The sequence below is a fragment of the Sus scrofa genome, chromosome 13 (assembly GCF_054392235.1).
Source record: "Sus scrofa isolate SSC_HxYL_T2T_F1_AM1 chromosome 13, Sscrofa_HxYL_maternal_Yorkshire_Landrace_v2.0, whole genome shotgun sequence".
In the NCBI taxonomy this organism is placed as follows: Eukaryota; Metazoa; Chordata; class Mammalia; order Artiodactyla; family Suidae; genus Sus; species Sus scrofa.
The window spans coordinates 125,826,337-125,970,515 of NC_139395.1; the positions used below are offsets into that span (position 1 = coordinate 125,826,337).

At 39.4% G+C, this 144,179-nt stretch overlaps 1 protein-coding gene across 2 annotated transcripts; it reads right to left on the reverse strand.

The window, feature by feature from the left end:
* Window positions 1-37,730: 37,730 nt before the first annotated feature.
* NCEH1 (neutral cholesterol ester hydrolase 1) lies at window positions 37,731-105,286 on the reverse strand. Of its 2 annotated transcripts, XR_014822227.1 has the most exons (7): window positions 105,027-105,280; window positions 63,546-63,774; window positions 60,924-60,993; window positions 49,306-49,477; window positions 44,032-47,442; window positions 43,084-43,372; window positions 37,731-37,988 (listed from the first exon to the last, which is right to left on the reverse strand). XR_014822227.1 is itself a non-coding variant. In NM_001243484.1 (5 exon segments), coding segments are annotated over 5 exon segments (1,227 nt in total). In that variant the 5' UTR covers window positions 105,165-105,286; the 3' UTR covers window positions 46,664-46,824.
* Window positions 105,287-144,179: the final 38,893 nt, after the last annotated feature.

Below are 144,179 nucleotides of genomic sequence, written 5' to 3' on the forward strand. Positions count from 1 at the left end.
GTTAACTGGGAGGCCCCTGAGGATTCAGAACAGGGGGAGGGTCTAGGGCTTTGGAGAGCAGAGGAGATAAGCCTAAGTGAGCAGAATTATGTTCCTGTCAAGGGGAGGATGGGGTGGAGACCAGAGTATAGTCTTGGGGTCCATTTTCCAGAAGGATTTTACAGGTACTTGAGGAGGTGTCACTGAGATTTTTTTTCTTTGAGGTCCTCAATGAAGTCTTGAGTTTTATTTCCCCCAACTACACACACACAAACCATATTGCCAATCCCTCTAGGCAAGAAAAGCATTTTCCACGACTTTCCTTAGGTGTTTCAAGATCTACCAAAGGAAAACTATAGTTTGAAATTATTTCTGTTTTATCTATTCCAAATTGGTGACCATGATCATCCTGCATAGATGAGCACAGGCAGGCCTTCCTTTTAAATTTATGCACTGGGTATGTTTATTGTAAGTAGTTTGACCTCAGGATGCAATCTGTACACCATTTTTCTTACACATCTTTCAGAACAGACTTGAGGTGGAGTAACACAGAAGTTAGGCAGATGGGCAGACAAAAAGCCCAATTTTTCTTTCCCTTCTTTAGATGACAGAGCTTTTTTATCTGAATACAGTGCAGGATTAGAGCTCAGCCATGGAAAGCAAGCAAAAAACACAAGCAAGACTTCTTTCTTTGGTCCCACCTGATGGGTAAAAGTAGCTGCCTACTGACTAAGAAAAAAATGACCTCAAATTCAGAACAGGACAGTCCCTGTTTTTGGCCATTCCCTAACAAGTATTCTTTTAACAGACAAACCCACTCCAAATATTAAAATTCTAAATGAAAAGAAAAAAAAAACAAACAAAACAAACCCATTCAAGCAAGAATTTACCTTGCTGCCGTTTCTCATCTGGCAATCACTTCTGCTGGATTTTGATAGGAATTGCTCCAAATCTTCCAAAGCTAAAAAAAAAAATCGTTGTAAAATGTGAAAATTAAGATCATCGAGTCAAAATTTCAGGGTAAGGAAGTGACTTGATTTGCTAGTCTACTTGGTATCTTCAAGTGGTAACTGCTCTTTTAAACGTCCTTTAGCTGAGTTCCCTGAGCAGGTGGTTAAGGAACTCTTAATGAGAACTATCTTTCTTTGTGATAAGGCTTCCCCACCCTGCCCAGAGTTTTCTTCTTCTCAGGGAAGAGCAAGGCCACTGCTTGGCAGCACTACATCAATGGGCAAGTTAATAAAATAACTCCTTTCCCAAGACACTTGACTTCTTTTGTTGGAAAACTGATGTAACAAATCTACAGTGTGTACTCTATGAATGGCACCCCCAAGCAGGCAGGATCCTGGGTGGGGAGTCTGGTCTGGGGTAGTGCAAGCCCACTGGTGGATGAAACTTGGTCCTGAGGTAGCTGGCTGTGGGTCCATGGGTCCAGTGTCAGTCCACTGGTGGGTTAGCTGGGTCCTGGGTGCCTATCAGAGAGTGGGGGTAGGGGGGTTGCTCACAGGGCCGTATAGCTACTGACAGCCTGCTGGTAGGTGGGGCTGTGTCCCTGCCACAGCTGGCTGCTTGGCCTGGGGGCAGGGTGAGGGTCAGGTGGGGTGTCCCAGGATGGGTGCCTACCAGCTGGTGGGTGGGCCTGGGTGCCAGCTGGTAATAGAGGAAGGACTGCCTGTTATCACCCAGTGTCCTTGCCAGATGGCTGCTACCAGCATCCATGTCTCCATGGGTGAGCTTTGATTCCCTCCTGCCTCTCCCATAGGCTCTTCATCAGCAAGTGAGTCTGATGCAGCCTCCTTTCAAATTACTGCTTCTGGAGTCCCGTCGTGACGCAGTGCTTAACGAATCCGACTAGGAACCATGAGGTTGCGGGTTCGGTCCCTGCCCTTGCTCAGTGGGTTAACGATCCGGCGTTGCCGTGAGCTGTGGTGTAGGTTACAGACGCGGCTCGGATCCCGCGTTGCTGTGGCTCTGGCATAGGCTGGCAGCTACAGCTCCGATTAGACCCCTAGCCTGGGAACCTCCATGTGCCGCGGGAGCGGCCCAAGAAATGGCAAAAAGACAAAAAAAAAAAAATTACTGCTTCTGCCCTGGATCTCAGAGTGAACGAGTGCTTTTAAGAGCAGAGTTTCTGGAGTTCCTGCCATGGCACAGCGGAAACGAAGGTTGTGGGTTCCATCCCTGGCCTCGGTCTGTGGGCGTTGCCATGAGCTGTGGTGGGTCGAAGATGTGGCTGGGATCTGGCCTTGCTGTGGCCCTGGTGTAGGCTGGCAGCTGTAGCTTCGATTAGACCCCTAGCCTAGGAACCTCCATATGCCACCGGTGCGGCCCTAAAATGCAAAAGAAAAAAAAAGCAGAGTTTCTGTTTCCTACAGGCCCCTGGCCCTCCTGAAAGTAACCTCTACTGGCCTTCAAAGCCAGGTGTTCTGGGGGTTCACCTGTCCAGTGCAGGACCCGGGGGCTGGGGAGCCCAGTGGGAGGCTCGGACCCCTAGCTCCTACAGGAAAACCTTTACCATTGTGATTAGCCTTCCGCTTGTGGGTCACCTACCTGGGAGGATGGATCTTGCCTACACCGTGCCTTGGCTGCTCCTGCTATCTTATTGTGGTTCCTTCTTTATAGCTTCAGTTATAAATCTTTTCTGCTAGTCTTCAGGCTGTTTTCATTCACAGTTGCTCTGTAAATAGCGGAGATTTTGGCATGCCTGTGGGAGGAGGTGAGCTCACAGTCTTCTAACTCCGCCATTTTGGCCACGCCCCTACTCCTATACTTCTTGGTTACAGCTCCCAAGTGGGCTTTAGCAACCGGGATCAAAACAGGGTGTTGGGAAAGGCAGTCTTGAGCATGCAGTTTTTTGAGCTCCACTCAGTCACAGGAGAATGGACTTTACTAAGAGATAGGAAGCCCACACACCTGTGCTGGGTTTATCACCTCATGTGGGAATAGCTTTTCCTGTTTCAGACTCACAGGTGCGCTCTTTGGTTTTGCTTCTGCGCGTCTGTCAGTGCCCTCAGGCACACTCCCCACTTTCTGTAAATCAAAGCCCACAGCTGTGTGATTGGAGTCTGGGTCTTTCTACAGCAGCACAAAAATAGAGTACGTGCAACCATGCTACCTGAATTGGCTGTCAAGTGGAACAGTTGGCCCTTGGGTCCACTGCAAGCAAGGAGATGGATTTTATAGAAACTTCCCTCCTCTTGCGATAAATAAATGCTGTGCCACTTAAGCTTGGTGTGTGCATTGTCTCTTCTCAGTGACCTCAAATCATGCACACGTTTCTTGCCTTTTAACCTTGGCCCTACTCAGGTTATGCTCTATCCTGTAAACTCACCCTGAGCCACCAGTGGTCCTCCAGATGGTGTGATAGTCTGAATAATGGCCCCTCAAAGATGTTAATGTCTTAATCCCCAGAAACTCTCAATACGTTACTTAACATGGTAAAAGGGACTTTGCAGTCAGAGTTCAATTAAGGATCTTGAGTTAAGGAGATGAGCTTGGATTATCCAGGTGGGCCCACTGCAATCAGTGTAACAAGAGAGAGGCAGGAAGGTGAAAATTGTGCAGATATGATAACAGATACAAAGGGAGAAAAAGGAGATGTGATGAGAGGCCACAAATCAAGGAATGCAGTTAGCCTCTAGATGCTGGAAAAGGCAACAGATTCCCTCCTACGGCCTTAAGAAGGAACTGGTCTAGCCACCATTTGAACTGCTGACCTCCAGAAATATAAGATAATATGTCTGAGCTGTTTAAAGCCATTAAATTTGTAGCACCAATAGAATGCTAAAACACACAGCCAACATCCAGCCCCAAGGATAAAACAAGGCCAGAAGTTTCTTTCCAACAGGCAAATTATGGCAGGAAGAAGGGAGCTAAGATTTACTGAGTGCCCTAGCATGTAAGTAAAAGGCTACACATTTAACACATGCCTTCTGCTTGGTATGACTGTGTAACAAGCAGGGACTTGAAGAAATTCAGTAGCCCAGGGCCTGGGAGGGATCCAACTCCACTATAACTCTTGCTGGATGGCTTTACATTTCTGGACTTCATTGAACCTCACTCCAAGGTTAGTGCAAAATACTGGCACTAACCTTGCAGTGTTGTTCTGAGAATAAGAAATACATATCCAAAGTACCTGTGATTAAGTATTATTATTAGTTATTATTATCACACGAGCAAAGCATGGTGGATCCACATAGTTTCTGTGACTGCATTAAGGCTACACCTGGGTTTTGAGCAGTTCCCCTTTGTTTCCTGGTTCACTAGCTGCTCTTTGTCACTATGGCCCATCCATTGTGGGCCTGGCTCCACTGCAGCATTTAAATCCGTAGTAGCTCTTTACTCTCATCTTAATACCAGAAGGTCTCAAAATTTCTCCTCCCCTTCCCCTGGCTCGAAACATTGGATTTCACTACTTGTTGCTCAGAGGGTGCTTGGGCAAAAGCAGATTATAAATGGGTAATGGTATTTGCAAGGTCTTCACAGTTTATGAGCTGTTGCTTCCTCCATGCTTTGAATTATCCTTCAGTGTTGTCAGGCATCTGCCTCTTCTGCTCTTGAGCAAGACTGTCCATTCTTGCTGTGCTCAAGAAGCAGGTTAGCCAAAGACTGTTGTTTCTGGCCTCCAGTCTATCTTACTAGAGAAATCACCTCCTAATGTGGCAGAATATATAAGAATGCATGAAAGATATTTCAAAGAGTTTTAAATAAGGTAGATCAATTTTGCCTGTGAGATGTTCTTTCAGAGGCTAAATGGTGAAGCAACATTTTTGGAGCTAGGCAAAATACTACTTACAACCTGGATGAACTTGAGAAAGTTATTTAACCTCCCTATCAATTTATCTATCTATCTATCTATATACTCAGAAATGACATTCCACCTGGGAATATTGTATAAATTATATGTGCAATAAAAGTGCTTAGTAAATATTCATTTTCTTTCTTTTGTTCGTTTATGTGTGCTTATTTTCAATTTTTACTTCTTTCCTGTTTCTATTTTGACTATTGTTTAGATGTATCCTCAGTTTTGCTTTGCCTTGATTGTGGGTGTGGCAAAATGAATAAAAAGAAACAATAACCATAAGAAGGATATAGACAACTAGTATTTGTTGTGGTCATCACGTAGAATAATCATTTATATATAGAAATGAATAATTTTTTTTAAAAAATGCTATATATACCTATAACTGGGTCAATTTGCTGTATAGCAGAAATGAACATTATAAATTAACTATAATTAAAAATAAAAAAACAAAACCAAAAAATATTTTTTGTTATTGCAAATACATGAAAATTACAACTACATACTCTACTCACCTGAAGGGATTTTTAAGAACTCCTTAATGTATAGATATAAGAGCATATTATAACAGCCTTCTTACTTGAGTTACTTCTCATAGTGAAACCACAGAGAAACGAAAACGATACCTAGAAGAAAATATGAAAAGAAACAGCTCGTGTTTTTTCCTGGAATAGAATTTGAATTAAACTCACGAGGAAGTTTGCTTTATCTCAGCAATCAAGCTGCATGAAAATAAAAGTCATGTAATTCAGTTGGCAAGGAACTTAACTGTGAATGAGTCAGCAACATAATTTTACTTATAGTAAAATGACATTATTTCTTCTCAAGTGCAGTAAAGATTTTCAGTTACCCTCACAGGTTTGTATACCTTATTAATTCAAACTTCCCTAGATCATACAAAATTGATATTGTGACTGGATTTCACATTCCATAGGAGTAAACCTTTCAATTACCAACTGCAATATGGAATATGAAACCATCAAATATTATGTGTGGCATATTGACTTCATTTCAAAAGCTGCATGATGAATAATCACATGAAATGGATTTTTCCAGAATCCTTGATCAAGTCACTCCAAGCTTTTCCCCTCAACATGCCTGGGTTTTTCTGCCTGTGCAACACTTTGCTTCCATGGAAAATATGAGGTTTTGGTGAAAGATTCAGATTACCAAAGGTTTGAAACATTCATGAACATGCCTGAACATCACACTTGAAACTCATCCTAGCCATGAAAAGATTACTACCTTTCCTTCCATTTCAGCTTCATCCAAAGCATAAAATAAAATTTGCAATTTCCCTGGTGGCTCAGCGGGTTAAGGATCTGTAGTTTGCACTGCTGTAGCTCTGGTTACTGCTGTGGTGTGAGTTCGATCCCTAGTCCAGGAAGTTCCGCATGCCACAGGTGCAGGCAAAAAAAAGTCATGAGTCTTAATTTTGGATTTCTCTTATGGCACAGAGGGTTAAGGATCCAGTATTGTCACTGTGGCAGTTTGGGTCACCGTTGTGGCATAGGTTCAATCCCGGTCCTGGGAACATCCATATGCCATGGGGGTGGACAAAAATTTTTTTTTTTTAATTTTTGAGACACTAGTTATTTTTCACATACATGAAAATTAATATAAGTATTAAAATTAATATAAATGATTGCTTACAACCAAGAATCATCTCATGGAGCACTAGTGACATGCATACAAACTTTTGGAAACAATGCACTAAAGTTGTTTCAGCCATGGGCAGACAAGTGGCTTTCCAAGGAGAGAGCAGTTTGAATTTTGCTCAGAAAGGAACATTATTTCTTCCAAGTATGGCTTAACCAGGGTAATATAAGTCCAAAGATCCTGGTAACCATCTGACCACCACAATGGAGAGAGCTAGCCATTGTGAGAATGAGGTCAACATGGAGTTGGTGGCTGGGGAGGATCTGACCGCATCTTTTAACCACTTGGATATATTTAATCCTGATTTCAGTCTCATCCTCAAGCTTTTCAGTTGTATAGTTGATACATTCTCATTTTCAATCGAGTCAATTTGAGTTGGGTTTCTGAATGACTCAAAAGATCTTTTTTTTTTTTCCTCCTTGTAAATCTATTCTAAATTGTGTCTGATAATCCCAAGCTCCCAATCCCTCCCAGTCCCTCCCTCTCCTGTCAGGCAGCCACAAGTCTCTTCTCCAAGTCCATGATTTTCTTTTCTGAGGAGATGTTCATTTGTGCTGGATATTAGATTCCAGTTATAAGTGGTATCATATGGTATTTGTCTTTGTCCTTCTGGCTCATTTCACTCAGTATGAGAGTCTCTAGTTCCATCCATGTTGCTGAAAATGGCATTATGTCATTCTCTTTTATGGCTGAGTAGTACTCCATTGTGTATATATACCTCATCTTCTGAATCCAATCATCTGTCGATGGACATTTGGGTTGTTTCCATGTCCTGGCTATTGTGAATAGTGCTGCAATGAACATGCGGGTGCACGTGTCTCTTTTCAGTAGAGTTTTGTCCGGATAGATGCCCAAGAGTGGGATTGCGGGGTCATATGGAAGTTCTATGTATAGATTTCTAAGGTATCTCCAAACTGTTCTCCATAGTGGCTGTACCAGTTGACATTCCCACCAACAGTGCAGGAGGGTTCCCTTTTCTCCACAGCCCCTCCAGCACTTGTTATTTGTGGATGTATTAATGATGGCCATTCTGACTGGTGTGAGGTGGTATCTCATGGTAGTTTTGATTTGCATTTCTCTTATAATCAGCGATACTGAGCATTTTTTCATGTGTTTGTTGGCCTTCTGTGTATCTTCCTTAGAGAACAGTCTATTCAGGTCTTTTGCCCATTTTTCCATTGATTGATTGGCTTTTTTGCTGTTGGGTTGTATAAGTTGTTTATATATTCTAGAGATGAAGCCCTTGTCCGTTGCATCATTTGAAACTGTTTTCTCCCATTCTGTAAGTTGTCTTTTTGTTTTCTTTTGGGTTTCCTTTGCTGTGCAAAAGCTTTTCAGTTTGACGAGGTCCCACGGGTTTATTTTTGCTCTAATTTCTATTGCTTTGGGAGACTGACCTGAGAAAATATTCATGATGTTGTTGTCAGAGAGTGTTTTGCCGATGTTCTCTTCTAGGAGTTTGATGGTGTCCTGTCGTATATTTAAGTCTTTCAGCCATTTGGAGTTTATTTTTGTGCATGGTGTGAGGGTGTGTTCTAGTTTCATTGCTTTGCATGCAGCTGTCCAGGTTTCCCAGCAATGCTTGCTGAATAGACTTTCTTTCTCCCATTTTATGTCCTTGCCTCCCTTGTCAAAGATTAATTGACCATAGGTGTCAGGGTTTATTTCCGGATTCTCTATTCTGTTCCATTGGTCTGTCTGTCTGTTTTGATACCAGTAGCACACTGTTTTGATGACTGTGGCTTTGTAGTATTTCTTGAAGTCTGGGAGAGTTATGCCTCCTGCTTGGTTTTTGTTTCTCAGGATTGGTTTGGCGATTCTGGGTCTTTTGTGGTTCCATATAAATGTTTGGATTGTTTGTTCTAGTTCTGTGAAAAATGTCCTGGGTCATTTGATAGGGATTGCATTGAATCTGTAGATTGCTTTGGGTACTATGGACATTTTTACAATATTGATTTTTCCAATCTATGAACATGGAATATCTTTCCATTTCTTTACATCTTCTTTGATTTCTTTGATTAAAGTTTTATACTTCTCGGCATATAGGTCCTTTACCTCTTTGGTCAGGTGTATTCTGAGGTATTTGATTTTGTGAGGTGCAATTTTAAAAGGTATCGTATTTTTGTATTCCTTTTCTAATAGTTCATTGCTGGTATACAGAAATGCAACTGACTTCTGAATGTTAATCTTATATCCTGCTACTTTGCTGAATTTATTAATCGGTTCAAGTAGTTTTGGGGTTGAGTCCTTAGGGTTTTCTATGTATTGATCATGTCGCCTGCATACAGTGACAAAGATCTTAACAACTGTAGAAGCTAGTCTATGGTTCAGACTAGCTAAAGTGCAGACCTAAATTATGGTGCAACACAACATATATCATGAGGCAGTGAAAACTTCTCTATCCTGGCTAAGAAGAGATGATCCTGATAGGTGGGAGCAAAACAGCTGACTAAACTGTCACTTTTTTTTTTTTTCAAATAGACTTTATTTTTTAAGCAGTTACAGATTCACAATAAAATTGAGCAGAAAGTGGAGAGTTCTCATATACCTCTCCTCCCATACATGCACAATTTCCATGCTGTCAGTACCCCACACTATAGTGGTGCATTTGTTACAATTGATAAACCTACACTGATGCTTATTTCTAACCCAGAGTCCATAGTTTACATTACAGTATATATAACTCTCAGTGTTGTAGATCGTATGGGTTTTGACAGATGTATATGATGTATGCCCACCATTCCAGCATCAGAGTAGTTAGTTTCACTGTCCTAACAATCCTAACAGGACAGTGTCAATACTCTATCTTCTCATCCCTCCCTCCTCACTAACCCTCGACAAGCACTGAACTTTTTACTGGCTCTGTGGCTTTGTTTTTTCCAGAATGTCATATAGCTGGAAGCATAGAGTATGTAGCTTCTGTAGATTGACTTCCTTCACTTAGTAATATGCATTTAAGTTTTTTCTCTCTTTTTATGGCTTAATACCTCATTTCCTTTTAGTGCCAAATAATATTCCATGTCTGGATGGACCACAGTTTATTTATTCACTCACCTACTGAAGGACGTCTTGGTGGATTTCAACTTTTGGCAGTTATGAATAAAGCTGCTATAAATATCTGTGTACAGATTGTTGTGGACAAACACTTTCAATTCACTTGGGGAAAGAACAAGAAGTGGGATTGCTGACTCATATGGTAAGAGTATGCTTAGTTCTGCAAGAAATTGCCAAGCTGACTTCCAAAATGACTGTACCATTTTGTATTCCTACCAGGAGTGAATGAGAATTCCTACTGCTCCATGTCCTTCTCAACATTTTGTGTGTTCAGTGTTTTGGATTTTGGTCATTCTAATAGGTGTATAATGGTATCTTGTTATTATTTTAATTTTCAATTTCCTAATGATGGGACATTAAACATTATTTCATATGCTAATTTGCTGTCTGTATATCTTCTCCGGTAAGGTGTCTATTCAGGTCTTTTGCCCAGTTTCCAAACAGGTTATTTGTTTTCTTATGTTGAGTTTTAAGAGTTCTTCATAAAATTTGGATAACCATCTTTTATCAAATATACCTTCGGCAAATATTTTCTCCCTACCTTTTTTTGTTTGTTTGTTTGTTTATTTGTTTTAATAAAATCATAGCACAACCCTGTACCAAGTGTTGATCTGGGGGGGGCAGGATGTTAGGTGTATTGACTACTTCCTGCAAACTTTAGTTAAGCCATACAAGTGACAAGTTTCTATCACTTTTTTTCAGTGTGGACCTTCTGAAAGGTAGCAAAAGAGGAAATACAGCTTTTCTTAGAAAGATACATTTCACCTATGACCTCAACCCAATATAGCCAAATGGCAGATGGGCTGGAGCTTTGCAGAGTTAGAAAAACTGGATTCTCTGCATTAAACTAAAGTCAGAGGAAGCAAATAAAGGGGAATGTTGTATATAAGCTTGAGACCTGGAGGAGTCTGGTTCTTCAGCCCCTAACACATCCTTTTGGGCTCTTTTTATCAACGAAGATGATCATAATTACCCCCATTGTAAAAACCTTCCCAGGAGTTCCCGTTGTGGTGCAGTAGAAATGAATCCGACTTGGAGCCATAAGGTTGCAGGTTTGATCCCTGGCCTCACTTAGTGGGTTAAGGATCCGGTATTGCCATGAGCTATGGTGTAGGCAGCAGATGTGGCTTGGATCTGGCGTTGTTGTGGCTGTGGTGTAGGCTGGCAGCTATAGGCCCAATTAGATGCCTAGCCTAGGAACCTCCATGTGCTGTGGGTGTGGCCATAAGAACCCAAAAAAAAAAAAAAAAAAAAAAACACACACAAAAAACAAACCATTCCATGATGTGGAAAATGGGGTAAGGGGAAGGTGAATGGTTCTCCAATTCAGGCTGTAGTTTTCCATTGCCAAGAGGCCCGCTGCCAAACTGAATGCTGAAACTTACAGAATGGATGAAGCTCTAGTACCTGTTGCTATATGACAGAATCCCTCAGATTTAGCTCTTGATTTAAGAACCACAAGTCATCAAGATCTATGGAACTGAAAAAATAAAAACCAACAGAGGCTGATAGACTTAGAAGAGAAGCTCAAAACTGTTACTCAAGAAAGCAAAATCCTGCAAGAATACAAGGTATGGTAAAACCCCCAAGTTTCAGAATCCACAGCAACTGGAAAGAGTACATCCCCCAGAAAGTGAGTTCTCCCTGATCTCATCTCAGTCAAGGCCAGGTATGTATAGCTGGTGTTAACATCAAGGCATTGGTGCCTATGCTCTGCCAGTTATTAAAAATTTTGAACAATGTCTAATTGGGAGGGAGACTGATTTAAATTGTCCTTTGAATATATTTTTTTGTTCATGAACTATCATCTTTCTGAATATAATTGACTCCTACATGGCTTCAAGTAGTTATAACTCTAAACTATAATCAAATAGTGGAAAAGTGTAGATTTTTAACCTAAAGTACAAAACCAAAATAAAAAGAGCACAGTGCTCAAGGAGGGCTTGAGCAAGCCACTGGTCCTAATTTTCTGTATATGAGAAATGAAAGGGTTAGAATACTTTCCTTTCCAAAGTTTACTTGGGATAAGGGAAAGCAAAAGTGAAAGCTAAGTAAAAAGAAACATTACTTATAAATGTGGCTAATTCTAAGAAATCAGGCATCAGCTCAAAATCTGGCAAGAGCTCTTGGCTTGAATAAACGCATACATGTTCAAACATACACCCATAATCACTCTTCCACACAAACAGGCAGACGCATGCAATGAAAAAGCATCTCATGAAAGTACCTCATTTTATTTAAACTCAAAAAAGTGTGAGTGAATTCATGAGATAGTGTTACAGGCATTTTTTTTTTTTTCCTTCTGGGGTCTGGCCCTATATACACTGATCCTTCTCAGACTAAACTGAGAATAGTTAAGGCAAATTTTGCTAGTTAAATCTAGGCATGCTCAGGCTCACCTCCTTCTTTATTTGTTTACTCCAGTACAAATACATCTGGAAATCTTACAAGTGTGGTAAGTATAAACTTAACTTTTTTCCTTCTTTTCTTTTCCTGATTCCATCTTCAGAAACAGAAGAAAATCAAAGAGTGTAGAGATCAGAAAGAGAGAGAAAAGAAAGAGAAAGAAAAACACAGGAAAAGGATTTAGGTCTGAGCATAAGAAAAATATCCTTTTAATACATAAGATGTTTAATAAGATGAAAATATTACAAAGATCAGTACTTTTCTAAAGGAAAGACAATAAAAACTTATTATTCATTTTATCTTTACAAATTAAATACATATGTATGTATATTTATTTTTCCCAATTCATTTTCTTCTTTGAAATAATGATAATTCTTTGAGAAACACTTGGGGTTTAAGAACATCAGGTTTGACATTCCTACTGTGGCTCAGCAGAAACAAACCCAAATAGTAACCCTGAGGATGTGGGTTTGATCCCTTTGCTCATTGCATTAAGGATCTGGTGTTGCCCTGAATTGTGGTGTAGGTCTCAAATGCAGCTCAGATTCCGAGTTGCTGTGGCTGTGGTGTAGACTAGTAGCTGCAGCTCCAATTCGACCCCTAGCCTGGGAAATTCCATATGCTGTTAGTGCGGCCCTAAAAAGCAAACAGACAAACACATAAAAAAACCATGTTTTACACAGAGCAAAATTCTTATTATTATGACTTTTTAAAAAATTTCACAAAGCAGGATAAGCTAAATCTTGACAGGCAAAGCATTAAATTAAAAGAAGATTTAATTTTAATTTTAATTTTTAATTTTTATTGTTTGTCTTTTTAGGGCCGTACCCACGGCAGTACCCTCTGGCCTAAGCCACAGCCACAGCAACATGGGATCCTGGAGCGGTATCTGCAACCTACCACAGCTCACGACAATGCTGGATCCTAAGCCACGGAGCAAAGCCAGGGATCAAACCTGTGTCCTCATGGATGCTAGTCAGATTCGTTTCCACTGAGTTATGACAGAAACTCCTAATTTTTATTTTTATTTTTATATTACATTTGCTAGGGTAGGATGAAGGAAGAGTTAATGTATACTTTCTCATCCACCTTTAGTAAGGCCTCTCTGCAACTCATGGTCTTCCCGTCCTACAGTAGTATGAAAGGGAATGTCAGTTCAGTCCAAAATATCCCAGTGGATTTTCTTGAACACTGGGGCCTCTACTGGAGAACTTTCCTAAAAACTTTTGCCACTCCTAGTTTGAGGTGTCATATAGAAAGATGAGCAGAGGTCTAGAGGCCAGAGATAGGTTGCTTTGGTCTCTTTCCTGTCCAGCAATTTTATGCCCCTCAGGCACACAGTTCTGAGCCATGATGTGTGTGATGGGTGATGTGTGCTGTAGGAGAAGCAGAATTCCAGAGCTCTGAGAAAGCTTTCCCCACATATCCCTGAGGGTGTGATTATCATGCTGGCTTGACTGCAAACACAGCAAAGACAAAGGCAGAAATCAACGCAGGCAAATTCACTCTAAGCCACTTAGAGCAGTCAAGGCCAGTGTGTATGGACTTGGGAAGTTCTTCTACAAGCATCCAAGTCTAACTGGCAGGTGTTCTTGTTTGTTCAAGCTCTGAAAATTCCCCAAGTGACCTCTAAGGGAAACTCGGTTTTGACTTCTTCCTCCTTCTCTTCCTTGTTCCTGCCTTCCCTCCCCCACAAAGAGAATGTAGACAGGAGAAAAATAGCTTAGAATTATACTTTAAGTTCTCCAGAGGTAAAGAATTATTATTAGTTTAAAAACTAGATACTAAAATATATATATTATTTATATTGTATATATTCATACATATTAAATGAATATATAATGTTTTGCATATTTTATCCTTAAAGATGTAGAAATGCCTCTTCTATCTTGTTGTTCTCTTAGATGAGACCAGTATCCTCCCTTTACATTTTATTCCTCAGATAAAGAGAACGAGTGTACTGTTCAGGGGACATGAAGGCATTTGATTTCTGCTAAACAGTTTCAGTATTCTAGAAACTGCTCCCCTGATTAGCTAACACAGCACTTAACTAATAAGCTAGAGCTTACAGGAAATTAATCTGGAATTTGCCAAGTACTGGGTGGAGTATTTGGTTAAGTTTTGAGTCCAAGGTAAGATCAGAGTGTATGTTTATATTTGACTAAGAAATTGAGCAAAAGCTTTATTAATCTAAAAAAAAAAATCTTTCCCTGAATGTAGAGAAAAATCCTGATAAAATGATAGAGAAGGGAAAAGGAATAATAACTTTTTAAAACTAGCTCTAGATATAGATGAGCTCAGAATGTGTATTTAGAGTTTTGAGGTAGTTTTTTTTCATTTCAACTGGTGCTTCCCCTAATAGGCTGTGCAGTACCAAAGGGTTTTGGACTTTTTCCCTCCCTGCAAATTTGACCCTGTTACTTTTTGTGTTATTACCAGTTGTATCCAGAGGGGATGAGAGTGTACACTGATAATGGCTTATTAGAATACAGGTTTTATAGATTTGAAGAGCCTAGAGTTGCATGAGAAATAGCGGCTAAACAGGGTTTATAAATCCTGGTGTGTTGCTGCTGTGGTCTCAGCCTCCCCTGGCCAAGAATGGAAGCGTGAAATAGAAAGTAAAACTGACAAAGCCACTTGAAAGAAAACAACTCAGGGGGTTGATTTTCACAGCATCTGTGTTGGAACTGCCCTCTGTTGGCACCCCTGGATAGTGCATCAGGTGGGACGGAGACCCAGAGGGGTCCTTTTGCTGGTTTTCTTACTGGAACAGAATTCAAATGCTAGAATCTTCTTAAGTCTCCAAGGTGAGGAGAACTGTGACCTCAAACCTCCCTCCCTTGCGGTTGTGGGCTCCCCTCTTGGGAGGAGACAGCATGGTTGTTCACCTGGAAAATGTCACAAATGAAGGCCATGTAGTCACTGGAGATATTACCTCAATGAACTTCTAATTTCCCCTGATCTCTTTCCCTGCCAGGAGTCAAAGAGCTCTGCATTTTCCCAAGTCTAAAGGTGTTAGTTCCTGGGAGTTCCCATCATGGCTTAGCAGTAACAAATCCGACTAGTATGAAGATGGGGGTTTGATCCCCGGCCTTGTTCAGTGGGTTAAGGATTTGGTGTTGCCCTGAGCTGTGGTGTAGGTCACAGACACAGCTTAGATCCCGCGTTGCTGGGGCTGTGGCTTAGGCTGGCAGCTACAGCTCCGATTTGACCCCTAGCCTAGGAACTCCCATGTGCCATGGGTGTGGCCCTAAAAAGTAAAAACAAACAAACAAATAAATAAAGTGATCTGTTTATAGCACTGCAGCTGTGTGAGCTGGGAGTCCCAGGACAAGCTGTCCAGCCTCCTGAGTCTGAGAATCCTGCTCACCTGTTTCTCTGCCACCTCTTAGGTGGTGGTAGGGACCAAATGAGATGTATGTAGAGGCCATTTGCCCTTGTAGCCATGAAGCATTAGTATTAGTACCTATCTAATAAGAGTAAGACTACAGACATCATTTTCTCATTCAAAGGATTGAGGATTGGGAAGTAAAGGAATCACCCTGGGTTTCTGCCTCCACTTTTGAGGTCCTGGGAGGAATTCTGACCTAAAGAGAATAGACTCTGGAGTCAGACAGACATGGATGCAAATCCTGTCACTGTGGCCCTGGCAGATCACATGTCTGCTCTGTGCTCCTGTTATATAATTGGCAAAGTGAGGACAGTGTGGATGCTATAAATAAATTGCATCTCTAAACTTCTTCACAGAGCCCAGAGTTACAAGAAATACTTGTCATCTAAGGATAAATGGCAGCAGCAAAGGATTAAAGTGAATTAACCCTCTTATAATAAAGGAGCAAATTTCAAAGAATATGATAAAGAATAATTATCTTAAAGTTAACAGAATTTATAATTAATTGCAACAATGTACTAATTCTTAGTCCGAAGAATGTTAGGGAGAAATGGAAAAGGAAGGCATCTTTTCTTGTATAAAATTGTAAAATGGCACAATACAATATCTTTTAGTTCATGTTAGCCTATGCAACAATATCAAAGGGAATCATTTTCCAAAATAATTAAAAATGAAGAATTAAAAAAGTCAAGATTTTTTTTTTTTTTTTTGATGTTTCTGCTGTGGTGCAACAGATTAAGAATCCGACTGCAGCAGCTTGGGTTGCTGCAGAGTTGCAAGTTTGGACCCTGACCTGGCATAGTGTGTTAAAGAATCCAGCATTGCCACAGCCACAGCTGCAGCTCCGATTCAATCCCTGGTTTGGGAACTTCCATATGCTATAGGTACAACCATAAAAAAAGAAAGAAAGAAAGAAAGAAAGAAAGAAAGAAAGAAAGAAAGAAAGAAAGAAAGAAAGAAGGAAAGAAAAGAAAAGAAAAGAAAAGAAAAGAAAAGAAAAGAAAAGAAAAAAAAATTATCACTTTTTCAATCTTCCAAAGGGATTTTAAAAATTCTTTGGCATTTAACCCAGTATTTTTTGGAAGCACTTATTATGTCATCATTCTTACCCATTTTCTCTTATTTAGTGTACATTTTTCTGATTCCTTGTCTATTTTTCTTCTTCATCACTTTTTACCTAGTCACTTGACAGGTGACTATATGTGGGATTGGAGCAGTTCTCCAACATAGCTTTTTTCAGTGTCATGAAATTCTGTACCTTTTGCAAGAACGGCAATTTCGTCTTGCCACCTAGTTGCTTCGCATTGTCAAGTGCTTATAATATTCCACAATCAACAAGAGAGACAGATTGTAGAAACTTTAATTTGTGATCAGGGACAGTCAATCAGGTCAAGCTGGGAAGGTTTTTTGGAGGGGACAACAATTTTATAAATATTCAGTTCATCAGTGAATATCGTCCTGTAATGGCAAATTTTTCCTTTCTATTTAACTATGTCTTAAGGGAATCTTGGTAGTAAAAAAATCAGATAAGGACTCCCTGGTAATATATCTCTTTATAACCAAGAATTCCTTTCTTCATTTGTTGGTTTGGCTATTAGTAATTAAGCTGAACACATTTACTAATTTATAAAGGACTAGCATTTGCTTATCAGTTCCAAGTTTGAGTTGAGGGATACTAACTTTGACAAATAAGATCAGTGTCAGACTGGAACTCAACTTCTCTCATGCAAACAAAAAAATTATAACCAACTGCTAAACAACAATCAACAAAATAGACTGGAAACTACCCAAAAAGATATCCTACAACAAAAGGCAAAGAGGAGGCCACATCAGGATGGTAGCAGGGGTGACTATGTGATATAAGACACCCCATACCCATCAGTGAGTGGCCCACAGACTGGAAAAAAACTGTGTCAGAGAGACTCACCCACAAGAGTGAGTTCTGTGCCCCACATCAGATTCCCACACCTGGGGTCTGGCATTGTGAGGAGGAGCCCCTGGAGTATTTGGCATTGAGGGCCAGTGGGGCTTGTGTGCAGAAGCTCCGTGGGATGGGGAAAATATAGATTCCACTTTTGAAAGGTGCATACAGGCTTTCATATGTACTGGGTCCCACGGCAAAGAAAAGACTCCATAGGAATCTGGGTCAAACCTGCCTGTGGATCTTGGAGGATGTCCTTGGAAAACAGGAGGTAACTGTGGCTCATTGTGGGGGAAGGACATTGGAGGCAAATTCACAGAAATAATCATCAGTGTGAACTCTCCTGGGGGTGGACATTTTGGAAAATATGGTCCACCCTTCAGGGCTGAGAAGCCCCAGGCCAAACAACAAACCAGATGGAACACAGCCCCACCCATCAGCAAATAAACAGCCTAGAGGCCTCTCTGGCACAGAGCTGCCTCTAATCATAACCAGAGAAAAAGCCCCATCCACCAGAGGGATGAGAATCAGCTCCATCTCGCAGTGGGGAGGCTCCAGTCCCTCCCATCAAGAATCTTGCAGCAAACACCTGTACCAACTTCAATCACAAGGGGCAAACACCAGAAGCAAGAGAGGCTACCATCCTACTGCCTGCAAAAAGGAGACCACACACACACACACACACACACACACACACACACACACACACAAATCTATACAAAACGAAAAGGCAGAGAATTATGACTAAGATAAAGGAACAAGGAAAAAAAGACAACAACAACAACAGAAAAACAGCTAAATGATCTGGCAATTACCAACCTCCATGACAAAGACTTTAGACTAAGATAGTAAAGATGATTCAAGATCTTGGAAGTAAACTGGAGGCAAAGATTGATAAATTATAAGAAACATTGAACAAGGTAGTAGAATATTTAAAGATTAAGCAAGCAGAGACACAAAATATAATAACTGAAATAAAATATTCACTAGAACAAACCTATACAGGAGGCAGAATAACGAATAAGCAAAGTGCAAGACAGACTAGTGGAACTCACTGATGCAGGACAGAAAAGAGAAAAAAAGATTGAAAAGAAATGGAGACAGTCTAAGAGAACCCTGGGAAAACTTTAAATGCACCAACATTTGTAACATAGGGGTACCAGAAGAAGAAGAAGAGAGAGAAAGCGTCAGAGAAAATATTTGAAGAGATAATAGCCAAAAACTTCCCTAGCTTGGGAAAGGAATCACTCACTCAAATCCACAAAGCACAGCTGATATAAAATAAATCCAAGGAGGAACACCCTGAGACACATATTAATCAAACCGACCAAAATTAAAGACAGAAAATATTGAAAGCAGCTAGGGGAAAAGAAACAAATAACATACAATGGAACCCTGATAAATTATCAGCTGATTTTTCAGCAGAAACTGCAGATCAGAAGGGAACAGCATGATATAGCTAAAGTGATGAAAGGAAAGAAAACCTCCAAGATTATATCCAGCAAGGTTCCCATTCCAATTTGAAGAAGAAATCAAAAGCTTTACAGAGAAGCAATAGCTAAGAGAATTCAGCACCACTAAACTAGCTTTACAACAAATACTAAAGGAACTGTTCTCAGTGGAAAAGAAAATGCTACTACTAGAAACAAAAATATTATAAACAACAAGGCTCACTGGTAAAGGCATACATATAGTAAAGGTAGGAAATCATCCACACACAAATATGCTACCAAAGCCAGAAATCACAAGAAGAGGAGGGTACAAATGCAGGATACTGGAGATGCATTTAAAATTAAGAGATGAGGAGTTCCCGTCGTGGTGCAGTGGTTAATGAATCCGACTAGGAACCATGAGGTTGCGGGTTCGATCCCTGCCCTTGCTCAGTGGGTTAACGATCCGGCGTTGCCGTGAGCTGTGGTGTAGGTTGCAGACGCGGCTCAGATCCCGCGTTGCTGTGGCTCTGGTGTAGGCCGGTGGCTACAGCTCTGATTCAACCCCTAGCCTGGGAACCTCCATATGCCGCAGGAGCGGCCCAAGAAATAGCAACAACAACAACAACAACAACAACAACAACAACAAAAAAGAAAGAAAGAAAAGAAATTGCCGCAAATGAATATTATTGAATTAAAAATTAAAAAAAAAATAAATAAAATAAAATAAAATAAAATTAAGAGATGAGCAACTTAATCTTCTATATAGATAGATATATAGATAGACTCATATCAGAATTTCATGGTAACTGCAAACCAAAAATCCACAAGAGATACACACACAAATAAGAAAAAGTAATCCAAATCAAACTAAAGTTATCAAACCACAAGAGAAGAGAACAAGAGAAGGGAAGGAAAAAGACCAACAAAAACAAATCCAAAACAATTAACAAAATGGCAATAAGACCATACATATTAATAATTACCTTAAACGTAAAAGGATTAAATGCCCCAACCAAAAGACATAGACTGGCTGAATAGATACAAAATAAGACTCATATATACACTGTCCTCAAGAGACCCACTTCAGTTTTAGGGACACATACAAATTGAAAGTGAGAGGATAGAAGAAAATATTCCATGAAAACAAGAATGAAAAGAAAGCCAGAGCAGCAATATCCGTATCAGACAAAATAGACCTTAAAATAAAGGATATTATAAGAGACAAAGAGGGACATTACATAAGGATCAAAGAATCAATCCAAGAAGAAGATATAACAATTGTAAATATATATGCACCCAGCATAGGATCACCTCAATATATAAGGCAACAGCTAACAACCTTAAAAGGAGAAATTGATAATAACACAATAATAGTGGGGGACTTTAACACCCCACTTTCAGAATTGAACAGATCATTCAAACAGAAAATCAACAAGGAAACACAGGCCTTAAAAGATGCATTGGACCAGATGGACCTAATAGATATTTACAGAACATTCCATCCAAAAGCAGCAGAATACATACTCTTCTCAAGTTCACGTGGAACATTCTCTAGGATAGATCACATTTTGGGCCAAAAATTAAGCCTTGGCAAATTTAAGAAAATTGAAATCATATCAAACATCTTTTCAAACCACAATGTATAAGACTAGAAATCAACAACAAGAAAAAAAATGGCAAAAAATGCAAACACATGGAGACTAAGCAACATGCTACTAAACAACCAATGGATCATTAAAGACATCAAAGAGGAAATTTAAAAATACCTCAAAGAAAATGACAACAAAGGCACAACAATCCAAAACCTATGGGATGCAGCAAAAGAGTTCTAAGAGGGAAGTTTATAGCAATACAAACCTACCTTAGGAAACAAAAAAAAGCTCAAATAAACAACCTAACTTGGAGTTCCCATCATGGCTCAGTGGTTAACGAACCTGACTAGGAACCATAAGGTTGTGGGTTTGATCCTTGGCCTCACTCATTGGGTTAAGGATCTGGCATTGCTGTGAGCTGCAGTGTAGGTTGCAGATGCAGCTCGGATCCCGCATTGCTGTGGCTCTGGCATAGGCCGGCAGCTGTAGTTCTGATTTGACCCCTAGCCTGGGAACCTCCATATGCCACAGCAGAAGCCCAAGAAATGGCAAAAAGTCCAAAAAAAAAAAAAAAAAAAAAAAAAGCCTAACTTTATACCTAAAGCAACCAGAGAAAGAACAGACAAAATGCAAAGTTAGCAGTAGCAAAGAAATCATAGAAATTAGAGAAGAAATCAATGAAATAGAAACAAAGAAAACCATAGAAAAGATCAATGAAACTAATAGCTGATTTTTTTAAAAGATCAACAAAATTGATAAACCCTTAACCAGTCTCATCAAGAAAAAAAGTGAGAAGACTCAAATCAATGAAATTATAAATGAAAAAGAAGAAGTTACAATGGACATCAAAGAAATACAAAAGATCATAAGCAACAATTACAAGCAACTACATGCCAATAAAATGGACAACGTAGAAGAAATGGACAAATTCTTAGAAAGGTGCAATCTTCCAAGACTAAACCAAGAAGAAATAGAAACAACGAATGGAACAATCACATGTACTGAACTTGAAACTGTGATTAAAAAACTTACCCAAGGAGTTCCTGTTGTGGCTTAGTGGTAACGAATCCAACTAGTATCCATGAGGACATGGGTTCAATCCCTAGCCTCACCCTGTGGCTTAATGATCCAGTGTTGCTGATGTAGATTGCAGATGTGGCTCAGATTCGGCATTGCTGTGGCTGTGGTGTAGGATGGCAAGTGCCGATCCTCTTTGACCTCTAGTCTGGGAAATTCCATATGCCACAGGAGGTGGCAGCCCCTCAAAAACAAAACAAAACAAAACCAAAAAACTTCCAACAAACAAAAGTCCAGTGCCAGATGGCTTCACTGGAGAATTCTATTAAAAATTTGAGAAGAGATAACACCTATCCTTCTGAAACTATTCCAAAAAATTGCAGAGGAAGAAACACTGCCAAACTCTTTCTATGAGGCCACCATTACCCTGATACCAAAACCAGACAAAGATGCCACAAAAAAGATAATTACAGGTCAATATCACTGATGTACATAGATGTAAAAATCCTCAATAAAATACTAGCAAAATGGATCCAGCAATACATTAAAAGGATTGCACACTATGATCAAGTGGAATTTATTCCAGGGGTGCAAGGATTTTTCAATATTCGCAGGTCAATTAGTTTGACATGCCACATTAACAAACTGAAGAATAAAAACCATATGATCATCTCAACAGATGCAGAAAAAGCTTTTGACAAAATCCCACAGCTAACATAATTCTCAATGGTGACAAACTCCAATAATTCCCACTAAGATCAGGAACAAGACAAGGATGTCCGCTCTTGCCACTACTGTTTAAAACAGTTTTGGAAGTCCTAGCCATAAGAATCAGAGAAGAAAAAGAAATACAAGGAATCCAAATTGGAAAGGAAGAAGTAAAAATATCACTGTTTGCAGATGACATACTATACATAGAAAATCCTAAAGATGCTACTAGAAAAATGTTAGCGCTCATCAATGAATTTGGTAAAGTTGTAGGATACAAAATTAATATACAGAAATCAACGGCATTTCTATATAATAACAATGAAAGATCAGAAAGGGAAATTGGGGAAACAATTCTGTTTACATTGCATAAAAAAAAACTAGGAATAAACCTATCTAAAGAGGCAAAAGACCTGTACTCTGAAAACTGTAAGATGCTAATGAAAGAAATCAAAGATGACACAAACAAATGGAAAAATATACCATGCTCTTGGATCGGAAGAATCAATATTGTCAAATTGACTGTACTACCCAGGGAAATCTACAGAGTCAATGCAATTCCTATCAAATTACCAATGGCATTTTTCACAGAACTAGAACAAAACATTTTAAAGTTTGGAAGCACAGAAGTCCCAGAATAGCCAAAGGCATCCAGGGAAAGAAAAATGGAGCTGGAGGAATCAGGCTTCCTGACTTCAGACTATACTACAAAGCTACAGTCATCAAACATTATGGTACTGGTATAGAAACAGAAATATAGATCAGTGGAACAGGTAGAAAGCCCAGAATTAAACCAATGCACCTACAGTCAGCTAATCTATGACAGAGGAGGCAAGAATATACAATGGAGGAAAGGCAGTCCCTTCATTAAGTAGGGTTGGGAAAACTGGACAGCAACCTGTAAAAAATGAAATTAGAACACTCCATAACACCAAGCACAAAAATAAACTCAAAATGGATTAAATACCCAAATGTAAGACCAGACACTATAAACTTTTATTTATTTATTTATTTATTTATTTATTTTGTCTTTTTTTGCTATTTCTTGGGCCGCTCCTGCGGCATATGGAGGTTCCCAGGCTAGGGGTCAAATCAGAGCTGTAGCCACCGGCCTACACCAGAGCCACAGCAACGCGGGATCCGAGCTGCGTCTGCAAACTACACCACAGCTCAGGGCAACACCAGATCGTTAACCCACTGAGCAAGGGCAGGGACCGAACCCACAACCTCATGGTTCCTAGTCGGATTCATTAACCACTGCGCCACGACGGGAACTCCGTCACTATAAACTTTTAGAGAAAAACACAGGAGGAACTCTCTCTGAGATAAATCACAGCAATTCTTCTCAGATCTACCTCCTAGAGTAATGACAATAAAAACAAAAATAAACAAATGGACCTAATTAATCTTAAAAGTTTTGCACAGGAATGGAAACCTTAAACAAAATAAGCTGACTCACAGAACTAGAAAATATTTGCAAATGAAGCAACTGACAAGGGATTAATCTCCAAAATATGTAAACACCTCCTCAGCTCCGTATCAAAAAAAAAAAAAAAAAAAAAAGGCAACTCATCGAAAAATGGGCAGAAGATCTAAACAGACAGTCCTCTAAAGGAGACATACAGATGACCAAAAAAATCACTAATGGTGTTCAACATCACTAACTATTAGAGAAATACAAATCAAAACTATTATGATGTACCAACGTACACCAGCCAGAATAGCCATCAACAAAAAGTCTGCAAACAATGAATGCTAGAGAGGATGTGGAGAAAAGAGAACCCTCTTACACTGTTGGTGGGAATGCAAATTTGTGAAACCATTATGGAAAACAGTATGGATATTCTTCAAGAAACTAAAAATAGAATTACCATATGATCCAGCAACCCCACTCCTGGGCATCTATATGGGTAAAACCATGACTCAAAAAGATACATGTACCCCAATGTTCATTGCAGCACTATTCACAATAGCCAAGACATGGAAGCAACCTAAATGTCCATCAACAGAGGAGTGGCTAAAATGATGTGGTACATATACACAATGGAATATTACTAAACTGTAAAAAGGAATGAAATTATGGCATTTATAGCAACATGGATGGACCTAGCAATTATCATGTTAAGTGAAGTTAGACAGTGAGACATCAGCGTCATATGCTATCACTTACATGTGGAATCTAAAATAAGGATACAATGAACTTATTTGCAGAACAGAAACTAACAGACTTTTGAAAAACATGGTTACCAAAGGAGATAGGTTGTGAGGGAAGGGATGGACTGGGGGTTTTGGATGGAAATGTTCTAAAATTAGGTTGTGATGATGGCTGTACAAGTATAAATATTATAAAATTCAGAGGATTAAAATTAAAAGTTCAGTTTCCTTACTTGGGGCTCCAAATCAATGGTGTTCTAAACTTCATTCATACTGTTCTTCTTGTAAGTATGCTGCAAACATATGGAAAATAATTTTATTTTTAGTAAAATCTAGAAGTACATTGACATCAAATGAAACTAAAAAGTGAGGCCTTGCTGAACATGTTTCTCCAGTAAAGAGAATCATTCATTTTTTTTGGTCATATAAAGATCCAGTAGTTTAATCAAAAGGTACTACTATGAAAGTGAAAGATTGGGAGAGATTACTTACAATACATATATCCAACAAAGGATTTGCATCCAAATTTAAAACCTAATTTCTAAAAAGGAGCAAGCTTTACAAGGTATTTCGCTAAAGAAGGTATTCAATTGCCCAACAGACATATTAAAAGGAATTCTTCCTCAGTCATCATGGAAGCATAAATGAAAACCCCCCTGAGATACCACTATGCCTATGGCTAAAATCAAAAAGACAAACAATATATGCGTGGTGAAGATACAGCGTAAATGGAAACTCTCATAAATTATTGATAACAGTGTAAGTTGTAAAGCTACACAGGAATATTACTAAAATTAAACACATGTGTACCCTATAACCCAGCTATTCTACTCCCGAGTATATACCCAAAAGAAAGAAGTGCTATGTCTACCACAAAGACAGGTAAAAATTGTCATAACTTCTTTATTAACAACAGCCTCAAACTGGAAACAACTTAGCACAGTAGGATGGATGAATAAATTTATTATATTCAAAAAATGGAATAAAATAAATGAAATAAAAATGGACAAATTACTGAGATGTACCAATGTGACAAAAAAGACACAAAACTATATTGTGTATGATTTACATGAAGTTAAAAAAATAGGCAAAACTAATCAATGGTGACAGAGATTAGAATAATCATTACCCTGGGTTGACAGAGAGGTGACACAAGTGGGGCTTCTGGAATGTAGGAAATGTTTTGTATTTTAAGAGGGTGGTATGTAAAAATTAATTGGCCTGTGCACTTAAGATGTGTACATTTTGTGTGTAAATTAGACATATATGTAATTTATTTTTATCCATGTTCTATATTGCAGATATATAACTATATATAATAAAGGAAAATGCAAGCAATGAATAAAAATGTTTGTAATGAAGCTATTACTTTCAATGCAACAATTTCCATTCTTAACAAAGTGGCTGTGTTTCACTTGGAACAGAAAAAGCCTAGTGGAGTTCCCGTCGTGGCGCAGTGGTTAATGAATCCGACTAGGAACCATGAGGTTGCAGGTTCGGTCCCTGCCCTTGCTCAGTGGGTTAACGATCCGGCGTTGCCGTGAGCTGTGGTGTAGGTTGCAGACGCGGCTCGGATCCCGCGTTGCTGTGGCTCTGACGTAGGCCAGTGGCTACAGCTCCGATTTGACCCCTAGCCTGGGAACCTCCATATGCCGCGGGAGCGGCCCAAAGAAATAGCAAAAAGACCAAAAAAAAAAAAAAAAAAAAAAAGAAAAAGCCTAGTAAGCTTATACTTAAATTGAAAAAGACTGAAAAGACATTTAACAAAATATTAACAATGGTATTTTAGGTTATTTTTATGGTCTTTTTTGTACTTTTCAATATGTTTTCAATTTTCTATGATAAGCCTATCAACTTATAATCAGAAAAACATATGCAAATTTTTTTTTTTTTCTCTTTAGCCTTTTCTAGGGCGGCATTCTCGGCATATGGAGGTTCCCAGGCTAGGGGTCCAATCAGAGCTGTAGCCCCTGGCCTACGCCAGAGCCACAGCAATGAGGGATCCGAGCCGCATCTGCAACCTACACCACAGCTCATGGCAACGCCAGATCCTTAACCCACTGAGCAAGGCCAGGGACTGAACCTGCAACCTCATGGTTCCTAGTTGGATTCATTAACCACTGAGCCTCAACGGTAACTCCTGCAAATATTTTTTAAAGAATGCTAAAATGTTAACTAAAAATAATATCTCATTTAATTTTAATTTGTTAAGGAACATTAACACTAAATACGTTTCTTTTGTATATTTTTCCCAGAAATTTATTTATTTTTTATTTTTATTTTTATTTTTTATAATGATTTTTATTTTTTCCATTGTAGCCGGTTCTGTCAGTTTCCACTTACAGCAAAGTGACCCAGTTATATATATATTTTTTTCTTTTTCTCACTTTATCCTCCCTCATGTTCCATCACAAGTGACTAGATATAATTCCCTGTGCTATACAGCAGGATTTCATTGCTTATCACTCCAAATGCAATAGTTTGCATCTATTAGCACCTTGTATGCTTTTTTAAATAAAGGAAATAACTGAGTATTAGTCTCTGTGGGGTGATACTCTTTTGGACAATAGACACTAAAGGTATATACTTTAATTTACTTTGAATAAAACTATATGCAAGGAGTTCTCATTATGGCACAGTGGGCTAACAATCTGACTACAGTGGCTTGGGTCACTGTGGAGTTGTGGGTTCCATCCCTGATCCTGCAATTGTGGCTTGGATTCAATCCACAGCCCAGGAATTTTCATATGCATCTGGTGTGGCCAAAAAAGGAAAAACACACACACACACACACACACACAAAGAACACTATATGCAAGGTCGTGTCTTTCTTGCTTTACATGGAGGTTGTGTATCCTGGTGTTAATTATATAGGTTCATGACTTATTATTGAGTTTAAAGACCCAGCTTTGCCATCTTCTAGTCCATTGACTGTAGGCAAGTGGCTTATCCCTTTAATTTTCAGTTTCCTGTGAATTAGGGATAATAGTATCCATTTCAAAAGTGTCATAAAAAATCTAAGTAATTTTTATCATCATTGCTAAGTTATATGATTAAACTGTTTTTTGCTCTATGTCTCTGTGGGTCTTGTCATATTGTTTAAGGAGAATTTTTTTTCCAGCCATGCTCATGACATACAGAAGTTTCCAGGTCAGGGACTGAGTCCAAGTTGCAGCTGCAACAACACTGGATCCTTTAATGCGCCAGGTCAGCTCAGGATGAACCCGCACCTCCTCAGCTATCTGAGCCCCTGCAGTTGGATTCCTAATCCACTGTACCACAGCAGGAACTCCTGTCTAAAGAGAAATCTGAGGGATGTTTTACATGAAAAATGAATTAGTGTTCTGAGCTCTCTAAAGATGAATACACAGTTCTAAACAGTGGATCTTCCAGTCCACGCTGGAAATCGGTAATCATCTGCGTTGTCTAATCCCCATAATGACACTGCGAAATAGACAGAATAGTACTCTCATCTCACAGATATGGACACAGAGACTCAAAGAGGTTAAATGAGTCCCAGAAGACAAGGAAGAGCCCAGAGTAGAGCAGAGGTTTTCTGGCTCGGGGACTTGGTACTGGCCATTCCACCACGTCACACTGGCCACAGTAAGCACAGGGCAATTTCTTTCTTCTTGAGTTTAACCTTTTTTTTTTTTTTTTTTTTTTTTTGGCTTTTTGCCTTTTCTAGGGCTGCTCCCACAGCATATGGAGGTTCCCAGGCTAGAGGTCTAATTAGAGCTGTAGCTGCCAGCCTATGCCACAGCCACAGCAATGTGGGATCTGAGCCACATCTGCGACCTATACCACAGCTCATAGCAATGCCAGATCCTTAATCCACTGAGTGAGGCCAGGGATGGAACCTGCAACCTCATGGTTCCTAGTCGGATTCACTAACCACTGAGCCACAACGGGAACTCCAAATTTAACCTTTAATTCCTGTATGCTTCTCTCGTTTCTCCTTTGATCTGAGCTGGGTTCATCATTCGGTTCCACTTGCCCATGTTCTTCCCATTAACCAAAGTGTGCTGATTAGTGAACTTTCCCACTTAGACACCAGTGCTTATAGTGACCTGAAGTGTCTGCCAACCTTCAAAGTGAAAATCACATTCTTCATCCTTCATAAAGTATGTGCCAATTTACTCTTTAAATTTTAGCCTCTTTTGAATTCTGATAACCCTTTGTTTTTCCTCTTACTTATCAAGCTCTTTTGAGTTCCAGTTGAGTATTTGTCTTCCACTATGCTTCTATTATTTACCTTTTAAAAACATTTTTTTAATTATTAAAGTTGATTTAAAATGTTCTGTTAAAGGGAACCCTCCTACCCTGTTGGTGGGAATGTAAATTGGTACAACCACTATGGAAAACAGTATGGCGATACCTTAGAAAATTATATATAGAACTACCATATGACCCAGCAACACCACTCTTGGGCATATATCCAGCTGTGGATAAAACTCTCCTTGAAATAGACACATGCACCCATATGTTCATTGCAGCACTATTCACAATAGTCAAGACATGGAAACAATCTAAATGTCCACTGACAGATGAATGGATTAAGAAGATGTGGTATATACACACAATGGAATACTACTCAACCATAAAAAAGAAAAAATAATGCCATTTGCTGCAACATGAATGGAACTAGAGACTCTCATACTAAGTGAAGTTAGAAAGAGAAAGACAAATACCATATGATATCACTTGTATTAGATATAGAATCTAATATAAGGCACAAATGAAACTTTCCACAGAAAAGAAAATCATGGACTTGGAGAACAGACCTGTGGTTGCCAAGGGGGAGGGGGTGGGGGTGGGATGGACTGGGAATTTGTGGTTAATAGATGCAAACTATTGTATTTGGAATGGATAAGCCATGAGATCCTGCTGTACAGCACTGGGAACTATATCTAGTCACTTATGATAGGGCATGATAATGTGAGAAAAAAAATGTATATATGTATGTATAACTGGGTCACCTTGCTGTACAGTAGAAAATAGACAGAGCACTGTAAACCAGCTATGACGAAAAAAATACAAATCATTAAAATCAATCAATCAATAAAACGTTCTGTCAGTTTCTGCTGTACAGCAAAGTGACCCAGTTATACATACATATACATTTTTTTCTCATATTATCCTCCATCATATTCCTACATAAGTGATTGGATATAGTTCCCTGTGCTATACATAGCAGGACCTTATTGCTTATCCACTCCAAATGCAATAGTTTGCATCTACCAACCCCAAACTCTCTGGGTTGGTAGATTTTTAGTAGGCAGCATAATGGTTCAAAAATGGAAGATGCCTAATGGATGTATATTGAATAAATGAATGAGTTAATGATGTAGCAGACAAATAGGTACACATTTACTAAATGAGCTTGGGGGCACGTTTCATGTGCAGAAATACCTCCCTTTGTCAGCTTATTTGAATGTAGCCAGAATCTACTTGCATTTCACTTATGAAAAATTGTTTGAGGTTTTTAAAACAGGATTCATACTCAGTATCCTTGGATCTGATCTCGATATACTGGGAATGAATTTGCTCTCCTTTGCAGGCCCATTTACTTCTACAGGCCACAAAGGGCAGTCGTTGAAAAACCTCCAAATGTCAAATAGATCAGAGAGCCAGAGCCAGAGCCTGTTGGTGGCAGAGAGGGAGAGAACCTTTCCGCGGGATGGTTCAGGATGCTTCTGCCCAGGGCAACATCCTGCTCAACCGGTTTGTTTCACAGACACCTCAGTACAATTAAGGAGACTGGTGAGAAAACCCTAGGTAGGGCATAGCTGATTATACTACCTAGTACAAAATGTGGTCTTAGAAACTGGGTTTTGATTTTTATGCATTTCAATTTTTTAATGCCCCCTTCCAACCTATGAGTTTCATGTGGCTTGAGATACATTGAAATAGTTTATAAAGTATGATTTATCTATTAAGAAATGATGAACTAAACATGCAAACTGCAATATAAAATAAATTTCTACTTTGAATCAAAGAAACTGAGCTTTTAAAAAATAAATTTTATTTTTAAGTTCAAATGTTAATCTCATCCAAAAATGCACTCACAATAATGGTGGACCAAATATCTGGGTATCTTGTGGCCCAGAAAAGTTGACACATAAAATTAACCATCACACATTGTTTTAACAGGATTTCCTCCACTGTCCAAAACAATCAAAGAAGCTCTTAAGACTTTAAAGTTGGAGTTTGCAATCAGAAAGATCACCTCCTTTGAGGTAAGGTGATAAAGAGCACAGAGTTTGGTATTAAAATGATATGGAGTCAAACTTTCACTTCAGCCACTCTCTGGCTATGTGATCTTGGATAAGCTAATTAACGTCTCAATTTCCTTATCTCCAAGCACAAGATTTTTGCAGATTGTTAGGGAAAAATATTTGTGATGTGTTTATCACAGACATAAGCATTCAAAACATTGTATCTGTTAGTGTTTCCTTCAGGGCTTATTATAGCATTGTTCAAAACAGTAATTATTCTGCACTTGATATTTTAGGTAAAATAGAAAATGGTTTGTAGAAAGAAGATGTATCACAATATTTTTTAAGGTATTTTCAGTGTTCTTCTAAAGTCACAAGAGTATATCCACAATTTGGAGTAAAGTCTTGAAAGTAAAACCAGACCATAATATTAATACTTTTATGTTCCTCTATTGTGTGCTTTGATTTTGAGACATCCTGAATCTTCCCTGGGTGTCTGATGTACTAAAGTTGGCAAGGTAAGCCAAGGAGGAAATAGGACACATCTCCATTGATAGACAACAAAGTGTTCCCACTTGTTTACAGAAGTCTTTCCCTTTTAGGTCCTGCCAATTTGGAGACTGAAAAGAAAAGCAAAAAAATATTGTGTTGGGATTACTTATAGGGCATTTTAACTTGGCTCCATAGAACTTCATGTGCTTTTGGAGGCACAAAATCCTTATGGCCCCAAGGAAAAGAACAAATGCTGACCCTGAGGTCAGATAGGACATTGTTTATCACACTAACCTGGTACCCTACCCCCTCTCAGTAAAGCTTGAACAAATAATGCAACTTAATTATAACTGACTTGGCCATAGACTCAACCCTGAAATTAATCTTGGGGGCAGCAGTCATGGAGCCTGTGTAAGAAACAGGGTCAGACTTCAGTGAAGTTAAGAAGTAGAGACTATTGACTGTTGGTGAACTTCATCTTCTATTTTTATACTGTTTTCCTCTTTTCCAGGCCAACTTTCATTATGTACTTCCTTTTCTTTTTGTGTTCTCTCAAGGCATTCTATTTCCATCGCACTTGAAACTGACTTTTAATTTGGAATTAGTGACTTGATATTTTACCCTTCCCATGTATTTGGGTTTTGAACAAACATGGTAATTATGGAACAATGCCCAGCATGGTGGTATATGTCCTACGACTTGGGTTTCATATCCATCTCCACCAGTCATCACTGGTACTTATCTTTTCAGAATCTCAGTTTCTTACCTGTAAAGTCAAGACAATAAAAATTATTTCCCAAGCTGAATGAAGAGTAAATACAATAATATCTGTAAAAAAGTTTTTGGTAAGCCACAGATTATTATGAACACATTTAGTGATTTTCATAATTACATCAATATCATTAACTTTCCAATTACCTTCACAGGATTACAAGCTTCATGAGGGTCTGGAGGATGGCTTGTTCACCAGTGATCCCTAGAGACTGGCCCTGGGCCAGGCATTTAGGAGGGATGCAAGAGCAGTCATTAAATGAATGAATGAATAAATGAAAGACAATGGAAGAAGTGGGTATTTTAAGTCCCAATATATTGGAGTTCCATCATGGCACAGTGGTTAATGAATCCAACTAGGAACCATGTGGCTGTGAGTTTGATCCCTGGCCGTGCTCAGTGGTCGAGGATCCGACACTGCTCTGAGTTGTGTAGGTTGCAGATGCGGCTCGGATCCCGCATTGCTGTGGCTCTGGCATAGGCCCGTGGCTACGGCTCTGATTAGACCCCTACCCTGGGAACCTCCATATGCCACGGGAGCAGTCCTAGAAAAGGCAAAAAGACCAAAAAAAAAAAAAAAAAAAGTCCCAATATATTGCTGAATATATTATCCTTTTGTCCTTTCTATGTCTGGACAGTCCTCATTAGCCATAGAAGAAACACAGAATTCTCTTTCTTTTAAATATTTTTTGATATTTGTTTTTTTAATTAAAATATAGTGGGTTTAAAATGCTGTGCCAATTTCTGCTGTATAGCAAAGTGACTCAGTCATGCATATGTACATTTTTTCTCAGATTATCTTCCATCATGTTCCATCCCAAGAGATTAAACATAGTTCCCTGTGCTATACAGTAGGACCTCATTTCTTATCCATTCTAACTGTAATAGTTTGCATCTACTAAGCCCAAACTCCTGGTCTGTCCCATTCCTTCCACCTCCCCCTTGGCAACCACAAGTCTATTCTCTATGTCTGTGAGTCTGTTGCTGTTTTGTAGATAGGTTCATTTGTGCCATATTTTGGATTCCACATATGAATGATATCATATGGTATATTTCTCTTTCTGACTTCACTTAGTATGATAATCCCTAGTTGCATCCATGTTGCTGCAAATGGCATTATTAGAATTCTCTTTCTTAACTGACCAATAGGACAGTTTATGTGAAGACTTCATCCCTGTAAATGTTGGAAAAATTGTTTAGGGGATCCTATTGTTGCCTACCATAAGGCAAAGTTATTGCTCTGAAGTAGGCAGGAAAAATCATTTGATCCTAAATCTCATACTTAAGAGAAAAGGAGACTAGTATATTTTCAGTTAGTTGTGCTTATGAACTTTGAACCAAGATAACCACTAGCCTTAGATATCATAATTCATCTACACCTATTATTTCTGCTAAGACCATGCTAAACTAAACATCACTTCTATTATTTTTTAAATGTAATTACTTCAGATTATAAAGAGCTAAAATTTGCCTGTGTGAAACAGATATGAAAAACATCTACCTCCCCTCACTATCTGTGCTGCTAAACCTCAAGTTGCAAAATCATTAGATGTGGGGCTCAGCATACAGAACCTGTGTGCTGGGTGTCTTCTATTTGCAGATCGATTGTCCACCCTTCTCTATCCTGCTGTGGGTGCACAGAGTCAGTCTGGCATGGACTCCCTCACTTCCCCTTTAGAACATGGAAAGTACAGGTGGAAGAGTGGACTTGGATTTATTTCCCTCATTCCTTCATTAACAGTTCACTGAAGAATACAGTGGAAGCCAGGCTTTCTTCACATGGCTACCCTCTCTTAGAATGTGGGATTGCTTCCTTCCTTTGTATTACCAAGTCTAGATAAGATAACAGCTCCCTGTTGCTATGAGCCACAGAGTACTGCCCTGTGTCTTACTGGTTTCCTGAAATCCTGCCCACATTTTTGCATAGAGTCCCTTTGTTAAACACCTCTCCCATGAACCAGTTTAAATGTGCCATCTCTTTCCTGCCAGGATCCTGAGTGATACACCTCATGTGCAGAGAGAATATAATGAATGCACCTGGGAGTTTGACTTTTCTATCTTAGACGCTTAAAAATTAGCAAAGGCCTGGATGGATGCCAAATTCTATTCACTTCTCTATACTTCCATAGCAACTAAAGGACATTTTTTATAGCTCTAAGTTATTCTGTAAATTTTTACATGCCCTCTTTCCACCAACCCTGTTTGGGAGGTAGGTGATCATCAGCAGTAGTGTCATGTAACTCAGGGGCCCTCACAATGTGCTCAGGATCAGCAGTAACAGAATCACCCACAACCCTGTAAAAATGTAATTCATTGAGCTTAGTCCCAGATCTACTGAATCAGAAGTTTGGGGGCTGGAGCCAGCAATCTGTGTAGGAGTCTTTTAACGAACCTCCCAAAGGATTCTAATGCACACTAAAGTCTGGAGACCGCTGATGTAACATATGGTTATATTGCATATATTACTGTAGGGACACCATCCTCTACTCCCCCACCCTCAACTCCACTGAAAAGGACTTTCTTTTTTTTTTTTTTTTTTTCCCAGTTCGTTGGCCTCAAACATGAGTGCAACAATGCATCAGAATGGCCCATGAAGATAGTTCAAAACCCCAATGTCCAGGACCCACCCTGGATTCACTGAATCAGAATCAGAATTCCCGTTGTGGCACAGTGGTTAATAAATCCAACTAGGAACCATGAGGTTGTGGGTTCGATCCCTGGCCTTGCTCAGTGGGTTGAGGATCCGACATTGCCGTGAGCTATGGTGTAGGTCACAGATATGGCTCAGATCCCGCATTGCTGTGGCTCTGGGGTAGGCCGGCGGCTACAGCTCCAATTAGACCCCTAGCCTGGGAACCTCCGTATGACACAGGAGCGGCCATAGAAATGGCAAAAAAAAAAAAAAAAAAAAAAAAAAAACCTCAAGTCTGAGAACCGCTGATCACAACATCAGCCCCAAATGGTGAGAAACTACCACTAGAATTGATAGCAACAAACCTGAAGGAAGAATGTGTTTCATCTGGAGGTTGTGAGCTCTGAGGAAACCAGAGTTACCTTTGGACCTGATTTTATGTAGATTGTTACCTACTAGGAACAAAGAGAGAGGGTTTTTCTATTGTATATAGCCGGGTCATGTTTGTGACAACTTTAGATGCAGACAAGAGTAAGTTGTCTGTTTTTTGAGGTGCCTGCCCACTTCCTCAGAGAATCTACTTCCATTCACAGCTGATGCTTAGTCATATAGTTACAGCATGCCTGATGATTGCATCCAACCCAGATCATTGGCTGGCTGGCTACCAATGAGTTTCCGTCTTAGAAAAGTGTACTTGCTATTTGAAGTGTGGTTTGCCCACTAGAAGCATCAGGTTATCACTTGGGGTTCCCAAGATCCACCTAGACCTACTGAATTGGGATCTGCATTGCTACAAAATCCCCAGGTGATTCACATGCAGATTAACATTTAAGAAGTGCTGGCTTAAAAGATAGATATTTTAGAAAGTCAGCAGTGGGTGCTTTAATCCAATACAGAATTGGTAGTCTCTTTTGCTGATATAAAATTACGACGGATTTGTAAAGCAAGCCAAGAAGGAGTTAGGTATTTGGGGAGATAAGAAAGAAGCAGAAATTTGATACACTAAGAGAGAGAGGAAGAAGCCTAGCTTCTTGAATTTTCCAAGCTCCCTGAGAGCAGCTTTCTTTCACTTTTTGATCTTGACTGTAGAGAAGATTTCTGGTTGTATCTTTATAGTAAACCTCCCTTTTTAGTTAAGCTAGCTTGAGTGTTTCTTGCAAGGGATGGCTTGCAAAGAGATAAACTAATCAAGGCTGAAAGGAAATAAAAATAAATATTTGGAGTCACTTTGTAGACACTGTATTGGTATTATTTATGAGGAGATTGCCTTTTCTTTTATGATTTTTAAATACTAAATAATGCATAGTCATTATAAAAACTTCAAAAATTTCAGAGAGAAGCAAAGTAGAAAAAAAAGATTTTTCAGGGGAGTTCCCGTTGTGGTGCAGTGGAAAGGAATCCAGTTAGTAACCATGAGGTTGCGGGTTCGATCCCTGGCCTTGTTCAGTGGGTTAAGGATCTGGCATTGCTGTGAGCTGTAGGTCACAGATGCGGCTCAGATCCAAAGATCTTTCTTCCCCTAGGATGGTATTTCCACTCCCCAGAGGTGACCAGTTAAGAGTCTTATATAACTTTTAATTATTTTTTTATGTACTTTACCTAGAATGCCTCTTGATTTTTTTTAACCCTTGGCATCAGTAAAACTATCTGATCATCTTATTATCAATTCACCTAGAGGGATGGGATGCATTTAATACTAATAAATGTTTAACTTGTAAAAAAAGGAAAAAAGAATGAATAAACAGAACCTCAAATAAATAGAGCTGGGAGGATAGAAGGGGGAGCTCTTTTGCTCTGTGGTGATACTTCCTGGTAAGAAGGCAACCAATGAAAAGCCAGGACTCTTTGTTCACTATATACTCTTCCCACCTTCCTTTTCCTCTCTGTAAAAGTGTTTTCCTTCCCCTGCCTTGCCAGGACTTGCATGTAGAGCCCCATGGTGGCAGATCCTGAATTGCAATTCTCTGCTGTTCCTAAATAAACCTATTTTTCACTGGAGAAATATCTGGCAATCTATTTGTTTCAGGTCAACAAACTCATAACTTTTTAAAATGTCCTTCTTTAGCTTAATTTTTTAAACAGTCCTCTGAGGCAGGCAGTAACGTGAGCACTATTACTTTCATGGAGTAAATTTACTGATACATTGAGGTTTAAAATCATGTCCTCAGTTTCCATTGAAATTGACTAAATAGTTGTGTAAGAGTTCCTCTTGTGTTTGTTTTAAAATAATTGAGGGGAGTTCCCGTCGTGACGCGGTGGTTCACGAATCCGACTAGGAACCATGAGGTTGCAGGTTCGATCCCTGCCCTTGCTTGGTGGGTTAACGATCCAGTGTTGCCGTGAGCTGTAGTGTAGGTTGCAGACGCGGCTCGGATCCAGCGTTGCTGTGGCCCTGGTGTAGGCCAGCGGCTTCAGCTCCGATTAGACCCCTAGCCTGGGAACTTCTATATGCCGAGGGAGCAGCCCAAGAAATGGCAAAAAGACCAAAAAAAATAAATAAATAAAATAAAAAAATAAAATAAAATAAAATAAAATAATTGAGGACATTACCCAGTAAGTCACATGGAGGAACTGTCTTTTAGAATTCAGTGCTAGGGAAAGACCATCAACCCTAAGAAATTGGAAGTCCTCAGAAATGCTGTAGAATTGATGAATCACTGATCATGGTTTTCCTTTTTTTTTTCTTCCAACTGCCAGAGCACTCAGAGTCAAACCAGAAGTTAACTCCAACTGATTTTTCTAGTTGGCATATTTTATTTCTCCTTTTCCTTGGCTTTAAGTTCCTGTTTTTATGTCACTATTTCATTGTATTTTTACATTATAAGCTGCTTCAAGTATTTTCATGAAATAAGAAAGTTTAGATAAATATAAATTTTAAGTGGGGAAACCAAAGCACCAATAAAAACATATAAATTTACAGAGATTTTTGCTGGCAGGGCTGGAACTGGGATTGTGGTTCCCTAAATTCTACCTCATGCCATTTCCTTGTTCCATAAAAGCTGAACAGCAATCTTTTTTCCTTAACCATGGAACATATTATACCTGTTTTTAAAAGTATGGCAATGCTGCAAATGTCACTGCTCAATGTTGTTTGAATCGAAAATGTGCTTTAGATTTGAAGGTCATCTAGCTCTGCCTTACTTACTGTTTTCAAAGGCAGTTTTTTTTCCCATCTAAGGATTCATCCAGTGCTGGCTACCAGGTTTGGCCAGCAGGCACAACAAAAGATGAAGGCCCTGTATTTCTTGATGTACTAAATTGTCCTTCAAAAATGCAGTACACCATTTTTCTGTCAGCCTTTTTCTAAATGAATGGCAAATATCTACCTTGAAGAAAAACATGTAAAAAAAAAAAAAAAAAAAGACAAAACACTTTGGTAGACAGAGAGGTGAGTCATGCTTTAACAAAGAACCAACCAGTTTGAGTCCTTTCTAGTTCTGTTTTGCTTTGTTTTGAGAATGTAGTCATTTTCTCTAGGTAGTTAGGAGGATTTTACAGACTATTTTAAAAATTACTCAATTTTATTCTGTGATGAAATGTAGCATGCTTTTATATTTACATCTTAAAAGCTGTTGGGATATCTTTGATTTTTAAATTCAAGGTGAAACATAAGCAGTAGTGTGGAGGATGGCTCATGCCAGCAGCTTCAAGAGCGCCCTCTGCTGGAAGTTGTTTCGAATTTTAAAAATATTCTTTTGTAGGCTCCAGGATTTCGTTTTTGACCAAATAAGTCTTTAATGCATTAGTAGAAAGAAAACATCTGTAGGAGGAACAAAAGCAAAACAAACAGATTTTTATCTTAAGAATATAAGCAGGCAAATGTATACAACAGCATCAGGCATAATTTTACATGTCATTGAAAAAAACACCGTTTTAACAACAGCATAAGAACATTTGTTCAGCAAAGGTTTATTGAGTGTTCTGTAAGATGCAAGGAAGCACTGTGTCAAAGGTGGCTTTGACACAAAGGTGTCAAAGATGATGACACCTTTGTCATCATCACAAAGGTGATGCTGACATGAGCCCACATTAAGGATCCCACAGTCTTGTGAGGCAGTCAGACGCACAAACAATGACCTGGCAGGTGTTGAGTGCAACGTGCAACCAGAGGAAGGACCCTTAAAGCATCCTAAGGAAGGAAGAGTTGGGAAAGACTTCCTGGAGGAGGCTAGCAAAGAGAGACATGGAAGGACAAAGGAAATGCATTTGGGTGGAGGGAAGGGTATCAGGTAAGAGAAACATGGTGTATGTGCAGAACCACGATATTGTCAGCATTGGTTGGCAGTAGCCTAGCACAAGACACAGGGCTTGTCAAGAAACGATGCTGTACAACAGCACTTCTTGACTGTTTTGGCCTTGGAAGACCTGATATTAGTAAAAGGACATTAGTAAAAATTATTGAGGGCCCATGGTCAACTAATCTATGATAAAGGAGGCAAGAATATACAGTGGAAGAAAGACAGTCTCTTTAAAAAGTAGTGCTGGAAAAACTGGAAATTAGAACATACACCATACACAAAAATAAACTCAAAATGGATTAAAGATCTAAGTGTAAAAACTCCTAGAGGAAAACACAGGCAGAACACTCTTTGACATAAATCACAGCAATTTCTTGTTCAATCCACCTCCTAGAATAATGAAAATAAAAACAAAAATAAACCAAAAGGAGCTACTTAAACTTATAATCTTTTTCACACCAAAGGAAACTGTTAAAAAAAAATGAAAAGACAACCCACAGAATGGGAAAAATTCTTTACAAATGAGTGACCAACAAGGGATTAAACTCCAAAATATGCAAACATCTCAAGGTGCTTTACATATAAAAAAAAAATCAAAAAATGGTCAGATCTAAATAGACATTTCTCTAAGAAGACAGATGGCCTAAAAACATGAAAAGATGCTCAACATTTCTAATTATTAGAGAAATGCAAATCAAAACTACAATAGGTGGAGTTCTCATTGTGGCTTAGCAGGTTAAGGACCCAACATAGTCTTTGTGAGGACATGGGTTCAATCCCTAGCCCTGCTCAGAGTGTTAAGGATCTAGTGTTGCTGCAAGCTTTGGCATAGGTCACAGATGCCACTGGATCCAGTGTTGCTGTGGCTATGGTGTAGGTCGGAAAATCTACAGTTCTGATTCAGTCCCTAGCCTGGGGACTTCCATATGGCACAGGTTCAACTGTTTAAAAAAAAAGAAAGAAAGAAAAAAAAATACAATGAGCTATCACCTCATTCCAGTCAGAATGGCTACTATCAAAGAGGTTCCTTAAAAAGCTAAACATAGAACTATCATATGACCCAGCAACCTACTCCTGGGCATCAATCCAGAGAAAACCGTAATTCGAAAAGATATATGCACTTTAATATTCATTGCAGTACTATTTACAATAGCCAGGATGTGGAAGCAAACTAAATGTCCATAGCAGAGGAGTGGATAAAAAAAGATATGGTACAGATATAAAATGGAATATTACTCAGTCATAAAAAAGAATGAAATCATGCCATTTGTAGCAACATGGATGGGCATAGCGATTATCACACTGAGTGAAGTAAGTCAGACAGAGAAAGATAAATATCATATAACAATATGTGGAATCTAATTTTTTAAAATGACACAAAAATACTTATTTAAAGAGCAGAAACAAACTCACAGACTTCAAAATCAACCTTATAGTTACTATAGGTGAAACCATTGGGGAGAGGGAAGAATTGGGAAGGTGGGAAGAACACATACCAGTACTGTATAAAATAGATAATTAGTGAGAACCTACTGTATAGCACAAGAAAATCTACTCAAAAGTTCATAATAACCTATATGGGGAAAAAAGAATGGATATATTTATAGGTATGACTGATTCACTTTGCTGTATACCTGAAACTAATATAATATTGTAAGTCAACTATACTCCAATAAAATTAAATTAAAAAAAATTATTGAGGCCCCCCCAAAGAGCTTTTGTTCAAATGCACTTTACTTATTGAGGTTTATTTACCATGTTAGAAATTCAAACTGAGAAATCTTGAACTTAGTTATTAATGTATTTAATTACATATTACCTTAAGCTATATTTTATGGGGAAAAAAATCCCTAGATTTTCCAAACACAAACAAGTGAGACATGTGGCATTGTTTTCCATTTGGAAAACTCTTTAGTGTCTAGCTTAACAGGAGCCATCTGGATTCACATATCTGCCTACACAGCCCATCTATTACAACACTACATGTCAAGTAGCAGATGGAAAACTCCACTGTACACTTATGAGAGAAAAACAGTAACAAAGGCAAATAGCATCATAGTATTATTAAATAGTTACTGCAACTGTTTGAGCAAGTCCCCCATCTACTTTATGAGGGACTCAACTAGAGCAGTGTGTCCAGGGATGGGAAGAAAGTCATGGATTTTGAATGGTTAGGATAAAAATATTCAAGGTATTTCCATATAAATTTTTAAAATATTTTATACATAAATATTTAGGAAGTAGATTTAATTGGACTTGGTGATTGACTAAAAGTTATAGGACTGGAGGAGATAAACTCATAATTCTAGCTTGGGTAATGGGAGAGAGGGTAGCACAGTCTTGTCAAATAGGGAAAATATATAGGTCATGCCAGTACAGAGGAGAAGGCAATGCATCTAATTTGGGACTTGCTGCACTGTTGGAGCTACAGGATGGCCCAGGAGAGGCATCTAGAAGGAGGATGAGTGGATGAATCTGAATCTTGTGCAGGGGCAGATTTACCTTAAAACTTGACTTTGGGGCCCCATCTCTTTCAAGGTACTAGAGGGACCCTATTCATAACTGTACATAACTTTTTTTTAAAAGCACAAAGGTTAAAATAACTTTTAATTGCAGTTGTTACTATCAGTGACTCTTTCCACTCCAGCTTCTTTTCCATCACAGTTCCCCCTGTGTTAGATGGCTTAGGGTGGCTGCAGGCATTTGGGGGATCTAGTCAAGGGCAACCTGAGCTAGGAGTGCATTTGGCTCGGCTTTAGTGGACTGTATTTACGGGACTTGCAACTGCTTCTGTTATTGCTGACTCACCCAGTTAGAGGGATAACTTCCAGAAATATCCTTATCCCAGGCTCTGCTGAAGTACGTACAAAGCCAGATGTATTAAAATAAGAACTACTGCACCCAACACCAGAAGTTTGAGGGGAGGTGGTGTACAAACAAGGCTGACACAGTTGTTGCTGGATATTAGTTGAGTAATTGATTCTCCTCCACACAGCCTTTCCTTTTGAATTGGAATTCTAAAATCATGGCATCTAGATTCCAAGAAGGAGCATACTGAGTGTGCAAAAGTGGGAAGCTTTGCATCTCCTAAGATCCAAGATTGGAAGTTATCCAGTGTTTTTCCACCACATTCTATTGGTCAAAAGCAAGTCACAGAATCAGCCCAGATTCAAGGGGAGGGAAAACAGACACAACGGCTTACTGGAAAGAGTGGCAAAGAATTTGCAGTCATCTGTAATTCACCATAATTCCTGTCAGGAGAGAATTTCCATTTTAACTAGTCATTGGCAAGAACAAAATTCTCTGATAACATTTATAATACATTTGATGATTGGGAGATCTTTCTGAAACAGGAGTCCTTCCTATATTTTTCTGAACAGATATTCAAATTTTTGCCAAGTTAAATAAATTATTGCAAACTGCCCTAAAAAGAATGAGCTACAGAACACATTCCACAAGCGTACCATGAAAGTCAACTTAAAAGGTTTGAGGGAAAAAAATCTTCACTATATCCATCCACTCAAAATCATTTTTTACTTTAAAATTTGGTAAAATCAGGGCTGACATTACTTGGCATTATTTATCTGGGAATATTTAGTGTTGAGGACAGCAATTTTAGTCTTAAATAATTTTTATATTTGACATGAACTTTACATACTTTTAGAAGAAACATATGGAAAAATAATACCCTAAATCTTATAAGCACAGTTGTTCTTGGTCAGGATTAATTTATTTAAAACATGTTTCCAAAGTCCACTCTGTGCTCATGTCTAAACGCTAAGAAAGGAATAATAAAACAAGTCCCCACCTTCGTGGAGCTTACATTTAAATAGAGGGGAAACAGAAACCAAACATATAATGAAACAGCTAACAATAATTGCAGAGAAGTGAAATGGAAAATAGAGATAATAAACAGCAATCACATGGAGAGCGCCAGGGGCAGGAGAGAGGGGTGGTGATTGGAAGTGTTGGGTGCTAGTCTGAGCCAGCAGTCTCTGTGAAAAGATGGAGCTCTCAATCTGAAATATCAGTGGTGAGAAAGCCTGGGAGGAACCTTCCAAAGAAGACACAAAATTTCATCACCTCCCCCGCCCCCCCAATGACAACAAAATCCTAGTGCTGATGGACAGGGATAAGCGATACATGTACGCCTACTAGAAATCATATTTACAGTTCCAATCTATGAAATGTGGGGAATGAGATGCTGATATCAATATCTTCGAGATGTTTAAGTAGGGGATCCACCGGGAAAATGTGAGATATTTTAAAATAGGGGATTAAAAAAGAATGAAAAATCACAAGAAAAAAGCAATGTTAAAGCACAAAGAGTACATTTTAAAGGCCCCAAAGGAGAATTGTTGGAAACTTGAGTGGACCTCTCCAGCAAAATACAGCCACACTCTGGAGGTTTTGCTGGAGAAGATGAAATTAACTCTAACTAATAGGAAAATATAATTTACCTGCATGTATGTGACCATTTAGAACCAACACAAAAATTTTACTTTGAAAAAGAAAGTTTGGTAAATTCCTGTGATATTGAAATAAACGAAGCACAATAAACTCAAGAGGGAAATTATTAGCTTTGCTTGTAAAGAGTGGGTCAAGGTGAAAACTTGCCTTCCGTCTTCATTTGAACTTTTTGGCGGAACTCGTTCAGATCCAAATTCCTGGCACTCTGATCATCTCTTCCTAATATTTGTATTGAAAGTCCCCAGTCTCTCTCAGAGCGGGGCTTTTTTGACTATTTCAGCCAGTCCATGGCAGGTTTCCAACATAAGCAGCACAGACGGTATCCAGACATGAAATGAATGTCATCAAGGAGGTCACTGAGCCACCTTTCAGTAATTGAAAGGCATCTGGAGAACTCCAGGGGGCAGGAGATTTGGGCAGAACTGTGGTTAGGGACCTGGGATACAGAGAGGAGAGAGATGGGAACCAGAAAATGAGACGAGGGGAAGTAAGAGAGGACCATTGCCAGATGGAGCCATTTTATTTACAAACAGGAATCAAGACAGATTTGTACTTTCCTGCCTCCACAGTGGATTTTCATCTTACAAAACAGATTGGCTACCAAAATCCTCCATATAATCTGCTTTCCCCCTTGCAGTGGGAAATAAGCAAAAAGTCAAAGGTTAAAAGGTCATGCATAAAGTTTTATATCCACCAAGATAATTGTACAGTAGTCTTAATTTCTTCACATATCGATGATAAATAACCAATTTACACTTCACTATATTTTGTAGCACTTCAAAATATCTTCATATATTTATGATCACATTTCACAAACAACACCGTAAAAAGGCTATCTACTTTTTCTTAAAATAGGAAAACAAAACAAACCCATAACTTAAAAAAAAAAAAAAATCGATCTGCATGATGGAAAATGATGGAGGATAATGTGAGAAAAAGAATATATATATACTTATGACTGGGTCACTTTGCTGTACAGCAGAAATTGACAGAATATTGTGAAGCAACTATAATAGAAAAAAAAATCTTAAAGAAAAATCAATCTGCAAGCATAAACATTTTTATAAGAAAAAAATTAAAAGAAAATGAACTCACTCCAAACCAATATATCTTCAATATAAACTCTGTATGCTTCCCAGAGTGGTTCTTAGACCCATGTTTTTGATTGGTTTTGCCTCTTTTGTACCTAGTGGGTTTTGTGTATCATGATTCCCAATTATGATTCCAAGGAAAATTTCAAGGATGATCTTCAAGCAAGGTCTGAGGTGGGGACACAGAGCAAGTCATTAGCACATATATAAAGGCTTTAATGTTTCTGCTTCATCAGAAACAATGCTTGAGAACTTTTTTCTTTCACTCCCTTTTTGCCTGAGAGAGCCCTTCAGAAATCTAGAATTATTCGTTGTCTGTAATTACTACAATGTTTGGCTCACAATTTGGGGGTGGGGTGGAGTATGCCATTTAAAAAAATTCTGTGCATGTGTTATATTTCCTTTGCTTTCTTAGAGGTAGATAACCTCAAAATAAGGTCCAAACGTTTCCTTCATATGGTGTTGAAATGAGTAGTCTTAAATGAAGAGGGTAGCTTTCATAAAGTAAGAACTAAAATCTCAGTTTTTAGAAAAAAAAAATTGATCATGCATGTGTCTGCGTATCAGGAATAATGACCTACGAAAAAGCCCCCAAAACACTGATGAAGAAGAGCCCCATACAATTTGCCAGTCTGACAAGATTGTTTGAATTTATAGTTGGAAGAGACTTCACAGATTAAATGATTCAATTCTTTGATTTTAGAGGAAAGGGAAAGAGGGCCAGAGAGAGTGACTTATCTGAGTACATTAGCATGTTAATCTGCATGATTATTTCTATGCACACAGGCGCAAGCGCATGTACACACACGTACATTCACTATTGAATTTACTTCTCTTTCATAGATATAATGCTCCTGGCTTATACAATAAATGAAAAATAAATATGCAGGTTTTCATTTGTCATTTCATCCCCATAAGTGGGAAATACCCATCTTTCAAATGAGTGAAAAACTCTTACTTTCTCCCCACTGATGAATTTATTGTATCATGACTTGGCAGCATGGCTGCTCTCTGCAGTCCCATTAAGCAGTTTGGGTGGGAGCAGCAGGAAGAGTGGCAGGAAGGAGCGCAAAGGTACTTAAGTCCAATTTAAGAACTGGACTGTCTTGGAGTTTCCAAGAAAACTATGGCTCAGCAGTAACTAATCTGACTAGTATCCATGAGGACACAGGTTCAATCCCTGGCCTCACTCTGGAAGTAGGTTAAGGATCCAGCATTGCCATGAGCCATAGCGTAGGTCACAGATGCAGCTCGGATCCCGTGTTGCTTTGGCTGTGGCTATGCCATTGGCCAGCAGCTGTACCTCCAATGGACCCCCAGCCTGGGAACTTCCATGTGTCGTGGTGAGGCCTTAAAAAGACAAACATAAAAAAAAGAATTGGACTTTCTTGCTGTGCCAAAGATGTTCCCATGGGCAGTGAAATCTTCCCATGAAATTAAGCTTGGTCTATCATAATTTTAGACCTAGCTGCAAGGAGATAATGAAGAGTAGAAAGTCGTTCCTCTGACCACAGAGGGCAGAAATGACTGGTGTGCGTCTTGTCTAAGCTGTTGGACTATAAACTTAGATGACTTTACTAGGGGTAGTAATCGTTTCTAACTATTTTAATTTTTATATGCATAAAAAATCAAAATATTTCGGCCTTATGTATAGTAATATGAATAGCTATTTTAGCTCTTCCCATAAAATTACATGTGTATATGATTCTAAAGTAGTTTTTTTAAATGCTAACATAGTTTTGAAAAATATCATTATTCTTAATATTCATTACTGACTTTATTCTGAAAAATCTTATCTAGCTATATATATATTAACATTAAATAACTTAAAAAATAACAATACATTATACATACCAAAATAGCCCCATTTTAAAGACATGTAAGTGAAAAAATTGAGTTTTCAAGAATAAACTAGAACCTTCTACAGATATTTTTCATAATTTTAATATTAAATGTATCTTCTTTTCTGACTATGCCAAATATATACACACCACTCTTGGTAATTTATGTCAGAAACGTTCTTATGAAAACAAAAGGTTGGTTCATTTGTCTGGTTTTACTTGTTCTATAATGGAAAATTTATTCTAAACCTAAATAAATTTACTCCCAAAGAACTTCCCCCAAGGAGATGGTATAACCAAAAAACTTAACGATGTACAGATATCCAGTGCATGCAACCTCTTATTTTCTAATAAGAGTGGTAGAAAGGAACCTTCAAGTATGTCATAATCCAGCTGGACTTGCAGATAGCTATCACACAAAATTAACACTCTAAAGGAATAAAGTCATTTGAGAAACCACTGCGGTCAAATTCTCATAGGAAACAAAGCCATCCATCCATAAAAAACACTGACCTTAAAGTTCACACATTTAAACTGTTCTGAACTCAAAGTAAATTTCAGCAAGTTGAAGAGCCCACATTTACTTTAGCCACTAAAGGGCTCTACATCTTCCACAGCTGGAAAAAATTCTTCTAAAAAAGAACTTCTTGACAGAGGCAAGACCCAGAGCAATTTCCAGTTCCCTAGCCTGCTCTCCGCAGCTGTGGGTATTAGGAGTAGTTTGGCCAAAACAACAAGGACAGAGAGACTGGTCCACTTACAGAATGAAATTCAGATGTTTTTGCACTTATGTTACTAAAAAGCATTTTTTTAATTAAATTAACATAAAGTCTACAGGGAACAGAGATTCCATAACTCACAAGTAACAAGGGGAAATTAGTTGGCTGAAAAGCGAATGCCTTTCCAAAGCAGGTGCAGGTCAAGAGGGGCTCAACACTTTTAGAAATTTTACTCCTTTACAGGTTTTGATTCAGCCACTTGATGTAACTATTCTGAGTCTGGATTCCCACTGAGAAGTAGGTAGGCCAGCTGGCAAAAATCACGCATCCATGGAAGCAACTCTCAAAGTGATCGAGGGTCACCTCCACACCTGCCTTCTCCAAACGCTTTGCGTACATGATTCCATCATCTCTTACGACATCGTGCTCACAGGTCAGAATGTAGGTCTTTGGGAGGCCCCGCAGGACTTCCTGGTCTGCGATGAGTGGGGCTGAGCGGACATCCAGCAGCTGAGGGATCTTCTGGATGATCCTGGCATTGCCAGTGGTCTGCACCACAGGCTTGTAGTTCTTTTTGATGGATGCAGGCAAGAGTGATGTCCAGTTGAGATGGGCTCTGAGGGCAGCAGCCTCTTCCACATCAAGTGAAGTGTGATTGTTAACTATCATTTCCTGGACAAAGTCATAGTTGCCTTTGAAGTAGTCCACCCAGTATTTCACCATGACATAACGGGGCAGAATGGGCGTGTTCGCATTTTGCTGATAAGAGGGTGTGTTAAAATCTAAAGCCTGAAGAACTGGATAAATTAAAGCTTGCACTTTGACCTTGTTTTTTAGGTTGGTATCTTGATTAAGCTGGGGAAAAAAAGCAAACATATGATTTTATTTTGAATGGCTCTTTTTTACAGAAACCCTACAAAGTATCCTAAGGCTTTACTTTGAATCAATGAAAAGGGTGTAAGTGTTACATTTCTACCATGCATGATATTAAGTAACATAATTTAGAAGATAAATAATTTCCCATCGCCATGGCTGCTGCCACCACCACTACCACCCTTCCAGCTACTGGATTTTACTAGGAAAGGTGTGATGTTTGCCACTCATAGTTTTGAGTGAATGTTTCAAAAGTATGTGATCTCTTAGGTCTCTAAACCCACATCAACGCTTTACTATCTACCCTTTAGTATAATACACACCTTGGCTGGGTATTATGAATGGACAATGTGGGAACCTTATTTAATTTTGTATTCCCTGAAAGTATACAAAAGGCAATGACATACTAGAGAGAAAAAACTGATTCTGACTCTTCCAGAGGAAAAGGGTAGGAAAAGCTAAGTGAACAGATGGCAGGACTCCAAAGTATTTTAATAGGACCTCAGTATCTCCTCTGATGAACCTTTAGTCCTCATGGCTGGTGAGAGAGTGGCAGGTGGCCCTCCATTCTACTTGATGAGCATGTGCCTGAGAGTGAAGTTGAGATGGGAATGTGGATGAATTCCCCCACCTCAGCGTGTCTCCAATCCCCTACGCCTCCCTTAAATGCAAATATATTGCCTCATTTGTCAACTCTGGTGTCTAAAATGATATGTTTTTCACCTAACATCTAAAAGGCAGCTAGCTAGGTCACTGTGTTTCTCAGGCAACTTAGAAATCTTCAAGGTAACTCTGGCCATACAATTTTGTTTCACACAGGATTTTAGAATCCCATTTCCAGGGAAGCTGGAACTATTCTATAAAAGCAACAGGAAATGATCAGTTAATAGAACTATTATTGTGTGCCAAGAACTGTATATACATCATCTCACTAAGTCCTGGCAACAGCCCAACAGTGTGATGGCATGATCCTCATTTTCCTGGGAGGTTAGGGGACTTGCCCAAAGCCCCACAGCTCTCAAAGTGGGACCTGGATTTGAAGTTCTCCCCACTGCACCAGGATTTTCTTCTTACCACATTGCACATGGTGGATAGCAAACCCACCAATGCCAAGTGGAGAACCAAGTTCTTTAATTATAGCAAAAGAAAAGAAATCAAGACATGCTACAAATGAAAAGGCAGACATTATCTGAAAACACCAAAAGAAATTTGGAGGTAAGTAGAAGGAGATGCTATTCTTAAATTATTTAATCCATGAAAGGAAGAAAATGTATTTATGTTTCAGTTTACACAGCTGCCCAAAATTTGGGGCTACTAGAGCTAGACTGAGTTTTCAAAGGATTTAATGAAGCAAAGCTCAGATTAATTTGTATTATAACAGTTAAAGTGGCCAAACCATTTAACTTTTTCTTTTATATTTAAAAAACATTTGGGAAACGTGTTTAATTTATTAATTTGACTCAAAGTTTAAAGAAATGATCTTGGCAATTGGAATTTAAGCAAAAATACCCTGTTTTGCAAGTTCGACATGGAAAAGAAACAGAGGATACTTAATTTTCATGCATAGCCCTAAGGAACAAGAAGAGAGCCCTTTAAACTGTTAGCCTTCCTCTCATATTAATTGTAATCAGAGCCTTTCCAAGCACTCAGGGAGGACTTTTCTTTCAATGACCCATCTTCTACTTCAAAAAGATCTCAGAAAACTTTCAACTGAAGTCATCTGAATAGCTTGGCCCCTGAGTGACCAGCTCACCCAGCAAGGCCTTTGCCATGACCAGTGGACACTGTTCGTCTCCTGAACATTACATGCCCTCCTTCCACCAGCACCTCAGGGCAGTCTGTTACCTGTTGGCTCAGGGCAGCAGCCAAATTCCCACCAGCACTGTCACCAGAAATGCCAATTCTGCCTGGGTCAACTGAATACTTGTGTAAGACTTCAGGCTGCAGGAAGTATTTTGTGGCACGTACAACATCGTGAATTTGCTCAGGAAAATAAACCTTTGGAACTAGCCTGTATCTGTAAAGACAAAAGTTTTATTCATTAAAGGACTTCAGTAAGTCTTTACATGCCATTTAAAGTTTAAGGGAAAACTGGTTCTTTTGAAGTCAGAAACAAACAGGTAAGGAATTATAATGAATTGAAAAACAAACCATTCATTTTCTTGCAATTTAAGTACTTAGTTTAAAAATGTAATGATTTTGTAACAGTAATTTTTACTATCAGCCACAAAACCAAATAAAACAAATAACAAAAACACCTACAACCACTACCAATGCAAAAACTTTGAAGTAAAAGGCAGGTGATTATTAAAATATAGATAGAACCACAAGAGATTCTGGAATTTTATTTCTGGAAGTCAGTGTTCCATTCACAACACCTCTGGGTAAGAATGCACTTGGCAGCACCAACCTCTTCATTGGTCCCATAGTTAATAAGTCCATATGGCAATCTTCATGACTTACTTAATATATGCAGTTAAATTGTATTCCACTGAAGAGGTCATGCCAGCCTGACATTAAAACCAAGCAATGTATTAGCTTGGAATTAAAAGGTCAGTTGTCAACCAGCAAAAGGGAAGCCAGGTCTGCAGATGGCCCTAGGCAGGCCCTCAGGGACACTTCCGGGGCTTCTCCCACCGTCCCACTTTTCAAGATCAGAGTCCCTTGGGATCGTACTCTGTACACTTAGTAGGATTCTTATTCCCTCAAGAGCCCCCAAGAACCTTGCTTTTGTCAAATGCCCCGCCGATAACATCATCTCATGAATCCATATTGGTAGTTTCAGCTTGGAGTACCCTCTGTCTCCATCCTCCTTCCTTGCTTACTACTTCTCATTCATCCTTTAAGCTTTATTTGAGGCTCTGTCTCCTCCACACAGCCTTCCTTGACTATTACTCCACTTGCTTCTGGAACTGAGGTGGCTACCTTTCCTTGATACAGCATATGCTGGGATATATTGCTCTTTATAGTTCCTCATATTAACATGATTTCTTTATTTCCTCTAAAGAGTGTGTTCTCGACATCAGGGCTTCGTATTTCCAGTGTGTATCTATCAATGTGCTCGGCACATAATCATACACTTAGTAAGCCTTTTTTGAAGATTAATGTACCTTCACTTTACCATTGAAGAAACCAGGGCATAGAAAAGTTATGTGATTTGTAAAATAAATCAAACACTGATCAACACAAGGTAGGATAGAAACTAATTACTTGATTAAAATATAATAATAGTCAGCAAATACTCAAGTCTTTTGATTTCCAATTTGTAATTAGCATATTTATTCTCAGAAACTAGTTTTTTCTATACTACTCTTTATAACACCATTCATTTTCCCCATCTAAATTCCAGATTTTTAATTAAATATCTTGACAGTCCATGCAGACACAATCAAATTGACAAATCTTTATGAAATACTTTGATAAGTAGTGAACGTACATCTGGTCATTCAGGAATTATTACATTTTTTAAAACACTAAATGCAACAAGAAATTCCCTTAGTGATTGCTCTACAACAGATGAAGTAAGTTTTCTAACTTCTTTTTTATTTTTCCATCTGTGATGATTAAGTAAGCATTTAAAATATTTTTTCTCTAGTGGATTTTCACTGTCTTAAATGTCATTCCATTTTATTAATAATGGGTAATAATGGGTGAAAGGAGGAGGAGTACATCACTTTGCCCACTAGATGGAGCCATCTCATATGATTGTATTGAACCTCAGTTCTAGGATGAGGTCTCAGTTTTTAAATTTCAGTATTACCAAGCTGAATTCTCAATTCTTTCAATGAAATAAGAACAAATACACTTCATGACTCAAGGTGTGAAAATAAGGCTATTTTGTCTCAGAAAGATTCTAGACAGCATGATAGACTGTTTTCCCAGTGGCCCAGAAGGTCATCATAACATATTTTGCTAGAACACATATGTGGATAGAATTTTCAGATGTTGTTTACAAAAGGTCTTAATGACTTTGAATCAAGAGGAATTAGTAATCTAAAACAAACAAAAAAAAAAAACATGCTACTGGCTCAAATCTTATGAGTTGATTAATAACTGGCTCAGATAACAGGGCAAACATCCTTGAAAACCAACAGGTTTTCTTGGCACCCTTAAAGAGCTATCTCCTAAACATCCCTCCCCCATCTTTGTTTATTCTGGAAACATCCTCTAGTTTTATTCAATAAGAAAGGATACTATTTTCATGTATTGGAGAATATAGTGAAATTAGATGTTTCTAAGGTCACCTAGTATAAAATGAACCTTCAAAATAGCTTGAAATTGACCTGAGAAGTGTAACAAACGTTTCACAATATCTTTACAGATACAGAAAACAGAGAGTCAAGAGGAAATTTATGAGTGGAATAGCCAAAAAAAAGCACACCTAAATACATTTATCAGCCATTTTTTTTCAAAGCTCTGTCCCTGAAAAGTACTGATAGAGGATTCTGCCTTTAAAAACAAACAAACAAAGGAAAAAAAAACCCCATAGATCTTGAGTTAAAGCACCTGATGATTTTGTGGCAAATGCAGTCTCAATTTGCCCAACTCACTGCAGGATAGAGAACTCTGCAGTGTCAGCCTCTGCTACTTATTACGCATGTGCCTTCTACCAGAACAAAATTTGGTATAAACTCTGGAATGAGGTTTAATCTATTTAATAAATATGCACTCTCTATAAAAATTATCTTTTTCCTGCCAAGTGAGGCATCTCACCAGGTGCTTCTATAGATGTTTCATTCAAATCCCAGAGCAAACCTGTGGTTTTAAGGATGAGAACATGAAGCTTGAGGGGGATGCATAACTAGTCTGCAACAGCTGATAAGTGGCAAAGCTGTGCTGAATTCACAACTGACTTCAAAATCTATGTGCCTCCTCCTTTTAAAACAGTCTCATTCTTAAAAACCTACAGCTTCTAAATGTGCTTTCTCATTACTTCACCAAAGCAGTAAATTCTCAAGACGGTAGATTTCTGACATCCAAATTTCTCTCATGATTTCAATGTTTTTGCTATATTCTCAAAACAAACCATCTGGCACATGGTACATCTTTAATAAGGTATTTTCTTCATTCCAAACAAAATTCTAAAGGTTGACTTTATACACTTTACACATGATACATATAATATAGCACTATTATAGTAGGAAAAGTAACAATGTTAAAACATTTTTTTTAAAAAAAAACGAATTGTTCTTAACCCACCTACTCTTTGGACACATCTGCAAGAACAGCCTGTATTCTCTTCGTAGCTCAGAGCCTGTCAACTCTGAATGCACCTTAGGGTAATCCTGGGAGCTTTTGAGCCCCTCTAACTTACTTCCAACTTACTTGATCTGAGGTGCGGCTCAGCATAACTACATTTGAAGAAAAATTCCCCCAAGTAATTCTAATGTGCAGCCAGCATTCAGAAATATCACTGAATCCAGCCACACTGTTACTCTCCTCTGAATACATCTCCCTGTTTCTGTTCCAAATGCATTGGTCCCTCTCTCTATCACCTATGCCCTTCCCCCAACAATTCCTCATCAAATGTTGCCATTCTTTAAGTCTCATCTTGAATGCCACTTCTTCCATGAAGTTTTCTAAGAGTCCAGCTAAAAGCAACTCTTTTTTCTTGGAGCCCTCAAAATCTCTCTTGCAGTAGGTCCTAACAGACACATCAACTTCTTCTAGAAGTAGATGGAAAGTCATAATTATGTACTAAAGAATTCAAGATATATCCACCTGAAATAAGCAGCACCATTTCTATGACCTATTACTTTATTACGTCTTTTATTAATGACCAGGGAGATGGAGCAATGCTGTCAGAATGACTGACAGGTTGCTCCTTGAGTCAAAGGCAGATATACAAGTCCAGAGCTAAGCAGAAGAGTTACTCCAGGACTATGGAAGTGGAAGCCCTGAATGACACCAGTGTTCTAAGAGCGCTGTAAAGTGCATTCTCCCTCAAATAACATAGGCTGGAAACACTGGGATAGCCTTCTGAGTGGGAAGGAACACTGAGTTCTCTTCATGTAGTGCCATTTAGGTGAAAGGTACATGTGATATTCTGAAAAGAAATTTGATTCAGGAGTAAGATAAAATCAACATTCCTTTTCTGGCCCCCCCTTTTTTTTTCTTCTTCTTCTTTTTCACCATCTCCCAAGAAGAGCTCGGGAGATTCATCCAAAGAACATTTTTAAGGTTAATATTCTCCTCAGTCTTAAAGAACCCACAAATTCAGTACGGGTAACCTGAAACAAATCAACAATTACATTCATACTGTGCTATTTGAAGGAGACAACTCCAGAGGAAGAATCTATTCATTCCTCTAACCAGAACATACAGTAAAATTGCATAGAAGTGGAATTGTTGTGAACAGATAATTGTTTCCCTTTACATTTGCCCAATGAGATCTGTGCATAAAGGCTGAGGAAGGGTCTTTCTTTCTGTTTCTACTCTCAAAACTGGCCCTGGAAATAACTTTGACTACCAGTCATTCAGGAAGGGAGAGCCAAACTTAGCAAGGCTTGGCCGATTGGATAAGTACATTCAAAAGAACTGAAAGATGTCAAGATGTGTCACCAACATTCGAGGAGAGATTGAGCCTTGAATAGCGATCCATTTAAACAGTGTGATTCTCTGATGCTTCTTTTACAAGTTGAGACTTCCTGAGATGTCTCCATATACAGGGCAGGGAGCTCCTCATGGCTCCTCCCCAACCCAAGTCCCACCCCTCACTCTAGACGCAAACCTTGCCTTTATCCTCTAGGTGGAATAGAGAGCCAAGCATTCCCTCAGGTGGCTGCAGAAGCCCAAGGAGACTCAGTGCCTAGTCCCTCTGACTTTTCTGTGTGAGTTCAGAAGCTCAATAGAGCTCTGGGCTCAGGTGTGGGTGGAACTAGATTTCCCTACCTCACTGTGGATTGCAGCACAGGATTTCTGGCCACCTCCAATCCCCCCACAATGAAATTCTAAAAGACCTAAACAGCAAAAGAGAAACCAGAGGATTTTGTATGTTAATAGAAAAAAAAAAAAAGCTAAGAAAATATTAGCTTAATATGTCTACAAAGGGGAGATTCATTATTTAATGATCATGAACAAACTAAAACATACTACCTTTCTATGGCATTAAATTATTTGTGACACTGGCCTTTAGGTTTGCTAACAAGGTGAATTTGTCTGAGTAAAAGGAAAGTTTTAGATAAATCTTTCCTTTCTTGAAGGGGAACCCTTAGGGATTCAGTCTACCCCCTTCCCAGGGCAGGTGATGTGTGAGGCTTTCTGCACTCAGGACTCAGAGGAAGTCATAGCTAGGTCACTGTTGCCCTGGGTTTTTCAGAGTATCTTGTTTGAACAACTGTTTATTAAGATGTTTGTTGTATGGTGCCTCTTAGAAGCTCTGTGATTTTGTCAGCTTGTACTCATCTAATTTTATGGATGAACAAGACAGAGGTATAGAAGTCCCAAGGCTTATAACTCTGTTAGCAGTAGTCCGAAATGTGTGCTCTGGCTTCTATTCTATCTATGTGAACAATGATCTTCTTTACAGCTCTGTCCTGTTTTAAGTTCTCTGTGTAGAGTGTCACCTGACATTTGGTGGATGGGAACAAGTCTCCATCTACACAAAATGGAGAGTTTATGGGTACAGTAAAGACTTGATTAAAAGCAAAACACAACTCGAAACCATTTTTCTCAAACAAAAAAGCAACGTAAGTGCCTTGTAGAATTTTATAATATCCAACATGCTTCCTTTGTAATTACCTTGCATTTTATTTTTTTGTAATTTAAGTATAATTGCCATATAATATTATATTAGTTTCAGGTGCACAACCTAGTGATTCAACATTTGTATACATTATGAAATGATCACCACAATAAGTTTAGTTACCATTGTCACCATACATAGTTAATACAATATTTTTGACTATATTTCCCATGCTGTACATTGGCATTTTATCTTTGAAAAAAATAAATTAAATCTTCCTTTTCCCTGAAGTCTTATGGTTCTAGTATATTTGTATAAACTACAGGTAAAGAAGAGCTAAACTGCACTGAAGTTTATGAAAACAAGCTTATGAATATAAACGACCTTCCCAGATTATGTAAATGAGGATATATCCATGTATCTTGGGTATTGTAAAATGAATTCTTTCATATATTTAACAAATATGTATTGTGCAATTAATATTTAAGTGTCTCATCATGTTGCAGAAGCTGCTGAAGAGAAATTACGGCCTATTTTTATACCTTGCATCTTTGTCTACTTATTGGATGTTGGTAATGGATCTGTCCCAGAATCTTGAGTCAACACCAGTGACATGAACTCAGGAGTTACAGCTCCTGATGTTGTTTCACATGAAGTGACTCTATTACCAGGACTGGCCCAACCTTTGCCCACCCAGCTTCCTCAGATTATATATGACTCTGTGGTTATGTAGAATCTATTATTACATTACATAATATATATTACACCCCACATGTCGCAAAGCCATGACCACTACCCACTCCTGTTGACCTTGAGGATAAGCCTGAGGAGCAGCTGTAGGAGAGGTAATTCCAGGAGAACCAAGGATCCACAAACCTCCCTGAAGGCTCTCAGGATCATCTATCCTTATTTCTTACTTTCCTTCATTATTGCCAGAAGTTAGGTGAAAGATATATGTGATATTCTGAAATGACATTACACTTCTATTTGATTCAGGAGTGAGAAAAAATCAACATTTCTTTTCCGGCCTTTTTTTTTTTTTTTTTTTTTCTTTTTTTTCTTTTTCACCATCTCCCAAGAAGAGCTCAGGAGATTCACCTAATGAACATTTTTAAGGTTAATATTCTCCTCAGTCTTAAAGAACCCACAGGTTCAGTAGGGGTAACCTGAAACAAATCAACAATTACATTCGTATTGTGCTATTTGAGGGAGACAACCCCAGAGGAAGAACCTATTCATTCCTCTAGCAGGTAGAAGCTTCCTTTCCATTAAAAGAACATACAGCAGGAGTTCCCGTCATGGTTCAGTGGTTAATGAATCTGACTAGGAACCATGAGGTTGCGGGTTCGATCCCTGGACTTGCTCAGTGGGTTAAGGATCCGGCATTGCCGTGAGCTGTGGCATAGGTCACAGACGCGGCTCGGATCCTGTGTTGCTGTGGCTCTGGCATAGGCCAGTGACCACAGCTCTGATTAGACCCCTAGCCTGGGAACCTCCATATGCCATGGGTGGAGCCCTAGAAAAAAGACAAAAAGACAAAAAGAAAAAAAAAAAAGAACACACAGTAAAATTGCATAAAAGTGGAATTGTCGTGAATGGATGTTTGTTTCCCTTTACATTTGTCCAATGAGATCTGTGCATAAAGCCTGGAAGGGGATTCCCTTCTGTTTCTACTCTCAAAACTGGCCCTTGAGATAGCTTTGACTACCAGTCATTCAGAAGGGAGAGCAGAGCTTAGTGCTCTCTGCCTCCTCCCTTCCTCCCAAGCCCTCTCATTACACCCTTTTGGACATCCATGACCAACTCACTCTGTCTAACTTGGTTGTGCTCTTTCTTAGGAGTTCAATTCAAACCTCAATTCTGAGCCTTCAAACTAGGTAAGTTCTTACCTATTAGATGCCTCTGTTATTACTACCCTTTCTACTTCACATCACCTGTCACACTCAGCATTGCTTGTTCAAGGTTTGCTGTCTCATCTGGACTGTAAACTGCATGAGAGCAGAAACTATATGACTATATGACATTGGCTGTACCTCAACTAAAGCATGAGTGATGTAGCTCTTTGTGGGCTGGCTGGCCCAGATGGATCCTAATCACCTTATCATTATTTCTGCAAAAAAAAAAAGTACTGTGAGTTCCAAATACACAGATGATAAACAAATTTGTAAGTTGGACCTTTCTTCTATTCTATAGTCTAGAGCACTAATCCTCCAGACTTGTCTAGTGCTTTAGAGTACCTGAAGCCCTTTTATCTCAAATGTTCAAAATGATTCTCATAACAACTCTTTGAAGTCATTAACCCAACTCAAAATATACTTATTTAACACACATGTTCAAGCCTTATACCCAGGTGCTGGGGACCCAAAGGAAAGAAGATATGATTTCTGTTCCCAGTAGGGAGGGATTCCTAACCCTTCCTTTGCACATGGGGTTAAATGACTTATCTGAGATTATACAGCCTTGAGTAATGGTACATGCCCACTGCTATGATGCTAATCTGCTGATATACTGGATGCTACGGTGAATAGATTTGCACAGTGGGGAGTGAAGATAAAAGCAGGCCCCTTTTAAAAATATATCCTTAAAAACACCCTGTTTTAGAGTTTCCTGGTGGCTCAGAAGGTTAAGGACCTGGTGTTGGCACTGCTGTGGCAAGGGTTTGATCCCTGGCCCCACAACTTCTGCATGCCTCAGGTAGGGCTAAATTAATTAATTAATTAATTAAACACTTTGTTTAAAAAAGAAATCCTGTTTTATGATAAGCCTAGACTTAAAATAACACCTGTTTAACTGGAGACAGGTGTTGACAGGTGGAGAAGGGCATGCAAGAAGAGTTAAGCATGTTGTCAGTTGCTTAGATTAGCCCTGGAGGATAAGGTTTGTGTGGAGAATCCTCATGGTGCCAATAAAGCAAGTCTACCCTGCCTCCTTTTCTTGGGCCTGGGAAGAGCTGGAGCTACACAGGAAACCACTGAAGAGGCCATGAGGCTGGTTCACCAGCACCCAGCTACAGAGCCTTGCTCCATAATGGGGTTCAGCTACTTAAACAACCCCTGCCTTCCTCTGGCCAACTGCCTAGCCAGATGATACAATCATTTGCTTGAAGGTCCCTGCATTACAAAATTGCACCAAGGGCCCTTGAGTGATCAGGGAGGCCCAGCTGAGGATTCAGGGCAGCCTGGGAGCTGTCCAGAGCTTCCCAGAACCAAATCTGCTGAGGAGGCAGCCCCAGCACCACTCTGATTCCAAAGGTCCTGTTCACAGAGTCAGAGGAGCCAGCCTTTCCAAGAGAAGCAAGAATTCTCTTAGGTCTCAGATATGGAGTAGGGGCAAGGACAAGATGAGCTATGAATGGGAGCACAGAGGGAAGGGGACAGCTGGATAAGCTTGGGGCATGGAAAGTGGGTGATATTGCCATAACCCTGTCACTCAGCATCCTTAGCTTCCCTCAATATTAGTTTGACACTGAGTCAAAGAGGCATAGTGAACTGGGGAGCAATTCCACCTAGCTCAATTCCCCACTCTATCTATGTGACTAACTAGCCATGTGACCTCAGGCAGCTCACTTAACCTTTGGGTTCTCAATTTCCTCATTTATGAGGAAAATATCAAAATTTTTTTTTGTCTTTTTTTTTTTTTTTTTAGGGCCGCACCCATGGCATATGGAGGTTCCCAGGCTAGGGGTCCAATCAGAGCCACAGCTGCTGGCCTACTCCACAGCCACAGCAACATGGGATCCGAGCCACATCTGTGACCTACACCACAGCTCACGACAATACCAGATCCATAACCCACTGAGCGAGGCCAGGGATCGAACCTGCAACCTCATGGTTCCTAGTCAGATTTGCTAACCACTGAGCCACTACGGGAACTCCATTATCAAAATATTTATATTGGCGATTTTATATGAGAATTAAACAAGATTCTCCATTCATTTACTCATTCTGTAAATACTAATTAAATGCTCTTTTGGTGTTCTGAGACTAAATTCCAACCTCCAGCAAGCAATGATCCAGACACCAGCTGGGTGTCCTATATTTCAACTCATTTCTGACAATCTCTACCTAGAAATATCATCAGATTCCACAGATTAAGGGTTCAGTCCTACAAAACTATAGGACCCCTCAACTTCAGATATCAGTCCGAAGGTCAGGTTATCACTTGCTTCTCACTAACTGGCTATAGATTGCTAAATTTCCAACAATCCCCTCCAACTCAGGGTGCCAATCCCAAGTCCAGGTTGTTACCTGTACTTTTGACCACCTGGCTAGAAATCGGAGCTTCCCACAACCTCCTCCTCAGGTTCAATTAATTTGCTAGAGCAGTTCACAGAACTCAGGGAAACATTTTACTTACTACATTACTGATCTGTTATAAAAGGATACAATTCAGGAACAGTCAGATGGAAGGGATGTGGAGGGCAAGGTATGTGGGAAGAGGCATGGACGGTCAATGCCTGCTCCAGTGCTACTCTCCCCAAGTCTACACATGTTCACCAAGTGGAAGCTCTCCATACCCTGTCCTTCGGGGTTTTGTGCAGGCTTCATTACAGAGTCATGATGGCTTCATCACTAGCCATTAGCGGCTGATTCAACCTCCAAGCCCTCTCCCCTCCCTGGAGGTCAGGAGGCAGAAAAGTTCCAACCCTCTAATCACAGGGTTGGTTCTCCTGGCAATCAGCCCCCCATCCTTAGGCACTTCTAAAAGTCACCTCATTTACATAACAAAAAGCACTTTTAACACTCTGGAGACTTAGGAAATTTCAAGGATTTGGGGGAGCTGTGAGCCAAGGACTTTGGACAAAGACCAAGTATATGCAAAAAATAGAGTTTGTCATCTGAATGACCAAATATATATTTCTTACAGATCATAATATCACAAATGTCCACTATCAGCTAGGGACATTGCCAAACACTGATGACAGCTATGAACAGAACCGACAAAAATCCCTAAAACTCTACCTTCATGTAACTTATATTGTCTATTTCTACCCAATACAATATAATAAGTTAAATATATGGCCTGCTGGATGTTGATGACAATTCTGGAGAAAATGAAGCAGAAGAAAAATGGACTGCAGTTTTAAGTACGGGTCAAGGAAGTGCTGTTGAGAGAATGATATTTGAGCAAAGATCTGAAGGAGGAGAGACAATGTTCATTATAGCACCTGCACAATGCCTGCCACGGAGTAGGTACCATGATTTTTATATATTACCATCACTGCAATTGTTATAGTCATTATTCACATTCTTCCTAATTTCCCAGAAAAATAGCTACTATAGAATGGGCAGAAACAACTCCAAATACTGATATTAATACTCATAGTAATAATGATAATAAGAGCTACATCAACTAACACTGGTTGAAAACATTACTATTCACAAGGTCTGAGTTACAGAACCTGACTCCAGGAGAATAACTTTTCCAACTCCTGGTTATAAGTGAGATTCTCCTAAAATGCTGATTGTTAGATTTAAAAATCATAGTAATCTCAAGTAATCAAACTATATACTGTAGATAACTAATTGTATATTTCTCTCAATTTCTGTTCATTCCTTTTCTAGATGTTTCCAGAACTAACATAAAAAGATACTGTGAAGTGTTACAAAGCTAGCTCAGAAAATTCTAGGTTAAACTGGAAATCATTTTCTGTGACTTTGGGAATGTCACTCTGGACTTTTATTTTACACTCTACTACTTATATAGAAAATAAAGTAACTAGATGGTTACCTAGGATCCCTTCTTACATTTTTTTCTAGGACTACTATTCATTACTTACTCAATGGAGACAATGACAGCATTCAGTTCCTCAGCCAATGTTGTACACAGTTCATCATAATTCTTGGTTTCTAAAAAAGAAAAAGGAACAATCACTCACCATGAAGCAGTTTTTAATACTATCCTTTTTTTTTTTGCTTTTTTAGGGCTCCACCCTCAGTACATTTAAGTTCTCAGGCTAGGGGTAGAAGAGGAGCTACAGCTGCCGGCCTATGCCACAGGCAGAGCAAGGCCAGATCTGAGCCATGTCTACGAGCTACGCCACAGCTCACAGCAATGATGGATCCTTAACTCACTGAGCAAGGCCAGGGATTAAACCCGCTTTCTCATGGATACTAGTCAGATTCATTTCTACTGCACCACAATGGGAATTTCCAAAACTATCTATCCTTAAATTCTGCTAATTATGGATTGTTTTTAGACTTGGACTCAAGTTATTAATAATAAAAATAATAAAAGCAAATATGAACATACATCTCACCAACATAGTCATACATACAAATGTAAAAAATAAATCTGGTTTCAGATAAAAGGCAATAACTATAAAATAATAGGAAATCTATACTGTCTTACCTTCGAATATGATTTTAACTAAATATTTATTTAATAATGGACTATATCATGCATCAAATTCTGATTTTGTAGTTCTTCTAATGCATGCTTTTCCAAAAATCATATCCAATAAGCAGTTTCCTTCTTAGAACCAAATTTTTTTCTCTTTTAACTCCTTCATTTGCTGCAATTCGGAAAAGGCACCAATTTGAAGAACATGGTATTCTATTTAAAACAATATTTAACAAACTGGAATTTTAGGAAGTCTTAGCATTTCTTAGAAAAAAAGTCCAAAGTGACAGAAGCAATTTTAATGTGTAAAAATTTAATCCCTTGGCGATTCTTTCAATAAATTAAGACTATGTCAACAGAAAGCCATAAATTACCTTGTTTATAGGCTTCCCAAGGCAGTCTTAGAAGCCGAAGTTCAATAACTACATAAATACCCGCATACCTCCTCCAGCCTGAGCTCATCCTCTGGCAGGAGTGATCAGTCAAAATTATGTGTGAAGGAGTTCCCGTCGTGGCTCAGCAGAAAGGAATCTGAGTAGCATCCATTAGGATGCAGGTTCAATCTCTGCCCTCACTCAGTGGGTTAAGGATCTGGCATTGCCGTGAGCTGTGGTGCAGGTCTCAGACGAAGACTGGATCCCACATTGCTGTGGCTGTGGTGTAGGCCAGTGGTTACAGCTCTGATTCGACCCCCAGCCTGGGACTCTCTATATGCCTCGGGTGCAGCCCTAAAAAAAAAAAAAATTATGTGTGAAAGGCCAGGTTGACTCATAATCCATACCTTTCTGGTACTTACACTGCCTGGCCTCTGATGTAGCATTGGCAAGTGTCCAATGCTACCGATGCAACCTTTTCTAAGGCAGAGACTCTGTCATTCTCATTTTTGTACCCCCATCACCTAACACACATTGGGGTGACCAAAGGTCCAGGTTTGCACACAACTGTTTGAGATTTTGTACTCTATGTCCTGCATCCTGGGAAACCTCTCAGTCCTCAGCAAACAGATGTTCAGTAAACATCTGTTGGAAATGTGAAAAAATTAATGAATTGAATAAAAGAATAAAGGCTGAATATGGAGTTAAATGAAATGAGATTACTAGAAAAAGTTATACTTTTTAGCCTTTGCTACATTAAAAAAAATTATTAAAAAAAAAAAAAGGCAAGATTGAACAAGTTGCCATTGCCTTTAAAATTAGGGGATACCAAAAACTCTGGGCTGCAGATGAGAGAGTAGCTCCATAATAATTATGAGCAGAGATAAGGTCCTTATGTCCTCTTTAGTATACTTTTCACTGGGCTGCTCGACTTGGCTACCTTCCATTTTTAACGTGTTCTGCTCATGAAAGTTATCCAATTCTAAAGAGGATATTCTTGAACTCTGCAAGATCATTTCCTTTTAACTGTGGCATACATTTTATATTTTCATCTTTGGTTTCATAAGCAGAATGAAGTATTGATGAGTTAACCTGTATAGAAACACCTATTTTATATCATAGCAAGATGTCTTCAAAAACACAAGTTGGCACAAGGCTACAGATAATTGCCTAAAAAAAAAAAAAAAAATTTATGTGTGAAAGGCCAGGTCTACTTATAATCCATACCTTTCCGGGTACTTACACTGCCTGGCCTCTGATGTAATATCTCGCATGGCAAGTGTCCAATGCTACCAATGCGATCTTTTCCAAGGCAGAGACTCTGTCCCAGTAAAATTTCACTTAGTTTTGGTGCAGAAAGCAACTTCGGTACTTCAGATAAGTTAGTCTGTGATTTACATTACAGAAAATATTTTCAAAACAGTCTGCTTGAATTAAGAAACAAATAGGAAAAACCTTTTAGGTAGGGTAGCTATATAATTAATTATCCAAGCCAGGACCCTTTCAGGAACGGAAAGGGGAGGCCCTAGGAACAATGCTGCTGGGACAGCGGGGCTAACTCGGACTGCCCAGGAGAACCAAGTCAAATGACCTCTTCTCCTTACCCATAAGAAAGTCAATTCAGTCACATATTCCTGCGCTGGCCAGCCACAACCCCAAACAACCCGAAGGTGACCAGGACATACTTGCACTTGCCAAGGCCCAGCCTCCTCCGTGGATATAAAGAACACTGCGTTTCAGTGGCTCTTCTGGCTTTGGAGAGCCTTCAAATACTCTGACTTCCACACCATCAAAGTCAGTGTCGGTCACCTTCACCTGAGCAGATGACCATGCACTCTTCTTGCCCAAAGAATCAATGATGAAGTTCAGCACGAGTAGATGGTGGCTGAGGCCCAGATAGTGTATCAGGTTACTCTGCAGGGATGGGGGATATAATAAGGGAGAGCATGTGTCAGCTTTATTATCACGAGAGCCACACTCACCAATCCTCCTTCAGTATTTGAATTTTTACAAGTAACTGCTGCTGCCCTTGAAGACTCACTGGCCATTTTTTTTTTTTTTTTTTTTTTTTGTCTTTTTGCCTTTTCTAGGGCTGCTCCCACAGTATATGGAGGTTCCCAGGCAAGGGGTCTAATCAGAGCTGTAGCCACCAGCCTATGCCAGAGCCACAGTAACAGGGGATCTGAGCCACATCTGTAAGCTACACCACAGCTCAGGGCAACACCGGATCTTTAACCCACTGAGCAAGGCCAGGGATCAAACCCAAGTCCTCATGGATCCTAGTTGGGTTCGTTAACCACTAAGCCACAAAGGGAACTCCTGTCCACTTTTAATAAAATAACAAACTATATCTACCTTTCATTTTCAGAACTTCCAGAGTATTTTCATACCTGAGATCTGCATTGATCTCCAGATAAGCCCTGAGGGGAAAATGTGTCATCAGTCTCCTTTTATCAAGAAGGCTTAGAGATTAGCTAAACTTGCCCATTTAGCCAGATAAATGGGAGTTCTGTGACTCAAAGCTAGGAACCATAAATTCCAGGATTCAGTCCCTCCCTCCATGACCCCCATCTGCCCTAAACCAGCACATCATAGTTCCAATAACAGATGAGAAGTGGAAGAATACCTTATTTAAATACAAATAAAAGAGAGGAAGGTTTTATATTTATTTACTGTAAGTATTTTTAAAGTGTTTTTAAGCTTATGTATTTAAGTGCGTCTGGTTGTTTTGAGCAGAAGAAAGGAATGAGTGCGTGAGACAGAAAGAGCAGAGTCAGCTGTGGTCTTGGCATTTAGAAGCAGACCAGCTCAGACATGATGAGGAGCTTTGTAGAAATGCACAAAAAACATGCTGTCTGTTGTCTCTTTCCCTTTGAACCCTGAGGGCATCGAGCTCTGCATTAAGTGTTCACAGGAAAACATTTGGTAAGAGAAGGAGCACAGACAGGATACCCTGGTCATCCACCACCAACGACCCTGTGGAGTGTATTCCCTCTTTCCACTTATACAAGCTCTTCCTATTGAGTACATTTATAACACTGACCTTCCCACAATATCTAATGGCCAGGGTTCAAAGTCAGAGAATTGGACGCCATCTGGGAACCAGTGACTAGTCAAGCTGGAGAGGCCCAGAAGTGTCAGAGTGATTAGAAACCTTCCTGGCACAGATGCATGAACTCAGATACTGTATCTCCTACAGGCTCTCAAACCTTGAAAGGGAACACCTAGCAGTGCCCTTCTGTAGAGTATGAAACAGGACACTGATGATTAGGGAAATAAATTTAATGCAATCAAAAGAGCAAGAAAACAATGTTATTAGTGGAAATGAAAATTGTATGAAGTCTGCAACACACCATAATACAGCTTCCCAGCACATGTTTGGGGCACACTGGTATGCCTTGAAGAGGATACAGATGTGCTGTGACACTGATCCCCTCAGCCCCTGAGCAGTCAAGTTCCTGAGCTGTTTACCCCAGAGTACCATATAAAAAATTTATTATTATTGTACACATATGCCCTGCTGTGAAGAGTGGAAAGACTATATTATAAAACCATTAGACAGTGTTCATGAAAAACAAGAGGCAATTTTATCTAACCATGAATAGCTATCCTAGTAATGAATGAATTAATATTCATTTGCTAGCAATAAAAACAACAGCAAAGCAAATGAATATTAATAAAATAATTCAATTTCTACACATATCAATTGACCAACCAATTAAAAAAGCTACAACAACTGCTAAAATTTCTTAATACAAAACAAACAAATGTGTGTGTGTATGTGTATGCTATTGGTTGTCACATCCCTCCCCTGAAATAACAACTATAGAAAGGCTTGGCTACTGATTTTATTGCTGGACAGTAGGGATGAGAAAGGAGTAGTGAGAAGAGCTAAGGGAAACAGTAGATATTAGGGAAAAAAGTTAGATACTATTCGCAGTTGTATCACGCCACATGATGTCATATAGACATGTGAGTGTCATCTCATCCGGATGAGTCTATTTTCAGATTTTGAAACAAATTCAAATTGTTCTCAAGGGTTCAACAGGAACAGAAGAGAGCACTAATGGACGTGAGGGCTCTTATAAATAAGAACAAAGGATACCTCAGGGCAACTTGTAGGAATCAAATACCAAGGACAGATGAAACATGGATGTGGGCTAAGGATAAGGACTTGGATGGCCTCCCCCACTTATTATGGTCAACACTGTAGGAGACTCTCCAAAACCTAAAAGCAAACAGTGATGGGGGACACCTAAATTCACAGGAATTAAGTTCTACCTAAAAAAGGAAGGTTCAAAACATAGATCAAGCTATATTTCCTGCACCCTTGGGTTTATAAAATGAGATTCAAATCCACCTAAGAAATATTCTTAAGTTAACAAAGTTTCCTGAAACCTCTTTAGAAGCAACTGGAAAACTCCAATAGTGCAATGAAGCAAGCCAAGTGTTAAGAGCTTCACAGGTTATGAACTGACCCAGTCATGGCTAGTTGCAGTACTCTACACCAGTGCTAGAGTAAACTAGCACTTGTAACACTTGCCCTCATAACCATTCCAGCATCTAGAAGGAAATTCTGCCTGAGGAGATGGAAGGGAGAAAGGGTGCGTACTCGTTATACCTCAGAAGAACCAGATACAGCAGAATAGGTGGGCCTTTGGTTCACTACACCATTCTGATGATCAAAGGTCAGAGGACAAGCAACGATCATATATTAATAAGCAGTCTGCTTATTAATATATGCTAGTTGTTATGTTTATAAATGTGGTTGTTCTCTATTAATTTATGCAGTGTACAAGTTAGAAACCATATTCTATGAGCAGGGAAACATAAGAGAAGAGAAAAAGACAAACTTCTGGAGCTTAGGAAAACAGAAGAGAACCAAGACTTGTAAATGAATAGCTTATGTTAGTTAAGTGTTACAAGCTTAGTAAGAGAAGCCTAGATAAAGGGTTGCACAAGCTCTGAGAAGGAAGGAGTTACTTCTGTCTGTTCTTTCTGGGGTGAAATCCAATAAGGCATCTATTCTGAACTGTGCCTTAATGGAAGATCAAGTGGGAGTAGCAAGGAAAATGATGGGAAACCAAAATGCAAAAGTGTTGGACAAGTGTTAAAATTCAAATGTTTATCAGAAGATAAAGTAAATAAAAGGAAGAAGAGACAGGGAGAACATAGCAATAAAAGGCCAATTTAAGAGCCACGTAGTGGAGTTCCCTGGTGGCTCAGTGGGTTAAGGATCTGGCATTGTCACTGCTATGGCTCGGATCACTGCTGTGGCACAAATTTGATCCTTGGCCCTGGAACTTGCACATGCCATGGACATGGCCAAAAAAACAAAGCAAAGTTAAGAGCATAGACTCCAGACTGAGTGCCTGGATCAAAAGCCCAGCTCCTCTACCTACCAGAAGTGGGAATCTAGGCAAGCTACTCAACTTCACTGTGCCTCAATTTCTCATCTATAAAACAGAAATAATAATATTAACTCATTCAAAAACTGCTGTGAAGCTTTAAAAAGTAAAACATTTAAAATAGTGCCTGACATATATGAAGCTTTATACAAGTTGCTTATTATTATTACTAAGATCCGGAGTAGCATTGCATAAAGAAATGTGAACCCAGGAAATGAGTCTTGGAACAGATAGCCTGATTTCCCAGGGAAGTTCAGACTATCATTTGTTTTTTTCCCATTATGTACATTTATTATTAGGACCACATTGATTACCATGTTCTGAAATCATTACAGGTTAGAAAGATGTAAAAAAATTATCTCTAAAAGTTCATTTGTATGCTCATGTCAAAATGGGAGAGAGAGATTCAGGAAAGCCATTGTACACTGATACTCCATAAATATCACTAACTTAGCACGTGGTCAAATTTCAACATGAACCAACTACATTAAATATTTAGGAGCATCTATTACAACTCACTATCTGATTCATTTCTTATATTCAAAGGTTTGTATTCTACATCAATGCTCCCCTTACCTTTCCAGTGATGGTCATTTCATCCTGTCAAACAGCTTTTTAATTCTGCTCTCCCAATTCTCCTCTTCTCCTGCTTGTTTCATTTTATTTTATTTTACTTTTTATTTCATTTTATTTTTAGGGCCGTACCCATGGCATATGGAAGTTCCCAGGCTAGGTGTAGAATTGGCCCCTGCCAGCCCATGCCACAGCCACAGAAATGCCAGATCTGAGCTGCGTCTATGACCTACACCACAGCTCACAGCAACACCAGATTCTTAGCCCACTGAGAAAGGCCAGGGATTGAACCACATCCTCATGGATACTAGCAGGGATCATTACTACTAAGCCACAAAGGGAACTCCTACTCCTGCTTATTTTAGGAAAACTATTTCATAGAACACTTATCTGCATGCAAATTTAAGTTGTGTTTTTAGATGTAAAGTTTGAGTGTACTTTAAAATGCAGATTTAATTTTTTTATTGGCACATAAATTATATGATTTGCACTTAAGACCACTGTATAGATAGATTATCTGTGATTCACTAACACGGAACTTTTGTTCTACAAAAAACCTCAATGTGTGTGGTAAGAAACTACGAAAGGTCAGATAACTATAATGCAACAAGCATTAAAGAAGCATCTACTATATGTAAAGACTCTGCTACATATTAAAAGAATACACAGGTGGGTAAAAGATGAACTGAGAACTTTAGTAATTAGTAATTTAAATCTTGACTGATTCCTTTCCTTTTCTCCAAATTTCCATCTCTCTTTAAACTTTCACAATTGTCTGAACTTTCTCTAAAATGTTCACTTTTAAGGGAAGTCCTTTGATTTTAACGCATTCATTCAGATTTTTTTTTAAAGTTGCAGATCAAGACTTCCCATTGTGGCACAGCAGAAATGAATCCGATTAGGAACCATGAGGTTGTGGGTTCAATTCCCAGCCTTGCTCAGCAGGTCAAGGATCTGGCGTTGCCATGAGCTGTGGTGTAGGTCACAGTCACAGCTCAAATCTGGCATTGCTGTGGCTCTGGCATAGGCTGGCGGCTACAGCTCCAATTAGACCCCTAGCCTGGGAACCTCCATATGCCGTGGGTGCAGCCCTAAAAAGACAAAAAGTTGCAGACTAAAGAGAACTTGCCATCAAGCCAAATCTGGACTAAGGGCCATCAGCTGCAAATTCTGATGTAGCAGATGATCCAGGCTGACTGAAGGTGCAGCTAGAAAGATGGTGGCAGATGAAACATTCTCAGTTGTTAATAGTAAAATAACAAAGATTTCGGACACTTTTTTTAAACCAGACTATACTTTGGGAAGAATCATGCAGCTGAGGTGTACACAAAGGGAAACAGGTGAAAAACGTTGACAACTGTCACAGGAGAAAAAATGAAGGTTTGTCCCAGGAAAATATAGGAGAAGGAACATATTCAAGAGTGATCACAAGAGTTCCCATCGTGGCGCAGTGGTTAGTGAATCCGATGGGAACCATGGGGTTGCGGGTTCGATCCCTGGCCTTGCTCGGTGGGTTAGGGATCTGGCATTGCCGTGGGCTGTGGTGTGGGTCGCAGACACGGCTCGGATCCCGCATTGCTGTGGCTCTGGCATAGGCCGGTGGCTACATCTCTGATTCGAACCCTAGCCTGGGAACCTCCATATGTCGAGGGAGTGGCCCTAGAAATGGCAAAAAGACAAAAAAAAAAAAGAGTGATCACTGAGGCAGAGTTGATGGGCCTTGTTAGCTGTCCACAGAGTAGGATATGAGATCAGGTAGACAAGCTGGTAGAACACAGAAAAGGATTCAAAGATATTGTAAGATCTTCACTTCACTCTGTGTGAGAAACAGAGAACACAGGCAGAACAACAGTCCAGGAAGGTAAGTTCCATTATAGAGTTATGCCACTTAAAGGCAATGAAACATCTAGATAGTCAGGTCCAAAAAGCAGATAGTAAAGGCAGGGTCAGAGATTCAAAGAGGTCAGGTCTGGAGGAAGAGCTCAGAGGTAACCGTTAACAACTCAAACAGTAGTAAGACTGAGGAGATCTAGCAAAGAGACAAAACACAGTGACAAAGAAATAAAGCATGGATGACAATATTCTTTGACAGGCTGATGAAAAGAATATAGAGGGAGAAATTGAGAGAGTGGCAAGAGGAAAACAAAGAGTGAATCATAGTGCAAAAGTCAAATTTGAGAGAATTTTTAAAAGCCTGCTAATTTGGCAATTTGAGGAATCTAAGGACTTAAAAAATGGTCATAAACAGTAAATACGAAAGTCATCGCTACTAGATGGGAGAAGTTGAGGCACACTATGGAGACATAATCCAATCATTTACAATCTCCTCATCATCACTGACTTTATTATGTACAAAAAAGCCAGCTCTGCACTCTGACCACTGCTCCCTTAAGAGATGTAATGGCTGTGTCGACCCTTTGGCTATGTCAAGATCACCTCATGCCTTCCATTCCAAGCTGCAGAGAATTCTCATGTTCATGGTTGCTCCGGTCAAGTGCAAAAAGTGTCAGTCCAGGCTAAGTGATCCTCAAGAATTACAGCATCATATCAGTCCTCCTCTATCCATGTGCAAAACTGGTCTCATTTTCAAGCTATGTGTTCAGGCAAATCTAGAAAACTGGTTAGGAACAGAGACTAGGAAACCTGACTGCCTAGGTTTTAATCTCATTTCTAACACTTAACTGGTTGTACATCTTAGTTAACCAGTTCCTATGCCTTAATTTCCTCATCCTATGCCTTAATTTCCTCATCTATAAAATGGGAATAACAGGACCTAACTCACAGGGTTTTTCCAAAGATTAAATCAGTTAACATGGAGAAAGCACTTAGAACAGTGCCTGAAACATATTAAACACTATATAACTATTTATTATGATGATTAGCAACTCACAATTAACATTGTAAAAGAAAAGTGTTACTTGGTTTTTATTCCACAGGACAAGTTTGACAACATTTATATCTAACTTACTGTTAATTAAGACTAGAGCATTTAGAGAATGTTTAATTTATTAAAATTTACAAGTTAAATGTTTAGTACAACTTGACTTGGTTTTGGCCATCAGTAATTTTTACCTTAACTTGTAATGTATGGTTAACTTGAAAGATCCCAGCATATCTTCTAGTGAATTTGAAATGTTATAAAGTTTTCCAAAAACTCTAAGTGATTTATTTCTTAGTTCTCTTTGTAATAAATATACATCACATAGAACTTAAAGAAGGAGAAACACTGTTGGCATCAGAACTTTAAAGAAACTGCAGATGACCTGGTAAGAAAAATTAGATTTGCAGGCTCATTTCAGAGATGGAAGGATGTGTGTAAAGGGCTGACCAAGAAGTTCTCAGAATGGTCATCCTTCAGAGAAAGAGACCTAGATGAAGATTGAGTGGCCAGCCCGGGAGAAAAAAAAAAAAAAAAGGCATAACTGTCCTATAAATGTGAAAGACGGTAGTTGTGACACAGACGTGTTCTTCTTGCATGGGCTGATTCCAATTCAGCCTCATTCTTGGCGGTAAAACAGAGCTAATCACGTATTTCTTCAAATGCTACACAATTCATTTGGGCAATGCTCCACCTCTGAGAGAATGAGTAAGAGATCGAATGGATTCCTCACCACTGGAGGGAAACTATCTGGGAAGCTGAAAAGGTAATGCAAGGTATCAGTCAGGTCCTAGGACTGCCTCTTACCAACTTTGGGATTTATGCAAAGTTATGTCATTCTGAGCCTCTGTTTTTTTCCCTGGTGTTAACAAAATCAAATCTCATCTACTTTCATTGGGTTACTGTGAGATTTTAATTAAAATATCTGAAATACAGCAGGCCCTAGTATATCTTATTTTATTCCTTTCACCCAGTGGTCCTCAAAGCTGGCAGAATATTAAAATCCTCTTAAAGCTTTTAAAAAGCCTGAGTCTCCTTCCACACCTATTAAATAATCATCTCTGGGAATATGATCAAAGGCATGGGTATTTTTTTCCAGCTCTCTAGGTGAATTCCTAGGAAAATTCTTTCCATACGTGGCAAGACTGAGAATCACTAAGTAAATCACCTAACTCATTCAACCAACATTTATTAAGCACCTGTTTGGTTATGACTGTTCTACACATTGGGGGTATAAGAATGAACAAAAGCATAGATGGAATTAGAGATTATCATACTACGTAAAGTCAGTCAGAGAAAGACAAATACCATATGATATGACTTATATGTGGAATCTAAATTATTGCACATGTGAATCTATCTATAGAACAGAAACAGACTCACAGACCTGGAAAACAGATTGTGGTTGCCAAGCAGGGAGGAGGGAGGGAGTGGAATGAACTGGAAGTTTAGGGTTCATGGATACAAACTATTACATTTAAAGTGAAGCAATGAGATCCCACTATATAGCACAGGAAACTATATACAATCTCCTGGGAAAGGCCACAAAGGAGGATTATAAAAGAAAATGAATATATATATATACACGTTTACATATATATGTATATGACTGAGTCAATTTACTATACAGCAGCAACTGGTACCACATTGTGAATCAATTATACAATGGGAAAAAATGAAGTTTTAAAAAATGGGGAAAAAAGAATGAACAAAAGGGCCTATTTTCAAAGAACACATAAATGCTGGAACATCCTAGACACAATAGATTGATTGTGATATTATGTAGAAACTTCAAAAATAGAGATGTGTATCTTAAAGTACAAAGGTATATATAACCAGTCTGAGAGAGAAGAGACAGAGCCTTGTCCCATCTGGCTGCCTGGAGACATAGCAGCTGATTGAACTGAGTTTGATGAATGATCAGTAGGCTGGATAAGGAGAAAGGGTGTGGAGAAAAGCACACAGATGTTTGTGGTTGTGGGGCATGTGTTCCATACTTCAGTCTTCTGCCCACCACCTTTGCCTTACAAGTGTTCAGTGTCATCCTCCTCCAGTAAGGATAAGAAGGCATTAAAGTTCTCTTTCCTATTCCCAGATCGTGAAGATAAAAACATTCCTGTATTTGCTGGAGGTTGGATTTCTAATCCAACCCAACTCTGATAAAAGGATGGGGCTCTGCTGGGAGGCTTTAGGCCATGAAGTAAATTCCACCAGAGAGGGAAAGTCAATTTGCTCAGGGAAAGCAGAAATTGTAAAATTGAATTGAAATAAAAATGAAACCTTGCTGAACACCACCCTTCAAAGGGACAGCAGGGGAGTTCCCGTCGTGGCGCAGTGGTTAACAAATCCGACTAGGAACCATGAGGTTGCGGGTTCGGTCCCTGCCCTTGCTCAGTGGGTTAACGATCCGGCGTTGCCGTGAGCTGTGGTGTAGGTTGCAGACGCGGCTCGGATCCCTCGTTGCTGTGGCTCTGGCGTAGGCCGGTGGCTAAAGCTCCGATTCAACCCCTACCTAGCCTGGGAACCTCCATATGCCGCAGGAGCGGCCCAAGAAATAGCAACAACAACAACAACAAAAAAGACAAAAAAAGACAAAAAAAAAAAAAAAAGGGACAGCAGGCAGGAGAGAAGAATCAATCATTAAAAGATCCCTCCCCAACTCCCAAAAGAGAAGAAAATAATTATGAATATTGCAAGAGAACAAGAGACGGGAGAAGTTCAGGGGGCAGAGAGTTTCAAGAAAGAACAAGCTGTTAAATGCCAAGAGAGAGGAAAAGTAGGTCACTGATGTTGGCAATGGGGTCACGGGATCTTGGTGAACCCAAGAAGTACAGTTTAGTCAGAGACAGGAGCTGGAAGCCAGATTGCAATGGGTTGCCAAGTGCATAGGAGTGAAGAAACAGATACAATGAATCTAAGATAGCATTTTCACTGCAGAGATTAGGAAGGCAGTAGGACAATAGCCTGAGGGAAAGAGTAAAGATCTTTTAATGACATGAATTGAGACTCTGGAGGAAGAAAGAGAGATAGAATCTGGAAAACAGAAGGAAGGGTTAGCCCTGGGGAAAGATGTAAGATCATGTATGCATGTATATAAGGGAGAATGTAGAAATTTTCTTCTAAATAGGATTTAACTTCTGTTGAGTCAGTTCTCCCTTTACCCTAAAGAAGACAGTGACTTCTCAAAGACTGCCCCCCCCCCTTTTTTTTTGTCTTTTTGCCATTTCTTGGACTGCTCTCGTGGCATATGGAGGTTCCCAGGCTAGGGGTCTAATCGGAGCTGTAGCCACCGGGTTACACCAGAGCCACAGCAATGAGGGATCCGAGCCGCGTCTGCAACCTACACCACAGCTCACGGCAACGCCGGATCCTTAACCCACTGAGCAAGGCCAGGGATTGAACCCACAACCTCATGGTTCCTAGTCGGATTCGTTAACCACTGAGCCACAACGGGAACTCCTAAGGCAACACGTTACATCTGGCTTTCAGTCCCCTATCTCTGATGAAACTGGACTCATTAAGTTCACTCATGATACCATGACCCCATTACCAACACCAATGACCTACTTGGCCTCTCTGCAGGCATTTAACAACCAGCCCTTTCTTGAAGCTCTCTTTCTCCTTAACTTCTCCAGTCTCTTGTTACTCTTGCTGTGCAAATAATTCCTTTATTTTCTCTTTTGGTTTTTTGTTGATTGTTTCTTCCTTTCCTGTCCACTGGCCTTTTAAATGACAGTGTTCCCCACAAATTCATTTTTTATTTTATGCAGCTACATAATTCCTGCTTTCCCTGAGCAGGCCAATGTACTACCATGCCATAATATCTGGCAAATAGGAAGTGCTAACCAGTAGTCTAATAAATTAAATGACTCTCTATTCATATGCTGATGACTTCTACATTTCTATCTCTAGTCCATGGGCTTTCTTAAGCCCCAGGCCCACATTTCCAAACATCTCCAGGATGACACCCTATAAACTCTTTAAAATTAACATGTTCTACACTCCTTTCTCTACTCCTGACTCAGCAACTCACTTCATTAAATGCTCATTAAATCTAGATTCCAAGCTAAAAACCTTAATATTGTCTTTAGCCTCTTCCTTCTCTCACCTGATATCCTATCAATCAATTCACATTAATCTACATGCCAACATTTTCTAAATCTAGTTCTATTTCCAGCCTATACTTCAACTCCCACTGCTGCCTTGATTAAATGACCATTATTCCTGTGTTTGCCTAGTAAATTGAATTCTTTCTTCTCTATAACCTGCTTCATATGGCAGTCAGAGTTCTTATCCTAAAAGGCTAGTTATAATTGTTAGCTGCTTAGAAACTTCCACTGACTTGCAGTTTCCCACAGGAAAAAAAAAAAAAAAAATCTGAACATGACATTTCAGTCTGGTCCCACTCTATATTCCAACCCCATTTCTTACCACTGCACCCCTTTTGCTCTCCAGTTCTCTAGAGTCAAGTGTACCCAAGCATAACTTTCATAACGACTTTATTTTCTGTACCTGCTATTCTCTTTGGTGATACCCTTCAGTTTGGTCCTGGAACCATCTCTTGCCATGTCACCATGGCAAAATCAACTGTTAATTGTATAAGTCAGTTGACATCAGGTCAGTAGCTTGAAAGTGGCCATGGTAGGGAGTATTTACAACACAAAAATCAGCAACAGCTTCAAATCAGGGTTTCCTCATCACCATCGCCCAACTCCCAGAGAGTACTCCACTGCCTCTACCTCACCATTCCTCATCCTCTACTTATCCAGATCATAGTGTGGTATTTTAGGGTGTGGATTATGAAGTTAGTCAGCCAAGGTTCAATCCTGGCTCTGATATTTGCTACGTGGGTGGTTCTGGGCAAGTCAAACTTCTCTTTGCCACAGTTTCTTCTGCTATAAAATTGGGGTGATCACAATGCCTACTTTATAGTGCTTTTTAAAGGATACTTAGGACAGAACTTAGTACATAAATGCTCATATCATTACCCCTTTTTATTTGCTTATGTCAGGTCTTCATAGCCTTTTAGTCTGCCATATAATAAAGTCTTGTCACCTTGGCTTATCTCTGGTAACTCACAAAGTAAATCTTACATTAGCTTGGAGTTAGGTTGAATCACTAGCTGCATGCTCCTAAACTGAGAACTATATAAGGACCTCAGGGTGGCAGAACCTGTTATGTGACATAAACCCCATCTTCAAGGGTTCCCCAGGAGAAAAGATTGTGAAGAATGACTTTTCATTATCCTGCCTTCTTGAGATTCTTTAAGCAACAGCAGAAAGGCTTAAGGAAATACGATAAAGAGATAAGAGCACAGACCTTGGACAGAGACCAAGGCCAACTCCTGGCTCTATCATTTATTAGCTACAAGACATGAGCAAGCTTCCCAAGTTGTCTGGGACAAAGTTTCCTAGATAAAGGAGTAAAAAAGAAGGCCCACAAAGAGAAAATCCAACTTATGTATTGTCCCCTCTCTCCAGAGGCCCAGAATCGGTGGAATTCTTGCTCAGGCCTTTGGGAGATACATACCTGGTTGAGGACACTTCTTTTTTTTGTTTGTTTTCTTTCTTTCTTTCTTTCTTTCCTTCTTTTTTGTCTTTTCAGGGCCCCACCTGCAGCATATGGAGGTTCCCAGGCAGTGGTCTAAGCGGAGCTACAGCTGCCGGCCTATACCACAGCCACAGCAATGCCAGATCCGAGCCATATCTGTGACCTACATCACAGCTCACGGCAACACATGATCCTTAACCCACTGAGCGAGGCCAGGGATCGAATCCACAACCTCATGGTTCCTAGTCGGATTCGTTAATCACTGAGCCATGACAGGAACTCTTCTTTTCTTTCTTTCTTTCTTTTCTTTTCTTTTTTTTTTTTTTTTTGTCTAATTAGGGCTGCACCCACAGCATATGAAGGTTTCCAGGCTAGGGGCCCAATAGGAACTGTAGCCACTGGCCTACATCACACCCACAGCAATGGCGGATTCTTAACCCACTGAGTGAGGCCAGGGATTGAACCTGTGTCCTCATGGATGCTGGTTGGGTTCATTAACTGCTGAGCCATGACAGGAACTTTTAAGGACACTTCTTATGGTTGTCCTTTCTCCCTTACTTCCTTTAGTCTACATTACTTTGATAAAATAAACCCTTTGTTCCACACTCTGAGAACAGGCATGGACAGAAAGAGTTCTGTGTAGGACACTTTCTCCATATAGCATAGCACTGCAGAAAATAATTAAGCCAACCTATGCAGCATAAGGATACAATAGTAGGGTTCTCTGATGACATTGCTCTATTGCAATTTCATATTTGTTTAGTTCTCTATGATTTCATTACAAGCTACAAAGCAAACCTGAGGAGAGCCTCACCTCCACTCACAAATACAGTATTTACTTAGAAGAGAGAAAGGGATGAGCTCACAGAATAATCTGACACCCTAACCCCTTCATCCTATAGCCTTCAGTTTGTTCTCTCATTGCCATTCAACATGGAGGAGCACAAAAAAAGAGAAGCCTTTTTCCATTCCTAAACTTTATGTTTTTTTTATCACACAGGAGACAGTTTCTATATTGCCAATATACTTGCTTTGCTCCAAAAGCCTCCTATATTCACGTGGGATAATGGCACACACATACATACATTTGCTCTCTGCCAGTCACTGTCCTTACTATGGAATCTCAGACCAAGTGTGGTCCAGTGACTTGCTCATGGTCACACAGGTAGGAAGTGGTGGGCTAGATATGAACCCACTTTGGCTTCAGAACCCTCAACCATCATCCTCTCCTGCCAATTACTAGCCAGGTGATTCTCAAACCTACTTCATAAAACTGGAAGATTTTTACATCTGGAATGACCCTGTAGCCTCTTGTATTTCACAAAGGGAAACTGAGGCCCGGAATGGATTCATGACTCTCCCAGGATCAGCAGCTCTAGCTTTGACCACTCTGGGGCTGAGGAGGCATCCCCATCTGCCCCTTTCCTCCAGCTCTTCTTCACCAGCACATTTCTCTCACACGTCTTCTCTGGTACCACCTCTCTCAGTCCCATTCCTATCTCACTCTCCTCTGCCTTCCATACATACACTCATACAGCTGAAATGAGATTTTTAAAAATTAGAGGTCTCACGCCTCCATTACCTTACTTAGCAATATCTAGACTGTGAGCTCCTTGGGACAAGGTCTGAGGCTTGAAGATCAAGGTTTTTTCCCAATGTTCCATGTACAGCTGGTCTAAATAAATGTCCTTCATGAGGCTACTCAAGATGCAAAAAGCCACCCTCATTTCCAGGACAAGCAGCATTTATTTTCATCTGAGTGTTCCAAATAGCAGCTGACTAAAGGCAGCACAAAAGAATTACACTTCTAAACAAAACCTCCTAAACTCCCTTCTGCTGTATGGCAGTTCAGAGCTTGCCCACTCACATCCGCTGCCCGACTACACAAGTGTGTTACACAGGAGACTCCAGAAGTTGAGTTAATCTTCTGTTTTATGTAAAGTGCAGAAAGCAGCAAAACAGACATGACCTTTGAAAAACTGTTTATTAAGTGGCATATAAACCCAAAAGAGAAAAGGCAAGTGATTTTTATAGATACCTAGAGATGTCTGAAGACCTAGATTCAGATGGTGATTCTAATGAACAAATTAAGAATGTAATTATAATAAGTCAATACATACTACATGAAATTCATAATAAATTATAATATTTATAGTAATTATTATTTTGTACAATGCTTTACAGTTTATGACCGTTTAAACTTTCACTGGTTTGAATTTCACAAGGATTGTTGAAATAGGAAAAGCAGGAATTACACTCACTTTTTGCTCATTTGAGACTTAGAGAAGTTAAATATCTTGCCAAGGATCCTAAAGCTCCAAGTGACAAAGCCAGCACTAGAATCCAAAAGCCCAACTGACTGCCCCATCACTCTGAATGTTCTTACTCAGAAAAAAAATCAATAACCAACCATCATTTAAAGCTGAGCTTTTCCCATCACATGAGTTTTGAGTAATAAAGCTTTACAGTCAGGGTAGGGAGGGTCAGAAGGTCATGAAACGTACCCCAAACTCTACTGCTGAATATTCTCTCTGCCAGTAGATTTGCTGGACTGGGGAGCAGGGCCAGTTTGCCTATTTAAACAGAGCCTGAGAAAATTGACATCAGTGCAAAAGCCTAATTCAAAAGCAATTAGAATTTCTTCTGCCAGCAGTTTCTAGTTAATATAGCTCAGTCACTCCTTGGCCTAAGATGTTAGGAGACAGGCTGGACCACAGACTTAAGAAGGAAATCAGAAGCAGGGGTGTTGTGATAGAATCTGGAGTCCATAATGATGGAGGTTTTACCTTTACCCCAGAAAAAGCTTCTTGATTTAACAAATCCAAAAAATCGAAAATTTATTCCTTACAAATGTTTAATTTGATCCGGAATGACAACAATCTAATGTGTTTAATGCAAAACAAATTAAATGTACGTCAAAATATCTATGTAACAGGTGAAACAGCTATACAATACTCCCTTGATACCCACAGGGGACTAGTTCCAGCTTCCCTGCTCCCAGCCTATACCAAAACCTGGATGCTCAAGCCCCTTATAAAAAGTGGCAAAGTCCAGTAGGCACCCCCACATCCAGGGCCTCAGTGTAGAAAATCAATCCGAGGGCCAACTGTGTTGCCATCCTAAGGTGAATTTATAGGTTAGATATTCACAAGGATATATACATGATATGACTTTGATCCAGAACTTTCAAGAACATCTATTCCTCCTCTCCATCCTAAGGTAAATTTAATTTATAGGTTAGATATTCACAAGACCATATATATGATATGACTTTCATCCAGAACTTTCAAGAACATCTATTCCTCCTCTCCATCTCCCACTCCCTTTCAATCCTGGGGACAAAACCTAAGGAGGAAAAAGTTTGGTTCCACTAAAAGACACAGATCTCAAGTGAAGAGACAAAAGGAATTTGGCACACCAATAAGTTAGTAAATTATTTGGTTTAAAAATACTCCTCTTTTTGGTGATTGTTGTACAACTATAAATGTAAAAGTTCATTTAAAAAAATTAAAAAATAAGAAAAAATACTCTTCTTTTTATGAGAAGGTGACTGGTAACTAGTTCTTTTATCTCTTACCTACATTATCACCATCACACAATTAGGCAAGTTGTCCAGACCAAGACTTACTCAAAGGGTGTTCCACAGACTGGCAGCATCTGAGTACAAATTCTTGTGCCCACACTCTGCCTGCTGGTTAGAATCTCCAGGAGGGGGACCTAGGGGGTTCTTCTGCACATTAGAGTTGAGGAATATTGGTCTCGTCAATTCAAAGTGTGAACCAGTCTCTCATTAGGCAAGTTGTGTTATGACTGACTTTCTTTGCAATGGTAGTGTGTGAAAGTCCTGGGACGATGCTGCTAAGGGCAGGGCTTGCAATGACAAGCCACAGTGGAATGTGTGAATGACCACTGCTGACCTCCCCCAAGCTTGAAGCATCCCTTTCCTGAACCCTTCCTTATACCTTAAGACACCTCCTCTGTATAGACACCCTTGACTGTCCCCTCCTCCGCACAGAACTAATCTCATTATGCTCCATGTGTCACACTCTGTGTGTCAAGATGCAGCTTGAACATATCTCCATTTCTGCACCTCTCCTTTTTCAGTGTGAGGTTTGGTTTACGTGCTGCTCCCCAGTTCACTCTTTGAGGGTAGGAGCTCATTTGAAGACATCTACGAAACCTGGCAGCTGGTGCACAGAGATGAATGGATGTGGAAACAGAATCAGGTCTGCCTCAGAGCAGCCAGGACAGGGGAGGTTTCTACATGCTGGTCTCCTTTTGTGGCAGAGCTCATCACAGGCCTGTCTTCTCCCACCTTCTCCAGCCCCTTCCTGCCATGGCCCACTTTCTTTCCCTGTAGTGGGGTCTCTGTAAGAGCTACCCCTGCACTTTGCCAGTTTTCTAATGCCATAGACTCAGGGAACAAGGCACCCTCGGAGCTGAGCTGGGTAGCCAGGAGGAGGTAGTGGCAGAATGCCCAGCACACAGTGTAGACTACAGGTGCACTAGTCACTTGGCAGAGGAGTCCCAGGCCCCAGAATAGAATGTACAAAAGCCTAAAAATGGCTTTAGTGAGAGCCTGACTCGCTCTGTAAGAGCCAAGTCCTTGCCCTCATTGTAGAAATAAAACATAACGAGATAAAACATAACGAGATAAAACATAAGCCAACTCTGAAGGAATTTCAGTCTCTGGAAAACATGTATAATGACATAGATAAGGCCATACTTGACAAGATCAATGAGCACACTGTGAAATGTAGGGATAGGCATGGACTTTAGTGGCTGAGGACTCGAGGGGGACAAACAGGTGGGAGGAAGAGGAGGACAATGAGGTGTATCTAACAGTCAGTATTCCCATTCTGAAATGTCTGATGACCCAGAGAAATGATAAGGGGCAGAGGCTGAAGACGAGAAAGAAAAGTAAGGAAAAATAAAAGTTAAGCATTTAAAAACACAGGTGGTCTTTAAAAAGGCCCAAGTTGGAGTTTCCTGGTGGCTTAGTGTGTCATGAGACATGTTCCTACAATATTTTCTTAGCCTCTTTGTTGAAAACTCCAACTTGTCCTCCTTTACTTTACCCCATCTTCCTGCTTGGCAAACAGTTGCAGTGCTGGTAAATGACTTAAGCTTAAGAACAAAGACCTAAAGGCATAAGTTATTCATAGGGTCAGCTGAATGAGGACCTAATTCGTTGGTCTAGGCATGCCCGACCAATGCAGGTTGGCACGCCCTTTGGACAGTATGATACGTCCTCTTAAGAATAAAGAAAGAGGAGCCTCATTGCCCCAAGGGGTTTATTAGGGGTCATAAGCAGGATACGTGTTAGCAAGAAGAACCGAGGTGCAAACCTAGGCGTCAGGTTGCTGCAGATAGGCATGCATGCCCTCTGCAGAAGCATAACGGTGATTCTCTAGATGCTATGCATAGATAGCTGAAGCCAAGCTTCCTCAAATGCTAATGATTGTTAAAAGCTTAAAGGTCAGAATAAAAGCTTAATCAGCAACTGGCTATGTGACTTTTAAAATAACTTTAAAAAAAACCTATATCCTGCATCTACAACCCCCTCCTCACTTGATGTAATCCTCAAGAGCACAATAAAAGCAGTGTGGTTTCTTGAGGCTGAGCTCTTGGTCCCTGAGACCTTGAGTCCCCTGGTTCCCACCTTTACTTAAGATAAATGTCTCCTTGTCTTGTTTTATGTTAACTTTTTTCTTGAATTTCACAGCACCCTTTCAGCTCCATCCCGCTGAGCTGGTCTTGGCATTAGTGGTTAAGGATCAGCATTGTCACCACTGTCAATGATTGAACCCATTCAATCCCTGGCCCCAGGACTTCCACAGTTCACTGGGAACAGCCAAAGAAAAAAGGGAAAAAAGCCCAAGTTTTTCATTAAAATACAATGTGAACCTGTCCTGATATTCCTAAAATACATGAAATGGAAGCAGTAAGATTCTGGCCAGCCCCTTAAATTTGACTTTCATTTGAACACAATAAATATATCCAAAGGTGTGGGAGAGTTACACTTGAGATTATTTTTCATGATCTCTTCTGGGAGGACTGGAAATTGAGGCTTATGAAGGTTGTCAAGTAGGTACAAAGTAAAGATTTTCATTTTGAAAACCATTCATCATAATGCCTTGCTACACATGGAACATCAAGCCAACACTGAACATGTTTTCAATGCTTAATTCTTAAACTCCTTCAGCTCTGAAATTTCCTAGTGCAGAAACAGCAGAACCCAAGAAAAATGTTATCTTTTGTAACCTGGAGATGACCAGCTCTGCACAAGTGATGGAGTCACAGAAGTTTGTGTTTGATGGAGATGACATTGCTGCTCATAAGGCCAGAAAAGCCACCAACCTAAGTGTGCCCATGCCCCTAGCTCAGAAGCAGAACTGATTTAAATCTGCTTACGTTAGCTGTGCCTTCACTATTTTTTTGTGTAAATATAGACTCGTGGAAATCAAACTATTAAGGATAGACACAGCAGCTAAGGATTTTTAGGAAAAGTGCATTTAACTTAAAGACTCAGCTTCCAAGTTCTCTTTGTGGCTCAGCGGATTAAAAACCCGACATAATGTCTGTGAGGATGCGGGTTTGATCCCTGGCCTCGCTCAGTGGGTAAAAGATCCAGCATTGCCATAAGCCATGATATAGATAGCAGATACAGCTCGGATCTGGTGTGGCTGTGGCTGTGGCCAGCACCTGTAGCTCCGAGTTGACCCCTAGCCTGGGAACTTCTATATGCTGCAGGTGTGGCCCTAAAAAAAAAAAAAAAAAAAAAAAAAGATAAAATGAAGTCAAAATTAAAAAAGACTCAGCTTCCTTGTAGGTTTTGAATTATGTGACTCAGCAATTTATAAAAACATAAAGATAAGGTTATTTACCTCTGTGTTATTAATAAAACTGTATTATCAAATATTTTCCTCCTCTTTCACCTTATAACAGATAAATAAGATGACTATGCATATTTTCTTTCTGGTAATGCTTTGCTGAAAGTTGCTACTTGATCATTCTTTTATAATGTAAAATATATATATAATCATCAAATTAATATGAATGAGAGTGAATGTTTGCATAGGCAAGAGTTTTTTATTTGAAGCTAGATATCCATCAACACAGGTCATAAGGATAATAAAAATGCATTTGTGTACTGTTTCATTTCCAGCACTTAGCACACTGCCTGCCATTCAGTATGAGTACAACACACACTTAGAAGTATGCTTGAAAAAGCAATACACTGGTGGTTCCCATGTATCTGAAACTATTTACCAAGGCATGCATTATCATGTCTCATAATGATGAAATTACTAAAACTAATTTTGCCGCAGCAAATACCTAAGAAAATGTCACAAGATTACAGATAAATGAAAATTGGAAAGGGCTCACTAACATGGAATTATCTATACACTCTAGTAAAAAAAGTCACAAATCAGGGCGCAATTTCATCAAGTAAATCAGGTCCTCCAGAGAGTTAATTATAATTCAATCTAGTTCAACTGTCTTGCGGGTGTAGCTGAGAAATTAAGCCACATTAACATAATAAAAGTCAATTGAATATATACCATCTAGTTTATGTGCACATCTGTAGGGAAATCCCGGTAGTTGGTACTCACAGTTTCACACAGTACCATTAAAGACCCATCCCTATGGAGCTTGTAAAAGGTCTCTCTTGATCTAATTCTCTCTCATCTAGACCTTAGCCCTTGTTTCCTCATACATTTTTCCCTCATCGAACCCCTTTCTAAACAGCTCAATTTTTACTAACTTAAACTAGAAGCCAATGAAGCTGTATACTTTTAAAACCTTAAGGGCCTATGCATACCGGTCCTTCAAAGAAGGCCACATGGCTTCTTTGAAAACTGAGGATATTGATACCCAGACAGCTGGGGTCTAAATCATCCAGTTACTGACATGTTTGGAGTATAGTCTCAGGTTCATTCACTACATCTCTAGCGAAAAAAGTTTCAGTTTATCTCAGACAGTTTCTGTGACCCTAACCTTTCTTGCTCTTTCCCTTCATAGCAAAATTGCTTAACTCTGCACTTATTTGTGTTGTTTTATTTTTATTTTTTCTTTTTGGCCTCACACATAGCACACAGAAGTTCCCAGGACAGGGATTGAACCCTCACCACAGCAGTAACCCAAGCCACAGCAATGATGTCGGATCCTTACCTGCTATACCACCAGGGAACTCCTTTCTTGTTGTTTTAATTCCCTTCCCACTTTACTGTTCCATCTGCCTCTTAGTGCTATTGCTAGAGCATGCATATTTCAGTAGCATCGTTCTAAATCCTCACCATGTGCAATCTTTTCGGAATTGTCTGATGACCCAACCCCTGAGCTTTCTTTGACATGTCTGGCTTTCTAGGCTTTTGCTGCCTCTTTACACCCTTAGAATATGAGCATGTTAGATCTGAAAGGAAAACTACAGAGCAGATTTCCCAAACTAAATTCTATGGAACAAGTCTGAGGAGACAATTTCATACAGAGGACAAAGAGTAAAGGGCTTTGTGATCCTATAATCAATGATGCTTAGAATATGCTCCACATCAATTTTTCTCTCAGAGGTTCACAATGCATATCAGCTTTTGAAAGACAGTGATAAGTCCCAGTAGTAAAAGAGAAATGTATTAAACTCTATTTAGTAGTTCATCTTTACATACCTACTAAATTTCCTTAAAACTGATTTGGGAAGGCCTTGCCTAGTCCAGCCCCTGTGTTTTACAATTGAAACTGAATCTGCATTTGAATGGTCCTGCTCTATTTTGGGGCCAGAGCCAGGGTCCAGCTCTGAGTCCCAGGCCAGGGCCTACTCTTTAAGCATTATTTTCCATCTGAAGGATCCAATCCTTTCTGGTTTTCGGCACACTGTATCCAATCCTTTGTCCCAGGATGGACTACAATGTTCACACAGTGTATGCCTGGGGTGGGGGAGGTGAGATGGGTGGGTGCTTGATCTTATTATTTCAGCTTGATCAGTTACACATTCTATGCAACACCAAACACTGGGACACAGGCATGCAAAGCCATCCTAAGGGTCTTTCTTAGGGGTTCCAGGGAATTAAAGGAACAAGTCCAGAGCAAAATGTCCTGGAAGTGATTTGAGTGTGAGACTCTCCAGATGGGGGGCCTGAGTCTAGGTGAAAGAGTTAGGTGAACCTGGCCCATTGCCCAAATTTGCGGGTATATGCACAAACTCTGTGTGCTTCCTTTTCATTTTCTCCAATTTTCCCTACTAGATTCTAGAGAACTCACTAGGCTAAGCATCAAGGTCTCCTCTCCATTTTTTCCTTGAGGGAGGGAGAGCCAGGCAGCAATAAAGCAACAACACATGGGAGTTTTAAGAAAGTGGAAAACACGCTTTGCATAAAGAAAGGTGGGCCAAGTGTTTGCACAAATGGCTTGCTCCCTTTGGAGTGGGCCTTTCCAGGAAAACTGTGAATCATTGTGAACAAATGATTTTCCCTTAAAGATATCCCATGCTCTGTGAAGCAAAGAGACAACGATGGGAAGAATTAAAGGACAAATGTCAGACAATATCACTGATGAGGGGCAGCCTATATATACTCTGCTACACAGATCGTTTTTATCCAACCAACCTCACAGGCCTACTTATAGTTCCCCAAAATGCTCATCCTTAACTTGATTTTGTTCATATTATACTCTTTTCTTCCCCCCAAATCCTTCCCCTAGCCTCCCAGCAATGCTATTTTGACCCTTTTTTAGAGGTACAGCTTTGATCTTAACCCTCGCAAGCTTAGAGCCCCTGTTAACTCCACTGCCCATTTGAAAATTACCCAGGTACTTACTGCTTCCTGACATGACTAGGTTTATGTTTCTATAATACTTTACTGGCCATGCAATTATGTCTTGTTTTCCCAAATATATTCTGAACCATTCAAGCATATGAAACATTTGGAACACTTCTACAAAATGAAAAATATTTTGTTAATTACACAAAATATTAAATGAGTGTTAACTATAGAACGTAGGTCATAAACGCTTGTCTTCAGGGGCCAGGGCAGCTCATGCAATCAAATTAAACAGTTGTAATACATCAGGGTGTGGGGAGGCTTGTGACAAACTGGAATAACAATGCCCTGAAGCTGTGGAGCTTCCCAGGTGATTGTGTGACATGGAAAGTCTGGTCCAGTGTTGTCAAATGATCTGATTGTTCAAGAAAAGAAGGAAATCCAGATTACCATGTGACATATTTCGAATCTGAGACATTTCTAATGAAGACGTTAATGTTTAAGAAGCAGTATGGGCCAAAAATAACATATGTATGTCAATCTCTAGCTCTTAAGCACACTGAAAGTCAGATCACTTTTTTTCATACAGACATTACACATAATTGACCATATTCTATCCTCAAACCTGGAAAATAATAAACAAAACAAGGCATAAAATTAGAAATATTTGACCTTTTTGATTTCATTTTACATTTTAAGTTACGGTGATACACAGAAGCAGTTAATTAGAAAGTGATGACAAGATGCACACTATTACATTTCAGATGTATAAGCAGTGAGGTCCTGCGCAGGGAACTATATCCAATCACTTGTGACAGAATATGATAGAAGATAATATGAGAAAAAAATGTACGTATGTATGACTGGGTCACTATGTATAGCAGAAATGGACAGAACATTGTAAATCAACCTTAATAAAAAAATTTTTTAGGAGTTCTTGTCATGGCGCAGTGGTTAACGAATCTGACTAGGAACCATGAGGTTGTGGGTTTGATCCCTGGCCTTGCTCAGTGGGTTAAGGACCCGGCGTTGCTGTGAGCTGTGGTGTAGGTTGCAGACTCGGCTTGGATACCGTGTTGCTGTGGCTCTGGTGTAAGCCGGTGACTACAGCTCTGATTAGACCCCTAGCCTGAGAACCTCCACATGCCATGGGAAGCAGCCCTAGAAAAGACAAAAAAAAAAAAAAAAAAATTTTTTTAAAGAAAATGATGACAATGGACATGGAGAATCTGACCAGGTATTATGCAAGGACTACACAAGGTGTGCATCTGTTTCTTTTTAAAAATGATTTTCCCTTAAAGATATCCCATGCTCTTGGATTGGAAGAAATAAAATCGTTAAAATGATCATACTATCCAAAGCAATCTGTAGACGGAATGAAATGAAATCCCTATAAAAATACTCATAATATTTTTCACAGAGCTGGAATGAATAATCCTAAAATTGATATGGAACCACAAATGATCCAGAATTGCCAAAGCAATCCTGAGGAAAAAGAACAAAGCTAAAGGCAGAACCTCCCAGATTTCAGATATGTTACAAAGCTACAATAATCAAAACAATGTGGTATTAGCACAAAAGCAGACTTAAAACTCAATGGAACAGAAAAGCCCAAAAATAAACCCACACACCTAGAGTCAATGAATCTAAAACAAAGGAGGCAAGAATATAAGATACGACACCATAAAACTCCTAGAAGAGAATGTAAGCAAAACTTTCTTAGACATAAATCACAGCAATATTTTCTTATGTCAGTCTCCCAAGGCTGACAAAACAAAAAACAAACAAATGGGACCTAAGCAAATGTATCAGCTTTTGCACAGCAAAGGAATCATCAACAAAATGAAAAGAAAACCTACAGAATAAGAGAAAATGTTTGCAAATAATACAACTGACAAGGGGTTAATATCTAAAATTCACAAATAGCTCATATAACTCAATATCAAAAACAAACAACTCAATCCAAAAGAATGGGCAGAAGATTTAAATAGATATTTCTCTAGAGAAGACATGCAGATGGCCAAAACAGGCACATGAAAGGATGCTCAACATCATTAATTATGAGAGAAATGCAAATCAAACCACAATGAGTTATCACCTTACACCAGTCAGAATGGCCATCATCAAAAAGCCTACAAATAATAAATGCTGGAGAGGGTATGGAGAAAAGGGAACCTTCTTACATTGTTGGTAGGAACGTAAATTGGTGCAGCTGCTATGGAAAAGAGTATGGAGGTTCCTTAAAAAAACTAAAAATAGAGCTACCATATGTTCCAACAATCCCACTCCTGGGTATATATCCAGAAAAGAGGAAAACTCAAATTTGAAAAGATACATGCACTTCATGGCAGCACTATATATAATAGCCAAGATTTAGAAACAACCTAAATGCCCATCTACAGATGATTGGTTTAAGAAGATGTGATATGTGTGTGTTTGTGTGTGTGTGTGATGGACGATTATTAAGCCATAAAAAGTATGAAAGATTGTCATTTGCAGCAACATGGATGGACCCAGAGAATATCATACTAAATGAAGTGAGAGACACAGAAAGACAAATAAATAGAGGGTACTACTTACATATGGAATCTAAAAAGTAATACAAATGAATGTATATACAAAACAGAAACAGACTCAGCAAACTTATGTTACCAAAAATACACAGCAAACAAACTTATGGTTACCAAAGGGGAAAGGGAAGGGGGGAAGGGATAAATTAAGAGTATGGGCTTAACAGATACAAACTACTATACATAAAATAGGTAAGCAACAAGGATTTACTGTGTAACAGAGGAACTATATGCAATTTCTTGTAATAACCTATAATGGAAAATAATCTCAAAAATACATATATACAACTGAATCACTTTACTGTACACCTGAAACTAACACAATGTTATAAATCAACTATACTTCAATTTAACCTTTTTTTTTTCTTTTTAGGGCTGTACCTATGGCACATGGAAGTTCCAAGGCTAGGGGTTGAATCAGAACCGCAGCTACCAGCCTATGCCACAGCCACAGCAATGCCAGATCCAAGCCACCTCTGCAACCTATACCACAGCTTGCCCAATGCCAGATTGGGGCTAGTGGGGCTAGTGACTGAACCAGCATCCTTATGGATACTAGTTGGTTCTTAACCCACTGAGCCACAATGAGAACTCCACTATACTTCAATTTCAAAATTTATTTTCCTGGAGTTCCCATCATGGCACAGTGGAAACGGATCCAACTAGGAACCATGAGGTTGTGGGTTCAATTCCTGGCCTCACTCAGTGGGTTAAGGATATGACATTGCTGTGAGCTGTGGTGTAGGTCACAGATGCAGCTTGGATCCCACGTTGCTGTGGCTGTGGTGCAGGCTGGCAGCTGTAGCTCCAATTGGACCCCTAGCCTGGGAACCTCCATATGCCGTGGGTGCAACCCTAAGAAGCAAAAATATATTTTCCTTTAAAAACACAGAGGTTTGCTTTTCTTGATTTGACTATAGTCTTGTTAGAGGTAATTATGGTCATTCTTGAGGTAATTATGGTCATTCACAAAAGAAATGGGGAATAAGGACTAATTTGTCTGAGATGATTAACTGGTTTAGAGAGAGAAGGTAAAGGAAAATATGTTAAAGAGACTATAATATATGATATGATATTTGATACGCGTTTGAAAGATGGTCCAAGCTGCCTAAATGCTCCCTTCTTCCTCACCACCACCCCAAACCCAAGTATATTAGGAAGTGGGCTATTTATAACTGGGTGTTATAATGATGGGTGCCCAGGTCTGTGCTAAGGGTCACTGGCCCTTCTCCTTGAAGCTGACAAATGTGTTAAATACTTGGTGATAACCCACAGGTGCTCTGGGCACATGAGGCCCTATAACTTTGGCAGGAGTGGAAGCTGACAGCCCTCACTCAAATTGAAAACCAAAGCAGCTTCCATACCATGTAAATGTCTTGGTCCTTGCAGAGAAGTAGGGAGTCACACATGTGTGATCCAACTGACTGAAAATAACAAACTATTTTTTTAATAATTGCTTTCAGAGATTTGGTTCACTGCTTTTTATACTCTTAGTGGAGGCAAATCCTCTTTCAGTGAAGTTGGATTTGATTTCTGGAAAAGCCAAAGTTCCTCTAAATAACAAGGTATGTGATGAAGCTGAGGATCACATTTTGTTCATAAACAAGATGAGACTAGAGACCAATGTTCACACACACCTCATGAAATGGCTTGCAATGAAATTTCTTTAGAAATGTTTTAGACAAGTTCTGAGTAATAGCAATGGCATCAAAATTAGATTAAAGTTTAGCAGGAGGTACTGGAGGAATAGGCACTTGATAACAAGTCCCTATATTTTCCTTTGTAGGGCAGTATAGCAGATTGGAAAGACCAAGGGATCGAAATAGGAGACCTGGTGGAAATTCCTTCTTTGCTGCTTACTAGATGTATGAGTTTTGCAAAAATATCTTACCTCTCAAGTATTTTTTTAATGAAATTTTTTTTTTTTTTTGTATTTTTGGGGCCACACCTGAGGCAAATGGAAGTTCCCAGGCTAGGGGTCCAATCCAAGCTGTAGCCACCAGCCTACGCCAGAGGCACAGCAACACGGGATCTTAACCACATATGCAATCTACACCATGGCTCACAGCAAAGCCGGATCCTTAACCCACTGAATGAGGCCAGGGATCAAACCCACGTCCTCATGGATGCTAGACGGGTTCATTAACGGCTAGCCACAAGGGGAACTCCATTAAATGAAATTTTAACTGTAAGAATATACAGTGTAAGAGCAGGAATTACACTTGTTTACTACTCTTTTCCCAGAATAGAGCTGATACAAAGTATGTAGGGAATAAACAGGCATTAAAGGAATGAACACAAATTCTAATGTCAACTAATTTCAAAGAAATTACAATTAACCAAGGTATCCATTTAAGCTGTTTAAATTAACAATCTTAAAAATATCAATTACAGGTGTTCCTGGAGTGGCTCAGTGGTAAGGAACCTGACTAATATCCATGAAGACACAGGTTTGATCCCTGGCCTTGGCCTTGCTCAGTGGGTTAAGGATCCAGGCTTGCTGTGAGCTGTGTTATGTAGGTCGCAGCTCAGATCCTGTGTTGGTGTGGCTGTGGCGTAGGCTGTCAGCTGCAGCTCTGATTCGACCTCTAGCCTGGGAACTTCCATATGCCACAAAAGCAGCTCTAAAAAATAAACAAACAAATAAATAAATAAATAATAAAGTTATATAACTTTAGAAATAACTCCCTGTATGTGTCATGCTGTCCCACCTCAGGGATTTGCACCTGCTATCTTTTCTTCCTGGAAGGTCCTTCCTTCCACATCTGTGTGATGAGTTTCTTCTCATTCTTTCAGACTCAGCTTAGCCAGCACTTCTGCTGGGATCCTCTGCCTAAGCTCCCCAGACATACAGAGGCTTCCTCTGCTGGGTTCCCATAGCACCCACACATACCATGAACTTAGCAGGTTTTGTTGGAATTGTCTCCTTGGTTTTTCTAAACTAGAATGTGAGCACCTTAAGGTCTCAGCAGTGTCTGACACCTTCTGGGTGATCAATAAATTGCTCAAAGTATATCGGCACTTTAGAGAACAGACAATGAATCATTTTCCTCCATGAACAGAAAGAGGAAGGGGTGTAACAGAGCATAACACTATACATTAAGCATAATTTCAATGGTTACAGAACGATCCTAAGTAAACTTGGCCCTCTCAAATGCACTAAAAGCTCAGGAACCAATCTTTAGTACAGAAACTTTAAGGATCACAGGTGTACAGAATATTAAAATGCTACCCATGGTTGCTTGCCACTCTCTGACATCTGAAAATGGAAAAAAAAAAAAAAAAAAACCTAAGCAAAACACAAAAAAAAGGGAGAGAAGGGCAGAAGGCAATTTAACCAATGACAACACCCAAATGAAAGTCCAACTTTGTAAACAGTTTCAATTCTATGATTTGCCCTAAAATATGCTTTTATGGAGTTGGGAAATCACGTTACTGTTTTTAGAGTAATTGTAAACCACTTCCAAACAGGTTTATTCTGTAGACATAACCAAAAACAATGTTCTTTTCATCTAAGATATATCTCCACTTAAGTTTCAGAATGGTGCCATCTAGATAGGCTATGTAAGGAAATAAGACTGAGAAATTATTGGTTTGGGTCAGTAAGGGCTTTTGCGGCAATTAAGCCTCAAATCTGGCACTCTGTGTGTCTGGTAAAATACTGGCCCACTGTCCTTGAAGAAAGCATAGCATATGCATTTAAATGGTACACTAATAATCATAAAATTATTAGGCATCAATTTGTAAGTGAGCAAGATTAATATTCATTTGATGTGAGCCTCATTGGGAATCAGATAGAAAAAGCTACTTAATCTGTAAGTATCCAGATTTTAAAATATGTTTCTGCATAGATGAACCAACCAACACAAATTTAAAGTTATCTGGGGAAGGGGAGTTTCTTTATCTTTTTCTTCCCCTTAGTTTTATTTTATTTTGCTGTTTTAGGGCTGTACTCATGGCATATGGAAGTTCCCAGGCTAGGAGTCAAATCAGAGCTACAGAGGCAGCCTACACCACAGCCACAGCAACACGGGATCTGAGCCACATCTTCAATCTACACCACAGCTCATGGCAACACCAAATCCTCAACCCATTGAGCGTGGCCAGAAATCATACTCAAAAATGGGTACTACTCGGATTCGTTTCCAATGCGCCACAACGGGAACTCCCCCCTTTTAAAAAAAAAGTATATATATATATATTTTTAAAATATATTTTTATTTTAAAATATTTACTTACTTATTTAATATATTGGGTAGTTATATTTTGATAATTATCATATATATTTATATATAAACCTATTTAGTACCTCAATAATATCCATAAGTAACCGCCACTCAGGTTTTTTAATCACAAGTTATAACAGAGATTTTGGCTATTTCCTGTCATAAGTGATACCTAAATATCAACATTGCCAAAGTCAAAACATTAGTTTTAGCAGACATCCTTGAAATCATTCCAGTGAAGACAAAATACAGGTTGAAATGCTGAAATGTAAAAGCCACTGTTATCTGGAAATATGTTTTGTGACTGATCTGTTGAGAGGTCCTCCAGGATGCAGAGCTGATGGGCTCAATTTCATCCTTAAGTTTCTCATTTCTCAGGAAAATTCAACACATTTGACCAACCCCTCCTGGTGGAGATTTTCATTGGTGTTTGATTTTTCTGACACTCTGTTTCTCTAGATTTCCTTTGTTCCCTTACTACTTTGTCTCCTTTGCTGACTCCACTTCTCCCCAACTCTAAAACTACTCTATAATTCAATAGTTTCCTTGGGGGATTTAATGTCTTTAGCAGATTTCAACCACCACTGGCCTGCCAAAAAAATTTCTCCGTATTTCCCATATTTTCCTTTATGTAATTATTTGCCACATATTTTTGGCACAGGGTTGTAGCTCCAGGAAGGCTGAGAACTGTTTGTTTTGTGAATTGCTATAAACCCAGTGCCTGGCACTCAATGATTCTCAGTTAAACAGATGATAGAGGCCATGGTGAATTTGCTCTATTATGTGGTCAGCTGAAGACAGCTGCCTTTAATAATTTTAGAGGTCAAAGTCCTCTTTTCCATAGTTATAGGCCAGATTTCTGGGCCCAACATTTGCCATTTCAAATGTCAATCATTTGAGCAAATCCAAAGCTTTTGTTTAGGAAAGTATCAACTATGCTTCTTTACTACCTTCATATATGGCAGACAGCTCACTGTCAGGGCAGAATTCAAATAAAGCACTTCAATTTACAAAAGAAAATATCATGTCACTGACTATACCTTAGGTACCTAAAGTCTAAGAAACTCCTTTCAGGTGACACATATTATGCTAAAATAAACTGATACTCGGCAGAGTCTGACAAAGATCTTCAACATAAGGCACTGATGGTCTAAAAGACATGTAATTTCTCCAGCTTTTATAGAGCACTAACTTCAAAGCCAGACTGCTTGAATTAGCACTCTGGTTCTGAGAGTGGGATCTGGTAAAGTTATTGAACTCCTCTGTGCCTCAATTTCTTCATTTATAATATAGGAACAATAGCACTTACCTCACAGAGTTGTTATGAAGACTAAGTTAATATATTTGTATGAGTTCCCATCGTGGCACAGAGGAAACGAATCTGACTAGGAACCATGAGGTTATGGGTTCGATCCCTGGCCTCTGCTCAGCGGATTAAGGGTCCCGAGTTGCTGTGGCTGTGGTGTAGGCCAGCAGCTGTAACTCCAAATGGACCCCTAGACTGGGACCCTTCATATGCCATGGGTGAGGCCCTAAAAAGCAAAAAAAAAAAAAAAAATATATATATATATATATATATATGTAAAATAGTTAGACAGTATGCGTTAGCTACAATGACGACCAATGACGATGATTCATATATCCGGTTAGAACATCAGCAAACTAAACCCATGGACTGCAAAAATTTCAACAAGAAGTGGTTTTTAGTTCCTGCAATGTACCAATCACTGCGATAAGAATTTCATATGCGCAATCACATTTAATCCACATAACAAACCGTGAGGGAGGCACTATCATTATCCTACTTTTATAGATAAGGAAACTAAAGTTGTAAGTAACTTGCCTAATTAGTCTCATGAATAGTAAGTGTTAAAGCCACAATTTAAACCCAATGACAGTACAGACAAAGAAGGTCTACACCTGGAAATCCACACACCTGAGAGCAATAGTAGATCAACAAGAATAATGGTGTAGACAATGTCCAAAAGTCAGATTTGGACCAAATATATTTCTTATGTGACAGGTATTATTCCAAGTGTTTTACATATTAACTATTGTGCAATAATAACGACAAACAATAAAGCTTTTAGCACATAGTCACATGCAGTCCTCATGATACATTTATAGGCTAAGTATATCGTGACCACTTAATAGATCAGGAAACAAATTCTTAGGTGAAATACACTCTTCAAGGTCACACAGGATAGCTCAAGCCTGGATTTGAGCACAGGTATCCCTGATCTCCAAATCCATGCTCTTAAACACCATGAAAATGGCCCCCCAAATTTAGTAAACATACTATCAGTATCACGAAGTTCAAAATAAGGATCTATAGTCAATTAAACATGGGACTCACTAAATATTCTCTTTGAGATTCAAAATATAGGCATTCCTGTCATGGCTCAGTGGCTAATGAATCTCTCTAGTATCCATGAGGACCTGAGTTCGATCCCTGGCCTTGTTCAGTGTGTTAAGGATCCGGCATCGCATGTTAGTCTGGTAGGAATTCTGAAATGTTGCACAATTTAAAAAGAAATCCTGATTAACTCTAACTCAGCATTTCCCAGTCTTATTTAACCACAGACCCCTTTTCAGTGTGTACCACATACTAAAATCCTCCAAGAACTAAAATTTGTAAATACTACCCAAAACACTTCTTGCCTGCATGATGCTTTCTTAATGTGGATCACCTGATTGCACAGAAGATTCCAGAATGGAGGGGGTGGAGTGAGAAGGGGAGGAGGGGAGACTGAACAATCATAGTAAGAAGCTATGGAATATATTTGAAAGGGCAGCAGAGTACAGCAGACCTGTTCACAGCCAGCTTCCCAGGCAGTCATGTCTATGCACCAGTCACTGAAGCTTGCTGAGCTTCTATTTTCCTTCTCTTTAAATGAGAATATTACTGCCATTTCACAGGTGGTTTTGTTCATTATTCAGTAAAAGGATCGACTATTACGCAGATAACTGTCAGTAATCTTATTCTACTGAAAGCAGATCATCTTTTCAAAGCAGAATTGATCCCTCTTGCTAAGAAAGTCAAGGAAGCAGGGGTAATTGCTGCTCTGGATTTGCTTCTATCTAACAGGGAAGAAAGAACAATGTCATGAAATGGAAGTTACTGAACCCTTGAGACAGAATGACCCTATCTTAGAATTGATGCATAAACTAGGAATAGTGAAATAAATATCTTGCATTTTAGAAAAGAAGACTTCCGAACAACAAAATAAAAGGTAATTTGAGTCCTAGGCCAGGGACAATATTATGGGACAGGCAACACAGAAGAGGGTCAGCCAAGTTAATTTCTCAGGGGCATTCATCAATTACCCATTCAGGAGGAAAAGAGGATGATATCAAAAGAATGTGGGAATTTGCCAGTGATTTTTAAGGAGATGGCCTGTAGTTATAACAAACGTTCAGCTAGACACAGGCACATGATTCATTACAAATTCAAAATCAAGCATAAATCTGCAAAAATATTATGAGGAAGTTAGAAACCCAGAAAACAGCAAGTCTTGCAAAAAAAAAAAAAGTTGCAAGGGACAACAAAAAGCCATTTTGGGCTAAGGTCAGGGTCAGAAGCACATGAAAGCACTGGCCTGCCCTTTGTGGCAAATGGAGTAACCAAGAGGACTGAAAAAAGCAGAACCATGAATGCCTATTTCCTCTATCATGAATGATCTTCAAGTCCCCCCCTACCCAGAAAACCGTCAAAAACAAAAAACCTGAAGTAGTAAAAGGGAAACTATCTCTATGATAAGTCAGAAAGCTTAATGATTTGGTGGGAGCTTGTACATAGAGAAATATCAACATAAGGAAAGAAACATACAAGGACATAAAAGAAAAAATGCTAGCAGAGTGTAAAGGAGAGAAAACTTCAGGTTGACTGGGGAAAAAAAAGGAAGTTTTCACAAGAAGTGACTTTTGAATAGGTGTTGAAAGACGTTTGGGATGTTGGCTAAAGTAAGAGGGTGGGAGGCAGAGGTGACCACAGGAAGAAATATTTCAGGATTGTGGTGGGAACACTGTGAGGCTAGATTCAGCAAAGTGGTAACAGGATCAGGGAACTTAATACCTTAATTCTGCCACTATCCTAAGGAACAGGAATTCTGCCTGGGGGTTATGGGCCAGGGGTAGGTCACTGGAGGGTTAACAGTCAAATTTGAGCAGAACAGGGAGCAAAGGGATCATTCCATAACTTTGGGTTGATTATGCTGATCAATGCAAGTTCAATAAACACGGGCTGAGCATATGTCTCGATTTGTCCAGGAATAGTTCTGGTTTAAAATGGTTGTCCTGGCATGATTATTAATAGCATCCTCTATTACTCTTAAAAATGTCATGGTTTTGAAGTTCCTGCTACAGTTCAGTGGGTTAAGGATCCAGCATTTGTTCCAGCTGCAGCTCAGATTCAATCCCTGGCTCAAGAACTTTCATATGCCATGGGTACAGCTACAAGAAGAAAAAAAAAAAAAGTCATGGTTTGGACAATAAATTATGTGGCTATCTAGGTATATGTAACTTGGGGACTATCTATATTTAATAGCAACAGTAATAAATACATATTTAAATAGTTATCAACCATAGAGAGGAGAGCTTCCCAACAGGCAGGCCACTAATGCGTTACGGATGGGCTATAAGATACTGATGCTTAGGTATTTTATAGAGTTAAAAACTTAAAATCATTTTTTATAGCTATTCAAGATTTATTAGAATTGGCATTCCCGTTGAGAATCATTTGTATAATTCTTTTTATAAATGTTGTGAATTCTGTCATTCGAGCCCTTACAGATTCCCCTGGTATTTCCACAACTTTCCACTGGCATACTTTAAAAATGTTATCAAGTCTCTGACATGAAAAAAGACTGGGAAATGCCAGTGAGGATAAATTTAATGGTGGGATCTCAAAACGGTCAGGATACAGTGTACTTATGATAAAGTTATTATAAGCAGTCCCACATGCATGACTGCAGTTATGAGGGGTCTATCAGAGAGACAAAAGGGACCAAAATGGGCAAATCCATCATGGAGGATCTTGCTTTCAGATCACCCAGGCCCAGCAGGGAGAACGTGAAATTAAGAGGAATTTTTATTCGAGTCGTGTTTTCCCCACTCGAACTAATCATGTGACCAATTCTTCTCTCACTCCACATACATTATTCCCACTACTCACACCACCACCTGCTCACAGACCTCTCCCATATCTGTATCTTGAGCCCCCCTGTCTCTCCGCATTTTCCAGGAGCTAGCTTGTATATGCAAACTATTTGTGAACAGCTTTCAACTAGTTCCACAGACAAAGCAAGGTCCCAAACTCTGTTAGCTTCACCCTCAGATCTGCTCCTTTTTCTTTCTTTTTTCTTTTTTTTTGTCTTTTTGCCATTTCTTGGGCCGCTTCTGCAGCATATGGAGGTTCCCGGGCTAGGGGTCGAATCGGAGCTGTAGCTGCCAGCCTATGGCCAGAGCCACAGCCACATCGGATCCCAGCCGCGTCTGTGACCTACACCACAGCTCAGGGCAATGCCGGAACCTTGACCCACTGAGCAAGGGCAGGGACCGAACCTGCAACCTCATGGTTCCTAGTCGGATTCGTTAACCACTGCGCCACAATGGGAACTCCCTGCTCCTTTTTCTAATCAGGGTCTTCATCACCACTCACCCAGTTACTCCACAGTGTGTCCCAGGAGTCATCTTTGACTCCTTTCTCTTCTTCACTGTGTATTATCCCCTCCATCAGCAACTTTGGTCAGTCTCACTCCAAACAATTCCCATTTTATTAGTTCAGGCTCTCACCTCTCGCCTGGATAATTGCTTCCCAAGTGGTCTTTCGCCCTCATTGCTTTCTTAAACTTTGGTCCCAGTCTCTATCCTGCCACTGAGAAAGACTCTTCTCACACACAGATCTGACCATGCAATTTCCTTGCTAAAAATCTTTCAGTGGCTCCTCTCCTAGTCCATAGAGCCCTTCATTATCTGGCCTGTGCTTCCTTTCTACCTCATCTCTCTGACTTCTGAGCTTTATGCTCCAACCACTCTGAACCACTTTTTGTGCCTCAGTTGTACCATCCTCTCCCAATGGAACATTCCCTTTGGCTGGAAGGCCTTTTTCACCCTTCCCCCACCCCCCTCTTCCCCATCTTTTTCAGTCAGCTAGATCTTATCGAAAATCAACCTAGTACAATGGTTAAGCCATTGAGCTCACAGTCAGTCAGGCTGGAGTTGTATTGTGACTTCATCTCCTATAAACTCTGTTATCATGAGCAAGTTACTTTCTTTACATTTCAGTTTTCTCCTTTGTAAGATAAGGAAGAACACCCACCTCAAAGAATTATAGTGTGGAGTACAAGAATCATATGCAATGCACATAGCACAGTATCTGGCAGAGTAAATGCTCAGTATGTGCTTAACAGATGTTTTTTTTAACTGTAAATGTTCAAGCTTGATAATTAAGGCTAGATATCAGTGTGAAAGGGAAACAGTTCCTGATGCCCAGTTCTACATTAGATCTCATTTTTAAGGCTCCTATAGCAACCCATAAACATCTCTGAGATAACGTCGTCTATCATTCAAGTGTATACTCTGTGACTGCCAGCAGACTTATCTCCCTTTGCTGGACCGTAAACTCTGCAAGATTAGGTATGGGTCTTATTCTGTTTCACCAACTCCTAGCATTGGTGTTCAGTTAATATTCATTAAATTAATGAATTCCCAGAGTTCCTGTCGAGGCGCAGCAGAATGGAATCCAACTAGGAACCATGAGGTTTCGGGTTTGATCCCTGGCCTCGCTCAGTGGGTTAAGGATCCGGTATTGCCATGAGCTGTGGTGTAGGTCACAGACAAGGCTCAGATTTGGCATTCCGGTGGCTCTGGCGTAGGCCGGCAGCTATAGCTCTGATTTGACCCCTAGCCTGGGACCTTCCATATGCCGCGAGTGTGGCCCTAAAAAAGGACAAAAGACAAAAAAAAAATTCTGAACTTTAATTTGATTACGGTAGGCTTTTAATTTTATTTTGTGAACACCAAAAGATGGATTGTTCAAATTTCTTAATGTGATATAGATTAGGTAGGGAATATGGTTAGGTTTGCCACTTGAAATTTAATTACATGTCTTAATTCTTTTTTTTTTTTTCCTTGGCTTTTTAGGGCTGCACCTGCTGCATATGGAGATTCCTAGGCTAGGGATGGAATTGGAGCTACAGCTGCCAGCCTGCACCACAGGCAGAGCAATGCCAGATCCGAGCCGTGTTTGCAACCCTCGACCCACGACCCACACCACAGCTCACAGCAATGCCGGATCCTTAACCCACTGAGCAAGGCCAGGGATCAAACCTGCAACCTCAAGGTTCCTAGTAGGATTCATTTCCACTGCACCACATAGGAACTCCATGTCTTAATTCTTTATAAACATAAATGAAGGAGGAAATAAGCGGCAGACAGTTCCTGTATAGTTTCATTTGGCAGTAAGAGTAAATACATGCTCACTAATTTAAAAGAGGTAATTGTGCATTAATAGAATGATCATTAGACTTTCACACCTCACAAAAATGTTTTTATAACAAGCTCAAGCCACATGTTAGAAATAGGATGTACCAGTAAAATAAAGTAATAATGATGGCATTTCTGTGCTCAGGGCTATATCTGTAGAGTTCTAGGAAAAATAAAAAGAAGAACTATAAATTAGGCATTGTCTTACACACTTGTAGCTGATTCAGTCTGACTTTGACGTTTGATGGGATCTACCAGCAGGTACTGTCTACAAAGACCAATTCATATTGCTCTCATCTGTCAGAACTAATACTGATTAAATACTGCGCCCTGAAGCTATTCTTACAGCCATTCTGCTGCCAGAGATTTAAAGATAACCCCATTAAATTAGGTAAAAATCATGGTACTTAGTGAAATCTCTAATTTACATGAAGAAATATGTATCAAGGCAAACCTAGAAGGCAGTAGGCAAAACTTACTATTTACTAATACTTTAAAGTTAAATTTACTTGACAGTAGTAAGCATTCCAGTTTATGAATGGTTATAAAAAAGGTTAGCAAGTTGGAGTTCTGCTGAGCTGTAATTTAAACCACACCCATGCAGCCCAAAGGCATATCACCCACAGAGGTGAGGTCACATTAGAATTCCACAAGTTTGGGGACATTTTACAGGATAAAAACCTTGTTCAACTAGTCTAAAAGCACTATCATTTATAAGGAAATGGGGGTAACATTCAGCAGAAATACCAGTTTCAATAATCTCTTTTTTACATTATGTCATCAAAAATACATATATAAGATAAGAACTAGAAAGTTAGGAAATGACTGAGGTAAGACAAGCCATGTTCTGGCTCTGGATTCCTTTCAGATACCACTGTAACCTTTAGTTACCATCTTTATCACCCTTCTAAAGTGAATATAACCACTCCCTCCTATGAGCTTCTATAATACCTGTCAGCTCCTACCTTTGCATAGCTTCATCATATTTGACCTACAGTCTCTTGTAGGTCAGACTCACACAGTAGGCTTTTAATCTGTGTTACATCTAAGTGACTGAGCACGAAGCCTGCCACTGTGATAGCTGTCAAAGGATCCAGGATGAATTATTTGTTTATATATTTATTTTTTGCCTTTATTTTATTTATTTATTTTTTTTTAAGAGTCCCACCTGCAGCATATGGAATTTCCCAGGCTAGAGGTTGAATTGGAGCTACCGCTGCTGGCCTACACCACAGCCACAGCAATGTAGGATCCAAGCCACGTCTGTGAGCTGTACCCCAGCTCATGGCAATGCCAGATCCTTAACCGGCTGAGCAAGGCCAGGGATTAAACCTGAGTCCTCACAGAAACTAGTCTGATTTGTTTCCACTGAACCATGATGGGAACTCCACACCTTGGGAACTTTTAAAAATACTGCTAGAGTTCCAGTCGTGGCACAGTGGTTAATGAATCCGACTAGGAACCATGAGGTTGCGGGTTCTGTCCCTGGCCTTGCTCAGTGAGTTAAGGATCTGGCGTTGCTGTGAGCTGCGGTGTAGATTGAAGACACGGCTTGGATCCCGCGTTGCTGTGGCTCTGGCGTAGACTGGTGGCTTCAGCTCCAATTAGACCCCTCGCCTGGGAAACTCCATATGCCACAGGAGCGGCCCAAGAAAAGGCAAAAAGACAAAAAATAAATTAATTAAAAAATAATAATAATAAATAAATAAATAAATAAATAAAAATACTGCTGCTGGGACTTACCTCTCAGAGATTCTGAATAAATTTGGTATGTTGTATGACTTGGGCATTAGGATTTTTGAAAGTTCCCTAGGTGACTCCAACATAGCATCTGTGTTTGAGATGACTTAAGAAAGATCCCAGGTTGCTTTTTCTTAAGTAATATTGGAGAACTCCAAGGAAGAAAAGTACAAGGAACATAATCTTAATAATCTGACTCATCTGAACAAGATAAAGGAGATAATACAGGGGCAGCGAGGGGTGAAGCATTTGCTAAACAAAGAGAATAAAAGTAGCACCCACATTTCTTGATGCTAGGCAGGTGCCTGCAGTGTTAGGAAGTAGGCCAAGCCTTACCTTTGAAGCAGCTTTTGTAATTGAACCAATCAACTCAAACTAAAATGATTTGGACAACAAACTTTATGCCATACAATTTAGTGGTACCATCCCAAGTTTCAATGACATAAACTATATCTAGTTTACATTTGTCTTATTGTTTCAACAAAGTTGGGCAATACTGTAGGTTTTCCCCACAATCTGTAGTGGCCCTTTGGGACAACACTTAGAAGAAGAACTACAACCAGTTCCAGCACTCTTAAAAGGTAGCTATTAGCCCAATTTTACAAGGAAAACTGAGGATCAGAGAAGGTTATTAAATAGCCTGGTCTTACAGCCACTAAGTGGCCTGGCTGAGATGGGATTCAGGGAGGCATGAATCTAACTTTAACAGTCATGCTTTATTTACTAACAAGTGTCAAGCCACGTTGCCTTTTCCCCAGGACAATTTGAAGTGACATTGGTAAATAGCTTTCCTGGGTGGAATATGCTTCCTTGTGGTGTGAATGATCTTTCTGACATTTTACAATTCATAAGACAACTGATGAGAGCCACTTCTGTGCAATCCCCAACCACACCCCCCCAGCCACAGTGTCAAGTGAGGACACTCTGTTACCTTATATCTCTATGACCTGGCATTACAAACAATATCATTTCCAAATGCCAGCTGAAGGCACATTCTGCAGAGGGCCATCCAGTCCAAAGACCTGCTTCACTGGGGAAGAAAGCCTTTTTTTCCAAACCTGGCTTTTCCCAAATTATGATAGGGATTTCTTCGGTGACCATAAAAGTAAGAATAATCTTTGTGGCCACATGGTAGTTTGATTCTTTTTCTTTTTCTTTTTTTTCTTATTCTTATTAGTCATTATTCTTTTTATTGTAGAAGGCCAAAGACTCCCAGATAGATATAACTGTACCCCAGAATCTTTAAAGGGTGTTACTGACCAGTTACATAATTTCTGGAAGAAGAGAGTAATTGTAGGGCTTCCTGCATGAAGATCGCTTTCCTTGGAATCACTGCCAGAGAAGAGGATGGTCATTCCTCCACCATGTTAACATCATAGTAAGAAGGAGGAAAGGAAGAGGCTCTAGAGCCTCATAGACCCTTCCTAAGAGACAAGAGGGGACTTGGAAGTGGAAAATGTGGCTGGATTCAAGAAAAGCAAAGTCCTCCTAGGAATGTGCTATGATATCCTAGTTAAGGGGCTCTTTGATTGGTCAAGGCCTCAGAGACTATATAATCCTACAATTAGAATAATTGTGGAAAAAGAAAATTAACCCTCTAAGAAAATCATGTTTTTTTTTTCTCCTTCTCTAGTTGTCATTCTTTTCTTTTCCTTTTTTTTTTTTTTTTTGGCTTTTTACCTTTTCTAGGGCCGAACCCGCAGCATATGGAGGTTCCCAGGATAGGGGTCCAATCAGAGCTGTAGCTGCCGGCCTACGCCACAGCCACAGCAAAGCAGGATTTGAGCTGCATCTGTGACCTACACCACAGCTCATGGCAACGCCAGATCCTTAATCCACTGAGCAAGGCCAGGGATCAACCCACAACCTCATGGTTCCTAATCAGATTCATTAACCACTGAGCCACAAAGAGAACTCCTCTAGTTGTCATTCTTGAAAGGAGTTTACAAAAATAATCTAAGACCAAAGCCCAAGGTTGGGGGAAGGGAGGAGACTTGGTTTTGGAGGAGGGTTAAAAGTTTAGATAGAGTAGGCTGCTCAGAAATACTGTTCAATTATAGGGCTAAGCCTTGACTACAGATTGTAGTTTAGAGTTTGGATTTCTGGCACTAACAATGTCTCTGACATAGAATAAACCAGAAAGTTACATTTTCCTGTCTATGGAGTTAAAGAAATACACACCCATGATATAGTAGAGAGAAATGTGATCATGCCAGGGTAAGCCAAGGTATCCTGGCTCAGGCAAAGGTTATTTCCTCTACAGTCAAGGACATAAACTAAACGTTTCAGGGTAGGCAGAAAACAAATGCATTATGCAAACACCTGCTGCTACCACCTCCACAAATCTGGCCTCCAGCCAGCCAGCCAGGCCTCTTAGCCTCCTTTCCTGGGCTGGGCTTATGAGTGCCACGCATGAAATGCTAGATCTGTGTTGTTCCCCAAGTGTTTGGAGGAGCCTTGCCTGCTGCCCCTGGTAATGGAGGGCTCCATTGCCAGGATGCTGGGAGATCGCCCTTGCCCAAGTCGGCTTTTAAGGTGGCCGCATTCCCAGTAACCAGTGACTGTTTTTCCCAGAACCTTCCTAATAAAACACTTAACTCACTGTCCGCCGCCCCCTACGGGTGAACAGAAATGGGGAAGGGGTGGTTTATAAAATGCTGTAAAACTGGTTTTTGGCGCTGCAAACCCAGAAAGAATGGAGACATTTAGAAAAGACGAAGTATTAAACAGGAGTCAAATTCTATTCCAGAACTTCACCTTGTCCGTTCCCAACACAGACGAAGAGACAGATCCAGCCCGCTGCTAGCAAGGAGGGGAATGCGACACCCTGAAAATGCCGGCCTGAACCACCTTAAAAAGCAACTGCCTCATCGCGTTAGAAAAATACAAATTCTCGTGGGACAAAGTCTGGAAATTCTGTTTCCCCCTTTAAATACTGCTTAAGAGGAGGGAGAGAGAATCAGCGATGTGCTGCGTCTCACCACTTGCTGTGCGCTCCGGAAAGCGGCGTCCAGCAGCCTCAGCTTCCAGGGATCGGACACGGAGCTAGGCAGGGGGATATAGACGTAATAGGCGGCCAGCGCCACCAGGGCGGTAAGCAGGACACAAGACGACTTCATCCTCTACCGGCTTGGCTATCCCGCCCGGCTGACAAGGAGAAAAGGGCAATCCACCCAAGGGCCTGAGGCAAGTTTTTCTAAAGGCCTGCAGCTCATTCACTGGTTTCTTATTTGCCCAGAAGCCTATCAGAGGCGGCGTCGGGAGGAAGTCAGAGAGCTGACGCGCCCCCTCTACGCAAAGAGGTGTCCTTGCAAAGTATTGTAGAGGATGCAGGTTTGAGAAAGCTCTGGGGCTGTGCTGGGTGTAGCACAGCGGACTCTGGAGGACATAGGCCGGTACTGCACGCCTGTGACCAAGGATTTCTTCCTGAAGATTCCCAAAGGGAAACATGCCCAGAATAGTTTCGGTGTGATGAGTTTATGTCTGTCCAAAGCACGCAGGCCATTCTGACTCAAAATGGAGTCTGATATGAGAAAGATAATAAAAATTCACTGTCTTCTACAAACATTTTCAAGGGAATGTAAACTCTAGCTGATTTGTGGGGGAAAATAATATAATAAATTTGTATAGCTCAAGCTATAAGCCACTTGTACAACTAGCACCCAAATCCTGGTTTCCAGATCTTATTCTCTAATAGAAGGAATCACGACTCTTGGCCAGAGAAAAGGCTGATTACAGGGCTGGGACAGGGAAAGTATAGGATGAATATGTTGTTCTGGAAGAGAAGGTGCTAAAAAAAGATGGGAACTAGTCAAATGGACACTTGCGGCATCTTGAAGGATCTCCCAATGGCTAAAGCTGGGGCAATTTTTATCATCAAAATAAATAATAATAGATTATAATAAGTGAATACAATAAATATTCAGGAGTCTACACTAATATAAATAAATGGGGAAATAACATGTGAAAAAATTCTTTCAGTGGGTCCATGGAAGCAAAAAAGAATTTGAATCCAGATTTCCTATTAAAGATAGGGGAGAAGGGTGGATATAGAATGTGAGAGAACTTCATGAGCAGAATTACAAGTAAGGATCCAGAAGGAAAAAACTGGAGAACAGTTTTAAGGAGGTGGTTAGAGAATAACTCCAAACTTACTGATCAAGGCCTTAAAACACTTGGTACCTATAATTTTGCACTGTGATATAGTAATTTAAATTTAAATTCAAATCAGTGAAATAATTTGGGACTGAAGAAATTATTGGGAGAAAGTTGGTTTACCATTCAAAGTTTGGAAGAAAACATTAATTTTATTTTATTTATTTATTTATTGTCTTTCTTCCATTTCTTGGGCCGCTCCTGCGGCACATGGAGGTTCCCAGGCTAGGGGTCGAATCGGAGCTGTAGCCACCGGCCTACACCAGAGCCACAGCAACATGCGATCTGAGTCACGTCTGCAACCTACACCACAGCTCACAGCAATGCCAGATCCCTAACCCACTGAGCAAGGGCAGGGATCGACCCCGCAACCTCATGGTTCCCAGTCAGATTTGTTAACCACTGAGCCACGATGGGAACTCCAGAAAACATTAATTTTATTTTGTCTTTTGAGGCCACACCATAGCATATGGAAGTTCCCAGATTAGGAGTCAAATCGGAGCTGTACCCTCTGGCTTACACCACAGCCACAGCAACACCGCCTCTGTGACCTACATCACAGCTCACGGCAACTCTGGATCCTTAATCCTCAAGGCCAGGGATAGAATCTATTATCCTCATGGATCCTAGTCAGTTTTGTTTTCGCTGAGCCACGATAGGAACTCCCAGGAAGAAAACATTTACATGAAGGGTATACTTCAATGATGTTTCAAGCATTCAATTTGAGATCATAATTTTATATCTCTTTTTTTTTATAACTAGCTAAGCATATAACTCTAAAGAGAAAGAGACGTATATGTTTGTGAGTGAATGTATGTGGTTAGAATTGGAAGCTAACCTCTACAGGTGACTATAGACAATCTCAGAGCTATCAACCAAGCTGACACCTGGATTGATTAATACAATTTGCTTTCAGGTAATCTGTAAAATAATTCAAGGTTTTACTTTGTAGACTTTAATATTTTTATCCTGAATTTTTATTGTATTCATAAAATCATTGATCTTAAAGCTGATGGCAAAACAAACAACAAAAAAACCCCCAACACCTGACCTATCCTTATATCTTTAGCCAGTAATAACAAGCTCAGTTTACAGATGAGCCCTTTGAGGCCCAGAGCAGCTTGTTCATGGTCTTCTAGTTTGTAAGTGATGGAACCAATATTTATCTCTGCCAGTAAGTGCCATGCAGCTTCCCTTAAGCAGTGCACAAAGACATAGAAACTAAGAAGAAGGAAAAAACACAAAGAAACCACTATAATTTTCAGTGCTTCTTCTGGAGATCTACAAGTCTTTTAAAAATGAAACCAGCTTGATTGGGTTCCCATCATGGCGCAGTGGTTAATGAATCTGACTGGGAACCATGAGGTTGCGGGTTAGATCCCTGGCCTTGCTCAGTGGGTTAAAGGATCCGGCATTGCCGTGAGCTGTGGTGTAGGTTGCAGACACGGCTCAGATCTCGCTTTGCTGTGGCTCTGGCGTAGGCCGGTGGCTACAGCTCTGATAGGACCCCTAGCCTGGGAACCTCCATATGCCGCAGGAGCGGCCCTAGAAAAAGCAAAAAGACAAAACAAAACAATTTGAGATAAATTTAAACACCTTTATCACTTGTTTCTAATACTTTACTAATTCAACAAACATACCTGGTCCACACTAAGAAACAAAGGAGTGGGGGCAAGGTAGAGAGATCTCAGCTCCTCTTGATTTGACCTGACTAGTGGTGATGGTGGTGGTGGGGTGAGAGTAAGGAAGGTTCAGAAAGGAAAGCCTAACAATAAATGAAGGATAACTAACATGCATAGAACGCTTACTACAAGCCAGGTTCTGTGGTGAACACTCTGAATGTATTAACCCAGTTAGTCTTTACAGAAATTCCAACAAAGTAGGTACTTCTATTATTCTGAAAACAGAGGTGAAATGCACCCAGCTAGTGGGAGGTGTAGCTGGACCTGAGCCTATTGAGTCTGGCCTCTGTGCTCATATGCTTTAACACTCAACTCTACTGCCACGTGGTTAGGACTGGGAAGAAAATAGAACAAGGTGGTATGACACCCTGAGGCTGGTTGCTGCTTTCAATTGGGTGATGAAGAGGACCTCCTTAAGGAGCTGCCATTGGAAAGGAGAACTGAGTGACTAAGGAGAGAGCCATGCAGGAATCTAGAGGGTAGGGAACAATTACAGAGGTCCTGAGGTGTCACGTGGTCACAGAGCAGAGTTTGCTGGTCAGGCAAGGGTCCTGTGTAAGGAGTGGTGTTGCAGGCACAGTCACAAAGATAGCACGGGTGTAGGAGGGTGGATTGTCTAGGACTGTGTGGGCTGTGATAAGGAGTTTGAACATCCTGGTGCGTGGGAAGCCATTGGAGGTTTTGCAGCAGGAGAACAAAAGGATCTGATCTGTACTGGAAAAGAAGCACAGTGTAGGACAACCACAGTGTAGAGAACAGGAGCCTCTTTCAGTAATCCAGGTTAGAGATGATTGTGGCCCTGAAGGGGCAGTGTAATAATGGGACAGAGAGAAGAAGCAAATTTAGAATACATTTTAGAGATAGGGGAGATCAGACATATTCATAGGTTGCGAAGGGTAAAAAAGGAAAGGAGTCAGTAGAATGTTCTGCTTCTAAGGAAATAAGCTGTAATTCAAGTCAAGTAATTGACATCTCTACTTATATAGAATTATCTTAAATTAGTTTTTATTAAAATCTCCTAACTAGGAGTTCTTGCTGTGGTACAATGGGATTGATGATGTCTTTGAAGTGGCAGACATGCAGGTTCAATCCCCGGCCTGGTGCAGTGGCCTGGTGCAGTGGTTAAGGATCTGGTGTTGCCACAGCTGTACACAGGTCACAACTTTGGCTCAGATTCGATCCCTGGCCCAGGAACTCCATGTGAACACAAGATAGCCAAAAAAAAAAAAAAAAAAAAAAAAAAAGACATAGCAATATCATTGTTTAACAAAATCTCTACCTTTCTTACTTGCAATAATTTACCCCCATGCCATATACTAAGCCATGTGAAGTGGGCTTCTTCATCCCAGAACAAGCAGAACTTTAGCTCAACAAACCCTGAGTTCTGCTTTCTATAAGGCACTGTGGTAGGTGCTGTCATAATGAAAATGGTTGCTTTCCCACAAAAAGATGTCTACTCTAGTCAGAGAGAAAGTCAGATAAACTTTTTATTATCCCATATATACAAAGTTCGGAGATACAGGGAGGAGGAAGGCACAATTAGCTCTGTTCTGCAAGAGTGAGGAATAAGCAGATCCACAAGAAAGGTGTTAACTCCTACTAGGCATACAAATCAGGACCTCATAGGAGAGGTCCAAGCTGGAGATGTAAGTATGGGAGTTTTCATCCTATAACTGAAGCCCTGAGAGTAGAAGAGTGAGATGCTGAGAGAGCAGGAGGTAGGAGGAAGAAAAGCAGGCAGGAGGGTCTTGACATTTACTTATTAGGAGAAGGAAGAGGTCAAGTTGACAAAAGAGCCCAGAAGTGGCCAGAAAGAGAACTGTCTGAGTAATGATGGATAGTGAAAGTGAGAGAAAATCTAAATTCAAGGTATTTCCTAACTGGATTCTTGAAAGATGAGAAAATAGAGTTAATAATGATTTCGAGGAGCTCCCATTGTGGAGCAGTGGAAACAAATCCTACTAGGAACCGTGAGGTTGCAGGTTCAATCCCTGGCCTTGCTCATTGAGTTAAGGATCTGGCATTGCTGTGAGCTGTGGTGTAGGTCACAGAGGCGGCTAGATATGATGTTGCTGTGGCTGTGGTATAGGCTGGCAGCTGTAGCTCCAATTGGACCCCTAGCCTGGGAACCTCCATATGTCTTGGGTATGGCCCTAAAAAGCAAAAAAAAAGACTTCAAGGTTTCTAGTTTGGGTAATGTCATCAACTGATATAAATATTGGATGCAAATCAGGTTGCAGTGAGATGATGAGTTCAGTCCTGCGATATACTAAGAATTACATTCAGAAACATCCTTAGCAATACATCAAAATGCAGTGTTTCAATTAAGGTCAAAGGCACTACATAACAAGTTGAAGAAAATGAGTTTGTGAATTACTATATTTATTATGTATGTGCCTAATTTTCATAACCCCTCTACTGATAATGGTTTGAAGCTCATCCTTGATCTTGCCAATTGTGACAATATTATGCTCACTTAAGAGAGAAATCCTTGGCTTGTGCTCAAAGAACAGTGTTTTGTTTTGTTTTTTCTTCTTCTTGTAATCATCCTAATATGGCATCATCCAAAGATCTATGACTTCATTAAAAACAATACAGCATGCACCAGCCTACAGCAGCTCCAGGACTGGAAGCATAATATTGCTATCTCTTCTCTTCATAAACACACTACTTAGGGACCTCGCCTATGCCTCATCTCCCAGTTTCCTGGATCTTGCCCTCTGTAACTGTATCAGTTTCCTATTGCTGTTGTAACAAAGTACCACAAACTGAAAGGCTTAAAACAATAGAAATTTGTCTTCACAAACTTGTAGAGGCCAGGTGTCTGAAATCAAGGTGTCAGAGGGCCATGCTCTTTCTGAAGGCTCTAAGAGATATTTCCTTGCCTCACTCATGCTAACTTTTGTGGTTGCTGGTAATCTTTGGCGTTCCTTGGACTGTAGATGCCTCCATTCTCTGCCTCTTGTCTTCACATGGTAGTCCCCTCTGTGTATAGGGCTACAATGACTGGACACAGTTATTGGTCCATGGAAAGTGGAGAGTTGGCACTTAGGGTTCCAGCCAATCACTGGTGCAGAGGCTGGTGCATGCTGAATTTGAATAATATTTTCAAAGAAATTCAAAGTTCTTTCCAAGCCTTCCAACAATAGGTGGTCTGCTTCTGCCCATCTGACTCTCCTAGTGCCCTCCTCACCTGTCCTCTATGCTGCAGTCACACTGGCTTCCTTTCAGTAGTCAGGGCTACTACGGTCTTTCAGCGTCAGGGTCTTTATACATGTTCTGTGCTCTTTCCTCTACCTAGCACTCTCTGCCATCCACTTTCATCCTAGTCAGCCCATCCTTATTATTTGTATCTGCTTAAATATCATTTCCTTAGAGTGACAGTATTTTATAATGTTCAGCATATAAGACATTTAGGCCTTGAAGCTTATCATAGAAGCACCTTCTGCAGCAGCTACCTGGTCAATTAGCAGTTACAAGTATTATCTTCCTCAAAAAGGCATCTTAATGACCTACCCCTGGGTAAAGATGGGGATGAGTTAGATGGAAAGTTATGTTATTGGATATCTGTATACTGAAGAAACCTGTTTTAAAGTAATTTTCAATATTTCTGAAAATACTAAAATGATTTTATTTCAGAATCTTGTTTCAGAAAGATTATCAAATTTTGCCTGCTTAAAAACTAGTCTTTTAGTAGGGTTCTGGTTAAGTATCTCATCCATTTCTCTTTTTTCATATTTTAAGACTGATGCAAACAACTGTGGATAACATTTAAGGCATATATTCCTATAATCCCTGAGAAAATGATTTCATAGTTCTTGATAGGAAGTGGCTCCTTCTACTTTATGTGTGCATTCAAAAACAAGATACGGAGTTCCCGTTGTGGCTGAGTGGTTAACAAATCCGACCATGAGAACCATGAGGTTTCAGGTTCGATCCCTGGCCTCGCTCAGTGGGTTAAGGATCCAGTGTTGCTGTAGCTGTGGTGTAGGTCACAGATGCGGCTCGGATCTCACTTTGCTGTGGCTCTGGCATAGGCCGGTGGCTACAGCTCCAATTAAACCCCTAATGTGGCATCCTCCATATGCCACAGGTATGGCCTAAGAAAATATAAAAAGGCCAAAAAAAAAAAAGAGCAAGATATTTTTTCATGGTCTATGCCTGAAACTATGTGGAAAGGAATTGATACTTGATAATATTTAATTTTATATAAATAATCTAAGTATGCTACAATTGGCTTATTATCTTTGGACACAGATGGTATTTATTTTCTAAAATTTGCAGACATTTACTGATACCTACTAAGTATTGGACAGTATATTGTCCTTGGGGATGGGACAATATCCCTGCATGGAAGTTCTCAGTCTAGTAGGAAAGAAAATAAATAATTAACACGTACATAAATAGAAGAAAAATTTCTAAGTGCTATAGTAGAGATGCAGAAAGAGTCTTCAAAGGTGAGTAGAAATACACAGACAAGACAGACAGGCACATGCAAGCATAATCAAGGTGTGGAGGTGAGAGCATAATACCTTTAGGGAGAAACTTATGAGAAACTGATCTTATCAATGATACATACAAGTCTGTCTTTTTTTTTTTTGGCCACACCCATGGCATATGGAAGTTCTCGGACTAAGGATTGAATCTGGGAGTTCCCGTCGTGGCGCAGTGGTTAACGAATCCGACTAGGAACCATGAGGTTGCGGGTTCGGTCCCTGCCCTTGCTCAGTGGGTTAAGGATCTGGCGTTGCCGTGAGCTGTGGTGTAGGTTGCAGATGCGGCTCGGATCCCGCCTTGCTGTGGCTCTGGCGTAGGCCGGTGGCTACAGCTCCGATTCAACCCCTAGCCTGGGAACCTCCATATGCCGCGGGAGCGGCCCAAGAAATAGCAACAACAACAACAACAAAAGACAAAAGACAAGAAAAAAAAAAAAAAGGATTGAATCTGAGCCACAGCTGTGACCTGTGCCACAACTGTGGCAACACTGGATCCTTAAGCCACTGCACCATAGCAGGAACTCCAAGTCTGTTCTTAACAACTATTAGTGGTACCAGAGTTGGTGATTTATAATCAGAACTCATTTCATTGACTTAATTGAAATCAATGATAGGATAATTGGTGTACCCTTCTCAGGAATAAATGATTTATTTTGATAAAATATGCTTTGTAATAATTAGCCATTAAACACATCCACTGGCTAAGTTCTTGGGCCAAGTAATCAAGATGACATTTTAATTTTAGCAACTAGATATGTCAAAAATAAATCAAATGAATTATGTATTCAGTTAGGTTTCTCTGTCTCTTGTTTTTTTTTTTTTTTCTTTTTTTTTTTCTTTTTGGCTTTTTGCTATTTCTTGGGCCGCTCCCTTGGCATATGGAGGTTCCCAGGCTAGGGGTCCAATCAGAGCTGTAGCCACCGGCCTACACCAGAGCCACAGCAACATGGGATCTGAGCCACGTCTGCAACCTACACTACAGCTCAAGGCAACGCCGGATGGTTAACCTACTAAGCAAGGGCAGGGACCGAACCCGCAACCTCATGGTTCCTAGTCGGATTCGTTAACCACTGCGCCATGATGGCAACTCCTGTCTCTTGGTTTTTAGATAATCATCTTGAAGGAGTTCCTGTTATGGCTCAGGGAGTTAAGAACTTTATTGATATCCATGAGGAAATGGGTTTGATCCCTGGCCTCAGTCAGTTAAAGGATCTGGCATTGCTGTGGCTGTGGCATAGGCTGGCTGCTGCAGCTCTCATTTGACCCCTAGCCCAGGAACTTCCATATGCAGGCATGGCCCTAAAAAAAAAAAAAAAAAAATCATCACATTGGAAAAATAAAACACTGGTTAATTCTATTGGGTATTTACTTTTGTTAGGTCTGTATTCCCAGAAAGTTACTGTTTTTATAAATTTGAATCCAGAGTTCCTGCTGTGGTATAGTGGGTTAAAAATCCAACCACAGTGTCTTGGATTGCTGCAGAGGCATGTGTTCGATGCCCACCTGGTACAGTGGGTTGTGGCTGTGGCTGCAGCTATGGCTCAGATTCAGTCTCTGGCCTAGGAACTTCCATATGCCACAGGTACAGCCATAGAATTAAAAAAAAATTATTTCATTTGATTTTGTTTAGAGACCTATGAGCTTTATAAATTTGGATATACAAATCTCTTCCCAAATTTGGGAAGTTCTTAGCTGTTATTTATCTAAGTAAACTTTCTACACCCTTCTCCCTCTCTTCTCCCTCTGTATCAGCAATAATCACAAATTGATCCTTTTAATGATATCCCACAACTCACAGAGACTTTCTTCCCTCTTTTTCATTATTTTTTTCTTTGTCCTCTTCTGACCGGATAATTTCAAAGTCCCTATTTTTTTTTTTTTTTTTTCCTTTTTAGGGCCACACCTGCAGCACATGGAAGTTCCCAGGCTAGAAGTCAAATCAGAACTATAGCTGCAGGCCTACACCACAGCCACAGCAATGTGGGATCCTAGCTGTATCTGTGACCTACACCACAGTTCACGGCAACTCCGGATCCTTAACACACTGATTGAGGCCAGGGATCGAACCAGTGTCCTCATGGATACTAGTCTGGTTTGTTACTGCTGAACCACAATGAGAACTCCTTTTTCTTTTTTTTTTCCGAAAACCCTGTTTCAGTCTTACTGATTCTTTCTTCTGTTTGATCAAGTCTGCTCTTATGTTCTCTAGTGCACTTTTAATTCCATTCATTGGATTCTTTAGCTCCAGAATTTGTTTGGTTCTTTTTTATGATTTTTATTCCTTTGTTAAATCCGATTTGTTAATGTATTATTTTCCTGATTTTGCTGAATTGTCTGTACTTTCTTGTAGTTCATTGAGTTTCCTTAAAATAGTTATTTTGAATTCTTTAATCAGTAAGTCAAGATCTCCATGTTTTTGTGTTCAGTTACCTGAAGATTATTGTGATTTTTTTTGTTGTTGTATCGTGTCCTTGATTTTTCATGTTCCTTGGAGTTTTTGTGCTGCTGTCTTCACATTTGAAGTAGCAAGTCACTTCCTCCAGTCTTTACTAAACACTCACCTCAGTGGGTCTAAACACTTTTTTCCTCTTGGTCCAGCAGAGTGTGGGAACTTTTCCTCTGCAAGTATGGACTGCTATAAAACTTGACACAGGAGTGGGCAAGACTCCATTTGGGTCCATTTGGGGTCCCTCCATTTGGGTGATGCTGGAACCCACAGCTCCCTCAAAAGCACTTTTGTCCATGAATGGATGCTGATTTTTTTGTTGTTGGGGTGGGAGGGAAGACAAAAACGAGGGCTGTCTAGCAGTTCCTGTTTTGGCTCAGCAGTTACGAACCTGGCTAGTATCCATGAGGATGCAATTTCCATCCCCGGCCTTGCTCAGTGGGTTAAGGATCTGGAGTTGCCCACAAGCTATGACATGGGTCACAGACCCAGCTTGGATTCCATGTTGCTGTGGCTGTGATGTAGGCCGGTGGCTGGCAGCTACAGATTCGACCAACTTCCATATGCCATGAGTGCGGCCCTAAAAAAGTGAAAACAAAACAAAACAAATCAAAAAGCCCTTGGAAACTATGCAAGTGGTTTCTTGTAGAAAACATTTATTTTAAAATAAATGCATATAAATGTTTCTTCTACATATTAAAATAAGTAAAGGTTATATCTAAATGTAAATAGAATACTTTGCCCTTAAAATTTTCAAATAAGTTTCAAAATAGGATACCACAACTGCTTAGTTATAAATGAATGAATATATATTATGACAATTATGTTTAAAATAAATGCAAATACAACAACTGGATGGAAATACACACAAACCTCAAATGCATTTGTGTTTGTGTAATAGAACTTTAAATAATTTATTCTCTTTTTATCACTTTGAAATTTTCAATTTTCTTCATTAGTTATAATGTCCTTTTTTTTTTTTTTTTTTTTTAATGGCCGCATCTGCATCACATGGAAGTTCCCAGACTAGGGGTCAAATTGGAGCTGCAGCTGCAGGCCTATGCCACAGCCACAACAACACTGGATCCAAGCTGCATCTGTGAACTACACTGCAGCTTGTGGCAACACCAGGCCTTTAACCTACTAAGTAAGGCCAAGGACTGAACCTACCTCCTCATGGACACTATGTCAGGTTCTTGACCCATTGAGCCACAATGGGAACTCTGATGGTAATGTCTTAAAAATAACTTAGAAACAAAAAGTCACAAAGACGACAAAGAATATCGGTACTAGAACCATCTTATAACAGGTAAGCCTGGACTTTCCTTGAAAGTTACATCTATCTATCTAATTTTAAAATTCTATTTATAAAACAATCTTTTAAAATTTATTTGCCTCACAGAGCCTTTTCTAATAGAAAGAAAATGGCTGGGAGTTCTTGACTTGGCTCTATCATAGGCTATCACTATGACCTAGGAAAAATAACTCATTATTCTTGACTCCTAGTTTCTTCATCTGTAAAATAATTGTTGGGACCTAGTATCTCTAAGATTTCTTCTAGCTCCAAGAGAAACCAGCCCTAGGAGAATGCAAATACAGGCTAATCATATTACAAAAAGACCTTTAAATAAGGCTCTAAATATGTATTTTAGGAGTTCCCATTGTGGCGCAGTGGTTAACGAATCCGACTAGGAACCATGAGGTTGCGGGTTCGATCCCTGGCCTGGCATTGCCGTGAGCTGTGGTGTAGGGTGCAGACGCGGCTCGGATCCCGCGTTGCTGTGGCTCTGGTGTAGGCTGGCGGCTACAGCTTCGATTCGACCCCTAACCTGGGAACCTCCATATGCCGTGGGAGCGGCCCAAGAAATGGCAAAAAGACAAAAAAAAAAAAATGTATTTTATAAGAAAAATATAAGAATGATCACAAAAAAAGTAATTTATGTGGGGAAAAAAGGAATCATTAAAATACAGTATTAGTTCAAAAGGTGATGATAATCGAATAACAGAAATGTGTATTTGACAAGAAAGTCTATCATTGGGAAAAAAACATGGAACATAATTAAACTCTTCTAGATTAATTGGCTTAAAGTTATTTTTCCTTTCCTTAAGTAAAATGATTCATTCAGCTTTTAACAATATACATGACTAACACATTACAAATTAATTATAAATAGAGCTTTGATGAGTAGAATTGCAAGATAAATTCTATAGTCAGTGGTAGTTATCTAAGCATCCAACAAAGAAAATTGTGTACTCTGTACTCCCAGTAAGGAAGTAAGAAGTAAGAAAAAACTTACTTCCCTGGCTAGTCTGAAAAACATACATATACAGAGGGTTTTTTTTTTTTTTTTTTTTTTTTTGCATATGATGACCTATTTCTGTCGAATGAAGGCCTCATTGATTTTTAGAAATTGTTCAATCATCTACATCACCATAACTGCATCTCCATAGTTTTTTAAACCTATCTTTTATGCTAACTTCTTAACTTTGGTTATTTTAAAATGTTATCCCTTCCGGAGTTCCCGTCGTGGAGCAGTGGTTAACGAATCTGACTAGGAACCATGAGGTTGCGGGTTCGGTCCCTGCCCTTGCTCAGTGGGTTGACGATCCGGCGTTGCCGTGAGCTGTGGTGTAGGTTGCAGACACGGCTCCGATCCCATGTTGCTGTGGCTCTGGTGTAGGCTGGGGGCTACAGCTCCGATTCAACCCCTAGCCTGGGAACCTACATATGCCGCGGGAGCGGCCCAAAGAAATAGCAAAAAGACAAAAAATAAAATAAAATAAAATAAAATAAAATAAATAAAATAAAATGTTATCCCTTCCATTCTTTCTAAGTCCATGTGTTTTGTTCTCAAGGCCTAACCTGAGCTGATAGAAACCAAGCCAATTCTCCCATTAAATTTTGTTATGGGGTTCTTGGCATTCTGAAAGAAGACCAATTTCCTACACATTCCTTGCTGAACAAAGCACCTCTTGACTTTTTAGGTTAAGCTTCCATTTCAGCCAGATTACAGATTACCATAACTAACTGCTAGAATTTGTGGCAAAGTGAAGAAACTCAATTCTAAAGCTATCCTTAAGGCTAAAATAGCTGCCATAAGTATTCATAAGCAGGAATTAATCACTGTTCAGGGTCTGGTACTTTTCTGTCCATTTTGTGGTCAGATCATCCAATGATAAAATGAAGATATCTGTATTCCTTATTTCATCTATTTCAGTCACTAGAATTACTATTGTACTACTCTCTAGATTCTGATAATTGTACAGCTCTTGATCGATGCTCTTTGTATGTTTTTTTTATATAGGTTCATACAATTCTGTGAAATAGGCACAATGAGAATACTTTTTATGAAATCTTAAAGATGAGGAAACCAAGACCCAAATAAGTTAAGTGATTTGCTTAACATCAGAGTAAGCAACATCAGAAATTAAACCTAATGTTCTAATAACAAATCCCATTTTTTAAAAAACATCATCACCTAAATCCCCTCTTGAAGTAATAATGAGAAATAGGAGAGGAAATTAATAATCTAAATTATAAACAAGGATTTCCCACTGTGCAATGGAATCAGTGGTGTCTTGTGGGTTTGGGGAGGCAGGTTTAATCCCTAGCCTGGCACACTGAGTTAAGGATCAGACGTTGCTGCAGCTGTGGCTTAGGTGGCAACTGTGGCCCAGACCTAATCCCTGGACCAGAAGCTCCATATTCCTGGGAGTGACGAAAAAGAAAAAAAAAGGTATTTAAATTATAAACAAAATAACTATAATTTTTTCCTAATCAAAGAGCATTTTTTCTTTAAGCTTCTTCTCTTTAAGACAGAATAACTTTATTCTTCCTTCATGAACCCAAAATAATATTTTTTAAAGCCCCAGTGTTTTTTAGATTTACAATCTTTCAAACCAGAAATATAGTTATAATACTTAGTAGTTAAACTTCTAGATATCATGCATTGTATACAAGGAAAAAATGAAGGTAGAGCAAAATTCTGGTTGCCTCAGAAATTACATCTACTCTAAATTAAGGTCAGGATCCTTACTGGAAATATGTTTATTGGAAATGCTAAGGTTATAGATTAGAACATGCTTAAGGGATAATTCTAGGAGTTCCCATCATGGCTCAGAGGAAACAAATCTGACTAGTATTCATGAGGACACAGGTTCGATCCCTTGGCCTCTCTCGGTGGGTTAAAGACCTGGCATTGCCCTGAGCTGCAGTGTAGGTTGCAGAGGAAGCTAGGATCTGGTGTTGCTCTGGCTGTGGGGTATCCAGAGGCTACAGCTCTGATTCAACCCTAGCCTGGGAATCTCGATATGAAGAGGATGAGACCCTAAAAAGATAAAAAAAAAAAAAAAAAAGATGATGCTATAACACGTTTTATTTTTTAGAGTGCAGTTTCTCTCTCTGTATAAAAAATAATAATTTTCTAATTCTCAGGTATGCCTTTTGTTTTCATTCATATATTCATTATTCCATTTATTTAAACAACATTTACTAAATTTGTGTTACTACGTTAAATTCTGGGACAGAAAAGCACCATTTCTCCTTTAATATTAAAATTCAGGAGTTGCCGTCGTGGCTTAGTGGTTAACGAATCCGACTAGGAACCATGAGGTTGCGGGTTCGGTCCCTGCCCTTGCTCAGTGGGTTAAGGATCCGGCATTGCCGTGAGCTGTGGTGTAGGTTGCAGACGTGACTCGGATCCTGCATTGCTGTGGCTCTGGCGTAGGCCAGTGTCTATAGCTCCAATTAGACCCCTGGCCTGGGAGCCTCCATATGCCGCGGGGAAGCGGCCCTAGAAAAGGAAAAAAAAAGACAAAAAAAATTCATAATATATAAGGTAATTCTCCAATTTCTTTATTTCAGTTTTTAGACAAAGGATTGTTGGGTCTCTGTTGGTGGTTTATGAGACACTACGTTCAAATATTTACTCACTAAAACAGAATTATACCAAATATGAATGCATTATTATACATATGTTCATTTAGATGCTGATGACTAAAAGCATTTTATAAATACTTAAAAATTCTATTGGTATTCACCAGAGGGTTTGTTTTTTTTTTTTTTTTTGTCTTTTTGCTATTCTTTGGGCCACTCTCGTGGCATATGGAGGTTCCCAGGCTAGGGGTCAAATTGGAGCTGTAGCCACTGGCCTACGTCAGAGCCACAGCAAGGCGGGATCTGAGCCGTGTCTGCAACCTACACCACAGCTCATGGCAACGCTGGATCGTTAACCCACTGAGCAAGGGCAGGGACCGAACCCGCAACCTCATGGTTCCTAGTCGGATTCATTAACCACTGAGCCACGACGGGAACTCCAAGAGGTTTTTTTTTTGTTTATGTTTTTGTTTTTGTTTGCTTTCTAGGGCCACACTTGCAGCATATGGAAGTTCCCAGGTAGGGGTCAAATTGGAGCTGCAGCTGCCAGCCTACTCCACAGCTACAGCAATGCCAGATCCAAGCTGTGTCTGCAACCTACACTGCAGTTCACGGCAATGCCAGATCCTTAACCCACTGAGCAGGGCCAGGGATTGAAACCCACATCCTCATGGATATCAGTCATGTTCTTAACCCATTGAGCCACAACGGAAACTCCCTTACCACAGTTTTTATCAGCATAACATTTTAAAAAAATTAGAAATACTTGACTTTGGAAAAATATTAAATTTAGCTCATGCTCTATGTTAAGAAGTCCTAGTTATACAGAGATGTGACTATAAAGCCATACTATTAATTTCACAAGCCACATTCATGCATTCAGCAATAACAAGTAAAAAACTCAAACATGTCAAGGCTTAGTGCATTAAAGACACTAACTTGTAATTCAGTTAAATCCAACAAAAATATTGAATGTATACCATATTGCATGTGCTATGATCAAACCTGAAACCTCATGATTCCTAGTCAGATTCATTTCCACTATGCCACAACGGGAACTCCCCAAAAAGAATTTTTTAAAGCAAAATATTTTGTTTAACAAAGTAATGGATTTAATATACACAAAATATTCTATCTTATCACAAAAAAAAACCATGGTCCACTCTACATACTAAGGAGATAAGACACAAGGTTAAACTTTTGTGGGGAACATCATCTCCCTGAGTCCCTGTTGCAGTAACTCTTTACTCATTCACTAACTTCATTTGGAAATAACAATTCAAAGTTCCACCATCACACATGGCAATTCCCTGAGGCATACCTTCAATACCCTCATTTCACAGATGGAAAGCTGAGGCTGAGAATGACACAGTAACTTGCCCAAGGTCACTCAGCTAATACATGGCTGAGCTGGGATTTGAACTCCATCTAACTGTGTAGCCATGCTCAGTTTCACTCCCCTTCACTGACTGCTGAGCCACTAAACCAGATTACTTCAATAAATAGGGTCTGGTTGGCACCAGCTTTGGGAATGGAGTGGCTCTGACTGAGGTGGTTGGAGAGGAGGAGTTAAGATCAGGGGCTCTCAACTCAAATTACAGCTCTGCCAGACTTAGCTGTGAGAAAAATCTCTCTATACCTCAATCTCTTCATTTGACACACAGGAATATAATAATGGCACATCATAAGATGGTTGGAAGAACAATCTGAGAGGATACAAGTGAAAGTATGTTGTAAATTGTAAAGAGAAATATACATTAGAAGGTATTGACCCAATAATTAAATTATTTCAAGTAAAAAATTAAGAGATGGGAAGCCAGAGAGAGCTCTCACACCCTTCAGTCCTCTCAACTTTTCCCATCTATAAAAGACTTTCTTTTTCCATGCGAGGACTAGCCCATAGCTCACTATGGTTGCAAAAGCCAAATTGCCATTCTCTGTCCATCCTGAATAAACTCATTTCATTTTTGCTGGAGAGATAACTGGCAGTCTATTTGCTTTAGGTCAACAAGAATGACAGTATGACTGGCACTGTGGGCAAAGCAGTTTTATGACAGTGATCACTGGTCTGACTGAGACCCCATTCATATCTCAGTGCTGAGATGACAGGACCCTTCCCTAGGGAACAGTGAATGCACTGTGGACACATATACTCAGCAGTGACACAAACTCTAAGTAAGTTTCTGCTGGGGCTTAGCTCTAAAATCTGTGTTGCTCTTGCCCCATCCTGGCCCTTTTTTTTTGCAGCCCAGGTGCAGAGGAGGGAATCATCATATACTATGTTTGCCCAGGACTCCTGCAGCAAGTTAAAGCTACTCCAAAGAGGATGTGAGAAAAATCTGCCTTTGATGAATCAATGAACAGTTAAAGATTCTTCTGAAAGGCACTGCCTGAAACTGTGAAGCTTTATTTTATTTATTTATTTATTCATTTATCTATTTATCTTAGTAATGCTAACTACTTGGATTTTTTAAATAAAAATCATAACTAGACACTGGAGGGAGGGCTAGGTGCACAGGGCCATTTGGTGCTGAAGTGCCATCCACAAATAACCTCAAAGACGAACTTTGAATTGTTATTTCCAAATGAAGTCAATGAATGAGTAAAGAGTTACTGCAACAGGACTCATGGAGATGATGTTCCCCACAAAAGTTTAACCTTTTGTCTTATCTCCTTAGTATGTAGAGTGGACCATGGTTTTTTTTGTGATAAGATAGAATATTTTGTGTATATTAAATCCATTACTTTGTTAAACAAAATATTTTGCTTTAAAAAATTCTTTTTGGGGAGTTCCCGTTGTGGCATAGTGGAAATGAATCTGACTAGGAATCATGAGGTTTCAGGTTTGATCCATGGCCTTGCTCAATGGGTTAAGGATCTGGCATTGCCATGAGCTATGCTGTAGGTCGCAGATGCAGCTTGGATCCTGCGCTGCTGTGCCTGTGGCATAGGCTGGCAGCTGTAGCTCTGATTTGCCCCCTAGACTGGAAACCTCCATATGCCACAGGTGTGGCCCTAAGAAGAAAAAAAAAAAAAAATTCTTTTTGGGAGTTCCTGTTGTGGCTCTGGGGTAATGAATCTAACTAGTATCCATAAGGATGTGGTTTTAATCCCTGGCCTTATTCAATGGGCTAAAGATTTGCTGTTGCCATGAGCTGTGGTGTAGGTAACAGACAAGGCTTGGAGCTGACGTTGCCCTGGCTGTGGTGTGGCGGGTGGCTACAGCTCCAGTTCAACCCCTAGCCTGGGAGCTTCTATATGCTGTATGAGCGTTCCTAAAAAGGCAAAAAAAAAAAAAAAAAAAAAAAAAATCTTGGAGTTCCCATTGTGGCTTAGCTGAAACAAATCCAACTAGTAATCATGAGGTTGTGGGTTCGATCCCTGGCCTCCCTCAGTGGGTTAAGGATCCGGTGTTGCCAAAAGCTGTGGTGTAGGTTGAAGATGGGGCTTGGATTCTGAGTTGCTATGGCTGTGGCATAGGCTGGTGGCTGCAGCTCTGATTTGACCTCTAGCATGGGAACCTCCATATGCTGCGGGTGCAGCCCTAAAAAAGCAAAAAAAAAAAATTCTTTCCAACAATTGCATGCCTCCTGGTAGATTAATATCTAATTACTCAAAATTAGATAATATTTTTAAACACCTCTAGAGACTTGACCACTTGCTTTCAGGATTAATCAATCTAACAGGAAAACTCTTATCTCTCTCAAAAATCTCTGTTGAAGAAGTTTAATTTTGTTGGTACAAATGTTCAATCTTGTATGGTCTCAGATATTAAATAAATATCATTCACTTTCTAAATGCAACCTTTCATAAACTTGAGGAAGGTAACCTGAGGTGCTACAAAGCTATCCTTTGTCTAAAATGTGTAAACATGCTTTCCTCATGGTAGAGTACCCTGACCCAGTTGGGCCCTGGGACTTCAATGCACAACTCAGGGCAAGACTTTCCCCTTGGCAAGAGAAAGTGGCAGTAAATATACCATGAAGGAATTTGATTGTCAGGTATAGCTTAAGCTTTATACTGACCTGAGGCTAAGAAGCTATTTTAAATAGTCAAATGGGAGTTCCCATCATGGCGCAGTGGAAACAAATCCGACTAGGAACGATGAGGTTGCAGGTTTGATCCCTGGCCTCACTCAGTGGGTTAAGGATCCAGTGTTGCCATGAGCTGTGGTGTAGGTCGCAGATGTGCGTTGTTGTGGCTGTGGTGTAGGCTGGCAGCTGTAGCTCTGATTAGACCCCTGGCCTGGGAACCTCCATATGACGCGAGTCCAGCCATTAAAAAAAAAAAAGAAAAAAAAGTCAAATGGAAGGTAAATAACATAATCACATCAATGTTTTTTGAAAGATCATTCTGACAACATATGTCTCCTATGCTAGGCAAGGCAAGATGAAAACAGGATGTTAGCCTGGAAACTTTGCTTCTAGAGTCTTTGTGAGAAAAAATGAAACCCTGAATAAGACAGCAGCAGAAGGAGTGGAAATAACTGGACAAATTTTAGAGGGATATAACACACAGGATTGCTGGTTATTATAACTTGGAAAAAGGGAGGAGTCAGAGGTCCTGTCATGGCTCAGGGGAAACAAATTTGACTAGGATGCAGGTTCAATCCCTGGCATTGCCGTGAGCTATGGTATAGGTTGCAGACGCAGCTCAGACCTGATGTTGCTGAGGCTGTGGTGTAGGCCGAGGGCTTCTGCTCTGATTCAACAATGCCTAGCCTGGGAACCTCCATATGCTGCAGGTGCAGGCCTAAAAAGACCAAAAAAGAAAAAGGGAGGAGTGGAAAATGGCTTCAAAGCTTCTAGAGTCAAGGGCAAGTGGGTAGGTGCCATCATTCACTTAAAAAATATAGCAGAAGGTTTGTGTAAGATAATATTGAGTTGGATTTTGAACTTACTGAAGACTGACTAATTGCAAGACTTCCAAAGGGAGATTTTGGTAGGTAATTCAACATATAGGTGTGGATTTCAGTAGAAATCTTAGCTGGAACGTAGATTTGAATATTTACAATATTAATAGTATAAAAAGCATTGGTAATTTACTCAATATTTTCTTAAAATTTAATAACAATTGTCACCTATATAGATTATTGATAAATATATTTAGAGAAAGCACAGATAAAAAAGACAAGGGGAAAAAGGCGGGAGAATAGGAAGGAAAGCATGGAGGGAAAAGAGAATGAAAAGAATAATTTTAAACTAATTAACTCCCCCAAAATAGTCATTCTAATCTATGTTAAAAAGGTGAATTGGGGAATCCCCATCTTGGAGCAGCATAAACAAATCTGACTAGGAACCATGAGGTTGCAGGTTTGATCCCTGGCCTCGCTCAGTGGGTTAAGGATCTGGCGTGGCTGTGGTGTAGGCCAGCAGCTGCAGCTTCGATTTGACCCCTAGCCTAGGAACCTCCATATTCCAAGGGTATGGCCCTAAGAAGCCAAACAAACAAACAAACAAACAAAAGGTGAATTGGAAGTTCCCTGTGGCACAGTGGGTTAGGATCTGGCACTGCCTCAGCTGTGGTGCAGGCTGCAATTGCAGCATGAGTTCGAATCCTGCTCTGGGAACTTCCACACGCTTCAGGTGTGGCCAAAAAAAAAGGTGAATCATCTGACTCTTCATATACCTTACAGTGAGTATGTTTGGGGACGTATGAATGGAGCGTGATTCCAAAGAAAACTTGCACGGGCATCATGGTGGACATTTTGTATATCTGTGCCCTCTTGGACTATTTTGAACACTCTAAATGTTGATAACTTCCCATACTGTGAATCCAAGTTCTGCAAGCTGAAAGCTATACATGTCACCTTCAAAGTCTCCTTCACATCTCAGCCACCCAGCAAGGACCCTAGATTCTTCCATTAGCAACACTCAGGGAATGCCTTTGACTCAAAAGGGCATCATGAAGAGTCTGGTTGAGAGACAGAGAGCTCTCAGTGGCTTCGGAGGTGAAGATTGGTGGCAGCACCTGTTCTCATTGTTCCCAGAGGCACTGTGGATGACAGTATCATGACTTTGGGCATTGCTCCAAGAAGCTTTAGCCTCTGAGAATAATTGGCCCCCTTCTGTTAAAACTACACAGACTGAGTTGGCTCTGTTGTTCATTCAAAGATATATAAAATGTCTGCCGTGAAAGCCCAGATATAACTGTTAACAGAATAAATACACAATTATGATGATTTTTGATATTTTATAAACTCAGCTCATTGATATATGTGAATTCCTGAAGGCCGAGGCTAGCCAGTGGTAGCACAGCTGTAGGATACAGAGAAATTTCAACTTGGCATTTGTTCTTTCTTCCCCTTTCTATCCATCTACAAGTCTCTACTACCACATTTCAAGAAGTAAATTAATGAATGCAAAAAAATGCTGAACCTGATATACATATTTTTTGCCCATGTTTTCAAAGAAGATGCAAAAAAATACAATGCGGAGGCATCTCATATAGAACTGCAGAATAGAGTCGTGAAAAGCAGCAAGGGGTATGAGAAAGAGCACTGGCATCTAGTCCTAGTTCAATTATGAACCAAACATGTGATCTTGGGCCTCCTTGACTTATATTTCTCCTCTGTAAATGGTAGAATTGTGTTAATAATACTAGCTATTATTTATTAAGCACATACTTTCATACTTTGCTAGTCACTGCTGAAAGGGTGATAAGTATTATTATTACTACCTCAGGCTAAGAGAGGAGATAGGAGAGGTTAAATAATTTGCCCAAAATCACACAATTAAGCTATGGTGGAGCTGGACTATGGATTCAGGCATATTGCTACCAAAGCTTCACTCCTTAACCTTCATTAGGTGATCTCTTGTGTTTTTTTTCAGCTATATCCCTCTAAATAAATTTGTATTCTTTGGTAAATCTAGATAAAAACTGCAAGAAAGATGTACACCAACTTTCACCGGCAACACTATACATTTTGATTTTAAAGTAGCCTAAGGTATTGTTAGGCTTCTGTGTAGGCTTAGTATCTGTTAACTCCTGTTGAAACTGACCCAGAAAGAGAAAGAGCCATGAGACTTGGCTGCCAAGGGAAGAATCCATGATTAACGGTGAACATGTGTTTGGAATGGCACAATGATAAGGCAGAGGCCGTGGGGCAGGGTCTGTACCAAGAGTAAGGGACCAGTAACAACAGTGGTGGCAGCAGCAGCAGCTAAGGTGTAAAACTAAAACCCATGATGGTTATGAAACAGCAAGAATAGGACTGGCATCTGCAAAGACATCCCAGCATTGTCATTGTCATTATCAGAAACACCTACGGAGTGTTTCTTTCTATGAACCAGGCAATGTTCTAAGTATTTTATATACATGATTTTATAATAATCTTTTTTTGGTTAATATATTTCCAAATTTACAATAAATAAATGCATACATTTATAAAAGTAGTCTCATACAATATTAGGTTTTTGTCATCGGCTTTGTAATTTCATCTACTGTGAATACCTTCCGTTGTTTCTGAAAACAGCTTCTCACTGTCTGTGAAGGACCAGGGTTTTTTCAATCCTCTCAGACCAGTATTTTGTTAAGTTACTCTGATTATGCACTTAAATGTTATAGCAATGTTAAGTTTAACACTGTAACATTAATGTTACAGCAATACTGGTGTTTCTAAATGCTTATAATATCTATATTTATCTCATGGTTAATTGATAACAGTTTTTAGACTGGTTCTGATCTACAGATGACACTTTAGGAAGCACTGTTTTAAAACATCTAAAATTACTGCATAGTATAAAGAAAAACCCATTTGATAATCAACTCTGTTGGGGATATAAGATAGCATTATTCAATAGCAATCATTCCACTCAGTGGCTCTACTAATTTTACTGCTTGAGAAACAAGGTGGGAGTTCCTGCTGCGGCTCAGAGGAAACGAACCTGACTAGTTTCCATTAAGACTGGGGTTTGATCTCTGACTCTGCTCAGTGGGTTAATGATCCGGCATTGCTTAGAGCTGTGGTGTAGGTTGCAGACGCGGGGACTCAGATCTGGCCTTGCTGTGGCTGTGGTGTAGGTTGGCAGCTGTAGCTCTGATTCTACCTGGGCACGTTCATATGCTGCAAGTGCAGCCCTAAAAAAACAAAGAAACAAACAAAAAAAACAAACAGGGGAAAAAGAAAGAAAGGCAGAAAGAAAGAAACAAGGCAAGTTCTGCTGTAAATATACTACACTTTTGTTGTAAAATCAACTACCCCGAGCATTTTACCAATGATAGAAACTTGCATTTCAGCTTTATACTATTCTGTTACATTCAATCAGCAAGTCTTCAATTTTGTTTACTCTGCCTCTGACATATGCCTTTTTTAAAAAAATTGCCATTGTCCTTCTTTAAGACCACAGAATCACAATTTCAGGACTATTAAAAAGCCCATCTTAATCATCTCCTTGCCGCCAGCATCTTTTCTGTTTTTCCTTATTTAAAAAATGAACAGAGACAGATTTTAAGGTGTTTTCTAGCTAAAATTCCATGACTTATCCCCTGCTGTTCTTATTGATTCTGACTCAACTCTGCCAAAAATACCTTATCCTAAATTTCACATTAGAGTTGTTGATACAAAAAATTTATGAAAAGGGAGTACAGCCTGGAGATCAGCAATTGAGATTTGAAAGACATAACCAGGCCCAATATACTGACAATCCAAAAACTCTAATTTGGCTACCCTGCATCGATGTTTTCTGCTTTTTAATTTGGTACTATAATCCTCAGGGTAATTAATATTTCTGTAACCCTAGGAAGGCAACCCCTATGAGAAATAATAATGAGAATAGTATATAGAAATAATGAAAAACATAAACTGTAACCCACAGTATTAATACTTTTTAATTACTTGAAGTATAAAAGTAATGTTTTATAATCAATATAATCTGTTTTTTAGTATGATAAATGTGTATATATTATTTAAGAGCTGATATATCAGACATGATTTTAACTAAAATATGAAACTTTGATTATATGCTTCAATGTTTAATTTTTACTTTAATGTTTAATTTGTTTTGATTTAGTATCTCATAACAACTCATGTTTAAGTAATTAGTGTAGTAAATTATCATTAAAGGAAGTACATATAGGACAGTTCCTTTTCATGAAAAGCTCCATGACAAGAACCCATCAGCACTTCCCTCTCCTGTACACTCCCCCGCCTTTAACCTCAAGGAAGTAGGCCATTTTGTGTTTCAGAAGATTGGAGGGAAGAAGGAGAGGGAGAAGACAGAGATCACTTCCTTGAGGTGAAGATGGATTCTGACTTTCAAGGCATTTTTCCTACAACATCATGGAAGCAGTTCTGAGAGTGATGAAAATCTCAGCACTTTTCCTACACACCTCTACAGAAGAAGGAAGCTGCTGAGTAGGGGCAATTTGAGAATGCCTGGTGACTGAAAACCAAATATCATGATTTGGGCAAAAAAGATACTCTTTTGAGCATGGTATGAAAGGAGCAGAAGTGGCTGCCTGAAAAAATTTATGTAGGCATCAATAATTAACATCTCAGAGGTGATCAAAATGGACTGAAGCCCAGAATCCTTTCCCCCCAATTGTCTGGATTAAATACAATGACCCAGATTGTTTATGATCCTAAGAGAGAGGGTGGAGCCTGTCTGCCTTATTCACATTCTTCTACATAATCAGCTAAATAAGATAGATTACATTTCCCACCGATTTTGATGAGTAGCAAGCTTAGGCAGGTATATCTGATTTAGAACAATAAAGAAGATGATTTTTTTTGGAGGGGGGCAGGATTGTGGAGTAGATTCACATTCTGTACAAATCAAGTGGAGCCCAGTGCACTTTGACTCACCCTGAGCTAGTTAGGACCTACACAAAAGGGAGACCACTGTGAGACTCCTGGTTTCTGGCAGAATGTATCCACATTGGAGAGGAGATTTAAAAAAGACTAACAAGTGAAGCAGGTGGAAGTGAAGACCAGTAATGTGGTGGAAGTCACAGATGGTGAACTAGAATTCAGCCCTTCACTTCTATGGCCTAGGAAACAAAACCTATGCTTAAAGCTCCTTCTATTTCAAGAAGAGGAACTGTGGCACAATAATAAAATTTTTTCTGTCTTGAATTCTAAAGTAAACTCAAGAAATCAAGCCAGATCTTGCATAAGACAGTACAGAGTCTGTTTTATTAAAAATTCTTTTCCCTATGACAATCATGTGGTAATTAAACATATATTTAATTTTTCTTTAGGAACATAAGATAGTAAGACAGTAAGTATATTCACTACAATTCTAACAAGATAATGAAACAAACTAATAAATTGGAAACTCAAGCTTTGTTTTGTTTTGTTTTGTTTTTTGTGATTTACATTATTACTTATAAAGTTTATGGGTAGATGATTTAATATCTAATTAGATATTATTAAAACTTCAGACAAATATATCAATTGTGGTTTCTACCTTAAGGTATTCCAAGAGTTTCCAGGAAATAGGTCTTCTAACCTATGTTCCTTATTTTCAAAGCATGAAAACGTATTTGTAATTTCTACTTGGGGAAGGGTTACGAAAAGACTTTGGATGGTCATAGGAAAGTGCTTGGATGTATGCTATAGGGAACAGGAAGTCAAAGGTCTGATAAGGAAAATGGCACAATTAGTGCTATTTTGCTTTCCTAAGGTTTTTTGTTTGTTTGTTTGTTTGTTTTTTGTCTTTTTTTTTTTTTTTGCTATTTCTTTGGGCCGCTCCCGCGGCATATGGAGGCTCCCAGGCCAGGGGTCGAATCGGAGCTGTAGCCCCCAGCCTACGCCAGAGCCACAGCAACGCGGGATCCGAGCCGCGTCTGCAACCTACACCACAGCTCACGGCAATGCCGGATCGTTAACCCACTGAGCAAGGGCAGGGACTGAACCGGAAACCTCATGGCTCCTAGTCGGATTCATTAACCACTGCGCCACGACGGGAACTCCTGTTTTTGACTTTTTGACATTTCTTGAGCCGATCCCGCGGCATATGGAGGTTCCCAGGCTAGGGGTCGAATCGGAGGTGTAGCCACCGGCCTACGCCAGAGCCACAGCAATGCGGCATCTGAGCGGCGTCTGCAACCTACACCACAGCTCATGGCAATGCCACTTCCTTAACCCACTGAGCAAGGCCAGGGACCAAACCCACAACCTGGTGGTTCCTAGTTGGATTCGTTAACCACTGCGCCATGACGGGAAATCCTTTCCAAGTTTTAAACTAGAAAAGTAATCCATGTTTACAATTTAAAAAATCAACAGTATAGAAGTACTCTATAAAGATATCTACTATATGATAAGATACTGGCTTTTAATTTCACATTGGTTCTCAAGAGCAGTGACTTAATATGCATCGAATTGGTCAGTCACATTCATGCAAAAAAAGAAAACAAAGAAAACATTTTAATTAGGAAAATAAAACGTAATTTGAAAATACTGATAAACATCTCAACTCTATGATATTATACATAACAGTTCCATTTAATCTTCAAAGAGAAGCATGTAAAATGTTAATAAAAATGAAAGGAAATTATGCTTAATGAAGGAGAAAATAGCCTAATATTTTAATTGCTTCTATAAAATAAGTTAAACTGTGTGTGAAAGAGAAGGTAAAAATAATGAGAGATAAAATATTAGTTTTTTTTTCACATCTGTGACTATATCAAGCATCACAACTTTCATGTCAGTGTGCATTAGGGAAAACTTTTTCTATTTTATACATATTAACAAAATTTTATACATATTATACAAAATTACCTCTCTATTATGACGGTTAGGATGCTATATGGCCTTGTGAAGTCCTGTTGTAAAAAAGGAAAAGCAGTATTATGATGGACCAGGGATTGTCTAAATAGAGCTCACTCTACTCCAAACTCTAGGGTGGCAAAGGCTGAACCAATTTTTTCATAGTTTTATCCCTAGTGTCTAGCACAGTGGTGTATAATAACTGGTGTATAATAAATATCTGTCAAATACATGATAATAGTAATAGCTAACACTGAGTGCTTTCTATGTGTCATTATTCTAAGCACTAACATCATTTTATACAATTGTCATGCAAATACTCACAGAATACTTCATAGATATCCCTTAGTTTATTCACTATAGGGTAAAGGTTAAGAATTTCTAGAATCATGCAATTGCCTGAATTTTAGATTTCCTCTGATTCACTTCTGTTGTCTGAAATACAGGATTTCTTTTTTCCTGTCTGTGTCTCTCTGGTTCATAGCTTCTTACATACTACTTGATCGCTAATGCTTGCTAGAATTTCAGTAGCTCAATCATAATCCCATAAATAGGATTACTGTTCCCATAAAAGAACTGCACAGACATCCGTCTTGCCTTCCACCATGTGATGACACACTAAGGAGTCAGAAATCTGCAACATGGAAGAGGGTTTTCACCAGAACTTCGCTATGCCTTTATCCTGATTTTTGACTTTCAGCTTATAGAATTGTGAGCAATAAATTACCAGTGTTTATAAACCACTCAGTCTATGTCATTTTTGTTGTAGCAGCCAAAATAGATTAAGACAACAAGTGCAAACTTTGTGACCATGTGGGTTCATTTACCATCTCCTGCCCTTTTTTTTTTGGCCATGCCTATGGCATGCAGAAATTCCTGGGCCAGGGTTTGAACCCATGCCACAGCAGTGACCCAAGTTGCTGCAGTGACAATTCTGGATCCCTAACCCACTAACCCACAAGGGAACTCCTCTGCCTTTCTTTATGCTATACTTGTCATATGTATTACATCTACTTACATAATAAACCCCATAAAAAAGCTATAATTTTTGTTTTAAGCAATTACATGTATTTCAAAGAAATTAATAGAAATATTATCTTTTACATTTACTCAGTTATTTACCGTTTCTTAAAGTCCTTCATTCCTTCATAAGGATTAAAGTTTCCAACAGGAATTATCTTATATCAGCCTGAAAAACTTTCTTTAGTGTTTCTTCTAATACTCGTATGCTAGCAATTAATTCTCAGTTATCCTTTATCTGAAAATGTCTTTATTTGGCCTTCATTCTGGAAAGATATTTTCACTGGATATAGAATTTGGGGTTAATTGTCTTTCTTTCAGTATTTGAAAGATGCTTTACCACTATCTCCTGGTCTCCATAGTTTCTAAGGAGAAGTCAATCTATTTGTCAACTGTTGTTCTCCTATATTTTTTTTTTATGATTTTTACTTTTTCCATTATAGTTGATTTACAGTGTTCTGCCAACTTTATACTGCATAGCAAGGTGACCAGTCACACATACATGTATACATTCTTTTTTCTCACATTATCATGCTCCATCACAAGTGACCAGACATAGTTCCCAGTGGTATACAGCAGGATCCCATTGCTTATCCATTCCAAAGGCAATAGTTTACATCTATTAACCCCAAATTCCCAGTCCATCCCACTCCCTCCCCCTCCCTCTTGGCCACCACAAGTCTGTTCTCCATGTCCATGATTTTCTTTTATGTAGAAAGATTCATTTGTGCCATATATTAGATTCCAGGTATAAGTGAAATCATACGGCATTTGTCTTTCTATTTCTGACTTACTTAGTATGAGAGTCTCTAGTTCCATCCATGTTGCTGCAAATGGCATTATTTTGTTCTTTTTGAGGGCCACACCTGTGGCATATGGAGGTTCCAGGCTGGGGGGTCCAGTCAGAGCTGTAGCCACTGGCCTATACCACAGCTCACTGCAACACTGGATCCTTAACCCACTGAGCAAGGCCAGGGATCAAACCCACAACCTCATGGTTCCTAGTCAGATTCGTTTCTGCTGCGCCACGATGGGAACTCCTATTTTGTTCTTTTTTATGGCTGAGTAGTATTCCATTGTGTACATATACCACATCTTCTTAATCCAATCATCTGTTGTTGGACATTTAGGTGGTTTCCATGTCTTGCTATTGTGAATAGTGCTGAAATGAACATGTGGGTGCGTGTGTCTTTTTAAAGGAAAGTTTTGTCTGGATATATGCCCAAGAGTAGGATTGCTGGATCATATTGTGGTTCTATATATAGTTTTCTAAGGCACCTCCATACTCTTTTCCATAGTGGTTGTACCTATTTACATTCCTACCAGCAGTGCAGGAGTGTTCCCTTTTCTCCACACCCTCTCCAGCATTTGCTATTTGTGGACTTATTAGATGGCCATTCTGATTGGTGTGAGGTGGTACCTCACAGTAGTTTTTATATGCTACTCGCTGCTCTTCCTGGATTTGAATGAGTGGTTCCTTCCCCATGTTAGGGAAGTTTTCGGCTATTATCTCTCGGAATAATTTTTTCTGTCCCCTTCTCTCTCTCTTCTCCTTCTGGCACTCCTATAATATGGATGTCGGTGCATTTAACGTTGTCCCAGAGTTCTCTGAGACTCTCTTCATTTATTTTCAATCTTTTTTTCTCTTTTCTGTTGTGCATCCATAATTTCCACTAATCTGTCCTCCACCTCGCTTATTCATTCTTCTGCCTGCTATATTCTGCTGTTAGCTGCTTCTAGTGAATTTTTTGTTATTGTACTTTGCATCTCTTCTTGTTTAAGGTTTATATCTTGTATATCTTTGCTCAGTGTTTCCTGGGAGTTATCCATCTTTGCCTCCAGTTTATTTCCAATGTCTTGCATCATCTTCAGCATCAACAGTCTAAAGTCTTTTTCCTGGAGGCTGAGAATCTCCTGATCACTTAGCTGTTTTTCTGGGGTTTTTTTCTTTCTCCCTCATCTGAGTTATAGTTCTCTGTCTTTTCATTTTTACAGGTTTTTGGTGTGGTGACCTTATTACAGATAATCGAGTTCTAGCCTCTCTTACTTCTGGTGGCTGCCTGCCTTGTGGCTGAAGTTGGTATGGGGGCTTGCTGTAGGCTTCCTAATGGGAAGGAGAGATGCCTGCCCACTGGTAAGTGGAGCTGATTCCTATCCCTCTGGTGGGTGGGGCTTTGTCTCTGGATGGGCTTAGAGGAGCTGTGTGACCAGAGGTCTTTAGGCAGCCTGTTTACTGAGGGGTGGGGCTGTGATCCCACCTGGATTGTTGCTTGGCCTGGGGCTTCTCAGTGCTGATGGGTGGGGCCAGATTTTCCCAAAATGTCCACCTCCAGAGAAAGGCACGCTGCTGAATACTTCTGAGAGCTTTGCTTCCAATGTCCTTTCCCCACAAAAAGCCACATTTACCCCTGTTTTCCCAGGAGGTCCTCTAAGAACTGCAGTCAGGTTTGACCCAGATTCCTATGGAGACTTTGCTTTGCCCTGGGACCCAGTGCATGTGAAAGTCTGTGTGTGCCTTTTAAGATTGGGGTCTCTGTTTCCCCCAGTCCCATAGAACTCTTGTGCACAAGCCCCACTGGCCTTCAATGCCAGATGCTCCAGGGGCTCTTTTTCCCAGTGCCAGATCCCCACATGTGGGAGTTTGATGTGGGGCTCAGAACTCTCACTCCTGCAGGTGAGCCTCTGTGAACCAGTTACTTTCCAGTCTGTGGGGCTTCCCACCCGGGAGGTATGGGGTGGTTTATATCGCAAAATCGTGCCTCCTACCTCTTGATGTGGCCTCCTCTTTGTCTTTTGGAGTAGGATATCTTTTTGAAGGTTTCCAGTCCATTTTCTTGAAGACTGCTCAGCCTTTAGTTGTTAATTTTGTTGGTTTTAGGAGAGAAGTTGAGCTCCAGTCCTTCTGCTGTCTTAATCCCATCCTATCTCACAGTAGTTTTGATTTTCATTTCTCTAATAATCAGTGATGTTGAGCATTTTTTCATGTGCTCATTGGCTATCCATATATCTTCTTTGGAGAAATGTCTATTCAGATCTTTTGCTGATTTTTCAATTGGGTTGTTGGCTTTTTTTTTTTTTTTTGTAATGCATCTTTTTTTCCCATGGCTGTTTTTTTTAAGATTCTGCCTTTATCAATGGATTTCAGCAATTTGACTATGATGTGCAAGACATGATTTGTATTTCTCTTAATTTGGGTTTGCTGAGCTTATGGAAATAGAAACTTTTTTTGTGTGTTTTTTAGGGCCATACCCATGGCATATGAAGGTTCCCAGGCTAGGGGTTGAGTCGGAGTTACCGCTGCTGGCCTACACCATAGCCACAGCAACGTGGGATCCAAGCTGCATCTGTGACCTCCACCACAGCTCATAGCAAGGCTGGATCCTTAACCCACTAAGCAAGACCAGGGATTGAACCCATGTCCTCAGGGATACTAGTTGGATTGGTTAACTGCTGAGCCATGATGGGAACTCCTGGAACTTTTTCTTCTGGCAAAAGCTATGCCTTCTGCCAAGTTTGAGAAATTTTTGGACATTGTTTCTTAAAATTATTTTTTCCTTTTTCTCTCTCTCCCTCTGGAATCCCATTAACTTGTGATAATTTCCCATAGGTTCCTAAAGTGCTTTTTTTTTTTTTTTTTTTTTTTTTTTTTTTTTGCTTTTTAGGGCTGCACATGCAGCATATGGAAATTCCCAGGCTAGAGGCTGAATCGGAGCTATGGCACAGCCACAGCAAGGCAGGATCTGAGCCAAGTCTGTGACCTACACCACAGCTCAGGGAAATGCTGGATCCCTGACCCACTGAACAAAGCCAGGGATTGAACCCGCATCCTCATGGATGCTACTTGGATTGCTTTCTGCTGTGCCATGATGGGAATTTTCCAAATTGTTCTGAAGACTGGGTAATTTTTACTGATCTATTTTCATGCTGAGTGACTTCTTCTATTCAACTATTAAACCCATCTAGTTAATTTTCTATCTTATTTTCTATTTTAGAATTTCCATTGGTTCTTTTTTAAAGTTATGTTTACTGAGATATTATTTAATACTGTAAAATTCAAGACAAAAGATTCATGGCAAAGATATACATTTGTGTAACTACTAACTACAATCAATCACATGAGTACTTCCATTAGCCCCAAAAGTTCTCTTGCACAATTTTGTAGTAAACCGCCACCTCTGACAAAAATTGATCTTTTTTTTGGCCTTATATTATTATTATCATTTTCAGAATTTTACACCATTGGGCACACTGATGTAAATCATGTAGTTTTTCTGTGTTTTTTTTTTTTTTCACTTAATGCTTTTTTTGTTTTTATTTTGTTGCATACAAACTGCTACATAGTTTTCCATTTACTTTTTTATGCCTTCACTGACAATATACACTTAGGATCTTTCCAGTTTTTAGCAATTAAGAATAAAATTTCCTCAAAGTTTTTCATACACAGGAATGAGATAATTGGGTCTCTTAGTAATTGTGTTCAACTATGTAAGAAACACCCAAACCAGCAATGTATGAGAGGTCATGTTGCTCCACATCCTCAAGAGAACTTGGCATTGATTTTTTTTAACTGCACCCATAGCATGCGGAAGTTCCCAGGCCAGGGAACTAACTAACCTGAGGCACAGCAGTGACCCAAGCCATATCAGTGACAATGTAGATCCTTAATTGCTAGGCTACCAAGGAACTCACGGTACTAACCATTTTTATTTTATATTTTAAACAGTCTAATAGGTGCGTAATAGTATCTTAATGTGATTTTAACCTATATTTCCCTGATGAATACTGATGTTGAGAATCTTTTCACAAGCATATTTTCCATTAGTATCTTTTTTTGGTGGGATAGTTGTCAAATCTATCCTTTTCTGTTAAAAAAAAAAAAAAAGGGACTGCAGTTCCCATGGAGCACAGCAAGTTAATGATCCAACATTGCCACCGCTGTGGTGCAGGCTGCTATTGCAGCATGGGTTCATCCTTGGCCTTGGCCTGGGAACTTCCACATGCTGCAGCTATGGCCAAAAAGAAAGGGGAAGGGGTTGCTTCCATTATTATTATTAAGTCATGAAATTTCTTTAAATATTCTGAATATGAGTCTTTAATCATACAGGTATTTTGAAATTAATTTTTTTTTAGTCTGTGACTTATCTTTTCAGTTTTTCTTTAAAATTTATGTTTAAAAATTTAATTATTTTGCTTTTCACTTTCTTAACCGTTAATATTTCTTAATAGTGCCGTTTGAGGTGTTGAAATTTTTAATTTTATGAAATATAAGTTAGAAAATTTTTATTTTATGGTTCTTGCTTTTTGTGCTCCATTTGATTCTTTTTAAAACAACTTCTCTGCTCAGATTTTTTCTGTTTTCATTAATCACAAGGATATTTTCCTTTATCTAATTCAGTATAGTTATAGTAACTGCTTTTATGCTCTTGTATCCTAATCTCCAACATCTGGTCTACCTCAGCATTAGTCTCTATTGGTTTATTTTTCTCTTGGAATGTGTCTTTCTTTTTCTTTCTTTCTTTCTTTCTTTCTTTCTTTCTTTTTCTTTCTTTCTTTCTTTCTTTCTTTCTTATTTATTCTTTAGTGTGGCACAGAACCTAGAGGTAATGGTTATATCTTGGAGATTATGAATTCTATTTTATTCCTCAAAAAATTGTTGATATTTTTGTATTGTCAGGAAATTAACTTGTTTGAACCCAAACTGAAAACTCCGTCTTTTGAGCAGCAGCTCAAACCTCAGTTCCGTTCATTTTTCCTTGGCTGGGCTATTTGCAGTCCTTCTTGTATATGGATGGTTAAAGATTCAGCTAGAGATGGTTTCATTTTATATGCAGAATTTAGCATGCTTCTCTTGGGCTCTCTGTAGAACTCCCCCTACCTCCTTACTTTCTGGTAGCTGTTGTCCCAAACTTTGTCCTCTGCTCTTTGTGACAGGAAGACTGATTTTCTCTTGGTTTTAGCCTCTGTATAAAAATAACTGCAGAGTTTTCTTATTCTAAAAGCCAAAAAATTGTGAAACACCCCATGTTAGTCCAAGTTTTAACTTCTCTGCAGAATCTACTGCTTCTGTTCACTGCTCAAAGCCTTTAGGTAATTGTTTTTCTGCATTTTGTCCCCTAAAGAGTTGGGGACAAAGAGTTTGTCATTTGGCAGTTTACTCTGTCATAGGAGAAATAGAAATTCTGTTGTCATAATTTTAAAAAAGTTTGAATCATGATCTAAATAAAAATCTATGTTGTATTTGGTTTTATGTCTATTAAGTCTAATCCATTGATTACTCCTTTATTGCTCATTATCCTATTGCAATCATTTGTTGAAATCAGGTATTCTTTTAGAATTTCTACAATCTAGATCTCGCTGATTGTATTCCTATGCTATGATTTATCATGTTTCTCTGTTCTCTGTATTTCCTAAAAAAATCAGTTCTAGAGATTAATTAGATTCAAATTCAGAAAGAAATTTTTTGCTTGATAACTTCATAGACAGGTGTGACTATCTTTCAGAGCAAATCTCATCTTCTTTTGTAAATGAATGATGTGGTTCTTCAAATGCAATGGTCAGTGGTTTCCAAATTCTGTGCCAGTGGTCAATGTCAGTGGCTTCCAAATTTTATGTTCTGGAAGAATTAAAATTTCTCCATCTCTATAAAGATAAGTCACGACCTCTTTTCTATGTCAATTCAGTTTGGCATTTACCTGTTTTATGTATTGGAGTTCACTGTGATATTTCATTTGAAGAAATATTCAGAAAGCTTGAAAACAGTGGATAAACTATGAACTAAATTTTCATTATATTATGTAGGTACTATTTAGAAATACAGACTACCTTTCTTCCTTCTTTTCATTCCTTCCTTTCTTCTCTCACTTATTATTTTCTTCATTTTTTTTTATTCTTTTTTTCAAAATATTTCTTAGTATATATCATGTAGTAGGTGCTGACCTGGTCACTGAAAATATACCAGGGAAACAAAACAGACCAAACTTCTGGCCTTCATGGAGTTCACATTCCAGTATGGGAAGACAAATGATAAATAATAACATATGTTTATTTACATATGTTTGCAGTTGATTTTGGCTATGAAATTAAAAGAGTAAGGAAAAGGACAGCAAGAGAGCTTGATGGGGGCTGCAATTTTGGGAAAGGTAGCTACTAGCTGATAAGATGAATCTGAGCGAGAATTGAAGAAGAGAAAGTAAGTCATGTGCAGGTGAGGGAAGGACATGAAAGCAGAGCACACAGCCATAGTTATGAGTGTGCCTGGTGTCTCTGAGGAAGAGTAAGAGGCCCTAGTGGCTAGAGGTAAGCAGAGGTTTTAGGCGAGAGTAATAGGTGATGATGTCAGTGAGGATTGTGTAGGGCCATGAAGACTGGTGTGAGTACATTGGCTTTAGTATGAAAGAAATGGGGAGTCAGTAAAGGGTTATGAGCACAGTAACATGATCTGACTTATGTTTTAATGGGAATATTCCAGTTGCCTTTTTGGATAGACATGAAGTTTACGGGTAAAACTGAGGAGATGAGTTAGGAGGTGAGTTAGGAGGGTAGTGCAATGATTCAGGTGGATGGTAGCTTTGAAAAAGATCAAGGAGGGATAAGAACTAGCCTAGTTATGGACTTATTTTGAACAAAGAGCCAACAAGATTTGGATCTGTAAAGGCAACACATCTCAGCATTCTTGGTCACAAACAATAGAAAACAATTCTAACTATCTTGAAGGAAAAAAGGATTTAATCTATTTGCAAATTCATAGAATCAGTATGAAGGTCAGCCTTGGGAAACGAGCAGGAGCTGGAGAGCTTCAGAGGCCTAGGCAATGGAATACAAGCAAAGATTATTTGATAATCAGGTCTGCACACTGTTGATACTATTAGGATGTATATGATTCTTGACCTTTTCCTTATCTTTAGCACATGCTAAAAATTCAAAGTCCTCTGAGAGAGCATATGATTGGCTGAGCATTATTTAAATTTTTTTGTTTGTTTTATGTATTTATTTATTTTTGCTTTTTAGAGCCGCACCCATGGCATATGGAAGTTCCCAGGCTAGGGGTCAAATCGGAGCCACAACTGCCAGCCTATGACATAGTCACAGCAACGCCAGATCCGAGATGCATCTGCAACCTACACCACAGTTCACGTAAACTCCAGATCCCTGACCCATTGAGTGAGGCCAGGGATCAAACCTGCATCCTCATGGATACTAGTCAGATTTGTTTCTGCTGCACTGCAACAGGAACTCCTGGGGTTCCATTTTTATTTCAGCCGCATAAGCAATTCCATCTTCTCATTCATTTGAACAGCAGCAAAAAAAATATTGCTAAGTACAATCAAGGCATTCAAATTACTGTCACTGTAAAAACTACTCTATAAACACAGCTACTGGCAAAACTAAACTGGAAGACGGAATCACTGTGGGATACTTGGGATGTTTACAAGTCAACGGACAGTGTGGAAGAGGTAATTTGAGTATCTGTGTATAATGTGAAAATGTGTAGGTTGTAGGGAAATTCAGTTTTTGATATGGATAATTGCCTCTGTTCATAAACATGGGATGTTTTATCTAATCGGTTTAGTACCATTAAACATTAACTCTATTCCACTCATAGGTGAAGTAGGTGTGGTATAAAAAGCACTCAATTCTTAGGTAATTAACTCAATTGTCAATTAAAGATGTGAATTGTTTTATCCTTGATGTAAATTTATTAATTTTGAAAATATTTCACTTAATTTTTTCCTGAAAAATTGTCATAAATAATGGGTTAGGTAAAAGTAAAAATAATTGAAAACTTTTATTTTTGGAAAAGGCATCACTGATATTATAATAAAAATAAGTTCATTCAATCATTAATTCATTTGCTTGTTATTTCAACAAATAATTAATTAATGCCTTCTATGTACTAGGCATTGTAGATAAAATAGTGAACAAAAAGACATTTCCCCTTTCCGGTAGCTTAGACAGTGGAAGAGAGGACATTAATCCAATAATCACATCTTTGACAAATACCACTAGAGATACTTATGATGCTGAGGGCTGGATAGTGAAGGTTCTGACAGCATGGGTAGTTAGGAAAGAGCTTCTAAGGAGTACTAAGTGGGCAAATGCTAAAAAGATGAGTAGAAGTTGCTTACAGTAGGTTAAAATAATGGGGATTGAAGAAACTGGTAAAGAGAAGAATAGGTGCAAAAATCCTTGAGAAGGAAAGAAGGTATGGAACTTAAGAAAAAGAAAGTGGTACATGGTGTAAGATGAAGCTAGAAATGCAGCAGAGGTCAGGCCACGCAAGGCTACTAGGACTGAAGGATTTTAAGGAGGTAGTGATACGGTGAGATTGGATTTGCATAATGTTACTCTGAATGCAGATTGGAGGATGAATTAGAATATGGATTTTTGAAATAAATTACAATGCTATTCATGCAACAAGTTTTAAGACCATTTATATGGCAGGAACTGTTGTTAGGTGCTACAGATAGACATGCTGGTAAACAAGACAAACAAGGCTCTTATGGAACTGAAAGTGTCTTAATGTCTTCAAAAGCAAAATATATAAACAGCATACGAATAAAGATATTGGTACTTTTAGAAGTATAATGTAAAAAGTATATATCTTTAATACAAAGACAAAAAAGATTAATACTTTTTTTTGGCTGCAACTGCTGCATGTGAAAGTTCCTGGGCCAGGGAATGAACCCATGCTGCGGTAGTGGCCTGCACTAGAGCTGCAGCAAATGCTGGACCCACTGAGCCACATGGGAACACCTAGTAATAAAATTTTTAATCTTGGTTTTGCCATTAATTAGTTACCTGACCTCAGTGAAGAAATATAAACTCTACTAGTTTTTATCAGTAGATTAGAACAAACTACAAAGATGTGAGAACTCTTGTTCCTTCTGATTTGAGGAGTGACGACATGAGTAGTGTTCACATTTGCGGGTGGGCAAAGGGTGGAGAAAGATATTCCATAGCCCCAAACTAACTTTCTTGACTCTCCATCTCTATTGCCCTGAAGGAGTACTTTCATCTGAGTACATATTCATTTGTAAAATAAAGAATGAGACCAATGAGCTGAGATTTTTTTTCACATCTAAAATTTTACTAATCAAATTATATAATTTGAAAAATGGCCTCATATTTGGAAACCTCTTGATTCATCAAGGAAAGCTAATTCTATTTGTCCAAGTGAAAGTTTAAGTGGTAAATTTGTATAGTCTTGCAAATCTGTGACAAGAGATTTATAGCCTAATGATTCATATGAATAAAGCAATGATTCATATCCTAATTACTAACTATTGAAGTGTGTAAAATAGCTTCATCTAGCGCACAGTGATTTTAATTTCTAAAGCTTGTTTCATAGGCAGAGATGACAGATTAGATGATGCTGTATTATAACCAACTTGGAAATAGGACATTTTAATTGGAAAATGTTAATAATTCTAAGAAAGGACAGAATTCCATGGCTACTCATTAAAGATTTTGAAATAAAAATCTTAAGTGTAAATTCATGGAGGAACTGAATCTTTGTAACTGTACCTAGTGTAGCTTTCTTTATAGCTATGTATTTCATAAATGCTTTGAGGGGGTAAGGATAGTGGTAGAGGAGAAAAACAACGACATGTGTTCTATGTGAGATTACAATGTTAATATTTAGTTACAGTAAAATATTTAATACTATGATGAAATATTTAAATTTACTAAAAATTATAGTATTATTAATCGATAATATAACATTTCATACTTGAGACAAAACTGAGAAATTGTAATATATTTCACCACAATGTTAGGTTATAAAATGTCCACCACAACGAATGTGACCCATTTATTGCAACAAATTTAATAATTTTTGCAGATATACTAGTTCTCATCAGTAGATGAGAACAAACTACAAAGATGTGAGAAATCTTGTTCATTCTGATTTGAGGAGTGACAGCATGAGTAGTGTTCACACTTGTGGGTAGGCAAAGGGTGGAGAAAGATATTCCATAACTCCAAACTAACTTCTTGACTCTCCATTCTCTGCTGCCCTGAAGGACTACTTTCATCTGAGTACAGATGAAAAATAAGATAGAGACAGAAGGAGGAGGTGGGGAGGAAAGAAAGGAACTATAAATAAAGAGGAGGGGATAAACTGGAAGAGGAACAAATGTAAGATGGGAGTCATGAAAGATGGTTCAGCATGTCACTCAATTCAGAGGTGTAGATGGAGAAGCTGATCCTCCAAAGGCAAAATCTCAGTTGCTCTGTCTTCCACATTTCCTCCCCTCCCCCTCAGAATCATTTCATTGCTTGAGGAAAATATGTCACATACTTTAATATACTCAATAAGTTTAGTATTTTTTTGTTTGAAACCTGCTTATTCAGCATCTTAGAAATTGTGGATGACGTAACAATTTTTTTTTTTTTTTGTCTTTTTGTCTTTTCTAGGGCCACTCCTGTGGCATATGGAGGTTCCCACGCCAGGGGTCTAATCAGAGCTGTAGCCACCAGCCTACGCCAGAGCCACAGGAACTCGGGATCCTTAATCCACTGAGCAAGGCCAGGGATCGAACCCGCAACCTCATGGTTCCTAGTCGGATTCGTTAACCACTGCACCACGACGGGAACTCCAACATAACAATTTTAAATGGTTTATTCTTTCAAGGAACTTCTTATTTTGATCTACCTATCTATCCTATAAACAGTTTTGTCCCCTTGACAATGAATTCAATGAAGGCAGAGGCTAACATTTATCATAAAGAATCTTGGCTGAGACTTGCCT